Source organism: Pteronotus mesoamericanus, unplaced genomic scaffold (assembly GCF_021234165.1).
Source record: "Pteronotus mesoamericanus isolate MK-2021 breed Mesoamerican mustached bat unplaced genomic scaffold, CSHL_Meso_final scaffold_118, whole genome shotgun sequence".
NCBI lineage: Eukaryota > Metazoa > Chordata > Mammalia > Chiroptera > Mormoopidae > Pteronotus > Pteronotus mesoamericanus.
In genome coordinates this window covers 15,688,741-15,832,919 of record NW_026555301.1, presented here as the reverse complement: position 1 = coordinate 15,832,919, position 144,179 = coordinate 15,688,741, and the positions used below count along the sequence as shown (strand labels likewise).

Sequence of the window (144,179 nt, the reverse complement as noted above, 5' to 3'; positions counted from 1 at the left end):
TTTGAAAAATTAATGATGGAAAACTTCCCTAATTTGAAGAGAGAAAAAGTCACACAAGTCCAGGAAGCACAGAGGGTTCCATTCAAAAGAACCAAATGAGGCCCCTACTCCAAGATACATCAACATTAAAATGGCAAATATCAAAGACAAAGGGAATCTTAAAGGCAGCAAAGGAAAATTTAGTAACATACAAGAGAGCCCAATATGGCTAGCAGCTGACTTCTCAAGAGAAACACTACAAGCCAGGAGGGAATGGCAAGAAATATTCCAAGCAATGAACGGCAAAGGCCTGCAACAAAGACTACTCTACACAGCAAGGTTCTCATTTAAAATGGAAAGTGAAATGAGAAGTTTCCCAGACAAAAAAAATGCTAAAAGAATACACCTCTAAGAAACCAGTATTGCAATATATGCTGAAGGGACTGCTTTAAGAAGATAAAGAAAAAGGGTGAGAAAGAGGAACACTGGTACAAAAGGAAATAATGAATAAGTACATGTGTTTAATAACTTTAAATGCAAATCGATTAAATGCTCCAATCAAAACACATAGGGTAGCTGAAAGGATAATAAAACATGACCCATACATATGTTGCCTACAACTGACCCACCTCAGAATGAAGGGCCTACACAGACTGAAAGTAAAGGGATAGAAAAAAATATTCCAAGCAAATGAACAGGGAAAAAGAGCTGGGGTAGCAATACTTATATCAGACAAAATAGATTTCAAAGCAAAGGCCACTAAAAGGGACATAGAAGGATACTTCATAATACTCAAGGTAAGAATCAATCAAGAAGACATAAACATTGTAAACTTACATGCGCCCAACATTGGAGCACCCAAATATATAAGAAAAGTCATGGAGGACTTCAAGAAAGATATAGATAGCAACACACTGATAGTAGGGAATTTTAACACTCCACTGTCAATAATGAATAGATCTCCTAAGCAAGGATATTGTGGAACTGAATGATGCATTAGATCAAATAGACTTAACTGATATATAGAACCTTTCATCCCATAGAAGCAAAATACACATTCTTTTCAAATGCACATGGAACATTTTGAAAGATAGACCATGTGATAGGAAACAAAACAAGCCTCAACAAATTCAAGATAATTGAAATCATAACAGGCATTTTCTCAGACCACAAGGACTTGAAACTCGAAACCAACCTCAAGGAAAAAACTCAAAAACATTCAAACCCAAGGAGACTGAATAGCATGCTACTAAACAATGAATGGATTAATAATGAGATCAAAGAAGAAATCAAAAGTTTCTGGAAACAAATGAAATGAACACAACAGTCCAAAACCTGTGGGACACAGCAAAGGCAATCCTGAGAAGGAAGTTCATAGCAATATAGGTCTACCTAAAAAAAGATAGAAATATTTTAAATAAAATAACTTAACCATACATCTTTAAGAACTGGAGAAACAACAACAAACAAAGCCAAGAGTTATCCTTCCCAGAGAAATAATCCTTCCTTCCAACATAGAAACTAAAAGAACAATACAAAGGACCAATAAATCCAAGAGCTGCTTCTTTGAAAAGATAAACAAAACCAACAGTCCTTTAGGCAGACTCATCAAGAAAAAAAGGGGAGGACCCAAATAAATATCAGAAATGAAAGAGGAGAAATTACAGCTAATACCAGAGAATACAAAGGATTGTAAGAAATTACTATGAACAATTATATGCCAAAAAATTTGAAAACCTGAGTGAAATGGAAAAATTTCTAGAAAAATATAATCTTCTAAAATGAATCAAGAAGAAGCAGAAAGCTTTAAGAGACTGATAACAGCTGGTGGAATTGAAGCAGTAATAAAAAGACTCCCAGCACACCAAAGCCCTGGGCCAGATGGTTTCACATGAGTATTTTACAAAACATTTAAGGAAGAGCTAACCCCTGTTCTTCTCAGACCATTCCAAAATATCCAAGAAGAGAGAAGACTCCCAAACTCCTTTTATCAGGCCAGCAACACTCTAATCCCAAAACCAGATAAAGACACAACCGAGAAAGAAAACTACAGGCCAATACCGTTGATGAACACAGATGCTAATATCCTCAACAAAATATTGGCAAAGTGCATCCAGCAATACATATAAAAGATCATCCACCATGATCAAGTGGGATTGATCCCAGGACACAAGCATGGTTCAATATTCACAAATCAATAAATAATACTTCACATAAACAAAAGGAAAGACAATCATGCGATCATATCAATAGAGGTGGAAAAAGCATTTGATAAGGTACAACACCCATTTATCATAAAAATACTGAGCAAAGTGGGAATAAAGGGGGCATACCCCAACATAATAAAGGCCATACATGCAAAACTTACAGCCAATATCACATTCAAAGGGCAAAAACTAAAAGCTTTCCCAGTAAGATCAGTAATAAGATAAAGTTGTCTGCTTTTACCACTTCTATTCAACATAGTATTAGAAGTCCTAGCAACAGTGATCAGACAAGAAAAAGAAATTAAAGGGATCCAAATTGGAAAGGGGAAGTAAAACTGTCACTGTTTGCAAATGACATGATAGTCTATACCGAAAACTCTACAGACTCCTCCAAAAGTACTCAACTAAATAAGTGAATTTGTCAAAACAGTGGAATTCAAAGTCAATATTCTGAAATCAAAGGCATTTTTCTATACCAACAGTGAAATATCAAAATCGGAAATCAGGGGGAAAATCCCATTTGCTACAACAAGAAGAAAAATAAAGTGTCTTGGAATGAACCTAACCAAGGAGGCAAAAGACCTGTACTCAGAAAACTACACAACACTGAAGAAAGAAATTAAGGAAGACACAAATAAATGGAAACATATACTATGCTCATGGATGGGAAGAATTAACATCATCAAAATGTCCATACTACTCAAAGTAATTTGTAGATTTAATGCAATTCTTATTAAAATACCAATGATGTATCTCCCAGATATAGAACAAACATTTCAAAAATTTATATGGAACCATAAATGACCCCTAATAGCCACAGGAATTTTGAGAAGGAAGAATGAAGTAGGAAGGATCACAATATCTGACATCAAACTACATTACAAGGCCACTGTAATCAAACCAGTCTGGTACTGGCTTAAGAACACACACTTAGATCAATGGAATAGAATAGAGACCCTATAAATAAACCCATGTCTCTGTTGTCAATTAATAGTCAACAAAGGAGACAGAAGCATAAAATGGAGTAAAAATAACCTCTTCAACAAATGGTATTGGGAGAGCTGGACAGCTATATGCAAAAAAAAAAAAAAAAAGAAAAAGAAATTTGACCACCAACTTACACCATACTCAAAAATAAACTCAAGGTGAAAAAAGGATGTAAATATAAGTCGCAAAACGATAAAAGTCCTAGAAGAGAACATTTCCTGCCTAGATGAGCAGGAAACTCTCAGATATTCCACACAGCAGCATTTTGATTGATATGTCCCCTAGAGCAAGGGACATAAAGAAAAGAATAAACAAATGGGACTTCATCAAAATAAAAAACTTCTGCATGGCTAAAGAAAACATCAGCAAAATGGAAAGGGAACCAACCGTATGGGAAAATATGTTTGCCAATGATACCTGAGACAGGGGCTTGATCTCTAAAATATATAAAGAGCTCACACAACTCCACTCCAGGAAGACAAACAATCCAATTAAAAACTGCACAAAGGACCTGAACAGACACTTCTCCAAAGAGGACATACACAGGTCCCAGAGACATATGAAAGGATGCTCAGCATCACTAGCCTTCAGAGAAATGTAAATTAAAACTACAATGAGAGCGCACTTCAAACTGGTCAGAGCGGCCATCATAAACAAATCAACAAACAACACGTGCTGCTGAGGTTGTAGAGAAAATGGAACCCTAGTACACTATTGGTGGGAATGCAGACTAGTGCAGCCTCTGTGGAAAACAGTATGGAATTCCCTCAAAAAGCTAAAAATGAAACTGTATTTTGACCCAGCAATCCCAGTACTGGGATTATATCCTAAGAATCATGAAATACCAATTCAAAAGAACCTATGCACCTCAATGTTCATAGCAGTGCAATTTACAATAGCCAAGTGCTGGAAGCACCCTAAGTGCCCATCAGTAAATGAGTGGATCAAAACTATGGTATATTTACACAATAGAATACTATGCAGCAGAATGAAAGAAGGAACTCCTACCCTTCGCAATATCATGGATGGAACTGGAGAGCATTATGCTAAGTGAAATAAGCCAGAGGGTGAATGACAAATACTATATGATCTCACCTATAACTGGAACCTAATCAAAAAAAACAAACAAGCAAAGAAAATATAACCAGCAACATTGAAAGAAAAAACAAGCTAACAGTAATGAGAGAGGAAGAGGGAGGGGGTAACAGGGAAAAGAAGGGGAATGGTCAAGGAGAGAAGATGGCGGAGAAGTGAACGGGAGTCACGCTGACCTCCTCCCAAGACCAAACTGGTATTGCAACTAAATAGTGGAGTAATCACCTGGAAAACAATGGAACGATAGTGGGAGAGGAGCCTTGGAGCCGCAGAAAGTGGATTCGACTCTCACACATCCCAACGGGTGAGAAGTGTGGGGGAGGCTCGAGAGGGTGGGCTGGGTGCCCACGGGCACTGGCATCAGAGGGACATTGAAACAGCCAGTTAGCTTCCCCCCAGAAGAATGGGGTCTGAATCATAAACAGGGACACCTAAACTACAGCAGCTAAAACCAAGAAAACAAAGACAAAATGCAACCCCAAAAAGCTTAGGGGTGCTCTCTGCGAGAGACAGGTGGCTGGCTATGCAAAGAGATATTTAAAGGGCAAACGCAAAAGTTGCAGGCCCAGAAAGAAAAGTAAAGGACAGAAATACTTAACAGACTCTCACAAAAATGGGAAGAAAAAGAAGTTCCCCCCAAATGAGTGGAAAAGGGGACTCCCCACAGAGAGAGCTAAATGAAATGGAGGCAAGGGAACTATCAGATACTGAATTTAAAACAATGGTTCTAAGAAAGCTCAATGAGCTTAGCCAGCTCAAAGATAACTATGAGAAACTGCAGGGAAACTATCAGGATCTTACAGCAAACTATATCAGCCTGGAAAAGGACATAGAAACTATCAAGAAGACACAAGAGGACATGAAGAATACCATTTCTGAAGTGAAGAACACAGTAGAAGGAATCCAAAGCAGGCTGGATGAAGCCAAGGATCGAATCAGTGAGATGGAAGATAAGGTAGAAAGAAGCTCCCAGAAAGAACAAGAAATGGAAAAACGACTCAAAAAGACTGAAGAGGCATTTAGGGAAATGCAGGACAACCTGAAACGCAATAATATCCATATAATAGGGATACCAGAAGGAGAAGAAGAGGAGTAAGGGATAGAGAACCTCCTCGAAAAAGTAATGATGGAAAATTTCCCTAATTTGAGGAGAGAAAGGCTCTCATGGATCCAGGAGGCACAGAGGACCCCACTCAAGAGGGAATCAAAGAGGTCCACTCCAAGACACATCATCATTAAAATGGCAAATGTCAAAGACAAAGAGAGAATCCTCAAGGCAGCAAGGGAGAAGGAGAAAGTAACATACAAGCAGTCCCCAATACACCTAGGAGCTGACTTCTCAACAGAAACACTACAAGCCAGAAGGGAATGGCAACAAACATTCCAAGCCATGAAAAGCAAGGGCCTACAGCCAAGGCTGCTCTACCCAGCTAGGCTCTCCATTAAAATAGAAGGGGAAATAAGGAGTTCCCAGAAAAAGAAGGCTAAAAGAATACATCTCTACCAAACCAGCACTCCGAGATATGCTAAGGGGACTGGCTTAAGCAGATGAAGGAAAGAATGAGACAGAGAGGAACACAGGTACAAAGAGAAAAGATGAGTAAGTTTCTATCAGTAATATCTCTCAATGTGAATGGACTAAATGCCCCAATCAAAAGACACAGGATAGCTGAATGGATAAGGAAACATGACCCCCACATATGCTGCCTACAAGAGACCCACCTCGGAGCAAGAGACCTACACAGATTGAAAGTAAAGGGATGGAAAAAAATATTCCAAGCAAATGGGCATGAGAAAAAGGTTTGGATTGCCATATTTGTATCAGACAAATTAGATTTCAAAACAAAGGCAATAAAGAGAGACCCAGAGGGGCACTTTATCATACTTAAAGGAAGAATCTATCAAGAAGACATCAACATTGTAAACTTATATGCTCCCAATATAGGAGCCCCCAAGTATATAAGGAAATTGTTGGATGATTTCAAAAAAGATATAGACAGCAACACACTGATAGTAGGGGATTTCAACACCCCACTGTCAAAAATGCACAGACCTTCCAAACAAAACATTAATAAACATATTGTTGCGCTGAATGACACACTGAATCAAAGAGACTTAACTGACATATATAGAACCTTACATCCCAAAGAAGAGAAATACACATTCTTTTCAAATGCTCATGGCAGTTTTTCAAAAATAGACCACATGATAGGACACAAAGCAAACCTCAGCAAATTCAGGAAAATTGAAATAATACCAAACTTTTTCTCGGACCATAATGGATTGAAACTGGAAATCAACCTCCAAGAGAAACTTCAAAAACTTGGAAACTCATGGAGACTGAACAGTACACTAGTAAACAATGAATGGGTCAATAATGAGATAAGAGAAGAAATCAAAAAATTTCTGGAAACAAATGAAAATGAACAAAGAGTCCCAAACCTATGGGACACAGCAAAGGCGGTCCTGAGAGGGAAGTTCATAGCAATACAGGCTTACCTAAAAAAGATAGAAACATTTCAAATAAAAGACCTAACACTACAACTTCAAGAACTGGAGAAACAACAACAAATAAATCCCAGAGCAAGTAGAAGGAAGGAGATAGTCAAGATTAGAGTAGAACTGAATGACATAGAGATGAAAAGAACAATTCAGAGGATCAACCAATCCAGAAGGCGGTTATTTGAAAAGATAAATAAAATTGACAAGCCTTTAAGCAGACTCATCAAGAAAAAAAGGGAGAGGAGAAGACCCAAATTAATAAGATCAGAAATGAAAGAGGAGAAATAACAACTGATACCACAGAAATACAAAGGATGGTCAGAAACTATTATGAACAATTATATGCCAAGAAATTTGAAAATCTTGATGAAATGGACAAATATTTAGAAAAGTATAATCTTCCAACACTGAAGTAGCAAGAAACAGAAAGCTCAAATAGACCAATAACAGCTGGAGAAATTGAAGCAGTAATCAAGAAACTCCTGGCACACAAAAGCCCAGGGCCAGATGGTTTCCCAGGAGAATTTTACAAAACATTTAAGGAAGAGCTAACCCCTGTCCTTCTCAGACTATTCCAAAAAATCCAAGAGGAGGAAAGACTCCGAGACTCTTTCTATGAGGCCAGCATTACCCTGATCCCAAAACCAGATAAAGACCCTACAAAGAAAGAAAACTACAGGCCAATTTCGCTGATGAACATAGATGCTAAAATCCTCAACAAAATCTTGGCAAACCACATCCAGCAATACATTAAGAAGATTATCCACCACGGTCAAGTGGGATTCATCCCAGGCATGCAGGGATGGTTCAATATATGCAAATCAGTAAACGTGATACATCATATAAATAAAAGAAAAGACAAAAACCACATGATCATCTCGATAGATGCAAAAAAAGCATTCGATAAGGTACAGCACCTATTTATGATCAAAACACTCAGTAAAATGGGAATAAATGGGGCATTCCTCAATGTAATAAAGGCCATATATGAAAAGCCTACAGCCAATATCATACTCAACAGGCAAAAACTGAAAGCTTTCCCACTAAGATCAGGAACACGCCAAGGATGTCCGCTCTCACCGCTTCTTTTCAACATCGTATTGGAAGTCCTAGCCACAACGGTCAGACAAGAGAAAGAGATAAAAGGCATCCAAATAGGAAAGGAGGAAGTAAAGCTATCATTGTTTGAAGATGACATGATAGTGTACATAGAGAACCCTGTAGACTCTACCAAAAAACTCCTCAACCTAATAAATGAATTTGGCAAAACAGCAGGATACAATGTCAACATTCAGAAATCAAAGGCGTTTTTGTACACCAGCAATGCAATAGAAGAAGAAGAAATCAGAAAAAATATACCATTCGATATAGCAAGAAGAAAAATAAAGTACCTAGGAATAAATTTAACCAAAGACATAAAAGACCTGTACGCAGAAAACTATACAACATTGAAAAAAGAACTTAAGGAAGACACAAACAAATGGAAGCATATACTGTCCTCATGGATTGGAAGATTTAATATCATCAAAATGTCCATACTACCCAAAGCAATTTATAGATTCAATACAATCCCTATTAAGATACCAATGATGTATTTCACAGAAATAGAACAGACATTTCAAAAATTTATATGGAACCATAAACAACCCCGAATAGCTGAAGCAATTTTGAGAAAGAAACACAAAGTAGGAGGGATCACAATACCGGACATCAAACTCTACTACAAAGCCACTATACTCAAAAGAATCTGGTACTGGCACAAGAACAGACCCATAGACCAGTGGAACAGAATAGAAAGCCCAGAAATAAGCCCAGGTCTCTATGGGCATCTAATATTTGACAAAGGGGGCAGAAGCATAAAATGGAGCAATAACAGCCTCTTCTACAAATGGTGTTGGGAGAGCTGGACGGCTACATGTAAAAAATTGAAATTGGATCATCAGCTGACACCATACACAAAAATAAACTCAAGACGGATAAAAGACTTAAATATAAGTCGCAACACCATCAAAGTCCTAGAGGAGAACATTGGCAGGAAACTCTCAGATATCCCACGCAGCAAGTTTTTCACTGATATGTCTCCTAAAGCAAGGGACGAAAAGGAAAGAATAAACAAGTGGGACCTCATCTAAATAAGAAGCTTCTGCATGGCTAAAGAAAACATCAGCAAAATGAAAAGGGAGCCAACCGTATGGGAAAATATATTTGCTAATGATACATTAGATAGAGGTTTGATCTCCAAGATATATAAAGAACTCACTCAACTCCACTCCAAGACGACAAATGATCCAATCAAAAAATGGGCAAAGGACCTGGGCAGATGCTTTCCCAAGGAGGAGATACAGAGGGCCCAGAGGCATTTGAAAGGATGCTCAGCATCACTAGCCATCAGAGAAATGCAGATCAAAACCACCATGAGGTACCACCTCACACCGGTCAGAATGGCCATCATAAACAGATCCACAAACAACAGGTGCTGGCGAGGCTGTGGAGAAAAGGGAACCCTAGTACGCTGTTGGTGGGAATGCAGACTGGTGCAGCCACTATGTAAAGCAGTGTGGATTTCCTCAGAAAGCTGAAAATGGAACTGCCTTTTGATCCAGTGATTCCCCTGCTGGGACTATACCCTAAGAACACCAAAACACCAGTACAAAAGAACCTATGCACCCCAATGTTCATAGCGGCACAATTTACAATAGCCAAGTCTTGGAAACAACCTAAATGCCCATCAGTAGATGACTGGATCAAAAAGTTATTGTACATATACACAATGGAATACTACGCAGCAGAAAGGAAAAAAGAACTACTAAACTTCACGACAGCATGGATGGAACTGGAGAGCATTATGCTAAGCAAAATAAGCCAGCGGGCGAAAGACAAATACCAAATGATCTCACCTATAAGTGGAACCTAACCAACAATACCAAGATGCAAGGAAAGTAAGACCAGCAACACTGAAAGGAAAAGAAATCAACAGAGACAAGAGGGAAGGGGCGGCGGGGAAAAGAAAGGGAAGGGGAACGTCAAGGAACATAGAGCAAGGACTCATGTACAAACCAAAGGGGAAGAGCTGAGGGAGGGAAAGAGGAAGGGGTCAAGGGAAAGTGGTGGGGGGTAGGCAGAGACAAATGTATTTGAAAAAATAAATTAAAATAAAATTAAAAAATAAAAATTAAAAAATTTAAAAAATTTATAAAAAAAGAAGGGGAAAGGTCAACTCATAGAACATGGACAAAGAAAAAGTGGGGAAAGATTGAGGGTGGGAGTTGGGGGTGAGTGGGGTAGGGGAAAGTGGTGGTGGGAAAATGGAGATAACTCTATTTGAACAAATAAAAACTTAAATTAAAAAAATAAAATAAAATAATATTAGTGAGTCTTGGAAAAAAGAAGAAGGCAATCTTGCCATTTGCAACAACACAGATGGACCTTGAAGGCATTATGCTAAGTGAAATGTCAGACCAGAAAAAGGCAAATACTGTAGGATATCAATTACATGTGGAATTTTAAAAGTAATAATAATAATAACCAAACTCATAGATACAGAGAACAGATTGGTAGTTGCCAGAGACAGTGTATGGAAGTGGTGGTGGATGTAAAGTAGTTGGACTGAGTCAACAGGTACAAACTTGCAGTTAGAAAATAAATCAGTCATAGGATATAATATACAGCATGATGATTATAGTTAATAATACTGTATTATACATTTGAAAGTTACTGAGAGTCAATATTAGAAGTTCTCATCACAAGAAAAAATATGTGTAACTATTTGAGGTGATGGAATAAATAAATAAGAACAAAACATGGAGAACTGAAAATATAGAGTTGTGTGCTAGCCTCTGTTCTTGGATGGAAAAGAAAACATATTGAAGAAAGAGCAGCTTTCCTACCACCCAGAGCTCAGGCACAAGTTTTTCTATTTTCAGATGAGGAGCAAGGCAGATTAAATGTGTGTTGGGCCCTCTCTCTTGATGTTCAGACCCCCAGAGTTTTTGAGATCCTGAAATCATGAAGAGCCTGGAATTCTGGAATGTGGTAGGCTCTAGAAGAATCTTCTAGCAACAATAATGGTGGGACTGAAATGTGAGCAGGTTTGTTCTAGATGGAGAAAAAGCTTAGGATAGTTCCCACCTTCAATCCTTCCCATGCCTGTCTTGGCTCTTCTGGGGCATGAGAAATTCTAAAAAGTTCCCACATGTCCAAGAAAGGTGAGAAATTAGTTCTAATCAAGTGTTTCTGTGAGACTGGGTTAGAGGACCCATGGTAAAGGCCATGGATGGAAACCCAAGATCTAGACCAAATGACAGATGTAACTGAATCTTAGAGGGTGAACAGCAAGAAAGAGAGATGAAGTGTTTTCCAAGTTGTTGGGGAAGAAGGGGATTTCCCCCAGAATTACAGCCAAGTGGATGTTCTCATAGCTGCCACCACAAACCACACACCCTTCCCTGCCAAAGGGTGGTGTGTAAGCCCCACAGAATTAAGCAACTCCTAGCAAGACAGGAAGTGTGAAGGAGAGTACAATAAATTTGACCCAAAAAGAGACAAAATTCTAAATTTAAAAAATGAGTGGATCACCTTGAATCACAAAATTCAGTTTTCCCTAAGTGTAAATAAGGACTCGCGATCACAGTTCAGTTACAAGAAAGTAAATTTTTATTTCTGCTCACCTAAAATTGCAAACAAAAAAAGTCTTACCCATTAAAATCCCCGGTTACTACTGTTCATATATAAAACTTGCAAGTTCCTAAGAGCACCCTCTCTCCCCAGGAATTAAGAAAGCCTCAGCTGCGCCTGACATCATTAAAAGTGATGGGAAATGTCTCACTTAGTGGTCTCCATGGAGGTTGTGTGGTCTCCATGAGTGAGTGGTTCACTGGAATGAGGGAGATTTGGTGGAGCAACAATGTGAAGGAAGGAGAGAGGTGAAATGAGCAATGAGGGCTAAATTTGTTCACCTTCCAGCTATGTATTTTTTTTTCCAACAAGAACAGTTTGCAGAGGGCCATGCAAACAACCTGGGCTGAGGACCAGTCATGTTCTGGAAAAGTATGCAACTGTTCAGAGTAATGATTTAAAAGAGAGGTAGTGAGTTCTTTTTTGTGATCAGAAGGACGAAGGTGTCCTTCCATGTTAATGTCCCAAAATTGAACATGGCAGAGATTACACTGACATTTATGGAAAAAGTCCATTGGTTTTATCATGGAAGGACAAAGGACTTTCTTTATGGGTTCGGTTACTTTTCCTATAAGAAAAAAGAGACAGGAGGATGAGAAAAGTGAAGACGGAAGGGAAGGCTAGGACTCCCTGATAGAAATTGCACTGCAAAGGGTAGAGGTAAATTCATAGGTAGGATATTTTCATAATGTCAGAATACATAATCTCTAAAAATGCTAAGGATATATTATTCCTGTTGCAGAAGTGAAATCGGTTCAAAGCTCTGGTTTCTGAAGGCAGGCACTTGCTGAAATCTCAGGTGGCCAGGAAAGCACTACTGTGCTGTACGTTTGCTGTTTATCCTCAACCACCTTTAAAGGGATTCCGGGGCCTCTGGGAAAAGAAAGGCAGTATTCTTTGTTTCTAAGTGGTTTTCCTAATGGTCGTTTTCATGTAACTTCCCCCTTGGAGATTTAGGGAGGTAAACAAGCTTTTGCTTCTCTTCAGGAGAATATTTACTTCAAGGAGATCTTTTCTTCTGCTATAAAGTCTGCTTTTAAAGGGTTGAAATAGATGTTGACTTTCATAAAAGTTCTTTCTAAAATAACTTCTTATACAGTAAGTCTAATATGTGACAAAATCAAAAAGCATTTCCTTTCCTTGAGTGAAAAGAATTTCTTTTTCAGCTAATTCTGCAAATATTCTCGACTCATGTATGGCTAATTCAGTTTTTTCTAAATCTAAGGCTAAGAGGATTGTGAGCACGTAGTCCTCTGGTCTGTGTAAAGCTTTTCATTTTTTCCCCTCACTCTCTCCATAGAGAAATCCTATTACCTCTACTGGACTCCATAAGCCAAGAAATAATTATTCAGTGACTATTAAATATATATATATAAAAAATACAGGTATAGATAGATTGATAGACTGAATATATATATATATAGACTATTTCTATATTATATACATAAATGTGTATATACACATACATACAATAGATGTGTATATATTTATATATGTGTATATGTGTGTGTGCATGTGTGTATTTCTACTATGTGAAAAAGAAATTTCTTAGCTTTTTGTGGATAAGTTCCCTTGATGTAAAGAAATTTATAAGCTGATAGAGTTATGAAGGTCACACAACAGTCACCTAAGCTGATTCTGGCAGTGTTTTTCAGAAGGTTAATGGTGAATAGTTCAATTCACCATAAGGCCACAGAGTTGTATAGTCTCTTATGAGTGTTTTAAAAAGACTAATCATGGGGAAGTTAGATTTGAGGAAAGCAAGAATTAAAGAAAAGCTGGGAGACCATTATAAGGTCTGTTAATCTCCTATTGCAGTTATAACAAACTATCACATACTTCAGGGGTTGAAGAAACACAAATTTATTATCCTTCAGTTCTGGAGATCAGAAGTTTTAAAATTAAGGTTTCAGCATGGCTGCATTCCTTCTGGAGGTTTTGCAGAAGGAGCCTGTTTCTTACTTGATCCAGCTTCTAGAATCTACCTACATTATAATTTTTTTTTTTTTTTTGAGAAATGTCTGTTCAAATCCTTTGTCCACTTATCAATTGAGTTTTGGGAGTTTTTTGTCATTGAATTTTTAGTGGTTATCTATTCAGTATATTAACTCTTTATAAAATATATGGCTTGCAAATATTCTCTCTGTTTCCATAGGTTGATTTTTCATTCTGTTGATTTTTTTTTTCCTTTAATGCACAGAAATTTTTAAGTTCAATATCCTCCCATTTGTCTTATTTTTGCTTTTGTTTCCTGTGCTTTTAGTGTCACAACCAGGAATTCATTGCTAAATCTGTAGTCATGAAGCTTTTCCTTTATGTTTTCTTCTAGGAATTTTTCATTTTTAGGGTCTTATGTTTAGGTCTTTTCATTTGGACTTAATTTTTTTAAATCTGGTATAATGTAAAGGTCCAACTTTATTCTTTTGCATGTGGATATCCACTTTTTACATCATTTCTTGAAGATATTGTTTCTTTCCTACTGTGTGATGGTCTTGGCATTCTTGTCAAAAATCATTTGACCATATAAACAAGGATTTATTTCTGGACTGTCTATTGCATTTCACTGGTTTATATGTTTTTCTTTGTTTTGTTTTGATTACTGTAGCTTTGTAATATATTTTAAAATGAGAAAGTATAAGGCCTCAAAATTTATTCTTTTTCAAGAGTTCTTTGCCTATCCAGGTCTCTTGAGATTCCACATGAATTTTAGAAATCTTTTTTCTATTTCTTCAAAAAATGCCATGGGATTTACCATTAAATCTGTAGATAAGTTTGGGCAGTACAGACATTTTAACAATAACACCTAATCCATAATAATGAAATGTCATTCCATTTATTTGTGTCTTCTTTTTCTCTTTCATTTTTAAAAAAATCATGTTTATTCTATTACAGTTGCCTCAATTTTCCTCCTTTGCCCACTCTGTCCATCCCACCCACCCCCGACTTCCACAGTCAATTTCCACACTGTTCTCCATGTCCATGGGTCATTCATACATGTTCTTTGTCTAGTCTCTTTCCCTTTTTTCCACCATTGTTCTCCTTCCCCATCCCCTCTGGTCACTTTCAGTCTGCTTCATATTTCCATGCCGGTGATTTATTTTGCTCGTTAGTTTATTTTGTTGAATAGACTCCACTTATAGATGAGATCATATGATATTTGTCTTTCACCAACTGGCTTATTTCACTTAGCATAATATTCTCCAGCTCCATGTATGTTGTCACAAGAGGTAGGAGTTCCTTCTTTCTTTTGTTTTATTTTTTAAGTGCAGATTGATTTTATTTGTTTTTTTAAATGTCAAGATCCACTATTAAATATTAAAAATTTTAAACCCACTATAAAGTCTCAGCAATTAAAACATGACACTGACACAGAAATAATCAACTAGATCAATGAAATAAAGTGAGAATTCTAGAAACAAACATATATATCTAACATTGCAATATATGATTAAGTTGACATTTCACATCAATGGGGAAAAATAAGGCTTATTCAACAAATAAAGTGCATGGACCACTATTACTTGAAATAAAATAGATATAGAACCATATTTCACACACTATACAAAAAATATTCAAGTGAGTTAAAAATCAATATGTAAAATCTAAGGAGTTTTAGGAGAAAATACAATATATTTCTGTCTTATTTAATTTCTTTCAGCAATGTTTTATAATTTTTCAGTGTACAACTCTTTTGCCTCCTTGGTTAAGTTTAATTTTATCTTTAATTATGTTGTTACTATAAATGAAATTGCTTTCTTAATTTTCTTTTTAGACTATTCATTGTTAGTGTATAAAACCACAATTGATTTTTGGGTGTTGATTTTGTATCCTGCAACTTTGCAGAATTTGTCTATTTGTTCTAACACTTGTGTGTGTGTGTGTGTGTGTGTGTGTGTGTTTAGCATATTGTACATATAGATCATGTCATCTGTAAACAGAAATAATTTTACTTCATCCTTTCTAATTTGGATAATTTTATTTATTTTTCTTGCCTAATTGCTAAGGCTAGGGTTTCCAGTACAATGTTGAATAGAAGCAGTGAAAATGGGCATCCTTACTGTGTTTCCAATTTTAGAGAAAAGGCTTTCAATCTTTTACTAATAAATATGATATGATCTGGGGCTTTTCATTTATGTCTTTCATTATGTTGAGGTAGTTTCCTTCTATTCCTAGTTTACTGAATGTTTTTATCATGAAAAGATGTTGAATTTTGTCAAGTACTTCTTCTACATCAATTGAGATGGTCATGTCATTTTTGTTCTTCCTTCTGTTGATGAGCTATGATATATTGATTGATTTTCCTGTATTGAATCATCCTTGCATTTCAGGAATAAATCCCACATAGTCATTTTGTGCTATTAAATTCAGTTTGCCTCTTTGTTGATGTTTTTTGTATTAATATTCATCAAGGATATTAACCTGCAGTTTTCTCTCTCTCTCTCTCTTTTTTTTTTTTTTGTTGGTAGCACTTTGGCTTTAAATTCCACCATCTTGCTGACCCCACTTCCCAAATTTCTCCTTTTTAAAAGGGCACAGTCTTAATGAATTAGTACTCACCCAAATGATCTCATTTTAACTTGATCACGTCTGTAAGAACTTTACCTATTTTGAAATAAAGTCACATTCTGAGGTAATTGGGGTAAGGACTTTCAAGGTATGAATTTGAAAAGAGGACATAATTCAGCCCATAACAGAAAGAGAGAAAAGAAAGATTGAAAATTACTGTGTACTATAGAAGTGATATTGCATAATCGTCAAGACTCTGGACATTGAATAGGTTCAAATTTTGTCTCCCAACCCTATTCTTCCCTGACCTTGGGAAAGTTATTTGACTCTCTGTGTTCAATTTCCATATCTGTAAAATGAAACTGATGTATATCATAAGTACCTAGTATATAGCTAATACTTACTATATTGTTGCTGCTTATTATTATTAGCCATTTTAAATATCTCTTAGGGGATGAAAATTAAAATCTATTAGTATTTGCTTGTATCTGCATAAAGAAACTCTGGAAATAAATATAGAAGACTCACAAAAGTTATTAGTTGTGGAGATGAAGGATGAGACTAGGTTGAAAGGGAGAATTCTCAATGATTATGTGTGTGAGTACGTGCATACACACACACTGAACCATGTTATGATAACAGCTTTTTAAGTTCTTTATATATACCTAAGACTGAAATCCCATCTCTGGGTATACCAAAGAATGCCCACAGCTTTAAAAGATAGGAGGATTCTTAAATTATTCAAAACTTTATACCACTGCATAAATGTGGGATTAAATCCTGCCCCCCACCCCAGAAAAAAGAAAAGTAAAGCAGAATAGACTATTCTTGGTACATTCCAATTAAGAAGCAGAGTCCACAATTCTCTCTTCCCCTTTCTGCTCCCCACTTTTCCTTTCTCCTTCCTTCCCTCTGCCTGCTTTTTCTCTCTCATTGTCTCCAAAGTACAGGGCAGACTCGAGAAGCCATCAATAAATGGAGCTAGAGATGTGGACTAATTCTACATTTTCCTCTTTAAATCACTTCTTTCACTTATCCTTTGATTAGATAGAGTAGAAGGCCCTGGGACTCATTGGGAGTGGGCAGCCTGCACAGTCAAGGCTCCATTATGGGTTCTGCTGTGAATACCAGTCCTCACAGCAGCCCTGCAAGGAAGGCATATGATGAAGAAACCAAGGCACAGACAGTTCAAGATTTCAATGCCACTTAGTGGCTAAGCTAGGATTTGAACCAGCCTGGCTCCAGGCCCTAATCAACTGCTCTTTCTAGCCTCCTCTGGGCTCTAGGCATTGGGTATGGGGAAATTTCCTCATTTTTTTGGCCACTCTTCCCCACCATCAGAGGTATAAAACCTATGGTTTGGTATTAGGAAGAAGATTTTGGAAGCCCATGGTTTACTTATGGTGAGGACCTTGGGTTAACCTCTCATTTGGGTATCTCCCCTCTCTGTGTGGTTCCTCCTGGATCATCAGAAGATGGCATTAAGTAGAGCAGAGATGTTTTGTCTACTAAAAACTAATATTGCTTGCACACTCTCTCCGCCCATCTCCCTCAGGGACCTACGGTTCAGGCTTCAGAGCTCGTAGCCCAGTCCAACGTTCTCTCTCCTCCCTTAACGTTGATCTGCATAAGGATACCATCCAGGTGACATGTCTGACTTACTTAAGAGATTCAGGTAGAGAAGCCAAGTAAAGAAACAGTCGTTGTCATTTAATTCTTTGCTGGAACACTCATATGTTCTTCTCCCTGCAGGTTTGGATTTTTAGATTGGGATGTTTGGGTAATTCCCAAAGGGTGCGTCTCTAATCCCTTCCCTCTTTGTAGAATACTGTGTCACAATTCTAACCGTATCACCTAGGCACTTACTATTTGCACACATGCTGGACCAGTTTCACACTGCCACCACTTGCAAGATTTGCCTGAGGACAAAACTGAGGGACTCAGGAGGCCTGGGAGCAGCCATCATGGAACTATGACTGGCAGATGGTGAGACAATTCCGAGGCACAAACTTTGTTTCCCAGAGCCCCCCTAGCAGAATGGAGCTCCATTTGCCCATAGTAGAAACTTGCTTCATTATACACCATTTACCAGCTTCCTTCTCCTCCCTGTCAAAATTCCCCACTCCACTACTGCTGTTTCCTGAGATCATCCCCAAATAAATGACTTGCAATCAAATCCCTGCCTCGGGGTCTGCTTCTGAGAGACACAAATTAAGACACTCTTTCTTTCACAGGTAGACTCAATATAGCTGTTACCAGCCACAACAGCTGCCCTATTCACCTCCAAGTAATGGATGGATGTTGTACACCTAGCCCATGTCTAATATGTAGAAGATGCTCAATACATGTATTTGAATCACAATCAGCTAGGCACACTGCATTACCCTACAAACCTGAAGATTACAGTCATTCATTATAGAGGAAAACAATTTTCATTTTTGGGCATTAGCAGTAAATACAAAAAGGAACATAAAGTTTTTTTCTGTTTGGGTTTTCTTTCCTGAAAAAGAAAAAAAAAAAAGAGGCCTGGCATATGCCATGGTGTCTTGACCAGTACAAACAGGACCAAACATATTAGATCATTTGCTTGGACCCACTTTTGAACCAACAGGACAAAAGGGAAACTCATTTCATATGAAGCTCAGATGGTTAAATTAAAATTCCCATATTTGACCTCTCCAGGCTACAGTTGCACCAGCTCACAGAGAAAACAAAATGCGGAGGAAACAAACCTAGTTGTCAGGCTATGCCTGGTTTGATTTGTTTTGCTTACATGGATGAGTGAGTTTCACCAAGACTCAAGGAGTTAACTCTGTTTTGGCACTTCAGCATTTGAAGCAAAATAATTCACAGGAATTTCAGTTTAGACAATAGTACACACACTGTAGTTACTCTGAAGGGTTGAGATGCTACAAGAAATTCAGCAAAGCACAGCTTTAGAGCTTAGAAGAAAAACAGCAGAATAAAGCAATCAAGTGAATCAAGAGCAATTTGGTATTTTCTCAAAGGGGAAAACAGGAAATGGGGAAATAGTGTTATTATTTTTATTCTACATGATTTGATTTCAACTGATCATGAATCAAACCACTCTACATATGTACAGTTCTGTAAATTTTTGAGGCACTTCTGAGTCCATTATTGCATTTATTCTGACAACATTTTGTCTTTTGCTGGGCATGCCTCATCATGTCTGCAAATTGCATATATCATGTAGTAGGCAAATTATATATATTATATCATTCAATTGTCCCCCCAAAAACCTTGAAGTATATTCTAATGGAATTTTCATTTTACATGTGGAGAAACTGAGGTTCAGCCAGGTTTGATAAAATGCCCAAGATCTGACAACTAGTAAATTACAGAGCTGCCATTTAAACTCAATTTGTCTGGCGAAGTGCCTACTTTTACAATAAATATACCACTAACTAGGCATATACCCAGGACCACCTTCCAACTGTGTCACTTTAACTCCTTAAGGTCTTGATTTTTCCATTTGTAAACTGGAGAAGTTGCATGTGATTCGTTCTAAGGTTGTTCCAGCTCCAAAACCCTATGATGTCACCTAACTAGGCAAGGGTACTGGAAGCAGAAGGCAGAAGCCCTAGAGGTTGTATTACTGTAATTTCAAGATATGGTCACCAGGTGACAGCATTATATTGAATAGTTCATTTTGACATTTGTTCTTAAGGGACATATTTTGCCACAAAGTAATTCTGCCCATGTGCCTATTATGAAAATAAATATCTTTCTGCTAGAGGCATGGTGCTTATCACAGAGTTTTACAAAATGCAGACTGTGTTAAGTTTGGGGCAGAGAACTACAACCTCCCCACCCCTCTCCTAACTATTTTTAAATAACTTGATTTTTCAAATTAAAAAGAGAACATTTGAAAATGGTTATTCTGGGGAAAAAGTCAGAACTTCTTTGATTTCTCTATACTTTACCAAGTAAAATTGATTTCATCTTAGTGTACATGTGTTGAATTGAGTATAGAAATATTTTTACTGCTTAGGAAATTTAGAGGCCTTAGTCTGGGTTTGCAGTTGGTTGGAGTCAAAGAAGGGATTTATAAACAACATGCATTTGCTTCTTTTCTGATATGCATGAATAGTCCTTTCAAAAACATACAAATTTTCTAATAAAAATGGTTGGCTTATAATTTCAAGCTGAGGAGCTTTCTCAGCCATATGCACACAAAACTGTGAAAACACTTTTTACATGACCTAGATTCTCAAACCTCTGTCTTAAAAGATCCAAGACTTTCCCTGGACAGTGTGGCTCAGTGGGTTGGGCAATGTCCAGCAATACAAAAGGTCATAGGTTCAATGCCCAGTCACAGCATATGCCTAGGATGCAGGTTTGGTCCCCAGTTTAGCCAAAAGGCAATCAGTCAATGTTTCCCTCTCACATAACTGTTTCTCTTTCTCCCTCTCTTTCTCCCTTCCTTGCTTTTTCTCTAAAAAAAAATAATCCAAGACTTTCTACATACTATAAAACTTTGCACATAGAGATAATTTGTTTTACTCAAATACCAGATTTGTTCTTTCTATGTTTCCAATTAATTCTAGACACTAAAAACCTCTAGATCTAGGCAATTCCCACATCATAAATAAGGGTTTCAGGGATGCTCTCACTTGTATATCTGCCTGGAGCACTGAGTGTGTAGGTGGCGAGGCCCCTGCAGCACCCACCTGATCCTCTTCAAGGTTCACAGGCACTACCCACGCACAGTGACTCAGGAGAAACTGGACCCAAGGTTATGCTGCAGAAAAATTTCCACTATGAATGTAGCCTCTGAAGTGTAGAATTTCTGTAATTAAAAGGAAAATAAAACCTTAAATACATTTTCTTTCACCTCAAAATGTCAAGTGACCACACAGAGAAGATAAAAAATATGCATGCAATGGCACGAGGAGTATGATGAAACAGAGAGAAAAAATTTTACTCCACTTATAACGGGCTGTGGAGCAAAGTATCATTTCATGATCTCAAATGTCATTTCAACAAGGGATCCCAAGGAACAACGGACATAACACCTATAAACACACACACACACACACACACACACACACACACACACACAGGTAAAATTTATAGGGACACTATTTAAAGAAAAAATGGTCATTAAAAATACAAATGATAGCAGGCCATTAATTTTTAATAACTTCCATTTGGACCCAAAGTATACACATCACACACTAGAAAAAATGTTTTATTTTTTACTAGGAAAGAAGGATGCCTGCCCTTTCCATTTAAAAAATTTCCCCAAGCTAAGAAATCCCTCCACAAGATGGAGAAGAGCAAGAAACAAATGAGATCTCCAATTTCCATAACCTCCACAGACCTCTTTGACCCTCTCTTTGGCTTAACCTCACCTACCGGATATATTTTCATGGCTCTGGCACTTCCATGGTTATTATTACCTCTTCTCCTGGACAAAATACAATCGCTGTATGTTATTACTTCATTGTCTGGTTTTCAAAATAGATACCAATTGTCACTCTCTTCTCTCTTTTTTGGAGAAAATATATACTCACACCTTGACATGGTGGTTATTTCAGCCCAACACATTAATTTGGTTATGGCAACCTTAACCAAAGAGGACACATTGAATCTATAAAGTAGGTAATTGGACACATAAAACAATCCCTAGAGAATTGCTTGCAACCTAGATGGACCCTGCCTAGTATAAAATTTTTGTTATCCTTAATTCAATTTCATAGGCTAAGACTACTGATTCAGAATTCCTGATAATTTAAACTACATAGGAATTTCATTCATTCGTTCATCATGTTGAATTTTCATTCAGCTTCTAGTACTTATCTGGCACTCAGCTGGGGAGATCAAGAACTTGTGAGCAAACCCAAAGCCCACTCACATGGCGATTAGAGGCTGCAATTAGTACTATGATGGCAACATCTAGGAAGCTATGTGCACCTCAGTTTACAGAAAGAGATGGGAAGACGTAATGGATATCTAGGAATATACATTGGCAGGACTCAGCAAGTGGATGTGAAATTGAGAAAAATGCGTCAAGAATAAGCTCTAAGTTTCTAGTTTAAGTTTATCTAAATAACTGGTACTGTAAAACATAATATAAAATATAGTGATTCAAGCCACCATGATTTTTAAGATAATTTTTTAGTTTATTTATAAACATATAATTATAGTAGAGGTTCTACTCATAATTCCAGAGGACTGCTTCCAGGTAAGTGATATTTCTGAGGTTTAAAATTGTAACTTGAAAACAACACAATATTTTAGAAAGATTTTAGCTCATAGACAATGGTACCCTCTAAAAATGGGATATAAAGTATAGTAAGAGTTAATTAAATTTTACGGTCTTTCTTTTTCAATAGAAATTAACTAAAGAACATATTGGGTACCTATAATCAATTTATGTCGACTAAAACTACTTAATTTTATATACAAATGAAAAATTAGATAGTCCACATATTTAATAACATACACACAATGAATATATGTAACACGATTTTTGCACACACACATACAAAAATCAAAATTAGCATTACATATTAATTTCCTCTTAAAATGATAAAGAAAACTTTAAAATATGTATGAAAATTTTGTTTTTCTGGAAATTTCACTGGCATGTGGGTAGAAGTGTGGTAAAAATCACTCACTATCAGAAGTGATTTTTGAAAATATTCATCAGTGTCTTCTTCTTGCTCTAGCTACATCTTCCTTTTCAAGTTTTGCTTGTCTATACACCTGAAATATGTCTTGCTCTGGAGTAAATGACCTTTGTCTCATGTAATTTATGAGATTTTCATAATATTGAACAACTTCTGACAGAGTCATTTTTCACATGTCTTTTACAAACTCCACCTCATAGTCTGGATCACGTAACTTGGGCCACTGGGACGTACCCCAAGCCATTTCCACAGCCTGGCGTCTTACGTTATTGTCAGGCCATAAACAGACTGTCCCTTTGTAACTGTTGCAATGTAATTACAAAAATTAATGATCATAATAAAATTTTTTTCAGAAGTATCCCAGTGTTTGGATGCCTCCTGTGTTTATCGCCCCAAATAAACAAACTTCTGTGCAACAGCACATGTTTTATTGAAAGTATATGAGCTCAGTACTGAGATATGGTCTCTATCCTCAAAGAGCTTACATTTGAAAATCTAAAACCAATGCACATAAAACAGCAGTCAGCACCCTAGAGGTGATCCATGAAACACCAGGGTCTTTAAGTCACGTGGGAGTTCAGGGGAACAGCAACACTAGGATCTGCCATAGGTACTTCAGTAAAGGTTAATTGTAATTTTTAAAAAGGTGGAAAATTCATCAAAAATAAAATAGGAGGGAAAAACTAGTCCTATTTCTCCTACCTGAGATCTAAAGAAACCTAAGCCACTAAAAAGTTGTTTAAAAGTCCACTGAAAAGAATTGGGATGGGGACTTCTGGTCAAGAGGGCAGAGTAGTTAAACATTGTTCTTGGTGCCTCCCACAACCACTTCAAAATTACAACTAAACTACAGAAACTCATCATTCAGAACCACCTGAAGGCTAGCTGAACAGAAGTCTTATACCTAAGGATACATAAAAGAAGCCACATCAAGATTGGTAGGAGGGTCAGAGATATGAATGAGCTGGTCTCACACCCACACATACCAGTTAAAAATCAGAAGGGTTATCTCAGCCATGGAGGGCCCCCTGAGGGGCAAAGGGTCCCAGTCCTACACCAGGCTCCCCAGCCCAGGGTTCTGGTGCTTGTAAGAGAAGTCCCCATAACTTCTGGCTATGAAAATGAGTAGGAATTGTGGCTGAAGGGATTGTGGCTGAGTGGATAGTGGCCAAGTGAGTCAGAGGATTGCTAGAGACCCAGGTGTTCCTCCTAAAGGACCTGCGCATGGGATACACTTGCTCTGAGCTCCCACGCTGGGACAGCAACTGGAAAGTCTGTAGAAACATACAGATAGGAATTAAATTGTCTGACATTTGGGCGAAAGCTGGAGGGCCAGCTTTCTGCCAAACAGAAGTGCTGGCAGAAGTCATTGTTCCTTTGTTGAACCCTTCCCTCACCTAACCTGCAGGTGGACATCATATCTGAGTTTCCATCACCCTGGCTACCACTGTTCATCACTGATGTGGTGATTACCTAAAACCTCACCCCACCCAACTTTTAAGCCCACTGGAGCTGCTTTCCAGTGACTTTTCCATATAAACAGCCTGTCATAGATCATGCTCTGCATAGTCCTAAAATCTCTCAAAGATTTACAAATCCCAAACAAGCATCATCTGGCCTTGGCAGGCCCCTTACCTCTTGCTAAGTGTGCCCAATCCTGGCAGTAGTGGCAACCATTCTTCAGGTCACTTTGTAAATTATACCAGGTAGCCCAAGACAGAGCACAAGCAATGGCTCACCTTGGCCTACACCAGAGCCCCTTCCAAGAGGCCCAAGAACCAACACATTCAGTAGCTAGCTTCAGAAAACACCAGAACACCTTCACAAATAACACACCCAAAGGGCAGTCTAGGCAGGCACCAGAGCCCAGCTGAAGTGAATGCTACTCTCAAAAGTCATTCCCTACACAACAGTTACTATACTGAAGTCACATTCAGTCCTTGCAGCCAATTAGCCTGAGGAACAATTCTCTCACTACATGCCAGCAGCAATCAAGGCTCAACTACAACAGGAGGACACATATAGCCCATATAAGGAATATATCTGGAGCACCTGGCTCAGCTGACCAGGGAGACTGTGCAATATAGCACCATAGGACACCTACTATGTAAGGCTACTCTACCAAGACCAGGAGATATAGCAGCTTTACCCAATACATAGAAACAAACACAGGAGGCAGCCAAAATAAGGAGACAAAAAAACATGTCCCAAGTGAAAGAACACAACAAAACTTCAGAAAAAGAACTAAATAAAATGGAGATAAGCAATCTATCAGATGTAGAGCTCAAAACACTGATTATAGGGATGCTCAATTAACTTAGGCAAAGAGTAGATGAACTCAGTGAGAACTTTAAGAGATAAAAAACATTAAAAAAGGAGATAAAAGATATTAAAAAGAGCCAGTCAGAAATAAAGACTACAATAACAAATGAATACATTACAAGGAATCAACAGTAGAGTAGATGGAGCAGAGAATCAAATCAGCAATTTGGAAAACAGAAGAGCAGAAAACAGAATAGCAGTAAACATCCAATCAAAACAGGAGGAAAAAAAGAATTAAAAAAATGAGAATTTTTTAAGGGGCCTCTGAAACAACATCAAGTGCAACAACATTCGTACCATTGGGTGCCAGAAGAAAGAGAATAAATATTGAAAATCTATGTAAAAAACTAATAACAGAAAACTTTCCTCACCTGATGAAGGAAATAGACATATAAGTCCGGAAAGTGCAGAGTTCCAAACAGGATGGATCCCAAGAGGCCCACACCAAGACATATCATAATTTAAATGCCAAAGGTTACACATAAAGAGAATCTTAAAAGCAGCCATACGAAAGCAGGTAATTATCTATAAGGCAGTTCCCATAAGACTATCAGCTGATATCTCAACAGAACTTTACAGGTCAGAAGGGACTGGCATGAAATATTCAACCCCAAAACTATCATTTAAAATCCAAAGACAGATAAAGAGCTTCCCAGACAAGAGAAAGTTAAAGAAGTTCTCACCACCAAATCAGTATTACATGAATTACTAAAGGGATTTCTTTAAGAATAAGATCAAAAATATAAATAATGAAATGCCAATAACTACATACCTATCTATAATTACTTTAAATGTAAATGGATTAAATGCACTAATCAAAAGATATAGGGTGGCTGAATGGATAAGAAAACAAAACCCATATATATGCTTTCTGCAAGACAGCTACTTCAGATTGAAAGACACACACAGGTTAAAAGTGAAGTGATAAAAAAAGATATTTCATGCAAATGGAAATTTAAAAAAAGCTAAGGTAGCAATACTTATATCAGACAAAATAGACTTTAAAACAAAAGCTAAAATAAAAGATATAAAAGGCCCCAACAATTCCATTTCTGGGTATTTATATGAAGAAACTCAAAACACTAAATCAAAAGACCTATGCATCCCTATGTTTATTGTGGCATTATTTACAATAGCCAAGATGTGGAAGCAGCCCAAGTGTCCATCAGTAAACTATTAGATAAAAAAGAGGTTGTGCATATATACAATGTAATATTGCTCAGCCATAAAAAATAATTAAATCTTATACTTTTGACAACATAGATGGACCTAGACGGTATTATGCTAAGTGAAATAAGTCAAACAGGAAAAGATAAATACCACATGATTTCACTTACATGTGGAACCTAAGAAACTAAGTGAATAAACAAAACAGAAACAAATTCATAGATACAGAGAACATTCTGATGGTTGTTAGATGGGAGGGGGGTTGGGAAGAGGGGTGAAAAGAGGGGAAGGGATTAAGATGTGCAAATTATCAGGTATAAAAACAGTCATGAAGATGTAAAGTACAGCACAGGGAATATAGTCAACAATGTTGTAATAAATATGTGTGGCATCAAATGGAGTACTAGACTTACCAGGGTGATCATTCAGTTAAGTTATATAAATGTCTCATCACTATGTTTTATGCCTGAAATTAATATGATTTGTATATCAACTTTATTTGAAAAATAAAAAAATTATTTAAAAAAAAGAAGTAGGGTGATTATGTGTCAATGTAGGTTTATGAATTGCAACAAACGCACCATTCTGTTCTGCCTATACATGTGTAGAACAAGAAGTACGTGGAAAACCTCTGTACTTTCCTCTCAATTTTCCCATGAATCTAAGAGTGCTCTAAAAAATAAAGTCTGCTGTTTGTTTAAAGTAGGTTCCTTTAAATATTGGTCTCTCCAGACCCTGGTCCCTCAGGCAGCTTGAAGAGCTATCTGCTGCCACGTAGCTAGCTTTCTGGCTGGAGGCAGTGTGTTGACCCATCTTCTGCTCCATTTCCCTGATCATCACAGTGGTGACTCTGTGTGTTCTACATACAGAAACTGAGCCTGCATTTCCCATACTTGCCCTATGTTTTTCTCCTAATGAACAGTAGGTGCATTTGTGAGAAAAGCATTGTCTTCTATTTGCATTCTGTGCAAATGTGCTTGCAGCTAGGCCAACACAAGCAGCTTTAATTGTTCCAAGTGGGTATGCACTGTGGGTAAGCAGGGATTGTCTAAGAGGACTCTGCCAGCTCCAGGGCCAGCTCATTGCTAGCCAGCACCTTGGTGGGTCTGGCAATATTACCCATGCCAACAGGCACATGTGGGGACTTGTTTGCATGCCTGGCTTCCAAAGAAGGCAATTCTTTGGTCCAAGGAGTATATCATGTTCCGAGAATGGAATCATATCACCAGCTGTGGCTGTTTTATCAATTTACCCCATTACACATGCTTAGCATAGCTGATAGAGAAGCAATTAACTTTGGCCTCTGTCCCAAAATAAATAGGACATTCAGGAACACATTTATAAACACTTGGATTGAATGAGAGAAAAAATGTCCTGCTAGTGAAGGGAAAATGTTGACATTTTCAGTCCCAATCTGGGATGAATTACTAGCCACAGTTTTATTAATGAATTTTTTAAAAATTTTATTTATTGATTTTTAGAGAGAGAGAATGTGTGTGGTCAATTTGTTGTCCCAAGTATTTATGCATTCATTGGTTGATTTTGTATGTGCCCTGACCAGGGATATGCAGTCTTGACATATCAGGATGATGCTCTAAACAACTGAGCTATCTGGCCAGGGTTTGGCCACAGTTTAGAAGACCAGAAGTTTATAGAGATGGAGAAGTTTACAGAGATGTTCATTCAGCCACTTCCGTTCAGGTCACAGACAACAGGGTCCTTACTCAGTAGCAAAAATGCAAAAGTATAAAGAACTGTGTTGACAGAAGAAAGGACAAGAATTAACTAATCATTCATGCAACCCATCTGACCTTGCTTGCTATGAGGTGCTGCTTCCTACAGGTTTCCATAGTAGTCTAGAGCTTTAGGGTCCCGGCAAGGAAACTCACTGGATTTTAGAGATCACAGAGCCTGGTGGAACTATACAAGGCCAGCAAGCAGATTCCTAGACCCTCAGTGCTTGCTGCTGTAACTCCTGCATAGCAGAATGGGAAAGAAAGCTAGAATATTTCCTTGAGGAGTGGAAAATCCTTGACTTACCAGAGGTCCAGAATTTATATCTATCTAAGGGAATGCTTTGGAGCAAAAATAAGAAAAAAGGCTAGAGAAACAGTTTTATTTCTCCAAAGAACCATCTTTCCTGGTGCTGGTCTGCCCTGAGGTAATATGCTGGTAGTCTTTTTGCACAATCATTAGCCAGATATAAATTCCACTTTGTCATATCAAGCAGATAGATCAAGGAAAGGAGATTCTGCCATAACAGTCTTCAGTTATTAAAGGGTCTTAGGAAAGTACCTGTCTTTGAGGGGCCTGTGTGTGCTTGACAAGAAATATTTTATTTACTCAGATAACTGAATGAACAACATAACTATGTATGAGACCCTGTGTGACATCCTGAGGAATGTGTAGATAGGCTGTCTATCATCAAGGAGCATTTGGAAAACATGTGCCAGCACGAAACCAGACAGGACTAAGACGTCTCTCCACAGTGAGGAAATATCTGGATAGACAGAAAGACACAAACAGCTCATTTATTAATAGAATATAATAGAATATGTTCACTGAAATGACAGAGACACATGTAGGACATAACAGGAGGATAAAAAGAGGGGCACCTAGCCCAGGAGGGGCACCTAGCCCAAGCAGTGGCCATGAATGGCGTTTGGGAAGTGGCCCTGACCGTAAAAGGAAGTGTGGACTTTGAAAGGGTTCAAACCATAGCACCCCCAGGCACCCTGAGCAGTCACTTAACCTACCTAAGCCTTGGTTTCCCATGTAAAATGAGGCTAATAATATCCACATTTCAGAATCATTATAAGGTATATGTGTTGAACAATTAGTTCATATAGAGAGTAATTATTCAAAGGATTTTACAAGATAATGTCTAGGGCAGAAGAAATACATGCAATTTAAAATAAAAATACATGAAATTTAACAGTGAGAGTTAGCAAGATAACTAACTTTGAAAATAGGAAGTGTTTGGATGTTATCATGAAGGTTGGTTTAGTCAAGTGTTGCTTTTAGAAGCCCAGCAGAGCATTTAGCATGAATAAGAATAGAGACCTTGGAAACAAGGAGTTTTGAAATGTTAATAGAGGGAGAGAGGGATGTAGCATCAGAAAAATATGTCTTTTACACTGGTGAAAATCTTGAGCATTCCTACGGTGTGAGGAAGAAACCAGAAGAGAAGGAGAGAGAGGAAAAAGAAAGAATAATTGATAGAACAAGATTCTGGAATGATATATTGGGATCATATCTAGTGACCTGGTAAAGTAGTTAGCCTCAGTCAGAATGGAGACACCTGATCTTCTAAGGTTAGAGGAAAGTAGGTAATGATTCGTGAACATATATTTATATACATTGTATTGGAATAGGAAGAGAGAATAAGAGAAGGCCATGCCTGATGGTCACCATGTTTTCTAAGAAGTTGGAAGCAGGTTCACCTGAGAGGATGGGCTTGGAGTAGAGAAGGGTGTTTGAGAACAATGCAGATATGGAAGGGTAGCTTCTAGAGATGGAAAAGAAAGATGACCAAAGACAACTCTAAGATTTAACAAAAGGTACTGAAGTTCCCTGCTGCATTTGAAGGCATGGTTGCAGATTTCTTTTAAATAGTGTTCGGCTGCATGGATGCAGCATATAAAAGAAGAAAGTAACTTCAGAGTTTAAAAGGTACTAGGAAAATGAGAAAAGAAAAGTATGTAAAGAATTAAAGTATCGGTGGAAGTGTGGTTTAGATGATTCATTATAGGCTCCAGGCTAGGTAAGGAAAAAGGGCTCCAAGATGGGAAGACAAGAGAGACACGGGGAAAGAAGTGCTGAAATAAGGAAGTGATTCAGTGTTTAATAAGTGAGTCAAGTGCAAGAAAAGCATATGTGGTAAATAAAAACATTCACCATCAAAACAGCAATAATTGCATGAGTTTAGAGAAGGAAAGAAAATTATGGCTGAGAGTTCTGGGGACGTTACCTAGTGGGGTCAGGATTTTATAAGCAGACTTAGATTAGGAAAAGAAGAGAGGGGCTGAGAGAGGCTGGTGGTTGCAAGCAGGCTCATGCAGAAGGGTAGCAAAACAGAAAGAGGGAGACATATAATAGAGCTCAGGTTTCCAGGTTCACAAAGAAATTCATTTCAAAATTTAGACTTTATTCCAAAGGTCATGGCAAGTTACCGAGGTTTTTAGGCAGAGAAATGGCAAAAAAAGTGCTTTGGTAAATGTGAAAAGTGGGTAAAAAGGGGACTAGCTATAGGAAAGGAGAGCACATGTAATACTTTAAGCATGTGGTATAATAAGGACTTGAATTAAGGGCAGTAGTGGAAGAAGAACACCAGAGATGAGAGAAACTAAGAAAGAACTAGAACTTGCTAAGTAATTAGTTTGAAAGAAAGTGTCACAGGTGGGCACAGGTAACCAGATTCTTGGTGATCGCAGACAAAAAATTGAACCAAATACACAGAGCTTATAGCAGAAAGCAAGAGAAAGCAGATTTATTAAGCCACACAGAACATGGGAGTAGGCCAACTCTGAGCAGAGGGGAGCAGAGAAGAGCAGAGCCTAACAGCCTAACAACAGCCCAGGGGCTAGAGGGCTTTTATTCCTTTAGGGTGGGTCTCCCATGATTTCCTTGATTGGCTACTGGGAAGGGGGTCCCACAATGCTAATTTATTATAATGATATTATAAAGAAGCAGCGGTCAGATAGCATCTTCTGCACAGGTGCTTCCTTATTCACTAGGATTCAATGCTTTCCCAGATGCAGAAACTACCAGTCTTAGAATGGGGTCTCTGCGCTTTATCTATGTTCTTTATCTTAGCCCTGGGGCACCTCTGGAGTTTCCTCCTTCCTGACTATCTCCTGCCTCTAAAGGGCCAAGCCAACTATGTCTAAGGTTTCACACCAGTCTATCTAGATAAACACACAGGAACTTATCAAAATTAAGCACAAAAATGGATTCTGCTTTATGGTGAGGAAATAGAGGAAAGTCATCCTGTTACAGAATGAACCTGTTTGCAGGCCAAGATACTGTTATAGAAACAATCTCCCTCCCCTGGGGTCCCTCTTTCCTAGGTTTGTCTTTGCCCATTGCCCAGGTGTTAGGAATTATGGCTCTCAATGCCAGTTTGGTGAAAAGGAAAGGAACTATTTATTCAAAAGTTATACAGGTTTAGAGTAACAGCAGAATGTCACTGTTAAATCCCAAAGTCCCTTTAAAACACCCACCAACACACACAGTCCTGCCTTCCCCCCTTTGCCCAGTCAGGCCAGTCAGGGGTACTGTATCTCAGGAAAAGAAATAGAAGTCCATAGCTCAGCTAGACTCCCAGTTCCTCCCAGTAATCCAAGCTTGGCTGAGCAGGCCTCCCGAGGTCCCCAGCACCATCAGCTGTGCTGCCACAACCTCCAGTTCTTGATCCAAAACCACGTGGCACCTCCTTACAGACTGCCAGTGAGAGCCGTTTCACCCCCTTTCTTCCCACATGGTCTCGCATTGTTCCCCTATTCCTCATGGCCACTGGCCTTTAGTTTAAATCCCAGCCTGGAACCTCCTCTGCAACCCCATTTCCAACTCCTCCCAGAATCAGCTACACCTGCTATCCCTCCTGTACTCTCTGTCTTCCTTGGCTGCCATAGCTATTCTTGGCAGGCATGGCCCCCTGGGGTGGAACAAATGGTCTCCAAGCTCCTGTGCAGGTGCTATAACCAGGGGAGCTGCCTGCTAATTACATTATGGGTTAGAGTCATGCAAACCCTTCTGGCCCCACTCAGGTTGTGAGACTAGTCTGCTGTTATTGATATGCAAAATAGCCATTTATGCATATAGGTATGAAGCTAGCCTGCTGTTGATATGCAAAGTAACTCTCAAAGGCCTGCTCCTTGTCTCCCATCCCCCGGGTGACACCCCATTACAATCTGAGCTGTATAGACAATTAGTTTTACTTTCTTCCAAACAGATTGAAAATAAACATCTGCCACCACAGAAAAAGTAAAATACTGGCTTAAAAAAGAAACTCAAGATATTTGCAATAACTGCCTATGAAATGAGATAAGGATTACACCAAGCGCCTGACATTCTATTTTACTATTTACTGTTTTTAATTCTAGCAAAAGCAATAATATTCTTTTATTTTAGAAAGCCTGTACATGTTCAAGTAACTTGTCCAAGGTCACACAGCTAGTAAATGCCAGGATGAGAAATACAATCTAGGATTCTTCTGACTCCAAAAGTCTAAGCTCCTACCCAAATACGACACAAACAAAAAGCTGACTTAGACAATCAACTACTAGGAGTTGACAAAAGAAATAAAAAATAAATCTTGATGAGAGTAGCTAATAACCAATATTACACGTAATACTATTTTATCTATTAAAAAGTATAAAGCTATGGACCAGGTGTTATTATATATTTCTCCTTTTTAATCTTCATTATTATCCTTAGGCACACAGAGAAAATATCATTGCTCCTATTAAAAGGTAATTTTTATCAGAAATTGAGCCTAGTATATTGAAAACAGGGAGGATAGTTAGTAGAAATATAATTCAATTGATAAATGTATATTTAAAAATTATATAGGTCAATGAGACCTCATGGAGAAACAGACACAATGGAGAGGAGGATATCCCAGAATAGTCTGCACTCTTGTGATGATGAAATTGAGCTGAGTCTACTTAACAAGTGAATTCTGAACATTGGAGTTGAGTTCTTTGTAATGAGTAACTAAGTACACACCATATGTTAATGGTACTTATAGACCCAATGGCTAATAAAAAGGAAATAAAGACATGTAAAGGAAAGCAACATGTTGTGTATGCTTGCTCCACCCTGGGGAACATTTCTGGAGAGGATCTTGAGAGGTAGTTATACCATAGACATGGCATGATGTCATTAGTGGAAAAAATTAGTAATATATGTATACCACAAAACTTAAGTTAGGCCTCAAAGCTCAGGAACAGCATATATATATGCTATCCTTAGTGTCTCTCTTTCTCTCTCTCTCCATATATATATACATACACACACATACATACATGTACATACGCACATATATACACATATATATTCATATACATATTATAACATAATGTATAAATGTATGCATATATAACATATACATTATATATTAATTATATATTATAATATACGTGTATATGTGTGTGCATACATAGACAGCTGAACTGAGCTGTTTTTAGTCATGGTCAGGGCAAATAATAGCTTAATTTCTTGTCAGTGATGCTATTGACTCAAAGAAAGAACCACAGAAAGAAATATTCCCACAACCACATATCAGAAAACAAGCATAAGCTTTGATGATATATCTGTGATCATGGAGTTAGAAGACCTAGTATTAGGTTGATAATCCCATGAGTTGCTTCTTTTGAACTATGGAAGAAAGCTTGAAAACCATTTTGTAGTGGTCCAAAGGGCATTTGGTTTATTCATTTCTATCACTAGGAAGAACTAGTGATACACTAGTGATACTAGGAAGAAACAGAGCTACTTTCAAGGCTACTTCAAATATCATTTAGTTAATGATATGTTTAGTTCAAATATCACTAAATGATATTTGAAGCAGTAAGTGAGCTCTCCCAGAGTATGTGCCCCTAAATACCTTATGTTCATTTTTATCTCTTCTGGAACTGACTTAGGGCTTGGATGAGAAAAGTGGGTGAGATTCTAGAGGACAGTGTGCCTAAAACACCTAGAGAGTCAAAATAATAAGAAAACAGAGACTTCAGCAAGAGCATAGTGGAAAGCACAAAACCTAGTGGAGGAAAAGATTCATTACATTGAACAGTAAAGGGGTAAGAAATAATTGAACCCACCAGTCAGAATGGCTGCACTTAAGTGGTTGGGAAAAGAATCAAAACTAAAAGTAGGCTAAAAATAGCAAATGAACACCCTGGTTTAGAGACTCAACTTTTCCATTTCATAAATTGATTTAGTGTGTAACTCTTTAAAAAAAAAAAAGGTATTGAAGAAGAAGCCAAATCTGGATGTTGCCTTTTTTCTATCTTAAATACTGAATGTTGTTGTAGAGTACAAAAGGCATTGCTTATAAAGGATCATTTCTACTAGAGATCTTCCTCCTGGCTGCCTATTAAGAAATACAAATGGAATGGATGTTAAAACCAAGACATCTGAAATTATCTTTTCATATTGAGAAAATGTTATGTGATTTTAATGCTGTCTGGATGCTGTTAAGATTTTTGCTTCTTCCTATTTCTGAGATGTCTCATCAAGCAGGAAGCTTCTTCCTAAATTCACAACCTACGGGGGTGATAGTGACAAGTGAAGAAGCGGTGCTGACACAGCACTTCTAGGGTAAATGCACTTAAAATTTGCTGGGGTGGGGGAGCGGGGCTGGGATTGGGAATGATCCTTACAGAAAAACTGTCCTAAGAGATATTTATACTTTTGTGTCATGAAATGTACCTACATGATTTTCTGTATCAGTTTGAATTCTTTGGGGTGCAAGTTTCCATATCAGTTTGACTTCTTTGGATGTAAGTTATTGAGAATGACTTTAAAAAAGGTGGTGTATTGTCTCATATAAGTAATTCAGAAGCAGGAGTTCCCACAGTTGGTTAGCTCAGCAGCTCAATGATGTTAGGAATCTCACTGGGCCTGTCTACTATTCTCTCACTTTCCCCTCATGGTCACAAAATAACTGCCACAGCTCCAAGCAGTCACAAGATGTCCAAAGGCAAGAATAAAAAAAGACATTTCCTCCTTTGCTTCAATTTATGATAGGCGGAAAGACCTTCCCAGAAATCCCAGGTGTCTTTCCATTAGCTCTCATTGACTAGAATTGGATCACTCATCACTACTAAACCAATAACTGGCAAAGAATGGGATTGAAAATACTGGTGTAAACCAATCACAATTTTCACTGAAGATGAATCTGTCTTCCCTGAGTCCATTACTAGTTAAACCCTTAAAAAAACCTGAGGTACTGAGGTTCTATCATCAAGGAAAATAAGAGGGATGGTTGTTGAGTAGGCAGTTATCAAGGTCTGCTTATCACTTATATGTTTTCCCTTTACTTAAAGGTCTATTTTAAAATTTGCATTTAACATTTGTTAGTGTTATTAATGTTAATGTTAGGAAAGTGCCATCCTAAAAACTATATTGAATAAATCAAATACATGTCAACCCTAGCCTCAAAAAGGAAGAGAGAAACATGTACACAAAATAGGCCAAGATAGTGAACAAGAAATGAAGGGGCAAAAAATAGCAAACCATGGGATGACTATAGAACTTCCCAGAGTCCAGGTCCCAAACTGAATTTTGGTATTCTGTCATAGAAGGACTTATTTAAGTCCCATCACAGGGGTATGGTTTCTACTCTGGGTCATATTCCAAACAAAAACCTAGAAGTATAAAAATATCTTAGTGAAAGCATTTTACTTCTCTGTTACTTATTGCATTTTATTTTCCCCAAAGGATTTTGTACCTATTCAAGGATAAAGGGTGACCTTGAAAATGAGATGTTGACAGGAGGTATAGACCCTCTGTTCCTTACTATGGACCCTGGAGGCCCCAACCCTGCTGCCTAGGTTTATCTGCCACAGCACCTGTTCACATCTTGGGAGCCACCACCATGAACGCCTTGCTGGGTGAATCTTTCTCCCCTATCCAGGGAATACATAATCTCATTTGCAAGAATATACTGGGAAAGAGCTGAGGGATATGTGCATTTGGTATGCCATTTACAAATTAACAAGCATTGATTGAATACCAGTGTTGTGCTAGGCACTATGCTGCCACCAGTGAAATATTATAACCAACAAGACATGGCCCTTATGCTTCCAATCTAATTGAGAACATACCATATTCTGTGAGCAATGCATTTATAATTTTCAATATAGACATTCCAAATGTATCTGTTTATTGAAACATCATTATATATGTAGATACAGTCTCTTGAATCATTAGAATAATACTATATATCATATATACTATGAACTATAAATTTCCTTATGTGCTAGATAACTAACCACCATTTCTTTACTAAAAATAAAGTTTCAAAAACTAATCACCACTGGTCTTTAAAACACAGTCCATTGGCAATGGAAACTATGACTACAGTATGTAATCTCCAACCTTAATTCTGTTCTCTATGTGTGCCTCTGTGAAGAAGTAAAAGTTACTTCTTCAGTAATATATTCAAGTAGTCTTTTCCCTGGAAGACAGTAGTTATTTGTTGGAAGCTGATGGAACTGTGTATCTGAGATTGCTAATTTCATGATAGTCTGGGTATTGATTGACAGAATAATAAGAACAAAATCTGAATGAAACAAATGAACATGTGCTTGGGAGGGATTTCTGGTAGGCAGACTACTAGAAGGGGATTGTGATGGTTTATTTTATGTGTCAGCTTGCCTAGGCTATAGTACTTGATTGTTCAAACAGCAGTCTAGATGTTTCTGTGAAGGGATTTTGTAGATGTGATCAATGGACCTTAAATAGATTATTCTCAATAATGTGGTTGGTCCTCATCCAATCAGTTAAAGGTCATAAGAGCAAAAACTGGTTTCCATGAGAAAAAATTCTACCTCAATATTGTAACATAAAAGGTCTGCCTGAGTTGCCAATTTGCCATCCTGCCTTTCAGATTTCAGACTTGCTGGCTTCCATAAGCATGTGAGCCAATTCCTTAAAAATAAATATCTCTCTCCCTCCCATTCCACTTCTTCTCCCTCTTTCTCCTTCCCCTTATTGACCTTTTCCCTGGAGAACCCTGACTGACACGGGGATTAATTCAATAAAAAGGAAAGGGACTAGAAGGGGTTTAAAATCATGTAATTGCATAAAACTAAGAAATTAAGGTTGGGGCGTGGGGGGGGCGGGGTCTTTCATAGAATTGACCTAAGCAGGAAAGTATGAGGAGTATCAGTAGAGGGTCTTCCTTATAAAACAGAAGAGGGCAGTTCAATCACAAGGGACTGGGCTCTAAAAATGCAGTTTTGATATGAGACTGAGGAAGATGCCTGCAGCCCAAAATGACAGAAATGAGGAACCACAAATTCTAGTATTTAGCACTGGATGGTTCATTTAAAACCTAGTATCTATAAAAACAGAGCCCACATTTTAATTCTTGACAAACTAGATTCAGGATAAAGCTGGCCACTACTAAAGAACCAATGAAATAGATGGCAGCTGTCATGCCCGACAGAAGCAGTGATGCCTGGTGCAAACAGTGAGTCCCCAGTGGCCAGTCTCCTTGTGGTAGTTGACCGGCTCTGTGCGTGAGGACTTGGATGACTTCTGAGGATTCCCGGAAATCCATGAAGTGACTTTGCAGGAAGTCTGAAGTCCTGAATTAACTTCCCTATGGCGTGTGTTATAAACCAATAAAACACAGTTTTCATATAGCTTTGCTACTAAACCAAAATCAATTGAAACATTTGGAGGTAAATAGCTGCTGTAGTAGATTACAAGCTTAAGCAATGTGTTTTATACATCATATAATTCCCATGTGCACACTCACTATTCAAAACATCAATACTCACAGCAGCTACACCTGAGCTAATAGCCCATATAGGGGCCTATAATGAGGTTTACTGTTTTGCAGGATATTAATAAAGGAAGACACAAGTAAAAACTATCTTTTTTATTGTAACCAGTAATCCAACTCCTGAGAATTGATTCCTTGCTTTAAATGTAACTTCAAAATCTCCTTAAGCTTAAGTGCAAACAACCATTCAGAGTCCAAAACGAATAGTCTTTTTTTCTAAGTGATGACTCATTCTGTCTTCTGTGACTGAGTATAAATTTCACAAACCAGAGCACACTTACAATTTTAAGTCTTGGCTGAGGGTGACAATATTTGCAAACCGCTTTACTTATCAAAGCAATAAGAGCTCCAGTAAAGAGTATACTTTGGAATCATTATTTTTTAAGTCTTCTCCAACCACCACCTAACTGGATCATTAAAACCCAGATAAAAATTTGAGAAATGGTTCAAAATATCAGTCAACCTCATTGCTACTGACATATACACACAAGTCAGTATCTATATCTATAATGTGCAACATCCTTCCCTCTCTTTCCTTTCCTTCTTCCCTTCCTTCCATCCTTCAATCTCTCTTTTATCTCCCCTTGCCCTCACCACATGCCTTTCTAACCTCAACTCTTAAACCCCCTCCTGTCCATGAACATCACTAAAATAGAAATCTGCATCAGCATATGGTCCATTACTAAATCTATAGCAAAAATATCTCCCAGACTATCTACCCACTAAAATAGGTGAAATTCCAATGGCTAGGAAAGGGAGCAGCTGATATATCACCTTCTCTTTCTGGAACATTGCTTCTTCCTCTGGGGTTCTCCAGGTAGGAGATACAGAGGAATGCCCAAGATTTCATGCAACAGGAAGTTGTGCCCTTGCTGAGAACAGCATGAACATCTGTGGGCCATAAATCTTTGAGGAACAGTTGACATTTGGATCTTCCAGTGGCAGGTATCCAGCAAGAATTGCATAAATGCATCCAATCGTTTAAACTGTACCAACAACATGCCAGTCATCCTGTCAAATGCTAGGTAAACACAATAATGAAAAAGACATAGAGGTGGCTGCCCTGAAGAAACTTATGGCCTAATTATGACAAAAAAGTTTTAGGCCTATGTAGGAAATGTGGGTCAGCAAGCTAAATATTTTTCTTTATTTGCTCATGTCCTACATGCTCATTAAGTGATAAATGTAATATGAAGCATCAAAATTTGAGGTGAAAGCTAAAGGGATCAGATTGATGCTTCCCAATCTTTTTGTCTGGATTCAGCACTGTTATGTATTTTGAGGCTTTAAGTTCTTCTAATAATGCAGAACTTTTTGTTTTTCTTTCCTAAAATTAGATCTTGGTCTTTCAAAGACATGGAAGATTCATGTTGGGGAGCTGGAGACCAGGTCATGTTTTTTGATGACACTGTATCCCTATTTGCCAGTTAGTGTGCCCAGCACCAGTGGTCAAAGACAGCCAGCTATCATCAGTTCCTATTCTCATATTCCATCCAGTGAAACGTTGTGTCCTTGCATTCAGACATCCATTCTTCTGAAAGCTCCTTTTCTTACGACATACAGAAGTTGCCTGATGAAACCAGTATTTCTAGACTTCTTTTTTTTTTTCCTTATTGGCTTCAAAATTATAGAACATAGAACCTTATTAGGAAGGGTTTCCCAAGCAGGCCTTGAACATGGAAAACCTATGGATCCACTAAAAAGCTCCCTGAGCTTATGGACTAGTAAATTTCTAAAAATTAGCTTTGGAGCTGATTTTCCTTTGGCACCAAGGGCAGCTCTCATTCAAGGTGGTACCATCAAGGTGAGTGACTTCATTCAAAATAGGACAAACTATACTATGATGAACATCACCTGCAACATCTCAGTGATTTGACCAAGAAAGTTATATGTCTCATACATGCGAAGTCCTCAGCTGCAAAGACTACACAATTTTTGTGCTTTTGTTTTCTCAACAGAAGGACTTTTTTCCTCTGTTCAGGAATAGAGATTAAAGGATGGTGCAGGAATTTATACTCTTTTAGCCCAGAAGTAACCCCTGTTACTTCCACCCATATTTCAATGGCCAAAACATGTCACGTGGCTTCACCTAACTACAAATAAGCGAGCAGATATAATCTACCACAGGCTGGAACTGAAAATAACAACATGAGTCATGCATCTGTAAAATGAATGAAGGTGAATGGCTAGAACCTAAAGAATCATTTCCTCCCTCCCCATTGCCACCTTTGTGACATATGACCCAGGTAGGTTCTAGGCCTTTGAAGTCAACACATCCTCTGCCTTTGTAAAAATGTACTTACTCATTCCAGCTCTCCCACCTCAACCCACAAATAATTGGTCTTTGCTGGGATTGAGATTAGAAGGAGGGTGATTTGCATTACATAAAGCTCTACATAAGGTGGGGAGTAGAGGGTGGCAGAGTTAAAGAGTCAAAGAGAATTAAAAATTATGATGTAGGTATGTATTCATTAACATAGGTGTTTGCTACATATTTATAAATTAAAAAGTGTGTGTTGGCACATATGGTATTACAAATGTACATATTCTTTATATACATATATAGATACAAATGAAGATTTAGATATATTTTCTTTATAAATAAGAAAATGTCTGGAAGAGTATTCCAAAATGTGAACAATAATTATTTCTAGTGGTAGATCATATGTGATTTTTATTTTACATTTTTATGTATATTATCTAATTGTATAACAGCATTAATTATGTGTACAAAAACTAATCATGGGTAGTGACACGGGAACCTCCTCCCTCTCAGTGCAGTCAGTACAGGGGAGGAACCCCTGAGTGCACACTGCATGGGTTAGAGGGAGGTGCATTGGACAAGTCCTTGGAGAAATGATAGTCAACATCAGTGTTGTTCTGAACCATTGGAGGCAAAAAGACAAATCAGTAATACTGATCCTTCCTTTAAGATTTTGTTTTGTTCGTCATGGAGTTTTGCATTAATTTTGATTTTGAAACTATCTCACTAAATATTACTTTTTTTTTATGACTGAGTTTTTTGGTAGCTCCCTATCCTCATCCTCGTCCTGCCATGGGCCTCATGTGGGACAGGGGGAGAAGTGGGACTGATTAAGAAACTAGAGAGACTAAGAAGTGACCCTGCCAATAACCACAGGCCAATTGTAATGAAGATAATGTGATGCATAGAAAAAAAGACAATATTGACAAATTCCAATTTGGAGTGTGAGTGAGGCAGTTTTGAAGCCTCAAATATGTATGTTCATTGACTGTTAAAACAATAGAGTAGGGATACAATGGCTTCTTCACTCAAAATGTAGAAGTAGGAGAGAATTACCCGTGGATGAATTAGGTGGTGATAAAAGCATTTAAATTTACCAATAGATACTGGCAAAGTTGGCAATAAGTGTTAAATAAAAGGAAAAAAATGAAATGTCACATATAATACAGGATAAGTTTAACCTTTTTATTTTCTTGTTTTTAATTTTTTATTAAACTTATTGGGGTGAGATTGGTTAATAAAATTACATAAGTTTCAAGTGTACAATTCTATAATGTGTCACCTGTATATCACATTGTGTGTTTACCACCAAAGTCAAATCTCCTTCCGCCACCATATACTTGACCCTCTTTATTCTTTATTACCTCCTCACTTAAGATGTATACATTTTAAAACTAGAAGGATATGACAATAACTGTGACTGGCGATTATCTCTGAGCAATATCATTATAGATTTTCTTTTTGTCTATACATAACTGAAGTAGTGATTGTTCTTTCTAACTCTAACTGCTTTCTCCACTCTTTTTTGTAAACCAGCCCTCCTATCTTCTGTAACCTGTCTATGACCTTCAGGTAGTGGGATCTTCTCATCACTGAGTGCAAAGGAAGACATGTGACACAGGCACAGCCAGAGGAAGCTGGCAAACCACTGACCACAGAAGCTAGTCCAGGGATGTACACAGGCTCTGACGTGGCCTGTCAGCACCTTTCCTTGAGCCATCAGGACAGGGACCCTCTCCTCTGTAGGATCACTGTCAGCTGGTAAAGCCACTGTTAACTTGGAACTGCCAAAGTGCCTTTTTAAAAAAATCTTTGCCTGAGGATACATTATTGATTTTTGAGAAGGGGTAGTGAGAAGGTGGGGCGAGGGGCGAGTGGCGAAAGATATTAATATGAGAGAAATATCAATGTGTTGTCTCCCTTATGCACCCAAAACTGGGGACTGAACCTGCAACCTAAGTATGTGCTCTAACTAGGAATCGATCCCGCAAACTTTCAGTGCATGGCTGATGCTCCAACCAACTGAGCCACACGAGCCAGAGCCAAAGTGACCTTTTCTTATTGTGGTTTTGTCACCTCATTAAGACACTTTTCTGAAATGAAATGAAGACATAGGAAAGTAGAAACAAAATAGGGAAAGAATAAAAAGGAAGAGAGAGATGTTCTCTCAAGCAATATTCTTTCTAGAGAAAATATCATTAGACCCAACATTACCATTAGATCCAGACTTTTCCTAAAACTTGATCAGCCTCTTGATTTCCTGTTTATGTGAGCAATACATTTCTCCTTGTGGTCATATTAGTTTAGATAGGTTTCTGTCACCTAAAAACAAAATATTTTTGACCACTGAATCTTCTTGTGCTTTTTTCACTTACCAAAATTTTATTATGAATATGTAGTGTTTTATTAATCAGATTTTAACAGCTTATTTTAAGATAATTATATAAGTAAGTCTAAAATTCTGGTTAGAGTTTAATGACTATTATTCTAACTAGTCTATTGCATCTTTTCTTACTTCTAGTATATCTTTTATAACTGGCTCAAACACACCAAAAGAATAAGCCAGATTTTCCTATCAGACAGGGGACAGTAATATAACATTGACTGCAAGTATGAGAGCCCCAGTATAGATTCAGAGTCTAAGTGGCTGTCTGAATCATCCTAATCCCCTAACCCTTCGAAAAGGTAGGATTTATTAGGTATCATAAATGCCAACCCCAGAGCTTATCCAGAAGAATTACCAGAAAGCCAAAAATAATGTCTGAGTCTCAATATCTACAAATCCAATAAAGAAAAAAAACAAACTAAATTAATTTAAATATTTGTCCACTCACTAACAATATTTCAAGTTTACTTTCTAACTCATAAGAGAGAAGGCTGGAAAAAACTTGCAAAAATAAGTCTACAAGGATGTTTGGAAATTATGATATAATCATAAAGTCAGCAGATCCATACCGCACAAATTCCAAGGTAACAAGGGAACTAGCAAGCGGATCTACTGAAGCCTTATAATTTATTGCACACAATCCCATTCAATTTTCTCTGAAAGATGATCCCATAAATCTGCAGTGAACAAGGAAACACCTTCAAACATCTCTAAAATGGTCGTGTCTTAGAATAAAATAAAACAGTCATGTCTTGACTAATTGAACTACAACTGAATTAAAAAGCTATCATCAGAGAACAAATTTATGGCCTTTCTACATTAAGGATCAGTTGATCTCTTTCTAAATCAATTTGGTAATATATATTAAGATCTTTAAAACTGTGCATACCTTTTAACCTGGTAATTCCATTCATAGTACTTTATCCTCAGAGAATAAGTTGAATTAAAATAAAAATGTACACACAAAGACACTCATCTCCCTGAACAATTGGATTTAATCTAGTTGTCCCAACAAGAGAGGCAAGCAAACTGGTTGGGGAATTAGTACACTCATCAATGTCAAGCAACCTAATTAATATAGGTCAACTCCCAGTGATCTGCCCTGCAAATGAAAAAGGGACCACATACTAAACCTGATAAGCTCAGGGTCGGCCTGCGTGGCAGCCTTACAGACTCAGAGACTGAAGGTAACCACACAGGATGCTCTGAACATAAAACTCCCTAACTGAAAGTGAGTCATGGTGGGCGGTCACATCCTTGGCCTATAGCTTCCATGACAAAGGTCAATCTTTACCTTAAGTAAGCCTGTTTATTGTCTTATTTTGCATCTAAAGTAATAAGCCCTTGAAATATCAGAGGAGTCTCCTTTTTCTAGACCTCTCGGTGTACAACCCATCACACCAGAGCAGGAGACCACAGAACCCTTTATTGTTATCTTCTCCCCTAAATCCCATCTCCATGTGCTGTAAATGTTACTTGTTAACTACCCTATACTCACCAATGTCAAAGAAGTATGTGTGTCCCCATTTTATTCTTTATTCAGTCTCAGAGATTTCCTGGCTTTGCTTTTTCTGGTCTCCCTAATCTACTGCCCATGAATTTCATGTAACCCTCTTAACATCTCCTTCTTTGATTTTAATGTAAAAAATTGCCATTCTCGAGAGCATTTTCTCAATCTGCTGATATTTTGCTTCCTGGCAATTGTCATCAGTTTGGCTCAAATAAACTCATAAAAACTCTCTACAGGTTTGGACGTTTCTTATGTCAACAGCCCTTTTGTACAGGAAGCTCAACACTATCATTTTCATCATCTCCTAGCCCAAGAAATTAACCACTTGTAACAATCAAAACAGGTTTAATGTCACATGTGCCTCCTTAATGTGTCCCTGAAGGAAGCTTTCTTCATATATACAATACACACCCTGGGAAGGATTGTAGTATTTAACAAGATGAAGGCAAGACAATTGAACTTGGATTCAACCATGCTCCACAAATCAACATATGGATAATACATAAACATGCTTTTTGGAAGCTCATGCTCATTATTTAATAGAAAACTAAAAGAAAGTTTTATTTCTTCATACTGGGTGTTACAATTGAAATTCTCAAACTTAAGACACTATAGCACTTTCACCCAGGTTTTTTGTTCCTTTGGCTGGTGATTTGGTAAGTTTTCATTTGTTTATTTTGGGGACTTTGAAGTTTTGTCTTTTTTCCTTTGCTTTTTAGTTTGAACTAAAAAGGTAAGAAGAAAGGGAGAACTAATATTTTAGAGGTTTTCTTTTTAAAGGAAAAGTAGAAAGAACAGGAGAGAAAGGTACTTCCCTGGTTAAGCCAGCCTAGTGGCGTTGCTAGAGGGTAGTCAGAGGAGGGGAAAAAAGTAGAAGGAATGTAAGTAATCATCACTGAAAAAGATTAGGCAGAAATTAAGCCTAAATGTCTACACTGAAGAATTTCCTTTTCCGAAGATGGCCTGATACTGCTTTTCAACAGCTAAAAGTGACACCTAGTGTCAAGCAAGAAAAGTGAGCTAGTTCTCAAGTTTGAGTCACCAGGACATTTCTTCACTTGCTTCACATCCTTCTGTTGAAGATTAGTTAAAATGGACCCTTTTTGGCTCCATTCATCTTAGAACATTAACAGGAAGTTGTAGGTAGAGCTGTCTAAGTCACCAGCACTGACACTATTAAGAATCATGGATAAACTTCACCTTTCTTTCTTTTTTTTTTAAACTATTAACCCATTTATTCAGTCAGGGAACTATTTTTTTTAGAATACATTATTTTGTCCCAAGATTCTATATCTAGTCTAGTCATTCTTTTCTTTTTAATGTTCAAATACATTTGTCTCCATTTTCCCGCTACCTTCCCCTGCCCCACCCACTCCAAGTCCCACCCTCTATCCCTCTCCACTTTCTCTTTGCCTGTGGGTCTTTTATACGTGTTCCTTTTGGCTAAGATCAAGTGTAGTATCTGTTCTTATCAGTTCACCTTTCTTAAACAGACAATGCACACTAGAGACTTGCAAATGTAGGTTAATAGTACATACATCATCAATATAAAGGTCAAGAAATTTCCTTCAATAGAAGATTGATTAAATAAATTATAACATATCCTTTCAACAAAACTTAGTGTAACGCTAAGTTTTTGTTGATATATTTACATAATCATGAAATATTTACGTAATCATGAAATATTTAACATGAAAGTTAAAATATTTAATGATATGGGGAAAACATTTATGATATTTGCTAAGTAGGGGAAAAGAGCTACCAAATAGCTACAAAATAGCATACAGAGAATGTCCCAATTTTGTAAAAAATAAAAATTAAAATGGGTATATCTGTACATAAGACCTCAGAATTTACTAGTAACATTGTTTACCTTTGAGCAATAGGATTAAGGGTGATTTCTCTCTCTCTCTCTCTTTTTTTTTTTTTGTAATTATGTACAGCTGTTGCAATAAAAATACAACTCACTTTTTTTTTTTTTTACCAAAGGCAAAAATCTAAATAAGAGGGACACTGGGAGTAGTTAACTTGTTAAAAATTAGATAAATAGAAGCATAACTGATTTTTGCTAAAATCCAGGGGGAAATTATACATGACATTGGGTAATAACAATATTGATAAGTACCAAATTTATAAAATGTTGTATTATTTCCTACTCACATATTCATCATCTCACAACAACTGGATCTATTCAAAATTGCCCTTCTCTACTCTGTGCAGTAAATCCTGGAGCCAAGTTGCCAACTTAAATCTTAGGGTTCAGGAGCATATTGAAAATGTATGAATCATATTACAGTGGGACATTCTGAGGGCTGTGGGCTCTGAGAAGGGGACACTCATTAGAAGGCATGCAAAATCAAATGCTTTAACATCCTCCCCTCTCCTGTCCAAATGCATTGAAGGTACTTGTCTCAGGCATTAGTCAGAGCCCTCCGTAAAGTAAAGATTATGTTTAATTCATCATAGCCCTGGAGTCTAACTTGTAGTTCAGAACATGGTTGCAGAGTGAATATTTTGTCAAATGTTTCTACTGCTGTACTCCTTCTGTTTAAAGATCTTGGGCAGTCAGGGTCAACTGCTTACCTGGCCACTTTTAGCAGTTGACAGCATAGCCAGGACCTGACCAAAGTTCTGGACTCTGGAGGCAACAGACTCAGGCTTAGATTCCAGCTCTGCCACTTTGTAGGATCTTCAACACATTTCTTAACGCTCTTAGGCCTCAGCTTTCAAAACTGAACAATGGGGATAATGATAATATTGAACTTGGCTGTGCTGAGGATTAAACAAAATTACACTTTGAAAATACTTGGAATAGCAAAAGCTTGGGAAATGTTATTTATTATTCTGTGGCTATGCTCCCTGCAGTCAGTGCTGAGCCTCGCATCATGCCTCACGCTAAGTAGGTCTCAAGCAACTCCTAGCTGAAACTTGGGTCTGTATCCCACATCGCTGGCCCTGCCTCCATGTTTCCACCAGCTTCTTCCTTGGGTTTACCAGGCTCGTTCACTTCCACGCTTCATCATTTCATACAGAACAGAACCCTCCATGGTAACAAGCTGCTAAGTTTTCTGAAAGAAGTTTTCTGGATGGTTGATCATCAATCAATAATTAGTACAGTAACAGTTCCACTTCAAGGGTGGCATTCTGGACTTGTTATACATAATATATTAAGTTGACCAAAAAGTTTGTATGGTTTTTCTATAAAATAAAATACACATTTTTGTATTTGTTTTTTCCATTTTCACCAATAACTTTATTGATCTGGACATTCTGAGTGCATTGGCTATCTCCCACATGGTATAACACTGATTGTTCTCAATATCTCAGTTGGATCACTTTCAAGTTCAACTGGTCTACCCAACCATGGAGCATCATCCAGAGAGAAGTCTCCAGCACAAAACTTTGCAAACCACTTTTGACAACTTTGATCAATCACAGCACCTTTTCCATACACTGTACAAATTTTGTCTTGTGTGTTTCAGTTGTGTTTTTACTTTCCTTGGAATAATGAAGCATAACATAACAAAAATGTTGCTTATTTTCTTTCGTCTTCCATATTAAAATGACTACACAAAAATTCAACTTTGAAAAGTTTTTTTAATGCACACTGATATAACTGTCACAATACAATCTAACAAAATTGTTTTGAATAAAGTTAAAGACAACTAAGTGCTATGCTACTAGAACCATCTTAACAGATAGAACCAAGCAAACTTTTTGATCAGCCCAATACCTATTCAAGGCTGCTTGACTTTGAACTGTATTCCCTCCAGCCATCAGGCTTTATGGCTCCTTGCTACTAAACATCAATTAAGGGTATCCCCTCCAAAGTGTCTTATGTTATATTGCTGGCCTGTGGACTATCTCAGCTCTGATGTGTTTTGGGGGAAGCTTTGACTTAAGAATTTCACAGGTATCCCAGGTATGAATCTACTACTACTTATACAACGAATATTTTCTATTTTTAACACAGGTGATATTTATTCAGCATTATATTAATGTTCCTATCCATTGGGGAGTGAGGACACTAGCATGTTAAAAAGAATCAGAAATCGGCCCTTCGCCTTCCGAGAAGGCCTGTAGGCAGCAGCCATGGAGCCCAGGCAAAGTGGCCTGGTCCTAACGCCCACTTCCTCAGGGACTGGCAGTGGCGCTTGGCCTTGCCACGTGCGTTAACCAGTGGGGGCAGAAAATGGCCCAGCAAGCCAAAGCATGACACATCCCCTTGCGTCAGGACCGATCTGTCCCATACTGAAGTGCCGGACAGTAAGGTACCACACCGAAGGGTGAGCCGGCTTGAGCTTCAGCTTGGAGGAGGAGTACGGGGAGACCGACATCCGCAAAAAGGCTGTCTAGGCCGTCGGCAATTCCATGGATGAGAGGAGGCGGGATAAGTGCACCAGTCCTCGCAGGCCCACCTGCGTGGGCTGAAGGAATACAGCTCCGAGCTCACACAGTTCCCTAGGAAGCCCTCCTACCCCAAGGAGGGAGACAATTCTGCTGAAGAACTCAAGCGGCCACGCAGCTGATAGGACCAGCCATGCCCATACAGAATGTCTTATAAGGAGAAAGCCAGGGTCATCACAGAGGAGGGAGAGGAGGTACGCGGTTCTCCAGCCTTCCCGGGGCCCGCGCTGATGCCCGGCTCTTTGGCATCGGGGCAAAAGAGCCAAGGAGGCTGAAGAACAGGATGTTGAAAAACTAAAGTGCTGTTGGCTACTTACAGTTTTTAAAAAAAAACAAATTAATCCAAATATATAAATTTATTTTGCAGAGTGAAGTTTAGAAACACTACAAGGTTAAATTCAAATTATAGGCATCTCATGAGCAAAAGTATTTAAATATTTAATGTTTTTATATAACGTGCCAAAAGCTAATATTTAAGTACTATATATTAGGCACCATTAATGTGGTTTTATAGAATTGATAATAAACTGAAACAAAACTAATATTATTTTTTCTTTAAGAAAGGAAAGAATTGGAAAAGGCAAAACAAGGGTTAAAGGGGAAGGAAGAATCAAGAAACCAAGATATAGAAGGTAATTGTATCAGAGTAACTTGTTGCTTCCAAGGATTTTAAATATCCACACCAGAAGACTCATATTGTGAAACTTGAATATGTGTTTACAGAACCACGGTATGAACAATCTTTAAGAAACCAAAACAAATTTAAATAGATATTAGATTAAAATTGGCAAGTGTCTCCAGTTTTAAAAAGTAGTCATTACAGAGTGATGAACTTGATACCAATAACCAGCAATATGAGCTCTATCCAGAAGGTATCCAGCCATGTACTATGAAAAATAGAGACATTTATTGAAGAAAATACAAGATACAAGAAACATTGTACACAGGACAATGACACCTCAGTCCCCATCAAAGTAGGGACCTGGGGACCCCACGCAGGTCTCCCAATTGCTATCTGCTGCCCCTTCCTATTTTCCTGAATCTCATAAAAGTTCTGAAATCTCTTCCCTTTCAAAAGTGATTTTAGTTTGGGGAAAAACCAGAAGTCACAGGGTGACTTGATGTTTCACCAAAAAATTATGCAGGAGACATGATACATAAGCAGTGCACTGTTGTGCTGAAGCTGCCAATCACCAGTTGCCCATAGCTGCGGCCTTCTGAATCACCTGAATAGTTTCTGTGGCGGAATGTTCAAGCTTAACACAAAATTTGATATAGATTCGTTGTTTTATTCACTCAGTCATTTTGAATTAGAGGGCCACACAATACACATGCTCACTCAACAGTGTCTACTGCCCCCACTGACTAGTACAGTGAAGTCATCATTGTTCACATATGCACATTCCAGTCCACTATCTTTGGCTGCCAGGTTACACTGATGTCTTGCAAACTTGTATTAACAATGGATGGACTTTTTCTGGACAGACCTCTTACTTTAGAACAGTTTATTAAAGAGTTTGTGAATATTTTTTTAAAGCAATCACTAGTTACCAAGCATATGTTCCCTAAAAATAGGCCTTAACATTCACATTTTCTTTTCTTTTCAGTAAGAATATCAGGTAGCTGTAATATATTAGGAATCAAAATCCTTGAGTTTGTGAGGCTGTGGGCAAGTCACTTGATTAGGGACTAAATATCCCAAAGTATTTTCCTTACAAGTCACTAACAGCTGTTTGGCTAGAAAAGTTTCATGGTGAAACATACTGCAGAGATAGTTTAACAAGGATCAGTAGGTTTCACTGCAGAACTTCTCAGTTTTTAGTAAGTCCGTGGGCATTGTCAGTTTCTGAGAGTGAGCTATGGCATGCAGTGTTTCTCAACTTGATTGCACAGAGAGCAAGAATGTTTATTTATTTGTTTGATTTGTTTGTTTTCCAAAGTATCTTACAGACCAGGCTTCTGCAGAATTCTTGAGAAATACTATTCTGAAAGCCCCCTTCAGTTCCAGTATTTTATGATTAGACATGGTTAATTATAAAGTATTATAGTCAATATCATCACTTTTGCTACAAGTAAATCTCATGGTATAAAAATGTGTCAGATTTTTACTAAATACAAAAACAGTTAAAACCAAAATACATCATAGTTTTGAACTCTGGAACTTCCACATTAAATTAAAATGATTCAAAACCCAATTTCAGACTGAATTTTAAGGCAAACTGAGATTCAGTTAAGCTTATTTTCCTATTAGTTTTCATTCCAGGAGCTACTAAAGTATATATCCTGGTGGGTTATAATTCATTCCACTTAAATTGCATGTTAATTCACTTATAAAAAGAAGCAGGAGGACAAGGGTTAAGAGGTAGAGAGAAATCAGCTCCTTTATAATTCTGTTCAGTAATCCTGCGTCCTTAATTAGATGAGAGAAACCTTTTAACTTTATTCCATATTTGGAAGGAACCCTGAAATATGTTCCAGATACAGCACAAAAGGAATAAGCTTTAGCAGACAGTATCATTCTATACCTAAAAAATCCTCTAATCACATTTAAATTCTAATATACTTTTTAAGTCTTATTAACAAAATACTTTATAGTATTCATCAAGACCTTCTAAGGCTAATTTACTTTTTATAATCTATACATGTGCGGTAGATTCTGCATATACCAATCTCTCTACTTAAAAAACAAAGGGATTCCTCTTCTTCCCACATCCCACTCGCAGGGCCCTGGGCTCCGACCAAGACTTGCGGGGAAATCTGCAGCTCCCCTGCGCTTCCCTCAGGTTCCTCAGTTCTGAAAAAAGGAGTTTACCCTGTGTAAACTGCCAACTCCCACATCTCTGTTTACCTAGCATTTCAAAAATACCCTTCTTTGCCAGATATTTTATAATCACCTTGATCTAAATCTAATCCGGACAATAATCTGGCAAAGAGACAGGGAGGAGGTTGTCACCCTACCCTTGGACAAGTGAGGCCTCTCAGCTGCTCAGTAGAGGGAAGAATTAGGAGCTTGTTTTCTAACCACTCCCCTGGTGCTTCCTGCTCCACCACGTGGCTCACCACAAAAGGCTGTGGTCACAGTTTGCAAAGAGCAAGGTGATTTACTTTAGATTCTGAGCTCACCATTTATTTAGGATGGCTTCAGGCAAGTTACTTAACCTCTCTACATCTTAACTTCCCAAACTGATAAATGGGCATACTGTGAAACACACTTTATAGAAAGATAAGGACTTGTTTTGTACATGTAATAAACCAACCTTGGATTTTGATACATAATAAATACAATTCATCGATTTGCTGAAGTTTCTATTAATTTGTTTATTCACCCAAAAAATATATATTGACTACACACAGCGAGCCAGACAAAGCAGTCACAGTCACTGCTTTCATGGATTCTGTAGCTATTTTATTATAATTATTAGAAGTCACAAGAGCACTTAGATGAAAAGACTAGAAAGCTGAAGACTAAGAAAAAACTAGAAGCGAGAGTAGTACCCTATGATAGGGGAATGGCATACACCTAGGTAGGCTAAAGTATTTTAAAATAATAATGATAATGCATCAGAAAAATTAAGCTTATTAATTAATACTTTTCTAACAGTATTCATATCCCTGTTTTCCAAAACCTCTCTTCATCTTTTCAAACTGATTTCTTGGTAGCAGAATTTTCATTATGCCCCTTAGGTTTAAATAAGTTATTTAAACCACTATCTTAAGTTCTCAATTAGATAGAGAAAACAAATCAAGGGACATCCAAGATCTTGGAAACATATCATTTGGAAATGGCAAGTAGCTTTTATCTTGGGTGTGCAGGTATAGTTTTTCTAAAAGATCGAACAAATTCATTTTAATTTGGCCTTTGATTGGTTTCTGTCTTGAGGCGTCTTATTATAAATCACAATTGAGACTCTCCTGAGCAGTTTTTGCGTTGTGCTCAGAAGTCATGTTCTTCCCCTTGGTTCAGTAATGTTTTCAGTACATTTGAGAGGTGATTTTTAATGATAATGGAATAGATGGGAATAGGTATGAACAATACAGGAAAGGCTGACATTACTGGAAATGATACAAAGCAAAATCATTGTAAGATCTTAGGATCCCTTTAACCTTATGTGACTGCTAAAGAATCGGAGTCTGCTCTCCCTCAACTGTAATAATACATAAAAGTGATTATTTATCTTTACAACAGATATAAACATTGGGCATTTTTCCTGAGAGTTCTCCAATTCATTGACTTGAGGTATGGACTGCTGTCGAATACCCCTTCGACATTAGTAGTTTGTGTCACAAGGTAATGTAAATCTTAGTCCTCATATACCTCTTAGTGGCTGCCAAAGGCCATTATAATTACAGATAATAATATTTGCTCACCCATTACATCACATGTGCAAAATAAACAAAGGCCACACTGAGCAGGGTCTCCCTTCATCTGGGCTCCACCCCTAAAACACAGCACAGCTCAGAATATACATTGGAAACTCTGAAAGTACAACTCAGTTCCACATTTACTGAGAACAAACCCTATTCGAGTGCCGTATAGAATGATTAAGACATGTTCTCTGTTATAGAAGGATTTATCATCTAGCAGGGAAGATATCAGTAGACAATTGCAAGGATATGTGGTAGATAATAAGATGGCCTGGGAGCTTCAGGCACAATGAAGAACATGTTTAGATCAGTTTCATTGGTTGAATGAATGAAGGTGCAGAAGTATGAGAAAAACTTCCAGGAAAATAAGATGCTTGAGCTGATTCTTAAAAGTAAACAAGAGATCCCAAGATAAAAGAAGTAGGGGAAGTGTTCTAGGCAGAGGAGACTGCATGATCACAGACAAAAAGTGTGAAGTGAGAGGAACTACAAGTATTTTAGAGCAAGAGCATAAAGTGTTAGGTAGAAAGGAGCAAGAGATGAAACTGAACAGGTAGAGGAAAGTAACAATTTATAAAATATTTTTGCTAAATGAAAAATCTATTTTTTTTAAATTTGAAAAAATATAGTAACTTGCAAAGCTTATTTAAACAATATTTTTTTTCATTTTATCCCATGTCTCTAGTTCATGAAGATTTCCATTGAAATATTATTTTATCCATGGAACTGTTCCTGCCCTCCACCACCTTGTATCTATCATACCAAATCTATTGGTTTCTACTTTACAGTATATGCTTTTGCATAAATAATATTTTACCTCCCTTCCTTTTCCTTCATCTTAAAACCATCTTTCACGTTAGGATTTTCACACAGGTCCTAGTCTCATAGTTTCTCAACTGAATGAATTTGTGTGATACTTGCACTTTTCTAACTAAGCATATTCATTCACATATTTTCCTGAACTAACCATGTGAAGTAATGTTAATAGCACACTTCGCCCTCTAGATGGAGTGCGAGGCACTTCTTTTCACTCCACCTCTGAGTAATTCTTTTCTTGTGGGTCAAGGACAAAACAAAATCTTCATAGATATATAGTTAGGTCATTAACCATGGGGTGTAGCTTTCAAGAGACTGGGTGTAGATTTTATGGGTAGTATAAATAAAATTGTATGGAGGAAAATTTTGTTTACTTTTAAAGATCCTTACCTTCTCATGCACATCATATGAAAATACCTTGCTAAGGTTTACCTCTCCCCTTGAAAGCCAAGAAAGAATGAAGAGAGGCTTAAGGCATACACACACACACACACACACACACACACACACACACACACACACACAGAAAGCAAGTGTACAGCAGGATACATAAGCCTTCTACTGGTCTAGGGAAAAATGCTTATCCTGCCTGTTTTACTAGGTTTACTTTACTAGGTTAAGAAACCACATAATCACCTTGGCACTGATACACTTGCTTTGAGAGCTTCCCATTCATTTAGTTCTTGGGGCCCCTGACCCTCCCAGGACTGAATTTAATGACATCGGCATTCAGGCAGCAATCACATACAAACATGACTAATAGTAAGTGGAACTGGTATAATCAGCCTCTCAGAAATAATAAAAACAGCATCAGAAAGATAAATTCATTTGCTTAAGGTCACAAATATAATTAGTTTTGAACAAATAGCCACAGCATGATTTATAATAGTTCAATAATTATATCATTTCAGCATGAACTCTAACTTTCAATGAACTTTTAATTTAATAAAAATAAAAATAAGTTGAGAAAATTAGGATATCAGACCACCCCAAAAGGAAAACTATTTTACAAAGATAATGGAGAGTATTTTTGCTGCATGGGGTTTTTGTTATGCCTTGTTTGGTTTTTCTAAAATAATAACAAGACTCTTGAGTATATCACTCAATTCAAATCTCTTTGGAAGTTTGGCTGGCAAGTTTTCAGGAAATCAGGAGGTCATATACTTAGGACTACATTTAATTGTCCTGATGCCACAGAGCACCAGTGTTTGAAAAGAGTGAAAGTACCTACTTTTTATGCAAATTATTTCTGTTTAATACTCATGTGCATTTTTCTTACAAAATAGGACTACTTTTAAAATCAGGACCAAAAATAATTAATTTTATCCTAAGTTAACATACACATTCCACTAACACAAAAACACACATGCATTTATGTGCAGACATGCACATGTATGCATATTCATACAGTGAGCATAAGCCTTACTCTTTTCCTGATTCACTTTAGCCTCCTTTCTTTTTCATTCTCTTTCTCACCTATTCTCCATTCATGGTGAGATTTAAAATTGTTAAGAGATGGTGATGAGGCAGAAGCTTGGAGGAGGTAGAAAAGAGAATTTTGTAAAGGAGTACAAGAGGATTTGTGGAAAGTTGGACAAAAATGACAAGAAATGAAAAGAGTTGTTAGCTAATAGCATTGGATTCCTTTATTACCCACCTCAAGCATAATTTTAAGGTACTATAATCCTATCAAAATTTCCTCATTGCAAACAGATGTATATCAGAAAGTACATCAGCAAAGTAATCACTCCATGCTGCATCCAATGTTACAATTCTAAAAAAATTGAAAGTGAAAATTGGGGTTTCATTATTACATTTGATCCCAATATCATAAATGTGATTTATAACTGGTACGATATCACTAGGACCAACATGTCTAGATTAATAATTCATAGAATCAGAGGATTTCTGCTTCTGGGAAAGATATAGCTCAATGCTCCCACTGCAGCAACTAGAAAAACGAGTGGAAATAACTCAACGTAAAAAGAAAAACGCCCTGGTTGGTGTGACTCAGTGACTGAGCACTGGCCTATGAACCGAAGGGTTGCTAGTTCAATTCCCAGTCAGGGCACATGCCTGGGTTGCAAGCAGGTCCCCATTTGGGGACACATGAGAGGCAAGCACACATGATAATTCTTTCCCCCTCTTTCTCTAAAATAAATAAATAAAATCTTTTTAAAGAAGACAAGAAAAAAACAATTCAATTACAAAAAAGGGCAAAGGACCTGAACAGGCATTTCTTCAAAGAAAATATACAGATGGCCAACAAACATATGAAAAGATGCTCAACAGCACTAATCATCAAGGAAATGAAACTCAAAACCACAATGAAATATCACTCCACGCCTATCAGAATGGGCCTTTATCAAAAAAGTCAACAAGTAACAGGTGTTGGCAGGGATGTGGAGGCAAGAGAACCCTCACATACTGGTAGTGGGATTGTGAATTAGTGCAGCCACTATGAAAAACCCTCAAAAAATTAAGTCAGTGTGGAAGACCCTCCAAAAATTAAAAATAGAATTACCATGCAACCAGCAATTCCACTTCTGTGTATTTATCCAAAGAAAACAAAAACACTGATTCAAAAAGTATTCACCCCCCCACGTTCATTGTAGCATTATATATACAATAGCCAAGATGTGGAAGCAACCTGTGTCCATTGATAGATGAGTGGATAAAGAAGATATGATTTTATGTATGTCTGTATACAAACACACACAATGGAATATTACTCAGCCATAAAAAGGGATGAAATTTTGCCATTTGCAACAACATAAATGGACCTAGAGGGTAAGATGTCAAGCGAAATAAGAAAGACCAAATACCATGATTTCACTTATGTGTGAAATCTAAAAATAAAACAAAAACAATACAAACAAAACAAAATAGAGACAAACATAGATACAGAGAACAAACTGATGGTTACCATAGGGGACAGGAATGGGCAAAAAAGATGAAGGGGGCTAAGAGGTACAACCCTCCAGTTATTAAAAAAGGTCACAGGGATGTAATTAATGAACAGTCAATATTATGGGAATATAGTTAATATTATGGTAATAACTTTGTATGGTGACAGATGTTCACTCATCTTATTGTGGTGATCCCATCATAAGGAATATAAATGTCAAATCACTGTGTCGTACACCTGAAACTAATATATTATATGGCAATTATACTTTAATAAAAACTAAACTAAACACACACGAACACAAGAAAAGAGTGGGTAAATTACAAAAAGCATACTTTAAATACAGCAGAGTGGCATGGTTGCAACACGAACTAAATTAATTGGAATTCCAGATTAGGAGAAGTCTTCCCAGACTGAGATGCCTATTGCCAACTATTTTCTTATGAGAGGGAGGAGAGCTCTTGGCTGATAGGGGGTGAAGACTCAAGGAAAATGAAATCAGCAAGGATTCCAGCAGTCAGATGGGATGAATAAAAACTTGAAGTACTCAAAATGAGGCCAGTTTTTCCCCCAAAGGACTCTTGCTGGATTTTGGCACTACAAGTAGGAGGTTGGGGAAACCAAGGAGTTTGAAAGACAAAGTGAAATTTCCTGTAATTTCATAATGCTAAGGAAAAAAGTCCCTTTAGAAGGAGGTCTCAAAGACATGTCTCCATTAGCATCCTCATACATTTATAGTAGGAGGAGAAATCAGTACTTCCACATTGGAAACCTCCTTGACAGAATCCAATCGAGTAAACATGTGTACACTATGACCCAGGAATTCCACTCCTGGGTATTTACACAAGGGAGATGGCATATACCCGTCTAAAAGCTTGTACAAGAATATTTATAGCAGCTTTATTTGTATTAGCCAAAACTGAGGGGGAATTCTAGCCACATGGATAAGAAGTAGCATGTTTATACACTGTAATACACAGCAAATATAAGAACAATTTCTCATTATTTGCATCAACATGAGTAAATCTCACAGACAACATGTTGAGGGAAAAATGCCCAAAAAGTATACTATATGATTCCATTTATATGTCGTTCAAAAATAAGAAAAACAAATCTATGATTATACAGGTCAGAATTAGTTTCAGGAGGTATCAACTGTCAGGGGCCTAAGGAAACAGGCTAGGGTGCTGGAAATGTTCTTTATCAATCTGGTGGTAGTAATTTGGCTACATATATACATAAAAATTCATCATGCTGTACACTTAGGTGAAACTTCAATAAAAATACAAAATACATAGACTCAATTTTAAAACTAGAAAGAAGCTTAGTGATCATCTTAGCCAACTTTTGTTTTACAGGTGAGGAAACAAAGAGAAAAACTAAGAAGCTTGTTAACGTCATCCATGCAGGTAATTTACTCATTTATTCCACAGGTAATGAATGGGCGCTTGCTCTATGCTGATAAAGTATTAGTTTACAGGTCAAACAAGACAAACACATGACCTGCTTTCATAAACCTACAGTTTAGCTGTAGAAGCAGAAGTTAAACAAAAAAACGTAAAAATTAAATATATAATTCCATTTTGTGACAAACGTGAGGGGCCAGCATAGGGTGTTTTTAGCAAGTGCACCTGGAGCTGAAACTTAGCTCACCTGACTGACAGATACTGCTCTTTTGACTTGAAAATACTGCCTTTTTCCATGAATTTTGAACTTTTTAAAAACTAGAAGCAAATCATAGCCATTTATTAATTTCCCCAGTGTTCAAAGGACAACCCTTATTTGTAAAGCATAAGCAAAACTGTAAATAAATTTTAAATGATCACTGTAAGGTAAAGAGAGGCCATCTGGCTTCCTCACTCAGATGTCTGGGCAACTAAGGGAAGCAGTTTCCCATAACCCTGAGAGTGGGCCTGATAAGTAGTGTTCTTGAGTCTGGGTCCGTAAATAGTTCCCATAGTCTTGAGTGGGCTCACATGCGTGGGATGAAGCTCTGTTACATAAGTCTGTTGGCGCCCTGCTGGCTTTGTCTGTTGCCAGTATATTAGGAGTAGGGACATCCTGCTGGTAGAGTGCAAGGGCCACACTGGGTGCCAAGCAGGGGGCAGGTAACATACAGTGTGACACGCAGCTTGCAGCGTGCATGGATTGTCCATCCTTGAATAAGGGTATGTCAGACATCCCAATGGTTCCGTGAATAATTCTTCTGTCTGCACGAATCCCAGGAACACGTCAGGCCTTGAAAGGTTGCAACACAATCACTTTCTCCCAAGATTTGTACCCCAAAATTAATTTTATCCAAGAAGGTACTGTTAAAATCTAAAATTATTGGAATTAAAATTTGTTTCCTGTTTGTTAAATATCTTTGGATTCATAAATTGTATCATCTGGCAATATTTCTCAACCACTTTCCATCGACAGAACAGCCCCTAGTGCCTATTTATTTGATACTTATATGGATCCAGTGGTTATATATCAGCCAACATAGAAAACAGAACTGAGATAAATCAATCTCAAGACAACCAACATATCTGTAATAAAATTGAACACACTACACATCTGATTTTTAATGGACTTACAGTCTATTATGCTGGGGATTGGTTCTGAAAGGCCCCCTGCTGCTTAGCGTCTGTCTGGGGCTGCCTGCCTCTGCAGAGAGATGCATCCAGTTTCCCTGCAACAACGCGCATCATTAGTAACCCCAGATTTCCTTGATAAGAAATAACTGTAATACTAGTGTCTTAAGTTTGATTCACTGAGAAGTAGACCTGGACACAAGGATATAAGTGAAAATAGCTCATTTGGGAGCTTACCCTAGGGAATACCAGTAGGAAGAGGGTGAAGTGAGAAGGACAGGGGTATGCACACCTGGGACTCATAAGGCTGGCTACCGCTGGGAGCCTGTGGACCATGCTGCAGGGAATCCACCTGAGAGGCTGGGGCTGGGGCTGGAGTACTTAAGCACCAACTTCCATTAATCATCATTAGAGAGTTACGCTTGGGGATTCAGCCCCCTGGTGCTTCCAGCCCCCTGGTGCTTCCAGCCCACCGGTTATGTGGACTGAGCACACAGCTATAGCCAGAAAAAGAACACAGGCCTAAAGTGACGTGTATTTGCAGTAAGAAGCCATCTGTGTACAGGGAAATGGCAAATGCTAAAGCATATGGATGGCCACCAACAGTGGCTACACATCTAACTCAGTGGAGCATTAGCGCAAGTGTATGCAAGAGAATCGATTCTTAGACATCAGGTTCAGGCTTGTGGGGAAAGCACTGATTAATTGGTTGAGTAGAAATCAAGTGGGAGGGGATCTACTGTACAACAGTCGCTTGCTTTAAAAATTGAAAAGCACTATAGGAATAAAGATTTTTTTTTTCCCTTCACTCAGGCTGTGGGCCATCTGTGGCCCAAGTCTAATACTCAAAGGAATCACTTTTCTCAATAGAACGTCACCCTGGGTCTTCAAGTGGTGCAAAGGTCTTCCTCGTCAGCTTTATCAAAAGAATAAGTGAATAATGATCATGTAAGGTATCAGGGATTCTATATTAAAACTATATACAGATTATATATATTGACAATTTATTTTTAACTTAGTGAAAGGAAAAATTAAGTGGAAACTAAAGGAATGGTTAAACTTTAAACAAATCTTTATTACATTATTTTCTCATACACTCCTCTAAGGTTAAGAAAAGGGACTATGAAATCCATTAAGAGGTTAGTATCCTTGGGGGTTTTTAACTAGGTCGCTCAGCTCAAGATCATACCATGTCCCTTTTCTCTAACAGAAGAAGTCAATTGCATAATGTTATTTCCCTTGCCCCACCTCCTGATTTTCTTCAGTTATATGTTTATATTGTCAAGCTATACCGACTTACATTCTTTAGCCTAATTTCAGACTTAAGGAATATTCACTTTATATTTAACCGAAGGCACTGCTCCTTACCAGTCCTTTTGCTACAGCTTCCCCATTCCTACATTCTTTATTTTTATTTAGGTGAGCTAAAGTTCATGGTCAAGCAGGTTTTTTTCAAGGAAGGCTCTTGAGTACTGGTAACCCTTAAGACTTATTGTTTTTATTCCTTACCTTTATTCTTGAGTGGCATCTTGGCCAGGAGTAATACCCTTACTTCACACTTTCCTTCCTTCAGACCTATGTTGTAGCCTTTTTTCCCCCTTATGTTAGCATATGGGATGTTGTCTTGAAGTAGTCGTATGCCAGCCTGAAGTTACACCTTTGTAAGTGACTCACTCTCAGCCTAGAAGTTTAAGGAATTACTCCTTTATTCTGGGGATATTGCTTTTGAGCATTCTGTGTCCTTTTCCTTAGAATATGATGAGGAGATTTTTTAAATATGGACTTTCTGTCATTCTTTTGTCTTTCTTCATTTCTGTGAGAGGAGCCTGTTACTTCTGAGAGAAGCCCCAGTCCTATTTCATCTATTTCTTCCCAATAGTCATTCCCATTATTACACTGTAGCCAAAAGACAAATGATAAAACCACCCACTCATTTGTCTTTCTCCAGGCCTTGGTCAGGACTCTGTGGGCTCACCTCTGTGGCTTCTGAGGAGGAGGAGGAAGAGGAGTGGACTGCCATGCTCTGCTGTGATCTTCCAGTTTGTTTCCTCTGGAGTCTCCTGTTTTTTTCCTTAGCATTCACTTTTACTGGGTAATGGAGCATTTTCTATAGATGATTATTTTTGTTGGCTCTTGACTGCTTTTGTTACCTTACTTACACAGAAAGGTATTCTGTAGGCAGTTTTATTCTTCCATCTTAATATAGCTATTCCTAGAATTTATGTTCTTGAGCTCCCTCAATAATTCACAAAGTTCCCTGAGTTCAAGACCAGTGATTCATGGGTTCTTCTACCCAGCAGTACTCACTTTTCACCACCTATGAGGCAAATATAGATTTACAGTTGTGAGTATGCAAAACATAGTTTATTATTGTATTATTATCTATTAATTATTGTATTATTGTATTTTATATGAAAAACTGTAAACTCCTTTCACCCCACCCTGTTCTCATTCTCTCTGTGACTCAGTGTGACGTCATCTGCAACAGGAGAATGAGATCTTTCTGGCTGCATCTTATTGTGAGGTAGTAGTGATGAGACAAATGAGGTAATGCATAATAATAATTTCAGAAGACTTTCTCACCCTCAAGAGAGATATTATTATTGTAGCTTCCACTTTCTCCAGGCATGTGTTAGTCTTTACTGTTTGAGTAATATAATGACAAAACTAGTTAAAAGATTTTTCAGAGATTTCATTCTCTACTGTATTTTACTACAATAGCTGCTGCAGTGGATAAATTTAAAATTCCTTCTTTTTGTGTTGTTTTTGCATAGAGACCCAAATCTTTGAAAATACTCTGGATGGCATAAATTCAATGATTATTTTTAAATGGCTGATTGATTGATTCATAACCTGAAATCCCACTATAAGGGAAGACTGGTAGCTCAAAGAGAGAGAGAAAAGAAAAGAAGAAAGGATGAAGCCCAAAAAACAGTAAGTTGTTTTACAATACTGTTCACACTGGGTAGATAATTACACAAAAGTAAAGTAATGTATGAGGATTTCTCTCTTCGGTTCTACCTGAGATGCATAGAAAGTGAGAAATGAACACCTCATGGGGAGGCCATGTGTGCTTTACCACATAAATCAAGAAGATAGAAGACATTAAATAAGTGTTCCCACTAATTCCTAAAACCAAATGCTGTGTGCTGGTTTATGACAACCAGGGGAATCCCACCTTATCCTATGTCAAATAACATTCTGTGGGCCCCTTCAGAATCCAATAACTTTATCTTTATACTGAGAAACAAGTAAAATTTTAACAGGTGTATTTGTTTTTATGGCTGAGCTTCTTAGGATTCTGTCAATATGGCACTTACTGAGTTCAGGGGTTGCTGAATTTTCTTCTTCCAAGACTTTATCTCCATTTCCTGCTTTAGACTTTCCATCTCAGAAAGATCATGAAAGACACTCAACTTCCTAGATGTACTTATCTTTACTTTCTGGGATTGAAGGTCACTTCTTAGCAAATGTCCTTTTCTGTTCCAGCCTCAGGAACCATCATCCCCCAGCTTTCCTCAGACAGTTACAGTGATGGTTCATTAAAGAAGCACTTTCCTAGGTCATGATATCTATGAATCCAGAAAACAGCCTTAGGACATCTCAGGGTGCCGTACGAATGTAAGATCCCATGTATAGAATGAGCCATAATGGTAGGACATAAAAAACTTATGCTTAAAATGCCAACATATTTCAAAGTTGGATATATTTTATTTACAAATAACATTTAGATACAGAGGTTAGTCAGATGTCTCCAAAGATCTCCAATGTATTAGCACAGGCACACAAGAGAATAAAGGTAGCATATTTATGTGTTTCTCTATGACAGCAAGAGCCAAGGTTGGTTATATCCAGAAGGCTTTGTAGACATAGCGCCAGATTACTTGCAAACTACAAACATTAGGTTTATATTTTATTTATGAATACTCCTGAATAATTTTACTTAATATCTTCATTCCTACTCTCTACACTATGCAATTATATCACATAACTGATATACCATCAGCTCAATTTAAACTCATTCTTTAATTGTTATGAGTTTTTAAAAAAATTTTTTATGAATAAATTGTATTTAAATTTTATGTCCTCTGCTTTCTCCCACAGCCATTCTCCCTGTGAATTTATTCCATGTGTGCGTTGTGTGAGATAGTCTAACAGAGCTGATAAGAGACTGATAAGAGGCTTATAATTCACTTAAGTATTATTATCAATAGTCCTTTCTGAAAAAAAAAGTAACATTGGAATTTTACAAATATATCTTAATATCATTCATACTTTATATACAAATACTTGGCTTTTTAAAAAACTATCAAATGTAACCACTGATACTCTGAAGCCAAAAGGTTTATTACACAGGTCAAAATCTTCCTCCTTGCTTAGTAACACCAACTCAATAACTGTCGTGAAGCCCAAGAAATGGGACTCTAAAGACTCCAGAAAAATCTGCATTATCCACAAGGAAATGAAGCAGAAGTCATAGTGTTGAAACAGAGAGCTTTATTCATACACACACATATATCTCTGTAACTGCATTCACAACACTGTCACTTTATTGTTCCCACTGTATTTTTATGCTTCAGAGAGTTCTTTTAAATGGTCTCTTCATTTTGTTATTCATTTCTGACATATATATGATTTTCATAATCTCAAAAAAATAGTTCTAGTTTGTGAATGGGAAAAGGAAAGTTCTTATTAGCAATGGACTAGTGCAAATGCATAGCCTGATGGCAACACAGCATTTATGGGCCCCAGAGATCTTTTCAAAGACACTGCACCCCAGAATCAGACCACGGTGTGTCTCAAGGATGGATCTACAGTTCTAACGGCCATTGATGGTGCTGCTAAAGAACTGAGTCATTGACAACTTATGTGTATAGATGTACTTGTCTTATTTTAATTTTGAAATGAAAAGAATCTATAATATTTCCAAATGATTTCTTCACAGAGAGTAAACACCAACTATTAAACAACTGAAACTAAAAGACAGTCCTTAAAAAGCTAAACTCCTCCTTTTTAAAAAGTAATATAAACATATGCCTTGATAAAATTCAGTGTTAGATTTTGCCTCTTCTTAATTTGACCTTCAATTCCATATTTGAAAGTGACTGAAACTTCATTCTTTCCCTTTTCCAGCAAGTCTTTTAAAACAATAATGAACACAGTGCTGTACTCGGTATTACAGCAAAAGGAACTGCTGGTTAAATTCACAGAAGGAATGCATAAAAGGCAGAAGTAAATAAACAAGACAGAATTATTGTGTTAAAAAGAACTTTAAAAATAAACTGTGCTGCAAAACTCCTTTTGCAATTACAGTGTCTTGTTTTGCCCTAAAATGTGTCAGAGGCACTGCATTAATATAAACAGAATCATCTAATGCACTTTTTGAAAACAGTGTTTCTCAACCAAGGGCTAGTATGAATTCATTCTACAGCTAGGAGCCAATGACACTTTGGTTTGCTTTAGTGGCAACATTTTGGTGACGCATCCTATACTAAGAGGAAGGCTGGAAGAGAAGCATACGACAAGCGCCAAATCCACTGTGTTACTTCTTTTCATGCTTCTTGGTTAATTCCCCCACGCCCAGCTGGAAACCACCCCGGTTGTCACTGTCTCTCTCTCCTCTCTGCTGACTCTCCCGGGAGACTTGTCGCACAGCTTGCAGGATGGCATTCTGCACGATCTGTTTGCTGGCTTTCTGCAACCTCACCTCTTCAGGCTCATTTCCAGTTTTCTCACCTAGACAAAAATATGAAAGGAGGTGAAAACAACAAAATTAATTTCAGGAATCGTGACAGGACGGGGCAGGTCAGAAAGGTTAAAGGGAAGGTGAGCCTATAAGAACGTGCTAGGTGGCCCAATTAATTGGGAGGGGCACTCCATAGCACATACTGCTCTTGCCTCCTCTTCTCCATTTCCAATAGGTTCTGTATTTGTTTGCCCCACTAATGTGCCCAACTTATCCCAGACTGTCAAATGCTAAGAATGGTCATGAGACATAGTCTTGAATGGTGGGGATTTTCTAATTAAAAGACAATGCAATCTACCCAATATTGATTCTTCCTCTTTTTCCTTAGTTAAAAACAAGGCAAAACCTTAATTTTATGTGGCGAGCGAGGTAACTAAGTATAGGTAAGTTCTAACCAATGGACAGAAGTTTGTTTAGTGAAAATTCTGTAAAAGGTTTTTAAAAGGTAATAGGCAGATAAAGGTCCTTTACCCTCTCCTCTCTTGCTGCCTGCAGCTCTGACACGTGGTTGTCATTATAGGGGCTCTTGCTAACCATGAGGGGACCTTCGGAATGGAAACCATGTTTGTGGATTTGGGAAAAAAATTAGAAGGAGCCTGAGATTCCAATGACCATGTTAGATCATATCAGTCCTTGGCTACTCATGCCTAGGCCTCTTTCATGTTAGAATAATATATCTTATAAGGCAGTGTTATTTTGGATTTTCTTCTACTATGCAGCAAACATTACTGACTCAGGAGAATGATCATGAATATAGGATTTGACTAAAGTGCAACTGTGAAAATTTAAATTCTACCTGCTCATATTTATAGTGACAAATAAAATCAGCATCGTTCCTTACTCAAAATCATTTTTTCAGATGTTTTCTCTATTTAAATACGCTGCTACCATGAAAATGCACTTTAAATTAGGGAAGGGTGGTTTTCGCCAGAATTGATTCATGAACAAGAGAATTTATACACCCATTAGAATAAAAGCACATAAGAGAATATTGAGTTGGTCTAAAACCAGACAGCTCTTACCCTTTTAGACATGGAATTGTCACTTATTCAGCACTTGTGTCACTAGAACAATCTCTTGAAGGATTTACAATCTAATAAATAAGGCAGGAAGAATCTATTGAACACTAGAGAACAATAGTTGTTTTGCTCCCCCCACCAAAAATAGTGGGAGAAAATCCTCAATCTGTACCAAACTGAGCAGAGAAGTCCAGAGGCACAATGTATAACAGACTGAAACTTTAAAGCAGTAGAGAAGAATACTTTAAATATTCTCTGTACAAAAAGAATGAACAGTCATATTAAGAGACACAACAATAAAGAATGAGTATTTTAAAATACTTCAGATCTGAGTTCGTTCTTTCTGCCACTTAAAGCCATGTGGTCTCGGGCAAGTCACCTTGCCTCTCCAATCCTGCTGGCACCTCTGTAAAAGAGGAAAGTGGTACCTATTTTAGTCTGGTTGCTATAGAAGTAAGTGACATAGCAACTATTCAGCACTTAGTGTAGTTCCTGAGCACTTGGTATCTACCATTGCATATTTTGGGGGTATAGAGTTAGGCTGTTGTAACAAAGAAACTCAAAACTAGAGCAGCTCACCATAGGGGGGGTATTTATTGCTCTCTCATGTAACAGCTCAGAGGTACTCCAGTATATAGGTGGTTGTGCTCCATTAGGTTACCTAAGGGCTCTATTTCCTTCCATCTTACTGTTCTGCCATTTCCTACTATGAATGCAGCTGATTAACTACTATGCCATTTGGGGCTGGAAGACAGCCAAAGAGAAAATGGAAGGCAAGCAATTTCCTTTTAAAGAGCTGTCATAGACATTGCAAACATTAGTCTGCTCACATTCTATTGAGGGAGACTGAGTCATGTGGTATCACACCTAGCCATATGAGAGGCTAGAAAATATAGTATCAAGCTGGACAACTATATGTCCTACTAAAACAAAGAAGCAATTAAGTATTTTTAAAAATTTCTTCCATGCAAGGGTGAATCCTCAACTGAAAAGGGAGGGAATGTACTTGCAACAGGTCTAATCTGATCCTCAGAGAGCTCTGTGCATCACTGGACAGCATAAGTGTGTGGACAAAGTCCAATATGTTCATGGTTGCTCTTGGAAAGAGTACTTCTGCCAAGCCAGATTATGCTTTAATTCTAAAAGACCCTATAATACTGTGATTTTTCTGTCTTTGGATGGAGGAAGGAAGAACGTAGAGATAAGAATAAGCTGATTCCTTAATGATAAAGAAAAGAAAATCTACTTTTAATTTAGCTGTGGCCCAATATTTAAATTGTCATGTCCTTATTCATCCATTATGAAGATAAATTGATTAGAAAGTCAAAGTCATTCTGTGCCAAGCTATTCCAGCAGATCTCTTTGGTGATTTGCAAGGTTGGTTTAACCCTCACTATTCTCATTACTGCTTTATCCTCAGTCATGAATATCTATGTGCAGTGGAGGGTGAGGGACAAAAAGAAGACAACTAGTTGGAACGGAGTGGGGGCGGGGAGTGAAGTTGATGGTAAAAGCCAGCTAGAGCACGTAGACAATAAAAACAAACAAAAAAATATATATACAAAACCACTAAAGACCCTGAATAGTCAAAGCAGTCTTGAGAAAGCAGGAGGCATCACACTTGCTGATTTCAAGCTGCAATATATTATAAAGCTACATTAATCTAAATAGTATTGTACTGGCATTAAAACAGATACATAAACCAAAGGAACAGAACCAAGAGCCCAAAAATAAATCAAAGCATACATAGTGACTAATATTTGACAAGAGAGCCAAGAATACTCAATTGAGAATGCATATGTAAAAGAATGAAACTGAATCTATATTTTATATCACTCACAAAGATTAACCCAAAATGGGTTAAAGATTTACTATAAGTTCTGAATCCATAAAACTCCTTAAAGTGCCTAGGAAGAAAGCTCCCTGACATAGCTCTTGGCAACAGTTTTTTATATATGATACATAAAGCACAAGCAACAAAATCAAAAATAAACAAATGGGACTACATAAAACTAAAAATCTTCTTCACAGCAAAAGGAATCAACAGCAAAATTATCAGCAAACCTACAGAATGGACAAAAAAAGTTTTAATATTCAAAAATATAAAGAACTTAGAAAACTCAATAGTAGAAAAATAAATAATCCAATTAAAAATGGGCACAGGAGCCCTGACTACTGTGGCTCAGTGGATTGAGTGTCAGCCCGCAAACCAGAGGGTCACTTGTTCAATTCCCAATCCAGGGGACATGCAATTAGAAATAGCATACAATTTGACAATTTTATTCTGGGTATTTATCTGAAGGAAAAAAATAACTATTTTGAACATATATCTACACCCTCATATTCATGGAAGCATTATTTACAACAGCCAGACATGGAAATAACTTAAGTGTCTATCATTACATGAATGGATTTTTAAAAATGGTATTTAATAACAGTGGAATACTACTATGCAGCCATAGAAATAAGGAAATTCTGCCATTTTTAACAACATGGATGCACCTTGAGGACATTATGCTAAGTGAAATGACTAAGACAGAAAAAGACAAATACTGTATGATCTCAAGTAAATGTGAAATCTAAACAAAGCCTCATAGAAAAAGAGATAAGACTTGTGGTTACCAGAGGTAGGTGATGCAGAATGGAGGAACTGGATAAAGGAGGTCAAAAGATACCCATGTTCAAGATAAATAAGTACTGTAAATTAAAATACAACATGATGACTATAATTAACACTGCCATATAGCATATTTAAAGTCGCTAAGGGAATAAATCACAAAAGCTCTCATCACGGGAAAAAATTATTTTTTCTTGTATCTGTATGAGGTAATGGATGTTAACTAAACTTGTAGTAATCATGTCACAATGTATTTAAGTCATTGTGTTGAACACAAACTTTTACAGTGATATATGTCAATTATATCTCAATAAAACTGAAAGAAAAATGCTATGTAAACCATAGATACTTACTGTGTGTTAGGCTCTTTGATATGCAAGGAAAGATACTCTCTTTTGGGGCAGTTACTATGGGGATACATGTGTCATAGGCAGTTATAATAGAAACATTTGGCTGAGTCTCATATTACAATTCAGTAATTGGAATAATCCAATATAACTCTACTAATCAGATTATCTAGATTATTCTCTGCCATTAGAGAGTTTCAACTCTCAATCAGGCACTACCATATAACAATACTTTTTTCCGAAGTCTCTCTGACTTCATGGCATTTACTTGCACTTGTTTCTGTTTATTCATGACTTGTATAGTCCTTCATGAACTTAAACACTTCCTTCTGCCTCAGGGTGTTTCAGCTAAGGGTCTGTTTGCAACTGCTAGACTCTTGCCAAACCTTCAGTTGAAATTCCTGAAAAAAAACCTGAAAGACACAGCATACCACCATTATTCCTGAAAAACAGCACTTTCATGCCAGGCTACCTCCTAGGCCAGCCACAGATTGAATGTCTGTGGCTCATGCTGGACCAGACAGCTGTGGCCTGAGAGGTTGGATTAGAGGTAAGAACACAGCTACTTCAGAGGAGGAAGCCCCAAGTCCCAACTGTCCCCAAGGCACTGTGGGCAGATTGGGCATTCACAGGATTGGCTTCGCCCACTGTATAACCGAGTGTTGCTCCTATGGCATTCACTTGAAAGGAAAGGGTATTTGGCTTTTGTTTGTTTATTTTTTTTTTTTATTGTTCAAATACATTTGTCTCCACTTTCCTGCCACCACTTTCCCCTTCCCCACCCACCGCCACCTCCCACCCTATTTGAGAACATCCTGGTGGAAGCCCTTAATGTACAGTGTGCAAAAGTGAGTAACAGCCGGACAGAAGGTAGAAGCCACAAAAATCCTGAGTTTTGCTATCTACTTATATGTACTATGTTTATTTGAAATTAATAAATTGCTTACATGCTTGCTGTAGGTGGCCAATTGCCTAGTTTTAAATGATGCAAGCATCCTCCAGCCTAATTAGCATTCACAAGATCATTTTGGTATTTCACAAAAGATGATAAATAGATTTAATTAGCTTTATTCTCTAAATACCCGGTATAGATACATTGAAGTCACGAATGTTATGTAACTAAGTTTGCGTTCAGTGTCTTTCTACCTCGAATCATTACTCTCCTTCCCCTCCCAGCACCGCACACAGTCAGGCATCCCTGTGGTCATGCTTCCCTGTGACACCCAGCCCACCCCCTGGGGGCCAGCCTTCCACAGACTTCCCTGAGCTCTGCGCTCTCCACCCTCCCTCAAAACCTGCTGTTCCATGTGCCATTTTCACCTCCCCCATTAGAAAGTGTCTGAGGAACTCAAATGCAATGTGGTTAATAATTGGTCTTAATTCCTTATTTATATCTATTAAAATCATGCGTCTATTGACCACAGGAAGATCCTCCTGATAAAAATTTGCATTGTTTTTCCCCTAAGATCTTAAGTGCCATTTGCCTCTAGTACATTAACCCTATTGCATTCTTGTGAGGAAGGTTTTAGAAAATATCAGTGTTCCACTGTGAGGCAAAATCCAGTTAGCAATTTTTCCCTCAATCACGCAGATAATGTGGCAGAGGTTTTTTTCATAACCACTGTCTCTATCACTTGTCTCTCCCTACTGGGTAACTAGATATGCAGGTTGCAGATGTCCCTAGCAGGGCAGGATAGGGTTCGGCCACCACTGCCTGCCCACACTCTCCAATTCACAGTGCTGCTGATGGTAACCCTGGAGCATACTTTTTATCTTCCCCTCAGATTGCTTGAGACTATAAGACAGTATTATCATTCATCAATGACTAGCCTATGGAACACGGAGAACAAGAACTAATTCTGGTCTCTTAATTAATGGAATGATAGTCTATTTTCCAGTTCTGTAACTACAGGAATTTTTCATGAAGGACCAGATGTTAGATCTCATTCATCTACACCAATAGCGAATGAAGCCATCCCGTTTGCCCTGCTTTGCCACCGAACAAGCTCAAGTTGTGTAACTTGGCTTGTGTGACTTCCGAGTAACAGAAAGTCACATCCTCTGAGTTTTCAGCTTGCTAGTAAATCCACCAAGCCATGCTGTATCCCCATGTACCATAGCCAAGTCAGAAGCAGCACTTTAGGGTTTCCAAAAAGTAGGTTTGAGATTCAGAAGGCAAGGCAGGTATTAACAGATATCAGACACACCTGAGTTACATTTGAGTGATGCCCCACTATTACCGCCACCAACTATCCAATCAGGTACAGGGCATTAAGAATCACCAGGCCATCATTTCAGAATGTGGCATGCTACTCTCGTAAACTCCACAGAGTGTTCATAAAAATCTTGTGTAGAATGAGGTGAGAGGAACCAGAAAGATATTTATTGAGCATCCATATGCAGGGTACAGTGGAGAGTTACATACACCACCAGGCCAAAGTACTTCATTCATTCGTGCATTCATTCATAAAAGATTTACAGAGCATTCACTGTGTAACAAACACTGGGCTGGGTATTAGATATGAAAATATTGAGCAAAACAGTCATGGGTCCTGCCTTATTAGAGTTTACAAATGAATGGAAGAGTCATATGTTAAATGATCAAACAGGTATATAATTTTGAGCCATGGCACGTCATAGAGGGGGCACAGGGAGCACACCTCAAGAACTAATCCAATATGGGAATCAGGGAAGGAAGCCCAGGCAGGGGACTTAAGAGTTAATGAGGCACCCATCAATAAAAAGAAGGTGGTGGGAGCAGGAAGGGAAGATTGAACCTTGTCCCCTGAAGTGTGAAGGAGCAGGCCCCTGTGGGGAACAAGGCAGCCTGGTTGGCTGGGGGCCCGATGGAGGAGTGGGAAGGGCAGAATGGAGATGACGCTGTGGAAATTAGGCCAGCCCTGACAGTGCAGGCCTGGGAGGCCGGGAGGGAGTGGGTCTTTTTCTGAGAGTATTTCTGCAGTGTATTATCAAATGTGTGCCACACAGGGTAACTGGAGAAGTCTGAGGAGAATTATGTAATCAAGGTGGGGCAATGTAGGATTTGGAGCAGGCCTTGAAAGACAGATGAAATTTGGGAAAGCCAATGGGAGAAAAAAGGGAATTGTATCCTTGGCCTCAAGAGACAGGACAGGCATGTGATGTGCTGACTCACAGTGACCTAGAAAGTTTTAACCTTGTACAGCTATTGCATTCCTTAAGATGACAATTTAACTGTAACTTATTCCATGTAATTGGGCTGCAATGCATTATGTTTAGGAAACCTGTAAGGAATAGTCCCAATAAAACTGCAAAAGGAAAGGATCATTTTAGTCTAGAAATCAAATTTGAGTATTTTGACCAAAAAGAGCAAAGGTAATTTTGAAAAAAAAAAAAAGAAAACAACAAACAGGGAGGACCTAATTTAGCAGCTTTCAATACCAGATATAAAGCCTTAGTACAGTCATGCGCCACTTAAGGATGGGGAGCAATATGGTCTGAGAAAAGTGTATAGGTAATTTTATCATTGTGCACACATGTTAGAGTGACTTACACAAACCTAGATGGCATATTTTACTATACAAGTAGATTACATGGCATAGCCTATTGCTACAAACCTGTACAGTGTGTTACTGTACAAAACCATAGGAGATTAAATCAAGCACAAGAGAAAATGATGCAGTCAAGGGACATGAAAAACATGAGATTTGTAAGGCTCCTGGAAGAGTAATTTAGCATTGTGTTTTACAGAAAACTTTTAATCAGTAGGAAGAGTACACTAAGATAACAATAAAAGCATAGCATAGTAAATACATAAACTAGTAACATAGTCATTTACTATCATTACCAAGTATTCTGTGCTGTACATAACTGTAGGTGCTATACTTATGTATGACTGGCAGCGCAGGCTTGCTTATGCCAGCCTCTCCACCAACACGTGGGTAATGGCTGCGCGATGTTATGACGGTCAAGGTGTCACTAGGATATAGGAATTTTCCAGCTCCATTATAATCTTATAGGACTACTATTGTATATGTGATCCATCATTGATTGTAACATCATTATGTGGCACATGATTGTAGTTAATAAAGTGTAATGCTAACCTAGAGATAGAATTGATAAATAAAATAAAATGATAAGTCAATAAGTAGCCTTACACACAATGTGGTCACCTGATTTATGAAAAACCAGGAGACAGTAGTACTGTAGGGAAAGAATGGCCAAGTAGTGTTTCATCCAAAAAAATAGGAACTGGGACTATTTCACACTATACATTAAAAAAACATCTGTTCCAGGTGACTTTCACATCTATATTTGAAAAGTAAAAAAATCTGGAGCACAGAGGACTTTCAAAGCAGTGAAAATACTTTGTGATACTGTAACGGTGAATACAACTCATTATACATTTGCCCAAACCATAGAATGTACACAAGCACAAAGAATGAGCCCTAATGAAAACTATGGACTTCAGGTGGCAATGTGTGTCAGTGTAGGTTCACTGATTACAAAAAATGCACCAGTCTGGTGAAGTATGTTGATTATGGGGGAGCGTGTGTGAGGCAGGGGGTATGTGGGAAATCTCTGTACCCTCCCCTCAATTTTGCTGTGAACCTAAAACTGCTGTAATAGAAAATAGTCTTTAAAAGACTATCAAGCTTTTAGAAGAAAATATAAAAGAATATCTTTATGACCTGAGAGTAGGCAAAGACTTCTTAAACAAGACACAAAAACCAACAGCCATCATCACACATGCATGCACACACAAACATGCGTACACACATGGAGAAAGGTTTTTCATTTGAGGAAGGAAAGCAGGAAAAACGCTCTCTTAAAGATGCTTTAAGTATTTAATTTTCTGAGAACCTGGATAACAAATAACTCAATAAAGACTGGGTTATGAGTTCAGAGAGACCAAAAGGGCTGTTTTAATGACCACGTAGGTTTCTGCAAAATTTAGCAACAGGTTTCTCTCCTTTATCCCGAGAGAATCAGGAAATTAAACTCCTCCCCAATTCCTAGTTGCTTGCTGTCAGAAGCAGCTCCAGAATCTCCATGAAGGAAGGACTTAGGAATGGCAATCCAGAGAATAGGAGAAACCAAGAATTTGTCTTGAAACTAGGGTGTGCATGACACTTTACTCAGCACTGATTAAATGTCCATTTTCCATATCAGACAACAGGGGTGGGAAGGAGATGAGTCTCAGCCACCCTCGTGACAGCCATTGCCTTTCTTCTCCCTTTCTCTCACCGGCTCATACCTCAGAGTGGCTGTGTCTCCCAGTGCCCGTCCTCCCCTCATGGGGCCACCAAACAAATCCGGCTGGCCCAAACTGCGGGTCCCTGCGCTCCCGCTCCAGGGATAGGCCAGAAAGGGAGAGTCTGGAAGTTAAGCGACCGAAAATATAAGCATCCTGTGAACCTGTGTATTAAAGAAAGTAACAATGCTAGACCTGAAGAGATCGCAGGACCAACCTTAGCTGGGGATCAGTACTCTTTCCCACCCTCAGAGCCAGGTCTTTACCCCCAGGCACTACCTCCACCCTCAGAAGCTCCCCCGCCAGTTCCCCACCTCCCCACCTCCCCATCGGTGCCACTGCCCAGTTCTGCAGCCTCTGCTGCCCCTTGGTGGCCACTCCTAGGGTTGCCACAGACTCAGGGACAGGACGTCTTTGGATAAAAGCCAGCTGCCTTAGTTCCTGGGGCATGGGAAGGGAGAGGAATAGGGGGAGGTAGTGTGTGTGTGTTCTGTGTGTGCAAATGTACAAGTGCATGAGTGTGTGTGAATGTGTAGATGTGTCAGCGCATGAGACAAGGATGTGGTTTTATCTTATCAAAGACACCTAGAACAACTAGCATATCATGGTACTTTCTGACCACAAAAACTCACGCAAGGCCTTTCATAGATATGCCCTTCCAAGAGTTCTGGAGCAGCTGGAAGTACAGTCCATAGGTTTCCTGTCTTGATTCAGATGAAAATAACTTTACTGGAATATTTAAGATCTCTCAAATATCTAACAGAAGATTCAGAGTTCCTAGGTAAAACTACCCCCACACTCTCCCTTCCTACCCACTATGGGAAGAGAGAGAGGGAAGGGCAGAGGGAGGAAGGGAAGGAGGGAGAAACAAATTGATACTGGCTTTTTGAGTGATTTTAAATGAATGCTTAAAACACACATACACACACACACACCCCTCTCATACTGCCCTCCCTAAAATGAATAGCATAATCCTTGCAATCATCATTTTTCTGCCAAAGGAACCAGATCCTAGCTGTGACAAGTCATCAGTAAGTACACGCCTAGAATTTAACTAAAAGATGTCTCAAAGGTAAGTCTTCATCCCTGGAAGATGTACACACATAGCAAGAATCTCGGGATAAGATTATACTCTGACAAAATAAAATCTCTTCTACTCTCCTTGAAGGAGTAGCTCCCCACCTTTTGAGGCAACTCCTTTGTAATGTCAAAATATTTCACATATCCCCTCATGACACAATGACAAAAAGAGGCTGTGAATTCTGTAATGCTTTTAGATAAATTTTAATAGCATTAATCACGACAGCCTCCATCTATGTTTGAAACTTACAGGGGTTAGAGAAAACGGTGTACTCCTTGAAATGCTCTGTGGCTACCAGGGTCTTTCTTGCTCCTATACCAGGCTGGCAATATAAAAGCAACAAAAATCAGGTCGATGTTTTAAACTAATTCCTAATGATGGATTGCAGGTTGCAGCCAGGGCATGGTGTAGAACAAGAAGCTTTCTAACTGCTGCCTTCAAATTCTACCCTCTATACCTAGTCACTCATGAAACATCTATTAAATGCCTAAATATGCCAGGTTTGTACAAGAGAGACCAAATTTTCACCTTCAGGAAGGATATGATGACTAAGATTTCTCACTAATTTAAGTACCATAAAATATTTTAAGGTGTTAAAAGATTCGCAGAGATAAAAAATCAATTCTATCAGTTTTCAAGTGGAAAAAAAAATGGAGACCCAAATATTGCATGGAGTCACCTACTTGGGGCCCTAGCCTGTGCGTCCCAGAGCTGGGATTCGAATTGTGTGCTCTGGAGTCCTTCCCATGACACCCTCTGGCTACTGCCTCATCTTCAGGGAGGCAAGGAGCCAGCATCTGGTAATAGAGCCCAAAGAGAACTTCTTTCTCTGCACAAAATGAAAAGCATGTAAGTGTATGCCCTCACTGTCTTCCTAAGTGTTTTTTTATATGAAATCACTCTTTTATTATTATATCTTCTATCTGTCCTTTCACTTGCCCCCCTGACAGCAGCTGGAGTAATCTTTTTAAAATGAAAATCCAATACATCACTCAACAGCTCAAAATCTTCCTTGTCCTCCCCCTGAAGTTGGAACGTGAGCTCAACTTCTTACCATGGCCTTCAGGGCCCTGCTGACCAGGCACCTGTCTCTTGTCTGACCTCACACACTCCCTCTTTCTCTCACTTTGCTTTGTACTCATTTCATCATGGATAAGATCTAGCTTTAAATCAAGTGCCTTGATAGCACTTACTCGGTGTCTTAGTCTGTTTGGGCTACTATATAGGCTGAGTGGCTTCTACATCAAATATTTACTTCTCACAGTTTCTGAAGGGTGGCAGTCCAGTAACAAAGTGCTGACAGATTTGGTGTCTGATGAGGGCCTGAATCTTCACAGGGTAAACGCATTGCGAGATCTCACTGGGGTCCACTGCACTGTAGGAAGCCAGTGTCCTCAGCTAAAAAATGGGCACAATAATACCACTTCTCCTATAATATTGTTACAAAGATTAAGTGAATATCTATTAAGTGCTTAGAACTGTGACTTAAAGCAAGCAGTGCCAAAATGTGTGTTAAATAAACAAAATTAAAAGAGTTGGGGTCTGCATGGATTCCAAGCAGCCTATCTTTATCTAAAATTCAAAGCCTTTGTGTGGGGCATTCGACCACTTGTAGCCATACTACATTTAGCTTCCTGACATTAGTACTGAGAATTGAAGCCTTACATAAGTCTCTCATCAAGAGGAAATGAATGTGCAGCTGTCAGAAACGAACCTAACATGTCCCATCTGCTAATCTCAGCATGGCCTGTGCTTATTATCCATATTTCCTCACTAGAACATCAGTTCCTGAGGTACGACTCCTGTCTTGCTCACCGTCTGTCCCCAGGACCTAGCATAGCACAGGCTCCCAGTGGACATTCAGTATGATTGCTGCACTGGTTTTCCAGTTTCCATTTTTCAGTTCATTCTGTCTGTCTTCCCCTCTGTCTCTGCTCCCATCAATGTCCTGCTCTTGGCCTCTTTTGCTACATTTTGCTGTTTCACAGCAATTAGAGTTCAAGTCAGGAGGAACAGCTGAGGAGATGCTCTTTGGCAGAAGCTCAGATCCTCCATGTGAAAAGCAGTGCAGAAAGCATACTGGAGCAGGAATATCAGAGAGTCTGCTCCAATTTCTAAGCCACGTGTAACTAGGCTAATTACCATTTTTTTGAAATTTTACACTAAATTTGTGTCTCTCATTTCTTATCTTCCTTGTTTTCTCCATTCTCTCCTTTCACGTCCCTATCAGCCACTCTGATGGTCAGTTCTTAGTTTTCTCCATTAGGTTTCAAATAATTTTCAGAACAAGTTGGTGTGAAAACATGCCCCCTTCGTATAGGTCCAGTGATGTTCCCGGGTGATTTTATTCTATTGGCCAACCATTTGCCATGAAAACACTGTCTTATGCATTTATAAACTCCCTGAACTCTACACACATTGACATATAATGAATCAGGTCCCACTGACTCTCAGAAGCCATCAGCCTGAGCTGAGAAGGCCCTGCCATAGAAGCCCTGCCTGTGAATCTCTGGACCTGAGTTCACCTGCACCAGCCTCAGCTTCCTCATGTAACACACGTGAAGGCATTTGATTAGCTTTTAAAAGCAGAGGAATGAGAAGACAAGTCCTTCTCATTTCATCTACAAATTGCACAAAGAAATACAGAACTTCACCTTCAATCATGAGTTTTCTTGGGCAAAATTGTAGTATATATGGCTTTTCTTTTATTATACTTCTTTTACATAGCCATAAGAATCTTGGCTCCCTTTACTGTGTTGGGGTTCATTAGAAAAAGAAAACAGGTGGCTGGAAATAGAAAAGGAAGTGAAGAACAAGATCAGATGTTCTATGTTTTTTTTTCAGCGATATTTCAGAAGGAAAAAGAAGCTGAAGGAAAATAAACCCAGACTTTAGAAGTGTTTGTTAGAGCTATGTGACAGGAGGTAATTTTGTATGTCTCACCCTGCATCTTAGGGAACTTTGGCTGAAGGCATCAAAACTCCAAGTCAGAGCATAGCAAGTGTACTGAGCATTTGCTTTAAGAATCAGACATGGAAAAAGAAATAATGGAGGGAAGGAGAGGTAGAGGCAGCGGGGGGAAGAAAAACAGTATCTCTGAGGATGCAAATTAAAATTAAATTACATGCATCTAATTAACTAAAAAGTTTCTAGCAAGCAAACTACAGTAAACATAAACTGACTTTACAAGACGCATTACAACCAGTTTAAGATGCAAAAGTTTACATTGCTATATTCTTTAAAGTGACAAGTGGGTCCCATCTCCTGGTCCCCTCTATATTCATGGCAATCTAGGTAACTCCCCTGCTCTGATTGCTCTCCCTTCCCTTGCCCTGGAGGGTTGGGCCTGCCAGACAAGAAAAATAATACACATAGAGGCACTCAAACACTTATTGAGCATCTACTCTGTCCAGGCAATGTGCTAGACATTAGGATATCAAGATAATTCACATTTCCTGGTCTTCATGATGTTCAAGGAAGACATGGATATAATCTAGTTCTATGAGAAAGCCTCTTAATTTACTAGCCTACTTTAACTCATCTTTCAAATCACAATAGTAAGGCCTTCCAAGGTTTATCTCATAGATATATATGAGGATAAAAATGTATAAGAAATATTAAAATGCTGTGAAGAGTTGAATGTGATATATACATTACATGTGTATGTATATAAATCCATACATTACATATGTATGTATATAATTCCATGAGTTCAAAATTCTCATTTCATATACTTTTCTCTTTAGAAAGACATAACAGCTGCACTACTAGATGTAAAGAGGCAAGGGCTTGCCCCATCATAGCACAGGCAGTAGAAAGCAGTGAACAAAGAAAAAAAAAAGTGACAGAGGTTGATCTGTTACAGAAAAGGTCAGATCTTAATGAATGACCTCTGGCATGTCACTGAGCATCTGGTCGATTCGTGTTTCTCAAAAATCCAGCATCATAAGAACCACCAGGACCTATAGCTACAATGAATATTGTATAGGATGCAGCTCAGGAATTCACATATTTAGCTATGACAGCTGGTAATTCTGATGCAGGTTTCTAATGGGCCACCCTGTTATTTAAGACTCACCTTCAGTCTATATCCATATAGGATGAGGAAATTCAGTGGCTAAATGACCATTTTAAAATTTATTTAATTAATGGACAGTCAAGAAAATGATTCAAGCACCAAAGTGCAAGGTGTGCCTTCTCCATCTACCAAATTAGCTAATTGCCAGCCATTAATCTTTAGTGAGGTCTTAACCATCAATTTTAAAATTCTGACTCTTGCTTCACCGACCACTTCTCCACATCTCAAACCAGGGTTATGGAGATTAGTATCATTTCCAAGGGTTTCCTCTTTGATTACACCTAAATCTGTTGAAGGAGTCAGGTTTGTGGACAATGTAAGAGACAACCTTCTTGTTAAGGGGAAATGGAACTGCTTCTTAAAATTTTGGGGTCATGGAAAGATGGAAATAAATCAAGTGGAAAATATTCAAATTCTACTTTGTTTTGAGGTGAAAGGCATTAATGGCCAGAAATACCCTCAAATTAGAAATTCTTATTTGTGGAAAAACTTCCTCTCATATATATGCTTTTAATTCTTTGTATATGAATGTCATGTTGTCTTCTTGGAAGCCTTCATGCTATATACTTCAATACTTGATTGGTGTTAATAGGTGTGAAGTAAAGTGAATTCCAGGAAATAAGATAATTAGAAGAGCCCTGGCTGATGCGGCTCAATGGATTGAGTGCCAGCCTGCAAACCTAAGGGTCGCTGGTTCAATTCCCAGTCAGTTCACATGTCTGGGTTGCATGCCACATCCCCAGTTGGGGGCATGCAATAGGCAACTGATCAATGTACCTCTCAATGTATCGATGTTTCTCTCCCTCTTTTTCTCCCTCCCTTCCCCTCTCTCTAAAAATTAATAAAATCTTTAAAAAAAGAAATTAAAAGATACACTTCTAAATATCATGAAGCATTAACAGGTGGAACATTTGCAATGATGAAAAAGAAATGCTGGCAGATAATGTTATCAATATGTGTGTTCAGAAGACTGAACAACATGACTCAATGGCTCTTGCATCCATCTGGTATACTTTTGTGAGTCACATAATGTACTGGGCAGTTTATTTTAGAAATTCAAAAGTACAACAATTATCCCTTTTTAGAAAATTGGAGGGCTGTAATTCTATCAGATGAAGAGAAAATATCATTACCTATTTGAAAATATAGGCAAACATTATACCTCATATTTGGAAAATATTCTCTGTATGCAGAAAATCTAGATCAAGGTGGAAAAAAGGACAGTGAAAATAAAGCCTTACTCATATCTGAATTAAAAATGCATATGGAAATAATTTGGTATAAAATCATGTTACCCCAGGGGGAGCAATAAATTAATTCATAGCAAGATGATAAATTATGAAAATATATACTATTAGTACCCACTATTATTATAAAGTTCATTTGCTTTAACAGGCTAGAATTCAATGAAGTAGAGAAATAAGCAATTAATTCACTGCTTGTGATTTGAGGTAGGGTTAACACAATTTAGATCCACAATGGATTGCGGACAAATGACAATTTTTTGTTTATTTAATCACATGAATTTTCCATTCACTGAAAAAAATAACTCTGGAGAACACAAGTAAAAAATGTGTATCTAACTTCAACTTTATTATGAAGATCAAGGTCATACAATCAGGGATGAAGCAGAAGGCCCCATTCCCTGCCAGAATTACATACAGCATCTCTCAGTCATGTAAGTTTTCTTCGGCGTATACCCCAATAGTCACAGAGAAAGGAGGGGTTGAAGGTAAGTAGTGTAACAAAACTTACCACATTTGAAAACATTTGCAGCACCTGTCTTATAAGAAATACATAGTATATTAGTGTTATCCTTTATACAAAGGACAGCCCATAACATTTATGTCACATATATATAACATACGGCTTGGTCCAATATTCCCAGGAGTGATGGGTAAAAGAAATTCCCACATCATTGGTCTTTTTGGACAGATATTAAAGAATTAGAGTAAAAACCACTAATGTTTATTCCATTATGTCTAAAGATAACAAAATGGTTTGAATCAATTTTAAACTTTCTAGCCCATTAGTTCAATAATTTTCAATTCATCTTTTCATTCATGGCTGTATAGAACTGGTCTCTTTCTAATGTTTACTCCAATCTTCCAGCCAAATAGGTTGTAGAATATGAACACTAATTGAGGAAATATGGATCAGTACAACTGCCCATTAGAAAAGAAGATGGAAGAGATCCAAGACAACAGCAGAATAAGTGGAAGCTACGTTCAGCTCCTCCCAAGAACAAACTGGAAATAAAACTAAATTTTAGAAAAATCAACCTGAATAACCCACTGAAAACTAGCCGAGGAAAAGTCTTATACTGAAGATTTACAGACGAAGTGGAGTCGCATAAGGGGCTGGCCCCACTCCTACAGGTGGCGCCTGAGGTTCCAAAGAGGTATCTCAGCTGCACAAGGCGGGTTCCCCCAACAAATGTGGGGTCTAAACACCAAGTCAGGCTCTCCAGCCCAGAGTACCAGAGCTGGGAAGAGGCATCCATATATGTCTGGTAGTGAAAAGTGGAGGGGTTTCTGTCTGCCAGAGAGAGACAGGCATCCACTGGAGACAGAGGTGCTCTACTACAGACCAATGTACAAAATTTCATTCACAGCTACTCACCCTGGGCTCCAGCAGAGGCAGGGCAGAGTGGACAACATCACATGAGGAAAGTCGGGTTTGTGGCTCTGGAGATAGAGCTGTGGGGACAGCAGCCAAGACTCCTATTTTGAGTCATTCTCCCACACCACAAATGCCATCTTTCTGGGACGAAGCATCCCCAACCTGTGTAATCAGCCTAGGGGGAAGCAGTAACCACACCCTCTAGACTTCCTCTAACTCCACCCTGTGGAACTAACACACTATTGAAAAGTACAACCCTAGGTTATTACTTCAGTAACTGAGCCTAACAGGCAGCCAGCAGGTAGAGGTAGGCAGAGAAGGATTTTGGGGTGCCTTGGAATTTTTGCTGACCTGCACCTAGCAGAAAAAAACAGCAGTCTCTTACCATTGAAGTTCACACCACAAAGTCAGAAATTTAAGGCAGATCAGTTTAAGAAGCAGAAGCAAAAAGAAGAGTCTCACAAATAATGGGAAGACAAAGAAACACCCCCTAATCGAAGGGAAAGGAAAATCCCCAGAAAGGGAACTAAAGGAAATAGAGGCAAGTAAACTATCAGATATTGAGTTCCAAACAACAGTTCTAAGAAAGCTCAATGAGCTCAGAGAGAATTACCAAAAACTACAGGGAAACTACAAGGAACTTACTGCAAAGGCTATCAACATGAAAAAGGACATAGAAACTATCAATAAGAGACAAGAGGAAAAAAAGAATACAGTTTCTGAATTGAAGAACACAGTCAAAGGAATCAAAAGCAGCCTAGATGAAGCCAAGGATTGAATCAGAGAGCTGGAGGACAAGGTAGAAAAAAGCTCCCAGAAAGAGCAAGAAAGTGAAAAAAGACTCAAAAAGAATGAAGAGGCATTTAGGAAAATGCAGGACAACCTGAAATGTAATAACATCTGTATAATAGGGATACCAGAAGGAGAAGAAGAGGAGCAAGTGATGGAAAACCTGTTTGAAAAAGTCATGATGGAAAACTTCCCTAACTAGAGGAGAGAAAAAGCCACACAAGTCCAGGAAGCACAGAGGGTCTCATTCAAGAGGAACCCCATGAGGCCCACTCCAAGACACATCATCATTAAAATGGCAAATATCACAGACAAACAGAGAATCCTAAAAGCAACAAGGGAGAAAGAGGTAGTAACATACAAGGGGGCCCCGATACTGCTAGGAGCTAATATTCAACAAAGGAGGCAGAAGCATAAAATGGAATAAAAATAACCTCTTCAACAAATGGTGTTGGGAGAGCTGGACAGCTACATGCAAAAAAATTGAAATTTGACCATCAACTTATACCATACACAAAAATAAACTGAAGATGGATAAAGGACTTAAATATAAGTCATGACACCATAAAAGTCCTAGAGGAGAACATTGGCAGGAAACTCTCAGATATCCCACACAGCAACATTTTCACCAATATGTCCCCGAGAACAAGGGACATAAAGGAAAGAATAAACAAGTGGGACCTCATCAAAATAAGAAGCTTCTGCACAGCTATAGAAAAAATAAGCAAAATTAAAAGGGAACCAACAGTATGGGAAAATATATTTCCCCATCATACGTGGGACAGTTTGATCTCCAAATATATAAAGAACTCACATAACTCCACTCGAGGAAGACAAACAATCCAGTTAAAAACTGGGCAAAGGACCTGAACAGACACTACTCCAAAGAGGACATACACAGGGCCCAGAGACATATGAAAGGATGCTCTTCATCACTAGCCATCAGAGAAATGCAAATTAAAACCACAATGAGATACCACTTCACACCAGTCAGAATGGCCATCATAAACAAATCAACAAACAAGTGCTGGCGAGGTTATGGAGAAATGGGAACCCTAGTACATTGTTGGTGGGAATGCAGACTAGCGCAGCCACTGTGGAAGACAGTTTGGAATTTCCTCAAAAAGATAAAAATGAAACTGCCTTTTGACTCAACGATTCCACTGCTGGGATTATACTCTAAGAATCCAAAAATACCAATTCAAAAGAACTTATACACCCCAATGTTCATAGCAGCACAATTTACAATAGCCAAGTGCTAGAAGCAACCTAAGTGCCCATCGGTAAATGAGCGGATTAAAAAACTGTGGTACATTTACACAATGAAATACTATGCATCAGAAAGAAAGAAAGAGCTACTACAATCCTTTGCGACAGTATGGATGGAACTGGAGAGCATTATGCTAAGTGAAATAAACCAGGGGGCGAAAGACAAATACCATATGACCTCACCTATAAGTGGAACCTAATCACAAAACAAACAAGCAAGGAAAATATAACCAGCCACACTGAAAGAAAAAACAAACCAACAGTAACGACAGGGAAGGAGGGAGGGGAGTAATGGGGAAAAGAAGGGGAAGGGTCAAAACAAAGGACCCATGGACAAAGCCAAAGTGGGGATGGATTGTGGGTGGGAGGTGGGGGTAGGTGGGGCAGGGAAAACTGGAGACAAATGTATTTGAACAGAAAGGAAGGAAGGAAGGAAGGAAGGAAGGAAGGAAGGAAGGAAGGAAGGAAGGAAGGAAGGAAGGAAGGAAAAAGGAAAGGAGGGAGGGGGGGAGGAAGGAAATGAAGGAAGGAAGGAAGGAAGGAAGGAAGGAAGGAAGGAAGGAAGGAAGGAAGGAAGGAAAGGAGGGAGGGAGGGAGGAAGGAAATGAAGGAAGGAAGGAAGGAAGGAAGGAAGGAAGGAAGGAAGGAAGGAAGGAAGGAAGGAAAAAGGAAAGGAGGGAGGGAGGGAGGAAGGAAATGAAGGAAGGAAGGAAGGAAGGAAGGAAGGAAGGAAGGAAGGAAGGAAGGAAGGAAGGAAGGAAAAAGCTAGAGGAGTGTTACCACCAAACCAGCATTTAAAAAATGTTTAAGGGCCTGCTAGAAGAGGGGATGAGAAGGAGGGGAAAGGGGAAGATGTGGAAGAAACAACACAGAAACATAGTTAAAAAAATAAACTGGCAATACATACATACCAATCAATAATCATTTTAAATGTAAATGGCATTAGTGTTCCAATCAAAAGACATAGGGTAAATGAATGGATAGGAAAACAAGACCCATATATATGCTGTCCACAAGAGATACACCTTAAAACAAAAGATATACACACACTAACATTAAAAGGATAGAAAAAAAATATTTCCTGCAAATGGAAAAGAAAAATAGCTGGGATGGCACTACTTATAACTGACAAAATTGATGTTAAACAAGGCTAAGTAAGAGACAAAGAAGGATATTACATAATGATAAAGGGAGCAATCCAACAGAGAATATAACACTTGTAAATATTTATGGACCCAATGTGGGAGCACCTAAATATGTAAAGGAAATCTTGGACATGAAGAAAGAGACTGGCAGTAATACAGTCATAGTAGGAATCTTTAACACCCCATTAATATCAATGAATAGATCTTCCAGACAGAAAGTAAACAAGAAAATGGCGACTTTAAATGACACACTATATCAGATGGATTTCATGATATCTTCTGAGAATTTCACTACATTCTTTTCATGTAAGTGCACTGGAACATCAAGGGTAAACTACATGTTAGAACCAAAACAAGTCTCAATAAACTTAAGAATGCTGAAATAATATCAAGCATCTTCTCTGACCATAATAATATGAAACTAGAAATCAATCTCAGAATTTTAAAAAAAACTGTAGGCTAAATGACGTGGTACTAAACAATAAATGGGTTAATTATTGGATCAAGAAATAAATCAAAAGCTACCTTGAAGTAAATGAAAATGAGAACACAATAACCCAAAACTTATGGGACACAGCAAAATCAGTCCTAAGAAGGAAATTCACAGCATACCAAGCCTAACCCAAGAAACAAGAAAAATCTCAAATAAACAACTAAACAACTTAACTCTACATTTAAATGAACTTGAAAAATAAACAAAGCCCAAAGTAAAAAGAAATAATAAAGATTAGAGCAGAAATAAGCAAAATAGAGTCTAAAAAAACAATATAAATGATCAATAAAACCAAGAGCTGGTACTTTGAAAAAACAAACAAGATTGACAAACTTTTAACCAAATTTCTCAGGCTAGAAAGAGAGAGGAGCCAAATAAATAAAATCAGAAATGAAAGAGAAGGAATAACAATTGAACCCAAAAAATACAAAAGATTGTAAGAAAATATTATTAACAACTTTATGTTAACAAATTGGACAATGTGAATGAAATGGATAAATTTCTAGAAAGGTACAATCTTTCAAAACTGAATCAGGAAGCAACAGAAAATCTGAATAAACCAATTACAACTAATTATCAAAGCATTGATTTTAAAAAAAAACTTTTAGCAAACAAAAGTTCTGGACCAAATAGTTGTGCAGAGGTGAATTTTACCAAATGTTCAAAGAATTATTCCAAAACTAATAGAGAGGTGGGAAGACTCCCAAGTTCATTTTATGAGGCAAGCATTATCCTAAACCAGATAAAGAAAAGAAAAAGAAAATTATAGGCCATTATCCCTGATGAACATACACGCTAATATCCTCAATTAAATATTAGCAAACTGGATTCAGCAATACATTCGAAAGATCATACACCATCTTCAATTTATTTATTTGGGAATAAATGTGGTATTTATTTCAGGGATATGGGATTGATACAATACCTGCAAATCAATAAATGTGATAGACCACATAAATAAAATGAGGGATAAAAACTATATGATCCTATCAATAGATGCATAATAGCTTTTGGTGAAATCCAGCACCTATATATGATAAAAACTGTCAGTAAATTGAAACTAGAGAGAACATATCTCAACATAATAAAGGTCATGTATGACAAACCCACAGCCAACATCATACTCAATAGGCAAAAACTAAAAGTATTTTCCTCAAGATCAGGAAAAAAACATCAATTTGCATCACTGCCATTCAGCATAGTACTGCATAGTACTGAAAGTCCTTACCACAGCAATCAGACAAGCAGTTTCCAAACTGGAAAGGAAGAAATATAACTGTCATTATTTGCAGATAGCATGATACTGTATATATAGAACCCTAAAGATTCCATCAAAAACTGCTAGAATGGATAAATGAATTCAATAAAGTAGCAGGATACAAAATAAATACCTATAAATCAGTTGCATAGGTATACACCAATAATGAACTATCAGAAAGGAAAACTAGAAAACAATCCCATTTACAATTGCTTCAAAAGGAATAAAATATCTAGGAATAAATTTAACCAAGGATGTAAAAGATCTGTACTTGGAAAATTATAAGACACTGAAGAAAGAAATTGAAGAAGGTACAGATAAGTGGAAGCAGAAATTTTCTTCATGGATAGGAAGCAGGAATTTTGTTCATCATTAAAATGTTTATACAACCCAAAGCAATCTATAGATTCAACATAATTCCTATTAAGATACCAATGGCATATTTCACAGACTAGAACAAATATTCCCAAAACTTATATGAAACCACAAAAGACCTCGAATGGCAAGTGATCTTCAGAAAGAACAAAGTTGGATGAAGAATTCTACTTGATATCAAACTATACTACAAAGCCATTGTAGTTGAAATGACATTTTAATGGTATATAAAATAGGGATATAGAGCAAAAGAACAGAATAAAAAGCCCAGAAGTAAATTTACACCTTTATAGTCAGTTAATATTTGACAAAGGAGAAAAAAAATACAGTGAGGTAAGGATAGTAAATTCAATAAATGGTGTTGGGGAAATTGGACAGATAGATGCAAAAAAAAAATGAAACCACACCTCTTACCTACACTGTACACAAGAATAAACTGAAAATGGATTAAATATTTAAATGTTAGACTCAAAACCATAAGAATCCTAGAAGAAAACATAAGCACAAAAAGCTTCGACATTTCTCATAGAAATATTTTTTCTGATGCATCTCCTGGGGCAAGATAAACAAAAGAGACAATAAACAAATGGGACTATATCAAACTAAAAAGTTTTTGCACAGCAAAGGAAATCATCAACAAAATGAAAACACAACCCACTGAATTGGATAACATATTTGCCTATGCATCTGATAAGGGATTAATATCCAAAATTTATAAAGCACTTAATACAACTCAACACCAAAAAAATTGAATTAAAAAATGGGCAAAGGACCTGAGTAGATACTTCTCCAAAGAGGATATACACATGGCAAATAGACATGAAAATATGCTCAGTGTTACCAATCATCGGAGAAATGCAACTTAAAACTGCAATGAGATATTACCTCACATTTGCCAGAATGACTATCATCAACAAATCAACAAACAACAAATGTTGGTGAGGATGTGGAGAAAAGAGAACCCTTGTGCACTGTTGGTGGAAATCCAGATTGGTGCAGCCACTGAGGAAAGTAGTCGGGAGTTACCTCAAAAAATTAAAAATGAAACTTCCTTATGATCTAGAAATTCCACTTCTGGGAATTTATCTGAAGAAATCAGAAACACTAATTCAAAAAAATATAAGTACCCCTACCTTCATTGCAGCATAATTTACAATAGTGAAGATTTGGAAGCAGCCCAATGTCCATCAGTAGTGGAGTGCACAAAAAGTTGTGGTACATTGACACAATAGAATACTACTACTTGGCCATAAAAAAGGAGGTCTTTTTACAACAGCTTGGATGGACCTGGAGTGTATTATGCTAAGTGAACTAAGCCAGTCAGAGAAAGACAAGTACCATATGATTTTACACATATATGGGATCTAATGAACAAAATTAACTAACCAGAAAAATAGACACAAATTCATAGATACAGAGTAGGCTGACAACTATTTGCGGGTGGGAGCTTGGTGCGGGGGCAGCGTGGAGCAGTTGAGCAAAAAATAAAAAGAAAAACTTATGGACATGGACAACAGTAAAGTGATTGCTGGGGGAGAGGGCTGGTATGGGTAAGTGGGACAGAGCATAGAGGAGAAAAATGGTGATGAACAGAGCCTTGACTTGGATGACGAATATACAATACAGTATACAGACGATGTATTATAGATTTGTGCCCCTGAAATCTGTATAATTTTGTTAACCAGTATACCCCAATAAATTCAATAAATGGAAGGAGGGAAGGAAGGAAAGGAGGGACGGAGGGAGGGGAGAAAAATGCTGGACTGTGGTAAGGCTGATAGAACAGTAGAAGATGCAAAAGAGAAGTGATGAGCCCAGTGGATGAGAAGGAAGAAGAAAATAGAATCCAGAACAGAACTGGCCTTTGATCCTGAGTTGGAGGAAGGACCGAGCAAATGAGAACAGAGACTGGTCAGCTGCACAGATTTGCTGATGAAAGAGAATTCTGGCCAGGGGTGGGGGTGGGAGAGCATGTACCAGGACAGGATAGGATGTGTGAAATATACGTGGAGAGCAGGGGGAGGAGGGTGTCTACAGACATGAAATCAGATGGCCAGGCCCTGCTATGGGAGCTACAGCCTGAAAAAAGAAAGCAAGTTTCACGTGTCCCATGTAAGGAAAAATTTTTGCCCAAATTAGCATTTCAGGCTACAGTTGGCTATGGGGACTTACACCAAGAACAATCACTGATGAGCTCTCTGCACAGAAAAGTATCAAACTCAGGGCAAATGGTAGGTAACTGACTGCCAATCCCCAATATTTTAAGATCTCAACATTATGTAAAAATTTCTTTTAGAAATCTTTCTTTGACATCCTTTGTTTCTTGACTTCTATTAAGTCACAAACAATATTAAAATGTCCAGACTGCCATATTTCCCATCTGGTATGGATTGAATTGTGTGCCCTGTAAAATTCCAATGTTGAAGGTCTAACTTTCAATGTGACTGTATTTAGGGACAGAGATTTTACAGAAGTAGTTAATATTAAATGAGGTCATGAGGGTAAACCCTGATCCAATGAACTGGCCTCCTTATTAGAAGGGAGACACCAGAGCTCGCTCTCTTGGCCACTCTCACAGAGAAAAGGCCACAGAAAAACACAGCAAGAAGTCATCATCTAGAAAGAGAGAATGACTCCATCAGAAATCAATCCTGCTGGCATCTTGATCTTGGATTTTCATGTACTAAAACTATGAGAAAATAAATTTCTGTTGTTGAAAAATAAAAAAGAAAAGAAAGATGAACCAAATAAAACATTAAAACATTCTATTGAAGTGTATCAATCTGTGTATCCTGCTTATCAAGGGAAAATTTATCCAAGACTTAAACTGGTGCCTAGTAAAAGCAGATAAAATGGGCCATCAGCTACTGGTTCTATCCCATGCTCAGCTCATAACTGGAGAATGCCAAGGTCTGCTTGGCAGATACCTCTTGACATTCCAAGTGTGGTAGGAAATGATGAGTAAGGTGCAAGAAATGACAGCAGCCATGACCAAGCACTTCAGTCTTCCTGTGCTCTATCTTCTCTCTGTAATCAATACGAACTTAAACCCCTAAAATCAGTATAAGAATAACACCTCTCTACAGTCACATCCAGTTTCAAATAAAGTAGAAATGAGACTTTTTGAAGACACATGGAATGCTAAGTGTTCTGATCTGAGCACTGTGCTACCTTCATGCTGACCTTCAATCTAGTAAAAGGGAGATATACCCACATGTGCAATATGGCCTAAGTGGAATCCTTCAAAGATAAGCTAAGAATATATACAAAATGGTCTCTCTAAGAAAAAGAAAGGTGTAACACAAGAAGAGCAGATATAGGCCTCATGTCTCACCACTCTTCTTTGTAGCGCAAGCACTGCCAAACCTTCATGTCACTGTTAAAAATGAGCTTAGCTAACCCTCAGGAATCTTCTCGACACAGGCCCCCAAAAGTTTCTGCCAGTCAGTCCTCCCAGAAAGCAGTTGCAATTCCTAGATGGCAAAACCCACACTGGGCTTAGATAAAGATCTGGACTTGCAGCCAGGTTCTCCCTACCCTAAATAACTCTGACAATTCATTTGACCTGTCTGACCCCAAGCTCTCTTTTCTAAAAAGAAAAATTCCTCTAATATCCAACATTGTAAACTTTGCTCATAATTATTATGATAAGCTATTATTTTATAGCTTTTAAACTATCTGATTTCAGCAAATTAATTAAAACACAGACAACCTGGCCAGTGTGGTTCAGTTGGTTGGAGTGTTGCACCATGCACCAAAAGGTCTCAGGTTTGATTCCTGGTCACAGCATATGCTTGGTTGTAGGACCCCGTTCAGGGAATATATGGAAGGCAACTGATGCATGTTTCTCTCACATCATGTATTGGTCTGTCCATAAAGTATCCAGCCATATACTATGAAAAAATAGAGACATTTATCGAAGAAGATAAAAGAAACATTGTACATAGGACAATGATGCTTCAGTCCCCTTCAAAGTAGGCACATTGAGACCCCACACAGTTCTCCCAATTGCCATCTGCTGTCCATATTTTCCTGTATCTCATCAACGGTCTGAAATCTCTTCCTTTTCAAAGGTGATATTAGTTTTAGGAAATGCCAGAAGTTGCAGGATGCCAAATGTGGGCTCTAAGGGGGATTGAGTCACCTATGTGATTTCATGTTTTGCTAAAACTCTGCATGAGATGTAATACAGGAGTGGCTTGTTGTTGTGATGAAACTGCCAATCACCAGTTGTCCAGAGCTGCGGCTTTCTGAATCATCTGAATAGTTTCCATGGAGGAATGTTCAAGCTTAATGCAAAATTTGATGCAGATTCGTTACTCTACTCATTCAGCCATTTTGAGTGAGATGGCCACACAGCACCTATGCTCACTCAACGGTGTCTACTGCCCCCACTGACATACAGTGAAGTTGTCATTGTTCACATACGTGCATTGTAGTCCACTCTCCTTGGCTTCCAGGTTACATTGATGTCTTATAAACCATTCTCATTATATTAACAATGACTAGATTTTTCTGGACAGACTCTATATATATCTCTCTCAGAAATATTATAAGCATCTATGCATCTATTAGTGAGAAGTTTCCCTGAACTAAATAAGCTAACTGAGTGTCATGTGGTTGTCTATGTGTAAGCCTCCCCTCTAATTCATTATTGTATTACTGATTATTGATAGGAATTACAATGCTCACATCTTACAGCAATACATTTGGATTTTGCTGTTCCACCACATGGAATGCTAGAGTTTTTATTTTTCTGAATTAATAAATTTGATTCTTTAGGCATTAGAGACTTGCCCACTTTTTCCCTGTCGTTTTGCCATAGGAGCCATGCAAAACATCTTTATTAGGCTCTTTCTCCCTTTCTTTCTTCCCTCACATGAAGTACATAGAACTACACTATTCTGTGCTGCTTCATGAAACAAGGCATGATTTTGTGCCCAAAACAGAAAACCTGATTCTCAAGACCAGCACAATATTTCCAAATATTTCATGAAATAAGAACCATATTCAAACCACATCCCAAGAAAAGCATGCAAAAAAGAAAAGCTGTTGGGGAAAAAAATCAATTCCTGATAGAAGAGTCTGCTCAACATGGATAGAAAGAGGATCAGAATATGATTTCATTCTTGGTTCCTATTTTATCAATGCTCAACATAACATGTGAAACTGTTTTCTCACAAGTTGACAAAGCACAATTAAAGGTTGCAAGAATGTTAATCACAGCAGGTATCTTAAGTAATTCTAAACCAAAGTTCACAAAAACATGTGAGCATCTGTTTCTTTTGAATCAATTATAGGCACTTCTTTTAAATATGCTTCTGCTCCTAGAGTCATATCTTCCATAATGTTTCTCACCATCTGCAAAACAGCACATGATTAGCTTAGGGGACAGGGACTAGCAATTTGCTATGCTAACATACATAGATGTGCTAATTATTAAAGAATTATTCCTCTTGTTTATCATATTTCAAAAGAACTAAATGACACAGAAAGAACATTACATGTGATTTTTCATTCCTGAATACTAAAATGTTTTTAAAATTATGTTATAATAAAGGCAATGTGATCCTAGCACAAAAACAGACAGATGGATAAATGAAACAGGTTAGAAAGGCTGGTAACTGACATTCGGTAAAGATGTTAGTTCAAATGAGCATAGAAAGGTACTGATAAAATGAGATGTCTTTAACATTTTTTAAATCTTTAACTCCAGACAGAGAAAAAAATGGTGAATTTTTTTAAAAGAAAGAACATGCACTAGGTGCACTAGAATCAATGTACATGGTTGGAGAGAGAAATAGCGCTGAGGTGGGAGGAGGAAAGGACAAAGAATAATAATAAAATAACAAACAAGGACTCTGCATGGACCAGTGATGATGGTGTGCCATGAACTGAGCAATTTTATTCATTAAATTCAGCACATTTAGTCCAAAAAGGAAAAAAAAAAGGAAGAAAGAAAGGGAAAATAAAAAATATATAGCGAATATATATCTGATCTTGTGGGGAAAAAAGTCTATCACAGAGCACCCATTGTAACAGAAGTCCACAGAGAAGATTGATAAAATGTACTACATTACAATAAAATATTGGTATATCAAAAATACAAAAATAACTTTTAAAAGACAATAAGCTAGGAAAAATATTTGCTATATATGTGAAAAGAAGTTATCTTAATATGTAGATAGGTCTTTCAAATCAATAATAACCCCAATATAAATACATTAATTATAATGAACAATTTACAGAAGAAATAGTCATAGTGATCAACTATGTATAGTAAGCACAAGTATTAACCAGTGCACCTTGCAATGTATAAAAATACAAAAAGGAATAAACCCACAACCATGAAAAGAGAAAAAAATTGAACAGAGGGTAACAATGAGGAAAGATCTCTACAAATTTCTGGAAAGAAAGTATACAGTATTCAGCAGACCTAGAAAATAAAAAAGGCCACAGCCTGGAATATACTATAAGAGGACTTGCAAGAAAGCGGGAGTCAGTCAGCCCAAGAGAAGAAAAGACTGTGGGATCCGAATCTGCCATCTGGTAGAGGCAGAATAAAAATTTTCCTCACCCAGAATAAAAAAACAAAAAATAACAGTATACATTTCAACTCAAGCAAAAGTAAGCCAATAAAAATAATAATAAGATGATGGCTATTCTCTCCCTCACATCCACAAAATGACTGCAGTAGATCCAGGCATCACATCCTCATGAAACAGAACATGGACTCCTTCCTTGCGACTGTTCCTGAGAGTGAGGAATGTTTTTACTAGATGCTTTCCTCCCTTCCCATCTTCCTTTACACACATCTCAACCATCAGGCTTCCTCTCTTATCCCTTTGGTCATTAGCCACTACTGAACCAATCAGTGGCCAATAGACATGGAACCATCGTTATAGTCTAGACCAGTCAGTAATTGCCTGAGTCAGGTGGGTGAATGTAGATACCAAGATGAAATTAAGACTCTTTTTATAATTTATTTTTTTATTTATTTATATTTTTTTATTGTCCAAAAACATTTGTTTTCACCTTTCCACCACCACTTTCCCCTTCCCCACCCCACCTCCCTTCCTCAATCTTTTCCCACTTTGGCTTTATGCATGGGTCCTTTATACCTGTTCCTTGACTTGACCCTTCCCTTCCCTTTCCCAGCCCTCCCCCCATCCCTCTTGATTCTGTTGGTTTCTTTTCTTTTTCAGCGTTGGTGGTTATATTTTCCTTGCTTGTTTGTTTTGTTGGTTAGGTTCCACTTATAGGTGTGATCATATGGTATTTGTCTTTCGCCCCCTGGCTTATTTTACTTAGCATAATGCTCTCCAGTTCCATCCATGCTGTCACAAAGGGTAGTTAATTCTTTTATTTTTAAACCATGTTTATTCTATTACAGTTGTCTCCATTTTTCCCCCTTTGCCCTCCTCCACCCATCCCACCCCACCCCCTGTCTCCCACAGTCAGTTCCCATTCTGCTGTCCATGTCCATGGTCATTTATACATATTCTTTGTTTAGTCCTTTCTCCTTTCCACCATTGTCCTCCTTCCCCATCCCCTCTGGTCACTTTCAGTCTGTTCCATGTTTCTATGCCTGAGGCTTATTTTGTCCTTTAGTTTATTTTGTTGAATAGAATCCACTTACAGGTGAGATCATATGGTATTTGTCTTTCACCAGCTGGCTTATTTCACTTAGCATAATATTCTCCAGTTCAATCCATGTTGTTGCAAGAGGTAGGAGTTCCTTCTTTCTTTCTCCTTTCTCTTTTTAATGCAGATTGATTTTATTTATTTTTTTAAATGTCAAAGTTAATTATAAAATATTAAAAAATTTAAAACTATTATAGTCTCAGTAATTAAAACAACATGACACCAGCACAGAAATAATCAAGTAGATCAATGAAATAAAATGAGAATTCTAGAAACAAACGTATATATCTGTCTAACAAGCAATATATGATTAAATGGATATTTCAAATAAATGGGAAAGATAAGACTTATTTAACAAATAAGGTGCATGCAGCAGAAAGAAAAAAAGAACTACTAAACTTCACAACAGCATGGATGGAACTGGAGAGCATTATGCTAAGTGAAATAAGCCAGGGGGCGAAAGACAAATACCATATGATCTCACCTATAAGTGGAACCTAACCAACAATACAAAGATGCAAGGAAAATAAGACCAGCAACACTGAAAGGAAAAGAAATCAACAGAGACAAGAGGGAAGGAGGGAGGCGGGGGCAGGGAAAGGAAGGGGAGGGGAAAGTCAAAGAACATATAGCAAGGACTCATGGACAAAACAAAAGGGGAAGAGCTGAGGGAGGAAAGGAGGAGGGGGTAAGGGAAAGTGATGCCAGGTAGGCAGAGACAAATGTGTTTGAAAAAATAAATTAAAATTAAAACAATAAAAAAAAATTGATTTTAAAGCCAGAAAAAAAACCCAACAAACAAATAAGGTGCATGGGCCACTATTACTTGAAATAAAACAAATATAGAGCCCTATTTCAAACTATATACAAAAAATATTCAGGTGAGTTGAAAATCAATATGTAAAATCTAAGGAGTTTTAGGAGAAAATACAAACTAATATTTTTCTTACCCTGAAGTAAAATATTCAAACCCAGAAGCTATAAATATTGAAAATATGACTATATTACACATTTAAAACTATATAGTAATACATATATATATATATATATATATATATATATATATATATATGGTTAAAGGACAAGTAATAGAATGGGAAAGTATCTGCAACACAATCAGAAAAGGGTTAATCGTTGTTTTTTTAGGGAAAAAATTCTACAAACATTTAATTTAAAAAATGGATAAAGAATACTAAAAAGTCATTTAAAGCTTTTTAAAAATAATAGCAATAGGCAAGCAATATACAAAAACAGGTTTAGTTTCAACAAAGAATAAACAAATTACAATAGCACATCATTGTCACAATCAGATTAATAAGTATTAAAAAATATTGGTAATATCAAGGATTGGTGACTGAAAGGAACTGGGTATTCATAGACTCTTTTTCTTCATCTTCTTGAAACAGTCCCATCAGCATATTTTGCAATGCTGGTTTGGTGGTGGTGTATTCTTTTAGCCTGTTTTTGTCTGGGAAACTCCTTATTTCACCTTCTATTTTAATTCAGAGCCTGGCTGGGTAGAGCAGTCTTGGTTACAGGACTTTGCTTTTCATTACTTGGAATATTTCTTGCTATTCCCTTCTGGCTTGTACTGTTTCTGTTCAGAAGTCAGCTGCTAGCCGTACTGGGGCTCCCTTATATGTTACTTCTTCTTTCTCCCTTGCTCCCTTTAGGACTCTCTGTTTGTCTTTGATATTTGGCATTTTAATGATGATGTGTCTTGGAGTCGGCCTTGTTGGGTTCCTCTTGAATGGGACCCTCTGTGCTTCCTGGACTTGTGTGGTTTTTTCTCTCCTCCAGTTAGGGAAGTTTTCCATCATGATTTTTTCAAACAGGTTCTCCATCACTTGCTCCTCTTCTTCTCCTTCTGGTATCCCTATTATACAGATGTTATTACATTTCAGGTTGTCCTGCATTTCCCTAAATGCCTCTTCATTCGTTTTGAGTTTTTTTTCACTTTCTTGCTCTTTCTGGGAGTTTTTTGCTACCTTGTCTTCCAGCTCTCTGATTCAATCTTTGGCTTCATCTAGCCTGCTTTTGATTCCTTCGACTGTGTTCTTCAATTCAGAAATTGTATTCTTCAGTTCCTCTTGTCTCTTATTGACAGTTTCTATGTCCTTTTTCATGTTGATAGCATTTGCAGTAAGTTCCTCATAGTTTCCCTGTAGTTTTTTGTAATTCTCTCTGAGCTCACTGAACTCATTGAGCTTCCTTAGAACCATTGTTTCGAACTCAATATCTGATAGTTTACTTGCATCTATTTCCTTTAGTTCTCTTTCTAGGGATTCCTCCTTTCCCTTTGACTGGGGTGATGGGGGTTGTTTCTTTGTCTTCCCATTAATTGTGAGACTCTCCTTCTTTGCTTCTGTTCTTAAGTTGATCTGTCTTGATTTCCTGACTTTGTGGTTTGAACTTCTATGATAAGAGACTGCTGTTTTTTCTTCCTGGGTCTGCCTCTGATGATGTCAGATGTCGTCCCTTTCTGACCTTAAGCAGTCTGTTTGAGACTTCCAGGAATGTACTGTCTGTGGCTGTGTCCTTCTGCCGTTAATCTAGACACTCTGCACTCAGCAGGCCAGCTTAGACACAACAGGGTGGGGCTGAGTCCCTCCTGGGGGTGGCATCATTGGGTCTTCTCATGCTGCTGCTGCTCTGGGGAGTGGTCTGCCTGAGTAAGATGGCTGCTGCTGTATGGAAGATGAGTCAGCACTGGGATCTCGCCAACTACTCTCTAAATTCTCTCCCCAAAATCTCCTTCCCCAGTTTCTCCTCAAGTGTCTCTAGTCCACTCTGCCCCCATCTTTGCCAGAGACCAGGGTAAGTGGCTGCAAATAAAAATGTATGTGTTTGCCCTCTAAACAGCTCTTTGTGTCTCCAGCTTCCTGTCTCTGGCAGAGAACAACCCTGCCACTTTTTGCAGCTGGCTGTTATCTGTATTTTTTGGGCTCTGGTGCTGTAGGCTGGAGATCCCCACTTTGGTTTAGATCCCACTCTTCTCAGGGGTATGCAACTGGCTGTTTCTCTATCCTTCTGGTGCTGCCACCCATGGGTGCTCTGCCCACCTTCTGGAGTCTCAACTGTACTTCTTACTAGTTAGATTACACTAAAGCTGATTCTTCTGTCTGTCCGAGGTTATAAGGCTCCTCTCTCACTCTTGTTCAGTTGTTTGTTCCAGGTAACTTCATCATTTAGTTGTAATTCCAGATTGGTCCTGGAAGGAGGTCAGTGTAACTTCCACTCACTCCTCCGCCATCTTGTGTCTTCCAAAATTAGGACTCTTTTACACAATGTTGTTAACTTAACAGAAATACCATGCAACAGCAACCCATTAAGAATTTATAACAATTGGATTTACAACAGAGGTAATGTTTTACTGGAAATATTCTCATACATTGCCAAACAGTGGTAGTTATATACATATAACAGTGTTTTGATTTTTATCACATTGTCCTGGCTCTACCTCAAATATTTTATTTTTCACTAATCCCTACTGCAAAGTTTTTGTCTATAGTCTAGTTGGCACATGAATACACACCATGTTTATTTTGTCATGGGATCCTCGTTCATATTTTCCGCCACCTGAATCACTTTCTGCCAATCTTTGTAATAAATGACTGCTGTCACTGCTGCTGTAAAGGCTCCTGTTTCCAGTTTACCTTTATTGAACACTAGCTGGGTTCACTTGCAGGACAGCAAGAACGTTTCATGATTTATCTGTTTTACTTCCCTACACACCATTAGAAAGTAGTGCTGGTTTCCCTACACACAGGCAGAGAGGTAGGACCACACGTACAGATGACTGCAGAGGAAACCGCCATTCCCTTCCCATACTCTCCACACAATCTGAACCTGACTTCCCTGCATTGCAGTTAATGCCAGAATTCTGTAATTTTCATTTTTTCTTAAGCCCTATTACCAAAAATTGGTAACAATGTGTGTTCTTATTTATCATTTACATCTTGATGGCAATGAGCAGTCTGCAAGCATGGTTGGGTGAAGTAGAGGGAGGAGGTTAATTGGAAAAATTTAGCAGAAAGAAGCAATAAATAAAAACATAATCCACCCCCTTATTTTGCCATTGTCCTAATATAGCCTTTCTTAATAACCAAAACAGCCAAGTAGCCACCATTGATAGAACACCTATATTATCTACTACCCACCAAAAGGCAAATAGTATTTCGCCATTTTACAGATGAGAACAACTGGAGCTCAGAAAGCTTAAGTATATTTTATACACATTTTCAAAGGTAAGAGACAGTTAAGTTACAGATTACAGTTCACATCCAAGCTGCCCAGTTTCAAAACCCATGCCCGCTCCTCATTGCTATCACACTGCCTCCATGTTTCCATACCTTATATTGTTTAAAATTCTACTTTATCCTGAAAACTATTATCAACTTTTTGTATCTCTGTATTAGTGTGAACACTTCCTTATGACTTTTGCCTCCAAATCGAGACTCCCTAGAAATGTGACATGAATGGATGAGATGAATAATAAACAGGTGCTTGTCTCTTTACAAGAAGTAATTTTTTTTTAAATTGGGGGAGCTACATAAGGGACTTAAAGGAGGGGTATTATTCAGGGTTCTCCAAAGAAACAGAACCAATAAGTTTGAGGTATATATAGAAAGAGATAGAGAGAGAGATGGAGATAGAGGGAGAGGGAGAGGGAGATAGGGAAGGAGAGAGGGAAGCAGAGAGATTTTAAGGAATTATCTCACATGGTTGTGAGGGCTGGAAAGTCTGAAATATGCAGGGCAGGTAGCCTGCTGAAGACTCAGGGAAGAGTTGATATTGTCAGCTTGAGTCTGAAGGCAGTCTAGAGAAAGAATTCCTTCTTATTCAGGGAACCTCAGTCTTTTCTTTCAAGGCCTTCTACTGATTAGATGAGGCCCATTCACATTATGGAGGGTTATTTGCTATATTCAAAGTATGCTGATTTAAATGATTATCACATCTAAAAAATACTTTCCCAGCAGTATTGAGACTGGTGTTTGACCAAAATCTAGTCACCATTGCCGGGAGAAGTTAACACACCGAACAAAGCATCACAGGAGGGTGGGTGAAATTACAGCAGAGACAGCAAAAATACAAAGCTTTATAATAAACTACAGACATAATTCTCTAGGAAAGAAATGAATACACTCTCATTAAAACCTGTTGAATTGACCATATACTATTATTGTCAATGCCCAATAATCACAGTTACTCTTCACCTGCAAACGCTAGCCCTATACTGGCCTAAAATTCCATTAACTGTAACCATTTGAATTTTACATTGAGTACAATTATATTTATACATAAGACTGACACACCTTCTGTATTAGTAATTCACACAATTGGGATATTAAAATATTATAATTTTAACAAAAATCGTGCTTATTATACATTATTTGGCAAATATGTGGTGCTAGCATTTTGATCTGATCTTATCAATTACAAAGAGACAAAAAAAAAAAAAAAAACAACTATACAACCCAACACAAATACACTGCAAGTTAAAGAAAAGACCTGTTCCTTTCATGACCAGGCTATAGTCAAATAAGATTCCAAGGATATATGGAGACAGAGCATTCATTACTTGACTTAATTAACTATTTAGAAGTCTATTTCCATGACTGCCAGCTCTGTAATTTTCCATCCTCTATAGTCTGACCTTAAGTAACAAGTACTCACAGTTTTGGCATCATGACCCAGTTCTTCAACAGATAACTTAGCAAGTTAACCACTGCACTTCAATTTCCTAATGTTTAAATTAGAGTTTGGACTGACAACTCTAGAATTCTCAGTCTGCTAATCAAGGAATCTGTGCAGTCCCCTAGCACATTGTACATGTTCAGTAATAACAATAGCACACACACATTTAAACTTTTTATGTATAAATTGACATTTAATCCTCTTGAAAACCATGGTAAGTAGAAGTTTATATTTTCGAAAAATGGCTCCAGCAATACCTCTTGTCTCCCACATCTTCAGAACCTTGTGTCACTCACCAAGAGAGGGAGTCTATTTCTCTTTCCCTTGAAGTTGTATGAGAATTTGTGACTGCCTCAATTAATAGAACATGGTAGAAGGGACATGACATGACTTCCAAGGGTAGGCATACAGATTCTACCTGACTTTTTCTCCCTTGGGACAGTCATCTTAGAACCCAGCCACCATGCTGTAAGGAGACCCAAGCCATGCAGAGAAGATGTTTAAACTTACAGCACCCATTGAAGATCTAATCTAACAGCCAGAATCAACCATCAGTTAGGAAAATGAACATGCCTTCAGATGATTTCAGCTCACAGTATTCAAGTAATTCCCGCTGATGCCTGGTAGAACAGAGACAAGCTATCCCTGTCAAGTAGTCCCACCCCAAATTGAAGACTCAGGACCAAAATGTATGGCGTTATGTTGGTAAGGTATTAAGTTCTGTCATGGTTTGTTATGTAGTAATAGATAACTAGAAAAAAATTAGTAATGTTTTATCCTCACTTTACACATGAGAAAAGTGAGGCAACAGGAGACTATGTAAATTGCCCAAAGTAATTTTCTCATCTGGTAAGAAGAATTGGAATGTATATTTCTTAGTTTGTAAGCAGAACTGGAATCCAATCAGTCTAACTCCAGAGGCTGAGCCCTTAGACACTATGCTATACTTCCTTTTAATAAGTAATTATTGAAATAATGATTAGTCCTTGATCCATAGCCCTAATTATTCCTTGTGACATTTCACAGAAGCATCTTATCTAACCCCATTATTGAATATATTGTATATTTTCTATAATTTGTATATAAGTGAATGTATTTTCTCCCAAGAAATCATGTTACCAAAGACTAGGATGATTGATAACATTTTAGGAAAAATAAAAGCTCACATCAGAGAAGAGTTTTTCTTTGCCTCTTCTACTTATACTTCCCAAGAACATAAGAATTTGAAATTTTATAGCTGGGAGCAGCAATTTCTAAGGATCCCGACTCAATTCATTTATACCATATCTATAAAACTCCCTCTGAGGAATATATTAAGACTATAAAGTTTAGAGTCTTGCCAATGAACAAAGAGTTATGATAGAAGAAATTGGGGATGTTCTCTAAATTGCACATTCTCTGTTTTAAAGTTTATAGCATAATTAGCTATTTTAAAGCATGATAAATTATTTGGTGAAAAGTTTTATTTAATGTGTGAGAAATGTTTCAATTCACAACTGATTAAAGTTATTTAATCATGAAAATCCTGCAAATTGATATTATTATGTGCAAAATAAAGGACATAATAAACCATTCTAATTATTACTAATCATGACAATGCTCAGATCCTTTCCAAGGAGAAATCTTGTTTTTACTGATTATAACATGGATGCATAATGCATGTGAATTCTCTCAGGACTAAATAAACACAATTGCTGAAAGTCTTTTGTAGAAATAAACAAAAATAAATAAATATCAAATTTGGGACATTGTAAGTGGTTTTTTGTGCATACTGTATTATATTTTTTAGCTTTCCCAGTGTCTTTGTATATTTTGTTTCCCAAACCATTGGTTAAAGATACTGACATTTTCCCCATGTCCAAAAGGAAGAAAGCCATCACCGACATGAAAGCCCAACAAAAGCAGCTAGTGACTCTACAGTGAACCAAATCAGAAATGAGGGGTTGACTTCTGTCATAGCTTCATTGGAATAAAATAATGCATTTTCCTTTGAAAGAGAAAACAGAATCAAGACAACTGGCAGGTATTGTTTTTCTAGACACTGTACCTAGTCATACTTAACTCCTAAGGGACAGAGGGACAGAGGTCATGTAGGTTTAGCACTAGTTCAGGTCTGGCACATAATGTTTGCCTAATGAATATTTTATTAATATGAACCAAGTTCTGCTATAGATGCTGGGAATTCAGAGGTCAGTTTCAGAAATCATCCTGAACTCTAAGAGTAGGAATTAGAGTGGGGTTGGTGATCAAAAAACACTTGACCACATTAATGGTGGTAAGCAACAACAGCAAGTGTTATGAGAGCATTTGTCCCTCCTGGTCCTTTCTTGGTAGGATCCCAATCCCCTTCCACCATCTGTTGTGCATGGTTAGAGACCCAGAAATGGAATTCCAGCCAGAAAAGGGGGTTGGGGGATTAATTCTGCACTGTCTGGGATGGTTGCTCACCCACCCCCAACACCCTTCCTGGCACATGAAGACCAAAATCCAAGAAAGATGCTCTGAGCACCTGCCCAGAGTACTCCCCTGCATTCATTCCACCCCTGCTCTTCACTCTCTGTCCTAGGATTCCTGGCTTCCAAGCCAGATTTTCTACCACAAGCTTTTTTATTTTAACATGCAAACTCATAGGGAAGTTGCAAGAGTTCTGGGACTTTGGTGTTGGAGATAATGCAGCCTGGCTAGGAAAACCCTGGGAACTATTGCATGAGTTCCAAGCTCGTGAGGGCCACCCCTCCTGATGTCCTACCCGATGGGAGTGGCAGTGACTATGAGGCTTCCTTTTCAAGGGGACACTGCCTACATAAACCCTAAGTACCATATAACACATCCAGGTGAGGTCAAGATTCACCATGGAAACCTTGCCTGACCTCATCAGCAAATTGACAGCAAAGAGCAGTGAGCAAAACTGCTCACTCAGATGAAGCACTGAGGACCTGACCATTACAGAGTAAACAATGCCTCAAAGAACAAGAAGTGGTTGTCTCAGGTGGAGTGATCATGCCATTGTGGAACACAGAGCAAGCCTGACCATAGGAACAGCTCTTCAGAAAAGGAAAGAACTGGTACTGTGTACAGGCCTCAGATCCTCTTCAGAGACAGAATACCAATCTTCCCCAGAGTGTTTTTGATGAGGGCATCTGTGCTTGGTACTGTGGGATGTTTAACTATATCCCCTAACTCCTAGAAACATGATGTCAGTAGCTAGGGCCAGCTTCATGGGCATACAACTGTTGCAGTCACACATAGCATACCCCCACATTTAGAAGGACTTTGTGCTTGGTTTTTTGTTTTGGTTTTTGGTTTGTTTGTTTGTTTTTTGCCTGCTGTTGTCATTTTTAATAATTGTATCTTTCAACTTGAGTTTTTGAGTGAAGTTCAGTGGGACAATGGAATGTACACTGTGTAGGGGACATGCGTGCAGGTCACTTTTTGCCACCCCGTTTGCATGTACATATAGTTATAGTGATGTCTCATGAGCACAGAATTCTAATGGACTCATGATGTGTTTGAGTTTAGTGAGATTCAGAGTATCAAGGTGAGTACAAGATGAGCATGCTAGGTCTACAACTAAGTGAGGGGTTGTGAGAATATCACAATTTCTATTAAAATCATAACTACTTAGAATACATAAAGAAGGCAACCATATCCTAAGGAATTTGAACAACCAAGGGACCCTATCATATCCTTTCTTGCTCTATGACTTCTCTGTATTATTTATCCTGAAAACAATGACATAGAAGAAAGAGGAAAAATAAGGTACTCCTGAGTTCCTCTACATGTAGTCCTTCCTGCCTCATCAATAAGCCAAAAGTAGAACAAATATGTCAAGAAGTGAAATAAACCAGTTTGGTTAGTTTTGTGCAGCATTTCAAATTTGGTAAGAAATATGTATGTTGTACAAGGTATAAAATTTGAATTGTGTATTTCATTGATTTGGCATACAAGTAATATTTGCATTTAAAACTAGTATTGCATGGCACTAAGATGAATAGTTAAATTCATGTTAATAGTTAAATGTTTTTTTTAACTTAGGTAAACATTAAGTGACACATTAAAACCGCTATGACAAATTGAGGAGGAGAAGGAAATGGACGAAAGAGAGCCAAAAAGACAGGGCAGGATGAGGAAAAGGGAAAGGAAGAAAAAGAAAGACACGAAAGACAAAAGGAAGAAGCTTTATATTTTAATACCTTTAATGACATTTTGTCCCTCTTTTCAGACAAGGGGCCCCACATTTTTATTTGCACTGTGCCCTGAAAATTATGTAATTGGCCCAGAGAGTAGCCCCACTCAGTCACTACAGGTACAAACCACCCCACAGATTGCCAACTGTTCACCTGGAGAGGAGGGAGGAGGAAAATAATCACCCCTGGTTGAGAACCACTGCCATTAACTGTGCCTTTAGTGAAGACTGGCTGTGCCATGAAAGCCTGGTGCTTCAAATTCTGTAGACTATAAGATCCAAGTGCTGTGACAAAATGCTAACACTTAAGATTATTTCTTATATGTTTGCTGCTTCCCAGATTTCTCCACTACAGTACATTGTAAGATTAGGGAAGGGTGAGACATATTTTTCTTTTGCCTAAAGAGAAACGGGAAATTATGAAAATGGTGGCTAGATGATGGAAACTGCAGACCACAGTGATTTCTCAAGCAAATCAGCTCTGAAAACAGTTGACCCTTGAACAAGTATGGGTTGGCAGCACCAATCCCCCCAGTTGAAAACTTATGCATAACTTTGACTCCCCCAAAATTTAATTACTAAATAGCCTATTGTTGCCTGGAAGCCTTACCAATAACATAAACAGTTGATTAACACATATTTTGTATGCTATATGTATTATGTACTGTATTCTTCCAATAGAGAAAGCTAGAGAAAAGAAAATGTTGTTAAGAAAATCATAAGGAAAGGAAAATACATTTACAGTACTGTATTGTATTTATTGGCATTAAAATTTTATGTCATCTGTTTATAAGATGAATTATCTGTCAGTACCTACATCAATATTGTTTTATATGATACAAAACACTATATATTTTATATGTATTACTAACATGAGAATAACATCAAAAATTAGAAGATAATATAAAAAAGAAATTCATGATTCTTTACAGGTGTAACGATTCATGCATTAATAATAAATGCTTTATGATTGCCTAGTGTAATTGACAGGATTGCTTCACAGTAATAAGGAAACCTCCAAAAAGTTTTCCAATATATTTATATTTTAAAAATCTATGTATAAGTGGACCCGCATTGTTCAAACCCATATTGCTCAAAGGTCAACTGTGTATTTAAAATAACAGCACAGAAACCAGTTTTCTTAAAACTCTCCCTATACCTGCCTATCTCTTGGAAAGTCTTCATGAATTTCCAACATACAGTTCCAGAGACCAGCTGTGGCTTCAGGGTGTGTTGGTATTAGGAAGCAGCAAAATACAGCAACTCCCAAAGGCCAGCACCAATTGGAATCAGGACTTCAATTAGTTCAGTGGCAACAGTGAGGTAGCAAAAAGGTGGAAAACACTTAATGATATTATGGGACTTTTTTATTACCAATTCATGTAAGGTGAGCTTCTAATTAAGGTTTAAAAAATTTAAATACAAATTATAACAAAACTCTTAACAATGTGGCTCAGGTGGTTGAACGTCATTCCACAAAACAAAAGGGCACCGGTTCTATTCCCAGTCAGGGTACATGCCAGGGTTGTGAGTTCAGTCCCTGGTCAGGGTGCTTACAAGAGGCAACCAATCAATGTTTCTCTCTCACATCAATGATTCTCTCCCTCTCTTTCTCCCTCCCTTCCCTTCTCTCTAAAAATATACAATATCTTTTTAAAAAATTATAAGAAATTTTTATGTGATGTATAATCTAGTAAACTTATATAATTTCTCTAAAAATCATTATCACAACCGTATACAAAGAACAGTGTTATTATTATGTATTAGGAAACTGAGGTTCAGAAGGACTAAATAACTTTCCCTAACTGACACAGCAGGTATAGAAAATCCTGGTTCAAAGACAAGTTTCTGATTTCAAACCAAGTAATATTTTCCAATGCCATGCTGCCTGTATACTTCATACATTAACTGGGAATTATGTTTTTTAAAAGATTTGAAGACTAATCATTTTAAAGACAAAATCTATACAATAACCCTTTATGGAAGTAAGCAAAACATTTAGGCAATGCAACCCCAGTATTTTCAAAGCAAAGTGGTACATGGCATATTAAATAGCATTAAATACTTATTTTCAGGCTAATGCAATAGTCTGAAATGTTGCATGTAATATTCTATAAATAATAAATATACTGTTCTTATTTTATCATGTAAAAATTGCTTCTAAGTTAAGTAACATAACAAAAATATGTCTTAAGCCTTAGGGAAAAATGATTTGATAATATATTTACCTTGGCTACTTTGTTCTGGGTTTGAAATTTGCAATAATATGCTCTTCTGAAATATGAAACCAAGAAAACTATCCCTATTTCTCCATTTGACCTAGAGTATTGTAGGAACACTTACAATGTAATTGGAGAAGATATAGAGTCGACACTGCCAGGAGAAATCCAGGGACATATATCATAGATTCTGCCTTATTTTTTCCTCAACTATGACTCTTTACCCATCTAAGAGTCATGCCTGCAGGCACACCACCAGGCAAGAGGGATATCATCCCCAAAGTCCTCAGTGCAAATCCCAGGTTGATGTTCCCCTAGGGACCATGTACTCCTTCTGCCCACGTTGGAGGACTGTGCTAACTGGGCTTGGACCCCAAGCCTAACCACACTAAGACTCATCTGCCTACAGATATATTGACCCCTCTGCTAACTCATGTGTATAATCCTGGTGGTATGACTGCTATGGTCACTGAGTGATTTAGATCTAACTGTGAACAAGTGAGACAAAGCTACTCTCAGTTTGTAAAGAGTAAGACGCCTACAATCCTGCCAGTAACCAGAAGTATCTTCCTTGAACCAGGGCAGGGGCAGGATAGATAGGCCCCACGTGGGGAGTAAAGTTAGACTCTTCTCTTGGTTTTTACTTGGATGGGATGATTATGAAGTGAAAGATGACCACTTGTTCATTAATTTGTTTATTCAAGCACTTGTATGATATATGACTTGTTTGGAGAAGACACATGAGGAAGAACAGTGTAAAGAATCAGGCAAGCGGCCTGCCCGTTATGCTTGCCCTTTGAAATGAGATCAGTGGTTCTCAACCCAAATGCACAATCATTCACCTGGAAAGCTTTTAACAAACGCTTATGCTTAGAACGAAACACTGCAGATTTTTATTTTACCAGCCAGGTTGGACCTGGGACAAGGATTTATTGCAGAAGCTTCCCAGGTGATTTTAATGTGTAGCCAGCACTGAGAACCCCTGTGCTACAACATGGATAATAATGACGTTAGCAGGAACATGCACCAAAAAGTAAAAACACATCTGTAATCATGTTAAAATCCTGACCTTTTCAATCATTTTATGTTAATTTCTGCTGCATTCTCCCTTAGTGTTTAATAAAAATCCACCTTAGCTATACTTAAGAAATAGGAAAAGACATTTCTATCTCTGCTCCAGGCAACTCCTTAGCACACCCTGTTCTGTCCTGCTAGCAGCCATGATCATTAAAGGAAGGTAATCAAGCAGAAGATACACTTCAAGGGTCAGGGTCAGGCCCAGGCCAAATACATCTGTTCCCCTTAGAGAGTCTCCTTTCAGGTCTTTAATATGGTCTTGCGTTCAGGGCATTTTTCTTGACATTTAAAGGTAATAGAGATAATATTTTTATAAAATCAGTTGAGGAAATATTATAAAAAATTATTAAATAAAAATAAATTTATTGAGGTATCATTGATTAATAAAATTATATAGGTTTAAAGTGTACACTTTTATAATACATCATCTGTATATTGTATTATGTGTTTACCACTCAAAGTCAAATCTCTTTCCATCACCATATATTTGACCCCTTTCTCTTTACTACCTCCCCCTATCCCCCTTTCCCTGTAGTAACCACCATACTGTTGTCCATGTCTATGATGTTTTATTAGTTTGTTTTTCTTGTTTGTTCATGTGTTGCTTTCAGTTTCATATAACACATATGAGTGAATTTATATAGTTCTTGACTTTTTCTATCTGACCTAATTTGCTTAGCATGATATTCTCAAGATCTATCCATGTTGTCACAAATGGCAGTATTTCATATTTTCTTATGGCTGAGTAATATTCCATTTTATACATGTACCACATCTTCTCTAATAAAGGACACTTCAGTTGTTTCCATGTTGGCCACAATTCATAATACTGCAATGAACATAGAGGTGCATGTATCTTTGCAAATAAATGTTTTCAATTTTTTTCAACTTAAAATAGATCAAAGATCTATATCTAAGGCCTAAAACAATAAATTACATGGAAGAAAACATAGGTAATAAACATATGAACCTTAGTCTTTGAGACGGTTTTATGAATTTGACCTTAAACCAAGGGAAATAAAAGCAAACATAAATAAGTGGGATTATATCAAACTAAAAAGTTCTGCACAGCAAAAGAAACTATCAACAAAAGAAGACAACCAACTGAATGAGAAAAGATAATTGCAAACACATCCAATAAGGGGTTAATATCAAAAACAGATAAAGAACTCATAAAACTCAACAACAACAACAAAACAAAACCCAAACAATCCAGTTTAAAAATGGGCAGAGGACCTGAACAGATAGTTCTCCCAAAAAGACATGCATGTGGCCAAGGGATGTATGAAAACATGCTCAACTTCATTAGCTATTAGGGAAATGCAAATCAAAACCACAATGAGATTTCACCTCATATCTGTTAAGAGATTATTTCTTTACAGAGTACACCTAAAAGGACAAGGCAAAAGAGACTCTTTCTCCCTTGGTAGTCCCTGCCTCCCTGCCCCACACTCCAGCACTCATAAACAAGGTCCTTTTGTATGGCCATGTGGCACTAAAGAATGATCAGTAGAAGAGGGTTTCTCTACTGGAGCAAGGGTGCAACCATTCCCAGGGCAGGAATCAGACCCAGGCAAGACAATCACTTCCTCCCCAACAGAACTGACCCATCTATCCTTTTCATCCCTGTTTACTTTCAGCCCTTCAGTAACAGAACTGTAACCTTTTTCAAAAAGACTTTATTCATTTATTTATTTTTAGATAGAGGGGGAGAGAGAAAGAGAGGGAAATATCAATGTGTGGTTGCTTCTTATGCACCCCCTACTGAGGACCTGGCCCACAACCCAGGCTTGTGCCCTGACCAGGAATCAAACCGGCAACCTTTTGGTTCACAGGCCAGCACTCAATCCGCTGAGCCACACCAGCCAGGGCAGAGCTGTAACCTTTAAGAGCACTTCTTTTTTTAATTTTTAATTATTAATTTTAGAAAAAGAGAGGAAGGGAAAGACAGAGGGTGGGGGGGAGAGACACACACACACACGTACATCAACTTGCTGTTCCACCCATCCATGCACTCAATGATCGATTCCTGTATGTGCTCTGACCAGGGATCAAACTCACAACCTTGACATTTGGAGAAGACATTCCAACCTCCTGAGCTACCCAGACAGGGCCTTTAGTGTATTGCACTTCTTTATAGTGAAGCTTAGTGCCCACCACCTAACAGAGCATCTGCCTCCAAGAAGATAGGCAATGAATGGGTTGAGTAAATAAACTAATAAATGAATGAAAATATCTAAAGTGTTTATACCCCATCTCCACTCACCTATTCATGGCCTTCTCTGATATCCCTAGCTCCATTCCCAGCAAGGCTACTATCATCTCTTTCCCCAGCCCACAGTCTGCACAGGACCTTCACTAAGAGATCTGCTCTGATCTAAGATGCTGGGTGAAGGAGTGATCATACACATTTTTTTTACTGACTGCCAGTTTAATTGTCAATAGCTCCACCCAACTAACATTGCCCTGTAAATACAAGGAAGAATGGCAAGATAAATGAAGCTTTAAAAGTGTCTCTCTTGACATTAGTTATTTTTTGAACAAAACAACTATTATTTATTGACTTGTATAGCAGGCCAGATGATGTGGTAAAATAATCTATTCTGAAGCATGAGTCAGATTGCAATTAGAGCTATAGGAAACCATTCTAAATTCCCTGGTTAGGAGTGATCAAAATCTCATCTAAAGCAATGCAATAAATGTAAATTTTTTATTTCCACAAAACTGTAAACTTAAAATGGAAAGGCAGAAATAAATACACAAGAATGTTAGAAATAAATTCCATGGAGATGAAAATCAACAACTTCTGTTAGACAACACAAAAATGTGGATTCCATAGAGGCCTCCTGTCTAAATACCAAACAGACCCATTATATGTGTTTCTTTTTAATGAGAGGTTTTCAGAACAGAGATGTTACATTTATAATTTGAGTATATTTCTTGAGTACCATAAATACTATTTCTCTCATTTTAAAAAATAAAAAACATTTTCTAAAGGAATTGGAGAAAACATTTCATTTTTGTCTATCAGTCTCAACAAATAGATCATATACGACCTTTTGGAATATGATACATCATTTTAGCCACAAGTTAAGAAAAACAGTTTTTGTTTGGCATTTACTTTTATAAACTCATCCCTTGCTTTTAAAAAAAAATGTCATGTGACATACCTAGCACACAATAGGTCTTCTACAAGTATAGCTCCCTTGCATTTTCTTACATTTATCTCCTCTGTCCAATAAATGTCTGTAACTGAGAACTAAGATAATAAACCGCTAAGATGCTGGGGACGACTTGAAAATGATTGGGAAAGAGACACAGAAGACAGTTAACTACTTCAAAATCACATAACAAATCAGAGAAACTTTTGAAGAAAAACTGCAATCCCCTTCAAATTTCTAGTTAGTGACTGTGTGATTGTTTCACCAACAAAGTTTCTCATAAGAAGAAGAAAAAATGTTTTCTTCCTAAACAGGTTCACATAGGCCCAAAGATAATATTCTAAGAATAGTATCTAAAAATGTGTGTGGCTATGACATAAGATCACAAAATTGGGACTTATGTCTCCAAGAAAAAAAAAAGCACACAGATTGTGAAACAATATCTCAAGTCCCAAAATACAAATTTACCCTAACTAAATAATTCAATATTAAAAACATAATGCATTATATCCCCACCAGAAAATCATTCAGCTTTTAAATTTAGACAAGATCAGAACCATTCAGATCAGTAAGATTCCCATCTGCTTTCGAGCATGCAGCTGCTAGCCCTTAAACAGCAACTTTCCATGATTCATAACTTATTCATCCTAGGATGCACTCAGACATCTGCTTTATCATAAATTTAGTGTGTCATAGCATTTTGCTTCAAAGTTTCATAACCTCTACCCAGGTAACATATAGTAGTGAACCAGTAAATCAGTCCTCTTCCTCAGAAAGAATCAACTGTATAGCTCCCCAAGACTAATGGTCCAATCTTGAAATATACATGCATATGTACATTAAAAACACACTATTAGTCATTCCCATTTGAAACAGTTACATCAATAATAGCTACCATTTAGCCTACTGTGGGCCAGGTACTTCATCATTATCTTCATTACCACTCTGTAAATATACTATATTATGCTTTCATTTTACATATAAGCAAATCAGCTAGACTAGATGACTTACCTAATTCCACTAAGTGTAGACATGGCAGACGTGAGCTGTTTGAACCCAGGCCTATCTATCCCCAAATGCATGCTTCTGCAACAACCAACTTTGGCTCATAGTTAAATCGCTATGAAATAACTGAAATGCTTTCATAAGTTGTATAGAGGAGAAAATACACAGTGCAATACCATTTATTCTCAACTCAAGAAATATCTTACATATGGCACTTAGTTCATATAAATGCTTTAAGAATTAGAAAACTCTGTGTAAATAGGTTGGATTTCTTATTCTGCTGCTCAGCTTTTGGCAATCTTTGCTGTCCATTCTTTCACTCTCCATCACTAAGATCAGCATCCTGAAGAAGATGAAGAATCCAATAAGTATGAAAAACAGAGTTCATTTCTGTGTGGTTGAGAGAATCCCACATATATTCTAACTTGGAAGAAGAGGTACTTAATATACAGATTTTCTCCAAAGGAGTTAAATTTTATCTTTTTCTTTGTCTCTAATTCAAGTGTGCAAATTGTTGCTTGCTATTTATTTAAAAACCATGTCGTGAATAGAAAATAAGTGGATTCAATGTCAAATTTGGTTCTACAACCTAAAATTGTCAGGCATTCTGAGCTTTACTTTTATCATCTATAAAAGTGGGAATAATGACATCTTTGCTATATGTCTTTATCTTTAATGATATGGAGAAGACAACTGAATAATATGAAAAGATAATAGGAGCACATTGTATAAACAATTATGTCAAAAAATAATGTACATGTTGGGATATATTTTTGTTTTAAAATATGAGAAAGATATTCATGGAGACAAGTTCTGAGAAGTTACATATAAAATCTTAGTAGTGGTTACTGCTAGATAATATTGTGATTTTTTTATTACTTATCCTTACTAAAATGTCTAAAACTATTACAACAAAAAATTTTAAATGATGAAATATTATTTAATTTTAAACAATAATGGGAAATTATAAAATGCAGTAATTATAGAACAAAGATATCTAGGTAGTCAGTAACTAACTTAAACCACCTTTAAAAATCTATGTATTTGATTAAAAACCAAGACCCAACGATATGCAGTTTACAAGCATATATAATATAATGATAAAGATAATTTAAAAGTAAAAGGGGAAAAGATACACAGTCTATTCTTGTAATTTGCAATAGTCATGTTCTATAAAGTAGCTATAAAAACTAAATTAGTAAATATGCAAACATTGTTCCTAAGGGAAATACAAGTTCAAGTTCCTGTAAGCCTCTGGTCACATTTCAACTGATCAATACATAACTTTGTTTTATGTATGTTTCTTTTTAAAGACACTTTATTTAATATATGTTGTTATTAATATTGACCTCACAGCCAACAGAATTATAACTCATACTTGAATGGAACTTATCTAACAATTTCCTCCGTAACTTTCTTCCACTTAGGAATACTAGACAACTCCACTATAATTAAGGGCCATATTAAACAGTAAATACACAAACAAAAAGCACAAATGTGTGAAAAACCAAATAAACCATGAAAATCACACTTATTTACAGTATCTGAACTGAAACAAGAAAAAACATTGCCTTGTACAACCTCAGTTGGGAACTTGCACGTCAGGCAACTCATAATTTTTGCTATTCTGTGCATACCCTTGAAAGAAAAAAAGTGCTGCACATGTTGATTGTGACTGATCTATTTTAAAAATATATTTTAGTGAATTGGCAAATTTGCAAATATGTATTTCATAAATAAGGATCAACTGTATCATGTTTAACACTAATCAAAAGAAAACTGAAGTGGCTATGTTCTTATCAGTCAAAATAGATGTCAGAGCAAGAAAAATTACTAGATATAAAAAATTGCATGACTTAATGATAAAATGGTCAAGGAGACCTAACAATCTTAAATGTATAGACACCTACTAAGAGAGATACAAAGTACATGAAGCAAAAAACAAAAAGAAAAAAATCTATAGTTTTTGCCACAGGTTTCAGTATTCCTCTTTTAGTAATCAACAGACCAAGTAGGCTGAATATGAGCTAAAATATAGTGGAAATGAAAAACACTATCAACTGACTGTATCAAAATGACATTTATACAGCACTTCACTTTTTAAAAAGACAGAATACACACCTTTATTTTAGTGCACATGGAAGATTCACCAAGATAGACCCTAGTCTGAAAACAGTGTGGAGATTCCTTAAAAAATTAAAAATGGAACTGCCTTATGACCCAGCAATTCCACTTCTGGGTATCTATCTGAAGAAATTCAAAACACTCATTCAAAAGAATATGCATGGTCTTACGTTTATTGCAGCACTATTTACAATAGCCAAAATATGGAAGCAACCAAGTGCCCATCAAAAGATGAGTGGATTTAAAAAAACTGTGATACATATATACACAATGAAATATTACTCAGCCATAAAAAAGGATGAAATCTTACCATTTGTGACAGCATAGGTGGACCTAGTGGTCATTACGCTAAGTGAAATAAGTCAGATAGAAAGACAAATAACATAGGATTTCACTTATATGTGTAATCTAAAGAACAAAGTATACAAAGAAACAAAACTAAAGCAGACTCACAGACACAGAGAGAAGACTGGTGGTTGCCAGAGGAGAGTGGGGTTGGCAAACTGGTTTGAAAGAGGTGAAGGGATCAAGAAGTACAAATCGGTAGTTACAAAATAGTCACAGGGATGTAAAGTACAGCACAGGGGATAAAGTCAATAATATTATAATTGCATATGGTAAGGGTGGCTAATTAAAATAACGAGGGACCATCTTGTTAAATATATGATTGTCTAACCACTATGTAGTACACCAGAAACTAATACAAAATATTGAATGTAAACTGTAATTGAAAAATAAAATTTAAAAAAAGATACACCATATTCTGTCTCATAAACATATGTTGTCAAATTAAAAAGAGTTGAAACCACCAAAAGTTTATTCTCTGGCCATAATAAAATTAAATTAGGATTCCAAGATAGCTGTGGAATAGGTAGATGCTACACTTATCTGCTCCTGGTACCAAACCAGATTTACAGGTAAATTAAAGAGCAACCAACCTGAAAAACCAACTGAAGGGCAGCTGAACAGGAGTATTATAACCAAGGATTTACAAAAGGAGTCACATAGAGAGGTAGGAAGGGCAGAGAGTGCTGGCCCCTCCACTTACATGTGGTGACTGAGAAGACAAAAGGATATTTTATCTGTAAAAGTCTCTCCTGAGAAGTGTGGGTTCTCAGTCCCATGCTGGGATCCCCAACTCAGAGCACCAGAGTCTGGAAGAGGAGCCTGCAGACAGCGGGCACTCTGCCTGGAAAAGTAGGGACCTTCTAGAAACCCAGTGCTATTTTAAAGGGCAAACACACAGGGTTTTGCTCTTGGACACTCACCCAGAGCTCTGGTGGAGGGTAGGTGACTCAGCGCATGCAGGAACCATAAAGAGAAGATCTGAGTGGCATGGCCCTGAGGAGAGATCTGGAGGTTCAGCCACTGAGGTCCCTGTCCTGAATCCCTATCTCACACCTCCCTCAGGTGCCATCTTCCCAGGGTTGAGCACACCTGTTCTTACAGCAACAGACTGGGGAGTGCACTAATGCAGACTGCCAGCTACTGACAACACCACCATGTGAAACTCGAGTCCTACAGAAAGGTCTGTTCATTATACCCAACAGGGACTTTGGAGTGCTCTCTTTCTAAGAGAAGCTCTAAGTGGACACTTCAGACAGTCATTGAGTTATGTGGGTATGAAAGGGGGGCCAGTTTTGACCCTCTCCTTCAGCTCAGCTAGCACCACCCTCAATGGGAGACTCTTAAGATCTGTATTTCCAAGTCCCGGTGACCCCACCCTGCTAGGCTCATTTCCACAGTGGGAAGGGCAATGCTGTTGAATTCTGGGAACTTCAAAGCATATCTCTGGGAGGCTCTTGTCCAGGACTTGGAAGGGCGCTGGATTGTTCAGCTGCAGAGAAAGGGGGAATGGACCTGCTTGTTGCACTCCAGCAGGTTTTGCTGGCATCACCCTAAATGAGAGACTCTTTCTATCTGTTCTCCCACATCCTGGTGGCTCCACCCTGCTTAGCTTGCTCCTACAGTGGCGGGGAGAGTTGCCTGCACCCAATCTGCACTCCTCCTGGGGGAGTTAGAGTTGGAAATTCTGGCAAAGACTAGGTGGTATGGTTCTGAGTAGGAGACACTTTTTCCCCATTGAGTGCCTGACAATGCTGCCCCCCAAAATGAGACCCACTAGCCCCATCCTCCCGACCAAGGTTGCCACACCCTACTGAGCTCACATCTTGTGGAAGTGTCTGTGGGTCATGCCTAGCCTGCATCCACTCTACAATCTTTCTTTGGAGGGCTCTGGAAGACCAGACAAATTCAGGGGGTAGCAGAATAGCCAACAGGTGGAGGCGGACCTTAGGGAACCTTGAAACTTTTTTTGATCTGCTCTCAGCTCAGAGCTGTGGGAAGCCAAACCTTGTACACAGTGGGCCACTCACATGCACATCCAGGCTCTGTAGATGCAGCCACAAACAGTGAATACTGTGGTAGCTATAGACAGATAGCCCAAGACAAATTATAAACAACATCTGACATTGACTTGCACCAAAACTGCACCAAAATGGACCCAGAACCAGTACAACCAGTGGTGGATTTCAAACTATATGAGAGCTTGATCCAACTAACTACACAAGCAGTATACCCAAAAGGATATTTTTGCAAGCACAGATCATGCTGGGAAGAGCTCTTTCTCAGGGGGCAGCTCCTGCATAGTGACTCATATATGATGATCAAGGTCTATCCTTATAGTCAGCCAGCCTGTGGATTAACTCCACCCATGACAGGGCCGACAGTATTCAAGACTCAACTACAACAGGAGGGTGCACTTAACCCACACAAGCAAGCATTCCTGGAGCACCTACCTCAGGGAATCTGGAAAATTGCACCACTGAGCACTAAAAGACACCTATGTCATAAAGTCATCATAAAAAGATTGGGAGTCATAGGAGATCTACCTAATACAGAGAGAAAAACACAAAAAGACAGGCAAAATGGGGACACAAATAAATATGCCTCAAATAAAAGAACAAGAGAAATCGCCATAGAAGAAATTAAATGAAATGGAAGCAAGCAAGATACCAGATGCAGAGTTTAAAACAATGGTGGTAATCATGCTCAACAAACTTAGGGGAAGAATGAATGATTTAAGTGAGAACTTAAAGAAATACTAAGCATTTAAAAAGACATAGAAACCATAAAAAGAAACAGTCAAAAATGAGTAATACAATATCTGAAGTGAAGAATGCATTGGAAGGAAGCAAAAATGAGTTAGATAAAGCAGAGGATCAAATCAGTGATTTATAGGACAATATAACAGAAAACACCCAAGCAGAAAAACAAAAAAATAATAATATTTTTTTAAAAATGAGGAAAAGTCTAAGGACTTTGGGGAAAACATCACATATAACACCACCTGCATCAGACAGGTACCAGGAAGAGAAGAAAGTAAGCAAGGGACTGAGAACCTGTTTGAAGAAATAATGGCTGAAAACTTCCCTAAACTGGTGAAGGAAAAAGGCACACAAGTCCAAGAGGCACAGAGAGTCTCAAACCAGGGGAACCCAAAGAGGTCCAATCCAAGACACATCATAATTAAAGTGGCAAAGTTTAATGATTAAGAGAAAGTCATAAAAAGCAAGAGAAAAGCAGTTAGTTACCTATAAGGGAGCTTCCATAAGACTGTCAGCTGATTTCTCAACTGAAATCTTGTTTGGCCAGAAGGAATTGGCACACATTATTCAAAGTGATGCAAATAAGGGACCTACAACCAAGACTCTTTTATACAGCAAAATTGAAAGCAAAATATAGAGCTTCCCAGACCAAAAAGAAAAAAAGTTAAAGGAGTTCATTACCATCAAACCAGTATTACAAGAAGTTTTAAAGGACCCACTTTAAGAAGAAGAAAAAGAAATAGACAAAGAGAAGTACAAAGGTATAAACTGTCAATAAGTAAGTACCTATCATAATAATCTTAAACATAAACAGATTAAATGTTCTAATCAAAAGACATGGGTAGATAAATGGTTAAGAAAACATGGCCTATATATATGTTATCTACAAGAGACCCACCTCAGAACAAAAGATACACACAGACTGAAAATGAAGAGATGGAAAGAATATTCCATGCAAATGAATTTTTTAAAAAGCTGGGATAGCAATATGTATATCATACAAAATAGACTTCAAAACAAAGAGACAAAAAAAGGGTCATTATACAGTACTAAAGGGATCAATCTAACAAAAGGATATAACCCTTGTAAACATATATGCACCCAAGATAGGAACACCTAAATATATAAAGGAAATTTTGGTGGACAAAAAGGGAGAGATCAAAAGTACCACAGTCATAATAGTGGATTTTAACACCTCATTGATATCAGTGGATAGATCTCCCCAAAAAATCAATAAGGCAAGAAGATCCTTAAATGACCAACTGGACCAGATGAAATAAATTAAATAGTCACAGAATGTTTCATCCCAAAGCAGCAGAATATACATTCTTTCAAATGTACATGGAATATTCTCTAGCATAGACCACATGTCAGGACACAAAAGAAGTCATAATAAAATCAAGAAGATTGAAATTATCTTAAGCATCTTCTCTCACAACAATGACATAAAACGAGAAATCAACCACAAGAATAAAATGGAAAAACACGCAAAGTCACAGAGGCTATATAAAATGATACTAAACTGATGATAGGTTAACAATGAGATCAAGAAATCGAAAGTTACCATGAGATATGAAAATGAATACACAACAACCAAAAATCTATGGGACACAGCAAAAGCAGTTATAAGAGTGAAATTCATAGCATTACAGACCTACCATAAGAAACAAAAAAAAAACTCAAGTGAAAATATAACCCCACACCTATAATAACTAGAAAAAAAACAACAAATAAAGCCCAGAGTGAGTAGAAAGAAGGTACTAATAAAGATTAGAGCAGAATTAAATGACAGAAACTGAAAAACAATTCGAAAGATCAATGAATCCAAGAGCTATTTCCTTCAAAAAAAAGATAAACAGGATTAACAAACATTTAGTCATACTCATCAAGAAACAGAAAGGAATCAAGATGGTGGAGGAGTGAGTAGAAGTAACTGACCTCCTCCAAGGAACAACCTGGAATAACAACTAAATTGTGGAGAAATCACCTGGAACAAAAAACTGAACAATAGTGAGAGAGGACTACTCCTCAGTCTACTCCATGTTTCCATGCCTGTGGTTTATTTTGTTAGTGTCTTTTGTTGAATAGAGTCTACAATATAGGTGAGATCATATGGTATTTGTCTTTCATCAACTGACTTATTTGTAACCTTGGAGACAGAAGAATCGGCTTTAGCACAATCTAACTGGTAAGGAGTGCAGTACAGATCTGAGAAGGTGGGTAGGGCGCCCACGGGTGGCAGCACCAGAAGGATATTGAAGCAGCCAGTTGGATCCTCCTGAGAAGAGCAGGGCCTAAACCCAAAGTGGGGATCTCTAATCAACAGCACCAGAGCCCAAAAAGTACACAGAAAACAGCCAGCTGCGAAAAGCAGCAGGGTCGCTCTCTGCCAGAGACAGGCGGCTGGAGACATAGAGCCTTTTAAAGGGGCAGTACAAAATTTTTATTTCCAGCCACTTACCCTGGTCTCCAGCAAAGGCAGAGGCAGAGTGGGCTAGAGATGCCTAAGGAGAGACTGGGGAAGGAGGCTTTGGGGAGAGAACTGGAGAGTAGCCAGTAGGATCTCAGTGCTGACTCATCCCCCATGCGGCAGCAGCCATCTTGCTTAGGCAGAGACTGCCCCCCCTGAGTGGCACCACCCTCTGAGGATCCAATAGCCCCACCCCCAGGTGAGATTCCACCCTGCCCTGTGCTGACTAAGCCCCCTGCTGAGTAAAGAGTGGCAGCCACAAACAGTAGATCCTTGGCAAAAGCGGGCACAAAGTGGTCTGGAGACACTTGAGGAGAGACTGGGGACAGAGGCTTTGGGGAGAGAACTGAGAGATTAGCAGACAGGATCCCACTGATGACTCCTCTTCCATACAGATGCAGTGAGAGAGGACCCAATAACCCTGCCCCTAGAAGGGACTCCGCCCCACCCTGAGCTGTCTAAGGCAGCCTGCTGAGTGCAGAGTGCCTAGATTAACAGCAAAAAGACACAGCCACAGGCAGTACGTTCCTTAAAGTCTCAAACAGACTGACTAAGGTCAGAAAGGGACGACATCTGACATCATCAGAGGCAGACCCAGGAAGAAAAAACAGCAGTCTCTTATCATAGAAGTTCAAACCACAAAGTCAGGAAATCAAGACAGATCAACTTAAGAACAGAAGCAAAAAAGGAGAGTCTCACAATTAATGGGAAGACAAAGAAACAACCCCCATCACCCCAGTCAAAGGGAAAGGAGAAATCCCCAGAAAGAGAACTAAAGGAAATAGAGGCAAGTAAACTATCAGATATTGAGTTCCAAACAATGGTTCTAAGGAAGCTCAATGAGCTCAGAGAGAATTCCAAAAACCTACAGGGAAACTGTGAGGAACTTACTACAAATGATATCAGCATGAAAAAGGACATAGAAACTATCAATAAGACACAAGAGGAAATAAAGAATACAATTTCTGAATTGAAGAACACAGTCGAAAGAATCAAAAGCAGGCTAGATGAAGCCAAAGATTGAATCAGAGAGCTGGAGGACAAGGTAGCAAAAAGCTCCCAGAAAGAGCAAGAAAGTGAAAAAAAACTCAAAAAGAATGAAGAGGCATTTAGGGAAATGCAGGACAACCTGAAATGTAATAACATCTGTATAATAGGGATACCAGAAGGAGAAGAAGAGGAGCAAGTGATGGAGAACCTGTTTGAAAAAGTCATGATGGAAAACTTCCCTAACTGGAGGAGAGAAAAAGCCACACAAGTCCAGGAAGCACAGAGGGTCCCATTCAAGGGGAAGCCAACGAGGCTGACTCCAAGACACATCATCATTAAAATGGCAAATATCAAAGACAGAGAGTCCTAAAGGAAGCAAGAAAGAAAGAGGTAGTAACATATAAGGGAGCCCCAGTATGGCTAGCAGCTGACTTCTCAAAAGAAACACTGCAAGCCAGAAGTAATGGCAAGAAATATTCCGTCATGCAAATCGAAGACCTGCAACTGAGACTGCTCTATGCAGCTAGGCTCTGAATTAAAATAGAAGGTGAAACAAGGAGTTCCCCAGACAAAAGAAGGCTAAAAGAATACACCTCCACCAAACCAGTACTGCAAAATATGCTAAAGGGACTGCTTTAAAAAGATGAAGAAAAAGAGTCTATGAATACCCAGTTCCTTTCACAGTCACCAATACTTGATATTACTAATATTTTTAATACATATTAATCTGATTGTGACAATGATGTGTTATTTTAACTGTTACTTTATTATTTTTTTAAACTAAACCTATTTTTGTATTTTTCTTGACTATTTCTATTATTTTTAAAAAGCTTTAAATGACTTTTTGGTATTCTTTATCCATTTGTTGATTAAATATTTGTAGAATTTTTGTCCTAAAAAGAAAACCATTCATCCTTTTTTTAGATGTGTTGCAAATACTTTCCTATTCTAATACTTGTCCTTTAACTTTTTTATGTGTATTACTGTACAGTCTTAAATGTTTAATATAGTCATATTGTCAATATTTTACTTTATAGCTTTTGGGTTTGAATATTTTACTTCAGGGTAAGAAAAATATTAGTTTGTATTTTTCTCCTAAAACTCCTTAGATTCTACATATTGATTTTTAACTCACCTAAACATTTCTTGTATAATGTGTGAAATAGGGTTATATATTTGTTTTATTTCAAGTAATAGTGGTCCATGCACCTTATTTGTTGAATAAGCCTTATTTTCCTCATTGATTTGAAATATCAACTTAATCATATATTACATTGTTAGACAGATTTATACAATTGTCTCTAGAATGCTCATTATACCTCATTGATCTACTTGATTATTTGTGTGCTGGTGTCATGTTGGTTTAATTGTTGAGAGCTTAGAAGGGTTTTAAATTTTTTAATATTTTATAATTTACTTTGACATTTAAATAAATAAATAAAATCAATCTGCATTTAAGAAAGAAAGAAAGAAAAAGAAAGAGAGAGATGGAACTCCTACCTTTTGTGACAACGTGGATGGAATTGGAGAATATTAAGCTAAGTGAAATAAGCCAGTATGATCTCACCTATACATAGACTCTATACAACAAAAGAAACTAACAATCAAAATAAACCACAGGCATGGAAACATGGAGTAGACTGAAAGTGACCAGAGGGATGGGGAAAGAGGATAATGGTGGAAAGAAGGGGAAGGGACTATACAAAGAACATGTATGAATGACTCATGGACTGGACAACAGAGTGCGAATTGACTGTGGGAGCAGGTGGTGGTGATGGAATGGGTGGAGGGGGATAAAGGGGGAAAATAGAGACAACTGTAATAGAATAAACTTGATTTATAAATTTAAAAAACTATAAAAATTTTTTTTAAATTTAAAACATGCTGAACTTTAAAAAAAAGAAAAGAAAAAGAAAAAAAGAAACAAAGAAAGAGGACCCAAATAAATAAAATCAGAAATGAAAGAGAAGTAACACCTGACTCCACAGAAACACAAAGGATTGTAAGTAAATATAATGAACAACTATATGCCCATAAATAGGACTAAGTGGATGAATTCTGGGCAAAATAGATGAACTCATAGAAACATACAGTTTTCCAAAACTAATCAAGCATAATAGAAAAGGTGAAAAATCGGGACAACTGTAACAGAATAACATTTTTTAAAAAAGAAAAATAATGAAGAATCAGAAAACCTGAATAGACTGATAATAACTAGTGAAATTGAAGCAGTAATCAAAATTACTCCCAATAAATAAAAGTCCTGGACCATATGGCTTCACAAGAGAATTTTACCAGATATTCAAGATATAACACCTGTCCTTCTCAAACTATTCCAAAAACTTTGAGGAGAAGATTCCCAAGCTCATTTTATGATATCACCATTATTCTAATTCCAAAACAAGATAAAGACACTACAAAGAAAGAAAATTATATGCCACTATCCATGATGAACATAGATGCTAAAATCCTCAACAAAATAGTTGCAAACCAGATCTAGCAATACATTAAAAAGGTCACACACTATGATAAGTGGGATTTATTCCAGGGGTGCAGGTTGGTACACTATTCGCAAATCAACAAATGTGATATACCACATAAACAAAAAGAAGAATAAAACAATCACATCATTATATCAATAAATGCAGGAAAAGCATTTGATTAAATACAATATTTATGATTAAAAAAAAAACCTCTCAACAAAATGAGAATAGAGAGAACATACCTCAAAATAATAAAGGTCATATATGACAGCTAACATCACACTCAATGGGAAAAACCAAAATCATTTTTCTTAAGATCAGGAACAAAGCAGGCACATCTGTATTCACCACTCTTATTTAACATAGTACTGGAAGTTCTAGCCACAGCAATCAGACAAGAAGAAAAAAAAGCATCCAAACTGGAAAAGAAGAGGTAAAACTGTCATTATTTGAAGGTGACATTATATTGTATATAGAAAACCTTAAAGACTCTTAAAAAAAAACTACTAGGACTGACAAATGAATTCAATAAAGTAATAGGATACAAAATTATTATTCAGAAATTGGTGGTATTTTAATACAACAAGAATGAACTATCAGAAAGAGAAACCAAGGGGGAAAAATCCTATTTACAATTACATCAAAAAATAAAATACCCAGAAATAAATTTAGCCAAGGAGGTAGAAGAACTGTACACAGAATATTATAGGATACTAAAGAAAGGAATTGAGGAAGATACAAATAAGTGGGAGTATATCCCATGTTCATGGATAGGAAGAATTAACATCATTAAATGTCTATAATACCCAAAACAATCTATAGATTCAACACAATTCCTATTAAAATACCAATGGCATATATGACAGAACTAGAACAGATATTCCAAATATTTATATAGAAACACAAAAGACCTCAAATAGCAACAAGAATAACAAAGTTGGAGGTATCACACTCCCTAATATGAAAGTATACTGCAAGGCTATAGTAATGAAAACAACATGGCACTTGCATAAAAACAAATAATATAGACCAATGAAACAGAATAAAGACGCCATGCATTTAAGATTAATTAATATTATTTGACAAAGCAGACAAGAACATACAACAGGATAAAGACAGTCTAGTCAATAAATGATGTTGGGAATATTGGACAGAAACATTCAAAAAATGAAACTAGACAACTTTGATACACCATATACAAGAATAAACCGAAAATGACTTAGAGACTTAAATGTTTGACACAAATACATAAAAATACTATAAGAAAACACAGGCAGTAAAATATCAGACAATTCTCATAACAATATTTTAACATACATCTCTGGTAAAGGAAACAAAATAAAAAAATAGGACTACATCAAACTAAAAAGTTTTTATACAGCAAAAGAAACTATCAACAAAATGAAAAGACAACCCAATGAATGGGAGAACATGTCCACCAATGATACATCTGACAAGGAGTTAATTTCCAAAAATGTATAAGAATGTATAAAATGAACCCCCAAAACAGCAAACAATCCAATTAAAAATGGGCACAGAACTTGAATAGACACTACTCCAAAGAGGACATACAGATGCCCAATAGACATATGAAAAGATGATTAATGTCACTAATCATCAGAGAAATGCAAATTAAAACAACAATTAAATATCACTTCACACCTGACAGAATGACTATCATCAATAAATCAACAAACAACAAGGGCTGGTCAGGATGTAGAGAAAAGGGAATCCTTGTGCACTGTCAGTGGGAATGCAAATTGGTACAGCCACTCTGGAAAGCAATGTGGAGTTATCTCAAAAAACTAAAAGTGGAACTACCATATATCCCAGTGATTCCACTTCTGGAAATATACCTGAAGAAACCCAAAACAGTAAGTTGAAAGAATATATGCACCCCTCTGTTCACTGTAGTATTATTTACAATAGCTAAGATTTGAAAGCAGCCCAAGTGTCCATCTGTAGATGTGTAGATAAAAAGGCTGTGGGCATTTACACAATGGAATACTCCTCAGCCATAAAAAGAAGGAAATCTTACTCTTTGCAACAGCATAGATGGACCTGGAGAGTATTATGCTCAGTGAAATGAGCCATTCAGAGAAAAAAATAGCTTATGATTTACTTTTACATGGAATCTAATGAATAAAATAAACAAACAAAATAGAAACAGGCTCATAGGTACAGAGAACAGACAGACAGCTGTGGGGGGTGCAGTTACAGGACTGGGGAAAAAGTGAAGAGATCAAGCAAAAAATAAAAACAGACACAGACAACAGTATAGTAGTTGTCAGAGGTGGGGATGGGAAAGAAGGAAGACAGAAAAGGGAAGATAAATGGTGACAGAGACCTGACTTTGGGTGTAAGCATATGCAGATGATGTTATAGAGCTATATAGTTAAAACCTGTATGGTTTTATTAACCAATGTCACCTCAATAAGTTCAGTTTTAAAAAAGAAAAAATTAAACTAGAATCAATAACATAGATATGTAGAGAATCTCCCCAAATAACTGGAAAGTAAACAACACACTTCTAAATAATTCTTGTGAAAAAGAGGAAGTATCAAGAAAAGTTATAAGATATTTTATACTGAATGACAATGAAAATACATTAAAATTGGTAAGATATGCTAAAGCAATGCTTAGATGGAATTTATAATATAAAATGTTTATATTAGTGAAAGATCTAAAATAAACAATCTAAATTTAGTCTTAAGTGTAGAATAAGAAAAGGAAAATACAGTTAAAAAAGTAGAAAGAAAGAAACTATAAAGAACAGAAACCAGTGACATTAAACAAGAAAAGCAATAAAGAAAATCAATGAAACCAAAAAGGGTTTTTTGAAAATTAAAAAAAACACCAAAAAACCTGTAGCCAAACTGACAAAAAAAGAGAACTAGAGGGAGGGGAAGATGGCGGAGGAGTAAATGGGAGTCACTGTGACCTCCTCCCAAGACCAAACTGGAATTGCGACTAAATAGTGGAATAATCACCTGGAAAACAATGGAACGATAGTGGGAGAGGAGCCTTGGAGCTGCAGACAGTGGATTTGACTCTCACACATTACAATGGGTGAGAAGTGCGGTGGAGGCTCAAGAGGGTGGACGGGGTGCCCATGGGCACTAGCACCAGAGGGACATTGAAACGGCCAGTTAGCTTCCCCCCGAGAAGAACGGGGTCTGAATCATAAACAGGGACCCCTAAACTACAGCAGCTAAAACCAAGAAAACACAGACAAAATGCAATCCCAAAAAGCTTAGGGGCGCTCTCTGCCAGAAACAGGTGGCTGGGGATGCAAGAGATATTTAAAGGGTCAAAGCAAAAATTGCAGTGGCAGCCACCCTCCTTGATCTCTGGGTAGAGGCGGCAGCAGGGTGGGCTGGTGCCTGGGAAAAGACTGGTGAGGAAAACTCTGTGAAGAGAACTGATACTTTGGCTGGTGGAGCCCCGGTGATAACGCACATCCCACTCTGCAGCTACCATCTCACTCAGGCATAAGGGAATCAGTTAACCTGCCTTTTGTGAGCTCTGCACACAGCTTGTGCATGTGAGCTGGGGGACTGAGTGCAGACTGGCTGGGAGAGCCTTGAGGAGAGACTGGAGATGGAGGCGTTGGGGAAAGAACGGGAGGAGGAACTGGGGAGTCCCGACTCTCTCCCCGTTCTGTAGTCTCCATTGTGGGCTGTAAAGGCATGCCCCGAAAGAGGCAGAGGCGGGGCGCACATGAACCAGACTGCCTGCGATTGAAACACAGTCCGCACAGGTGGTGGATCCTTGGCCAAAGGGGTCACAGAACTGCACAGAGACCCCCGAGGAGAGACTAGAAACGGAGGCGTTGGGAAAAGAACAAGAGGAGGAACCGGGGAGTCCCGACTCCTTCTCCTTGCCTTAGTCTCCATTGTGCAGGAAGAGGCCACACCCCCAAAGAGCCAAAAGCTGAAAAGCACACATAGACACCCCAAAACCACCCAGTGCAGGTGCGCACACTTGCGCGGAATGACCGGCGAGGGTTGGCGAGTGTGTGTGTGTGTGACCCGAGTGGGCTGGTGAATGCTTGCACTGGCCAGCAAGGCTTCCCACAGATTGGCACCAATATGGCCTGCGAGGGAGTGCACAGAGCGGCAAGGGCAGGCATAAATTGACCCCCCCGGCCGAGATTGCGGAGCGGTTCACAAAAGTAGTAGATCCCGGGCTGAAGGGGTCACAGAGCTGCGCAGAATCCCTGGAGGAGAGACCAGAGACAGGATTAACGGGACAGTCCTGGACCTGACTTCCTCCCATTTCCATATCCCCATTTGGCGAGGGCAAGCAACGCACCCAAAGAGCTAAAAGCGGGGAAAACACACAATAGAAGACCCTAAACTGACCAGCGCCGGGGATCTGGCCCCAGGGGGGCCAGATGAATACTCGAGGTCACAAATAAGCCCCTTGGTCTGGGGCAAGCACGTGGGAGCCGAGGCGGGCGGGGTATCCTGCCAGGCCGGGGAACTCGATCAAGGAGCTGGCGTGAGAGTGCAGAATGATCCCAAAAAATATTCCAGCCCTGACCGAAGGGGTCACAGAGCTGCCTCAAGCAGGACTCAGACACAGACAGTAGACTCCTGGAAGGTTCAAACAAACAACCCAAGGTCATATAGGGTCAACAACTGACATCATCAGAGGCAGGCCCAGAAAGAAAAGTAAAGGGATAAATAAATAAATAAATAAATAAACCCACCTACAACCATAGAAGTTTAATCCACAAAGTCAGGAAATCTAGACAGCCCAATTGAAGCAGAAGCAAAAATAAATAAAAAAATAAGTAAATTACTTAACAGACTCTCAAAAAAATGGGAAGAAAAAGAAGTTCCCCCCAAATGAGTGGAAAAGGGGACTCCCCACAGAGAGAGCTAAATGAAACAGAGGCAAGGGAACTATCAGATATTGAATACAAAACAATGGTTCTAAGGAAGCTCAATGAGCTCAGCCAGCTCAAAGAGAACTATGAGAAACTGCAGAGAAACTATCAGGATCTTACAACAAACTATATCAACCTGGAAAAGGACATAGAAACTGTCAAGAAGACACAAGAGGATAAGAAGAATACCATTTCTGAATTGAAAAACACAGTAGAAGGAATCCAAAGCAGGCTGGATGAAGCCGAGGATCGAATCAGTGAGATGGAGGACAAGGTAGAAAGAAGCTCCCAGAAAGAACAAGAAATGGAAAAACGGCTCAAAAAGACTGAAGAGGCATTTAGGGAAATGCAGGACAACCTGAAACGCAATAATATCCATATAATAGGGATACCAGAAGGAGAAGAAGAGGAGCAAGGGATAAAGAACCTCCTCAAAAAAATAATGATGGAAAATTTCCCTAATTTGAGGAGAGAAAGGCTCTCATGGATCCAGGAGGCACAGAGGACCCCACTCAAGAGGGACTCAAAGAGGTCCATTCCAAGAAACATCATCATTAAAATGGCAAATGTCAAAGACAAAGAGAGAATCCTCAAGGCAGCAAGGGAGAAGGAGAAAGTAACATGCAAGGGGACCCCAATACGCCTAGGAGCTGACTTCTCAACAGAAACACTACAAGCCAAAGGGGAATGGCAACAAATATTCCAAGTCATGAAAAGCAAGGGCCTACAGCCAAGGCTACTCTACCCAGCATGGCTCTCAATTAAAATAGAAGGGGAAATACGGAGTTTCCCAGACAAGAGAAGGCTAAAAGAATACATCTCTACCAAACCAGCACTCGAAGATATGCTAAGGGGAGTGGTTTAAGAAGATGAAGGAAAAAAAAAGAGAGACAGAGGGACACAGGTACGAGGATAAAAGATGAATAAGTTTCTATCAGTAATATCTCTCAATGTGAATGGACTAAATGCCCCAATCAAAAGACACAGGGTAGCTGAATGGATAAGAAAACATGACCCACACATATGCTGCCTACAAGAGACCCACCTTGGAGCAAGAGACCTACACAGATTGAAAGTAAAGGGATGGAAAAAAATATTCCAAGCAAATGGGCATGAGAAAAAGGCTTGGATTGCCATACTTGTATCAGACAAAGTAGATTTCAAAACAAAGGCCATAAAGAGAGACCCAGAGGAGCACTTTATAATACTTAAAGGAAGAATTTATCAAGAAGACATCAACATTGTAAACTTATATGTTCCCAATATAGGAGCCCCCAAGTTTATAAGGACATTGTTGGATGACTTCAAAAAAGATATAGACAGCAACACACTGATAGTAGGGGATTTCAACACTCCACTGTCAAAAATGGACAGATCTTCCAAACAAAACATTAATAAACATATCGTTGTGCTGAATGACACACTGAATCAAAGAGACTTAACTGACATATATAGAACCTTACATCCCAAAGAAGAAAAATTTACACATTCTTCTCAAATGTTCATGGCAGTTTTTCAAAGATAGACCACATGATAGGACACAAAGCAAATGTCAGCAAATTCAGGAAAGTTGAAATAATACCAAACTTTTTCTCAGACCACAAGGGCTTGAAACTGGAAATCAACCTCCAAGAGAAACTTCAAAAATTTGCAAACTCATGGAGACTGAACAGTAGATTATTAAACAAGAATGTGTCAATAATGAGATAAGAGAAGAAATGAAAAAATTTCTGGAAACAAATGAAAATGAACAGACAACAGTCCAAAACCTATGGGACACAGCAAAGGCGGTCCTGAGAGGGAAGTTCATAGCAATACAGGCTTACCTAAAAAAGATAGAAACATTTCAAATAAAAGACCTAAGACTACAACTTCAAGAACTGGAGAAACAACAACAAATAAATCCCAGAGCAAGTAGAAGGAAGGAGATAGTCAAGATTAGAGCAGAACTGAATGACATAGAGATGAAAAGAACAATTCAGAGGATCAACCAGTCCAGAAGCTGGTTCTTTGAAAAGATAAATAAAATTGACAAGCCTTTAAGCAGACTCATCAAGAAAAGAAGGGAGAGGACCCAAATTAATAATATCAGAAATGAAAGAGGAGAAATAACAACTGATACCACAGAAATACAAAGGATCGTCAGAAACTACTATGAACAATTATGTGCCATGAAATTTGAAAATCTTGATGAAATGGACAAACTTTTAGAAATGTATAATGTTCTAACACTGAAGGAGGAAGAAACAGAAAGCTTGAACAGACCGATAACAGCTGGGGAAATTGAAGCAGTAATCAAGAAACTCCTGGTACACAAAAGCCCAGGGCCAGACGGTTTCCCAGGGGAATTTTACAAAACATTTAAGGAAGAGCTAACCCCTGTCCTTCTCAGACTATTCCAAAAAACCCAAGAGGAGGGAAGACTCCCAGACTCTTTCTATGAGGCCAGCATCACCCTAATCCCAAAACCAGATAAAGACCCTACAAAGAAAGAAAACTACAGGCCAATTTCGCTGATGAACATACATGCTAAAATCCTCAACAAAATCTTGGCAAACCGCATCCAGCAATACAATAAAAAGATTATCCACCACCATCAAGTGGGATTCATCCCAGGCATTCAGGGATGGTTCAAGATACACAAATCAGTAAACGTGATACATCACATAAATAAAAGAAAAGACAAAATCCACATGATCATCTTGATAGACGCAGAAAAAGCATTCGATAAGGTACAGCACCCATTTATGATCAAAACACTCAGCAAAATGGGAATAAATGGGGCATTCCTCAATGTAATAAAGGTATCACCTCACACCGGTCAGAATGGCCATCATAAACAGATCAACAAACAACAGGTGCTGGCGAGGCTGTGGAGAAAAGGGAACCCTAGTACACTGTTGGTGGGAATGCAGACTGGTGCAGCCACTGTGGAAAGCAGTGTGGAATTTCCTCAGAAAGCTGAAAATGGAACTGCCTTTTGATCCAGCGATTCCCCTGCTGGGACTATACCCTGAGAACACCAAAACGCCAATACAAAAGAACCTATGCACCCCAATTTTCATAGCAGCACAATTTACAATAGCCAAGTGTTGGAAGCAACATAAATGCCCAACAGTAGATGACTGGATCAAAAAATAATAGTACATATACACAATGGAATACTACGCAGCAGAAAGAAAAAAAGAGCTACTAAACTTCACGACAGCATGGATGGAACTGGAGAGCATTATGCTAAGTGAAATAAGCCAGGGGGCGAAAGACAAATACCATATGATCTCACCTATAAGTGGAACCTAACCAACAATACCAAGATGCAAGGAAAGTAAGACCAGCAACACTGAAAGGAAAAGAAATCAACAGAGACAAGAGGGAAGGGGGGGGGGCAGGGAAGAGGAAGGGAAGGGGAAAGTCAAGGAACATATAGCAAGGACTCATGGACAAAACCAGAGGGGAAGAGATGAGGGAGGGAAGAAGGGAGGGGGCAAGGGAAAGTGGTGGGGGGTAGGCAGAGACAAATATATTTGAAAAAATAAATATAAAAAAAAATCTACATTTTTCCATGGGGGAAAGTAGAAGAAGATATAAAAAGGATAAATGATGATGGAAGGAAACATGATTTGGGGTGGTGAATATACAATACAATACACAGATGACGTATTATTGTATAGTACACCTGAAACCTGTATAATTTTAATAACCAATGTAATCCAATAAATTCAATAAAAAAAGTAAAAGAGGAATAAATACCACAAATTACAACTATCAGAAACAAAAGGGTGATATCTCTCAGGACCTGACATACTAAACAGATAATAAAAGAATATTACAAATTTATTCATATAAATTCAATTAATTAGATGAAATAAACTAATTCCTTAAAAATAATACCAAAACTCACCTGAGGTAAACAAAGCAGTCCTATTAAACCATTAAATCAAAATGGTCAATTAAACAAATTGAATTCATGTTTAAAGAACTCTCTACAAACTCTAGTCCCAGATGGTTTCACTGATGAATCATACCAAACATTTAAGGGAAAAAAATTATTCCATTCTACACCATCTCTTCCAAAAAGTCAAAGAGGAAAACTTACCATCTCATTTATGAGGACAGCATTACACTGATATCAAAACTGAACAAAGATGGTACATGAAAAACAAACTGTAGACCAATATCTCTCACGGACATTGACCAAAAAAAAGATCTTCAACAAATTATTAACAAACTGAATCCTTTAGTGCATGAAAAGAATATCATGACCAAGTGAGTGTTATCTCAGGAATGTAAGGCCTGTTTAACATTTAAAAATCAATCAGTGTAATTTACCATATTAACCATTTAATGAAGAAAACCTGTAATGATCATATCATTATAAGGAGAAAAAGCATTTGACAATACTCAGCGTGTATTGATGAGTTAAAAAAAAATAGCAGCAAACTAGGACTAGAAAGTCTCTTCTCTGACCCAGTAAAGAGCATGTACAACAAATCCTACCTACTGATATCATATCTAATGGTGAAAGACTGCATGCTTTCCCCTAAGATTGGAAACAAGACAAGACTCACACTCCCACTATTTCTATTTAATAATCTACTAGAAGACCTAGCCAATGCAAAAAGTCATAAAACTAGAAAAGAAAGAAAATGATCCCTGTTTTTCAGACATGATTGTCTACATAAAAATTTCTAAGAAATCTGCAAAATAGCTACAACTAATGCGAAAATTAAGCAAGATCATAGGAAATAAGATCAACATGCAAAAATCAATCATATTTCTATTCTAGCAATGAATGTTTGGAAATTGAACTGTTTTTAATGCTATTTGTAGTAGCTCCTCCCAGAAAAAATACTGAGGTATAAATCTATCAATATATGTGAGATATAGATGCTAAAAACTACAAAATACTGATGAAAGAAATCAAAGAACAAAGACATATTTCATGTTCATTGATTGGATGCTCAATAGTTAGGATATTAATTCCCCACAAACTTATCAATAGAGTTCATGAAATTCCAATCAAAATCTTGGCAAGATTTTATGTATGTATAGGCAAGCTGATTCTGAAATTTATATGAAAATGCAAAGGAACTACAGTAGCTAAAACAATTTTGAAAGAAAAACAAAGTTGAGGGATTCTTACTACTTGATTTTAAGGCCTACTATAAAGCTATAGTAATCAATATATGTGGTGTTACTAGAAGGATAGACATATAAATGAATTAAATAGAATAAAAATTTTAAACATAGGCCCACACAAACATAGCCAATTAATATTTAACAAGGTGCAAAATATATTTAATGGAGAAATAATGTCTTTTCCATAAATGACATGAGAACAATTGGACATTCATTTACAAAGAAATGAAACGACCAATAATTCACACTATATCCAAAAATCAAATTACGATACACTGAATGTTTTTGTCCCTCCAAAATTATTATGTTGAAACCCTAACCTCCAACATGATGATATTAGAAGCTGGGGCATTTAAGAGACAATTATATTTAGATGAAGTCATGAGGGTGGGCATATAACTTCATGCTTAGATCTAAATGTAAAATTATAAAAGTTTTAGAGGAAAACATGAAAGAAAATCTCCCTGACAGGGTTATGCAAAAAGTTCTTAGCTATAACATCAAAAGCAAAATTTATAAAAGAAAAAATTGATAAATTCAGCTGCATTAAAATTAAAAATTTGCTCTGGAAAAGGTAGTGTTAAAAGAATGAAATGTCAAGACACAAACTGTAAGAAAATATTTTAAAATCACATATCCAACAACAGATTTGTATCTAGAATATATAAAAAACTCTCAAAACTCAATAATAAGAAAACAGATATCTTCCCAAAAAATGGGCAAAGATTTGAAAAGGCACCTTACCAAGACGATATGCATATGGCAAATACTTAGTGCCTAAAAGAAAATTATCAAAACCACTTAGTCATTAGGAAAATGCAAATTAAAATGACAATGAATACCATGACGGATACAGTGCAACTGCAACTCTCATACATTGCTGGGGGTAATGGAAAATGATACATATAGTCCTTCTGAAGAGCAGTGAAGCATATACTTACTGTGAGATTCAGTATTCCTAAGCCTAGGTATTTAACCTAGAGTTATGAAAACCTATGTTCATATATACATGTACAGGAATGTTTGTCACAGCTTTATTCATAATCACCAAAAATTGTAAATAACCTAAATGTCTTTTAATGGGGAAAGGGATAAATGATTGTGGGTACATACATACAATTGAATACTACTCAATAAAAAGGAATGAATTATTGATACATTCCACAACATATGTGGAATCTCAGTGGCATTATGCTGAGAAAAATAAGCCAGTCTTAAAGGGTTACATACTATATAGTTCCATTTACATGACATTCTGGAAAAGGCAAATACATAGGAATGGAAAATAGATCAGTAGTAACCAAGTGTTAGAGGTGGGGGGAAGGAAAGTTTAACTACAAAGAAAGAGCTGGATGTAATTTTTTTGCTACACTGGAATTGTTCTATAGTCATTACACAATTCTATACAAGTGTTAAAATTCATAGAACTGTACATCAAAAAAGTCCATTTAATTGTATGTAAATTTTTAATAATAAATTAAGAAAATTAAAAAACAATCTATGTCAACAGAAGAGAACTTATTTCTCTTAAATTCTCTTAAGATTGTAAACCTTAGAGGTAAAATATTCTGCTGTGTAACTTATTGATTGATTTCTAAGGAATTGGTTTATATAAATAAATAAAAGCTATAACTGTATTGTAATAAATATTTTCTTAAATATTTTAACAACTTTCTCAGAACTATTGTTGCTAAATGTTTCTTACTTTAATATTAGAAGTCAAAATGCTGGCTGGCTGATTGCTTGCAATTACACTATTTTTATTCCCCTGGATATCCTTGTTATAATATGTTGCCTAATTCCTGTGCAAGAGAAGAAAGACCTTTTTGTTGACAATACATCATACTTGAAGGCAATCCAAACAAGTTAAAATGTATTCGGTCCATCCACAGGAGATGCATTAATCCCCGAAGTATATACTAATCAATAGAAGAAGCTGGGAATGGTCCAGGGATAAGTAAAACTCTGTCCAGAGCACACTCTATTCTTTATTAGCTCTTCCTCAAGGGAACAAGCGTTGCTAATCAGATTGTTCAGAGTCTAGAATTCTTTGAGTGAAACATGGCACTGAAAAGAAATTTGAATTTGTGAGCATATCTTTTTTCTTTCTGCAATATGCCAAAAAGTATCCTGAGATGCTCTTGTATATTTTTTTACTTCCAACACCAACATCCAGTGGTCTTTCTCCTTTCTTTCACTTTCACTTTTCCACAAACTGCTAAGAATTCCCCACAAAACCAAGAGCACAGAATGGAGAGAAATCCAGATATTTTCTCTCAGAACTTTTTGTGCCTCCCAGATAGAGGCTTTTGTACAGCCACAGACTAAGTAACCTGGGCCAGATTAGTATTATGCACAGGAGCCAAAATATTTTTCCATATTAGTTGTGTCATCTGCTTTCTTTTGGCTATGGTGGTATGCTTCTAAATCTCCTCATATTGCTCTAGAAAGAAAGATTCCACCTTCAGTTTGAGGAGAAGGAATGAAGAGGAGGAAACAAGATACTTGGGAAAAGAAAACAGGGGGCCTCATTTTGGCCTTTTTACCTCAGCCATGTGCCCCATCTTAATTTATTTAACCAGTATTTAGAAATATATTGTACTTATAGATAAATTAATATATTTATATTTCACTCCTCTTTTAACTGTTATTTTGTATCATTCCTTTAGAGGAAAGAAGAAATGAGTGATAGGCTCACTCCCAGTAACTTAATCCTTAAATGATTAGTATTCATGGCCCTTCACCATTAAGGACTTTAAAAATCAGTGTGTACAAAATTAAAATCCTTCTAAATCACAAAGTCTGTTAATGGTATAAGAAAGGGGAAAAGTGTAGAATTAAATTGTCTGCTCTATGTAAACTGAGAAACCCCCAAATACCCTATAGTTTATAATCTGTAAACTAATTGAAATGAGATAATGTAAGAATATGTTATACCATATGATAAAAGTGAATCCTTGCTAGAGTTATGTAAGTCCCATTTTGTTCATTTCTTATTCCATTGTACATCTGGACTGAAACACTGCTCCTTGAATCTCTGTCACTTTTCACTTTTGCCTTTACTGTAAGCAAAAAGGCAGCAGACCATTCAAAGGATGGACAATCCACTGAGGGAAGGCCTGAACTAGACCTTAGGATTCTTATTTCCCTTTGTTAAATTTCAAAAAGCTATAATGGATTTTGAAGAGCATGGTACTCACTGGCCCAATTTTAGATAGCTCCTTGTTATTCTATTGTTTTATTAATCATGGATTATCAAACATATTTTATGAATTTGGAGTGATCATAACACATTCATCTGTTCCCTTCTTTCCTGAACATTAAACCAGCTTGGAGAAAGAGCTGGGGGTTATTTCCCTTGACTACTACAAAACATCTGGATACCCAGATTATAGAGATCCAAAAGAGCAACAATTCTAAACATGAGGTCATAATGCTGAAAAGCTGGAAAACTTCAAAAAATGTATTGTTCTGATTTTCTTTTGAATAATATCAATATATGTTAGAAGACACATGATCAGTAGATGAGAAGATAAGTTAACTTATTTGTAGTACCCTGTTTCTATTAACCCCAAATGCTTATGATTTTTCAGGAGAAACTCAATAATGAAGAAATGACTCAAAAAAATTCATGTATCTTATCCAGGTAAATTTATGCCATCTCTGACAGTTATGAATAACTCTTACATTCCCAAAAGGAGAAAAAAAAACTAACACAAAACCTAGAAGATAAATGGAAAAGTAAAGCCCTATCCAAATAGCAGACTGCTTAAGCCAAATCAGCCAACCCCAGAAATTTCCCACTGCTCATTGCACAAGCCTACATTCACAATAATGCTTTTAGAAAATGCTGAGTTAACATCACCCAATAACTTTCACTCTGGACAACTCCAGCCCATTCCCCCACTTTGGAAATAGAAGGACACTTCCCCTTGGCTACATCTGACCTGGAACCAAAAAGCCACCATCCCTGGAACTGTTGGGGCATTTTTTTCTTTTTTCAGAAAGATGGGCTCTGAGTGATAGGGAAAAAAGATACAGAATCTGAGGTCAAAAAACTCCAGCTGAGGCTGGCAAAACTATCTGGAAACAGCCTTCCTCCCTGGAGGTAGTAAAATGGGGATAATATTGTTTACTTAAGAGGATAATTTAAAGATAAAATGAGTTAAGAGCATGAAAGTGCAAGTGTTAAGTCGTTTATATACACAACAAATAATTGCTATTTTCCAGCTTCTCGATCCCAATCCCGTGTTGATTGAGTGTCCCTCACTATGCAAAACAATTTCTTCCCTTGAGTTACTTGGGGAGCAGAAGTAGGGCTCATTGGCTTTTCTGTAAGACATTCATTATTCTGAGTCACACAGCTCATGGTGAGTGTCAAAACTGACAGGAACCCATTCCTGCCTCCCCAGCTAGCATCCTAATTTGTGGGGAGGAGATGCAACTTCCTCTGCTCAACTTTTCCTAACTGAATTTTTTTGAAGCCCAGACTCAATTCTTCCCTCTTAAAAATACGTTTCCTCTCCAGCTAGCTGAGATCCATGGCCACAGCAAATGCAAACCAACTTTTCAAATTAAACCATGACACAGTTAAAGAGTTCTAGGCCCCTCTACTCTTTCCCTTACTCCCGTTTTTCCCACAGAAGTCTTTAATGAAAGCGGGGGCTGGAATTTAAGAGGGGGAAAAAAATCTTTGTATCTACCTGTAGAGAGGACTTTGTATGCTAACAATGACCACGCTTTCCTAGCTGTTCCCTAACTCCTCCTGACCTCATCTGAAACACACATCCATGCCTTGTACACACACGCACGCGCACACGCTCGTAAGCCAGTAAAACGCAGACTGATCTGACTTCCCCAACTTGTAGCCAAAGAACGCAGCAAAAAGACCAAAGTCTTTCACCTCCAGCTTCAAAAAGACACTGCAACCGCCAGCTGCGCCGCAGTAGCAGTCTCTGTGCTGCAGCCTTCGGCCAGCCGGTCAGAGTTTCAGGTCTAATTCCTTAAGGAGTATCGCTCTCCTGCCCTTAGTCCCACTGTCCTGGGCTTCATCCACTTCTCTCCTCAGGAGGTCAGAAGGAACCGGGTCACTTTGCCACTTTGGCAGAGAGGGAAGTGACAGTGAAAAATATCCCCACTGAAGTACCCCAAAGCCCACTACTCTTTGCCCCGTGTCTCCACCTTCCTGTCCACGTAGGCGCCTGTGCGGCTGGCGAACGTGCCAGTTCTCAAGGTGCCTGAGCTCCGATGGGGTGTGGAGGAGCTAGGCGGGAAGAGCAGCGATGGGACGGTGGCTGGAGATTGTTGGAGGGCAGATGGGGTAGGACTGGGGAAAGGGATGAAGACTCCGCACAGGGACACTCTCCCTCCCGTCCCTCGCAGACCGTAACTCTGAAACGCGCAGATGGGCCAAAAGATAAAGGCCCTCGCTCCGTACTTTCTCCCTTCTCTTCCCCGCTCCCCGCCTGGGCACCTGGTGAAAAAGCAAGGTGCAGGTGTACCTGGAGCGAACACCATGATTTCCTCAAGCCGCTACGCCCTAGGTAAAGAGAGACAGACAGACAGACAGACAGGCAGACAGACAGGGAATGCGGAGGAAGGCCAGGACTTGGAGGGGTCCGGTGAAGGCGCTCGCTCGGGGCGCGGGGCGCGGGGCGCGGGGCGCGGGCCGGCTGCGGGCCGGGGCGGTCAGCACCTCGGACAGCTCCCCGCCGCGCGATCCCGGGGCCGCAGCTCCCGCCGCTGCGGCGCGCTCAGCCTCCACAATGCACTGCTCCGCCGGCGGCCACCGCGGCGGCGGGAGGAGGAGACGGAATCCTTGCTCAGTTCATCCCTCATTCCTATGCCAGCTCGGCGTACACAGGCTGTTTAGAGAGCAAAGCACTTCTACCGCTTCTACGGGAGAAGAAAGGACTGAAGAGGAAGAGAGAGAAAGGTAATTGCTCGGCTTCCCGGCAGGCGGACAGCTAATTGCTTCTAACTACCCGCTGTTACTAGCCCCTGTGGATCCTGGACTGACATTTAGACTGGGTTTGTCCCCCTCCTTTTTTTTTTTTTTTTTTTTTTTTTTTTTTTTTTTTTTTTTTAACGCGAAAATCTTTACTCTCGAGGCTGACTCTGAGTACTCCGAGTTGGGCTGCCTCTGAAAAAAGGGGTGGGACCTCCCAGTTAATCAGTCCTTGGGGCCCAGGACTCTTCCCTCGCCCCAGAGTCTCACCCTAGAGCTAATGTCAGAAAGACAGCAGGAGGTGTCTTTCTCCTCCGGGTGACTACGGAGGCATGAGGAGGGCGCCGCTATGAGGCCCCGCTCCCAGGCAGCCAATACCGCTCTAAAAGCCCCTAAACTTGGAGGCCCTCAAGGTCATCACTTTAGAGAAAGCAGGGCCCGAGAGCGGAGACGAAAAAGATCTCGGTGGAGCTGGTCTCCTCTACCGACGAAAGGATGAGCCGAAAGAGTCCCTGCAAGTATAAGAATAGGCCTGAAACCCAACAAGAAATATTATTGCTTCCCCTGCCTTTACCTAACTGAAAACTGTGTCCACCATGTATACATCGAGTTCTACTTTAAGGTACTGAAACATGCCCCACACTCACTTCATGCTTCTAATCCATTGCTCATTTTAAAGCACTAATTTCCCCCAAGGAATGCTTGTGCAGTATGGAGAGCCCACACTAGATGTTACCCAGCTTGAAACAAGTCCATCTGGGTTACAACCGCAGAGCTAAAGTGACACAGGACCCTCCAGCCTCAAAGCAGATGGCAGTTGCTTTGGGTTTAATCCTCTATTTTTGCCATTGAATGGAGTATTTCAAGAACAAAGGATGATTAAGGCCATCCCCAGTGTTTTATGGGGTTTCTCCACTTTCACATCTCCCTGGAAAATATAGCTGTTCTGAAAATACAACATTTCTTAATAATTTGATTGGTGGCCATAAATTCTACATTTTTTAAAAAACATAAAGCACTCAAATAGTCTTATTAACACTGGTTTTGTTCAAAATAATCTGATTAATTGAGAATGCAGATAGCTTTACAGCTCTTGAACTACACTTTGCTTGGAGGCATATGGACAGCCTCAGCATAACACAATCCGTACTGTTCTTAGCACCTGGCTCAACACAGGCTTGAACAGATGGGACCTGCCTCAGCAGCAAGAAGATGCAAATCAGCTGATGGGCAAGTTGAAATGTGGGCATAACAGGATGCAGTCCTCTCATTTCCCCAAGTTACACCAAAGCCAGGGACCAATGATGCTTCACTCTGTCTTACTTGCTGTATCACCATAAGTATGAAAGACTAGCTGAAATGAAAGACCTCTTTGTTTTCATACACTCAGTAGGGCTCTCCTCTACAATGTTTATTTTGTAATGGGCTTTATTCTCCTAATGCATAAACAATCACTCATGATTAAGTTCAAGAAAAAACAATAGAGTATAGGGAAAGAAAAAAGACTTGGAAACTAATCAGGCTCAAGTGTAACTTCTTCACTACATACTAGTTATGTGATCTTGGATAAATTACTTCACTGTGTCATCTAATATAAGGATTAATGTATCTCCAAGGTTTGTTGTTGGGATTAAATGTGATCATGGACTAATTAAGAGCAAGCACAGCCTCAGTTAAACTCATTCCAGGAAATTACTGGCTCCCTGGGAATAAATGAAACTCTATTGATATGTTAAATCAGTATTTCTCAAACATGAATGTGCATGTGAATCCCATGAAGATCTTGTTAAAATGCAGATTCTGGTTCAGTAGAGCAGAGTGGGGCCTGAGATTCTGCATTTCTAGCAAGCTCCCAGGTGATGTCCATGCTGCAGGTGCTGCTGGTCCACTGACTATATTTTGAGTAGCAAGGTGTTAGATTTATCAGCATTTAGAAATAAAATATTTACTTCTCTTTCAACCTCAGAGCACATATTTCTAACTTTTACATAAGGAAGGAACCCAGTTGGATGTCCATAGACTTCCAAGCTAGACAGAGGCCTACATAGTAGTAGAAAGAAAAAATGCCTCCAGAGGTCCTTTGATTAACTTGCTGTGAATAATAGGAGGTAATATGATCCAGCAAAAACCAATTCAACAGATCGAGACAGAAGAGCAAACTCTCTGTCAGGCCCATCCTCACCTCTTCCGTGACATTCTTCCTCCCATTACTGCTTCCTCCCACCATCTCTTCATTTTCTCTACCCAACATACCACAGCTACCCAGCCAGAGGCCAATATACTCACTGTACTCCCAATTCAGTTTTTCCTTATTTATATTTTAGTAAGAGCAATTCATTTTATTCCCAATAAAACCAAGAAATTTTAAAGATTTTTTTATTTGCAGTTATTCCATAAGTCCATTGTATATTCAACAATGTTATCTCCAAGTTTTACTACTGCTGGAGTTATTTTGTTGGTTTAGTTTAAAAACCTTAGTAATGCTGTAAGATTTTTACATCTTAATGTAAATGATCAACTTAATCATTTAATGTAAATGATTTAATGTTAATGTAAATAATTTAATGTAAATTGATCACTTACATTAAGATATAAAAATCTTAATTTTATAGATTAAAGAAAGACTAATTTTTGTGCTATCCAATTTGTAAATACATAAAGAGAGTGAGTTAAAAATACATAGAGAGAGGGAAAGGACTTTTTTTAATGAAGATAAATGATGGAATAAATAGGGAAGGAGAATAAAAATACTGACTTTGCTGCATTAAGAAAAGTAATGGGAAATATTAAAGAATTTTTGCAATTTTAAAGAGTAAAAGGCGATGTCTCTGTAGGTTTGCATTTTATTAAGCAGTTTATGAGTCTGCAAGATGTTTTAAAATGAACTATGAAATAGTCGTATATTCTGAAAGGGAACATCAGCAAGACTTCCTTATTGGAAAAAAGTACATTAGAACAGTTCTCCCAAATCACCAAATAAATTGTTGATTGTGATGGTAGGAGAGGGAGAATCAGTTAAGGAAAAATTCAATTTAAAACCTACCTGGTTAGTTTTTAAAAAGCATGAAACAATCAACTGAACATTCAACTTATTTTCAAAATTGTTAGTAGATGGTATAAAACTTTAGTCAATAAATTCTGGATGCATAAATGTATCTCTTTATATATGTATATGATTTGCACTGTTATTTCAGAAGAGAAAATCAATGAGAAAAACTAGACTGGGAAGAGGAGAAGTAAAAAGAGAATGGAAAGGGATATGGGAAGAGGGAAGAAAAGAAGCAGAAAATAGAAAAAGCTCTCTGAGATGAGCATATAGAAAGGAAGGAAGATACAAAACACAAAAAGTAGCATTCTGAGAGACTCAGAAATATTTTTTTTAACAAAAGGAGATAAAAAATAAGAATGACATACTTCTTTCAAAAGTATAGTGACAAACAGAAAAGTCTCAACACAGTCCAAACTGAGAAATTGGGTATTCTCATTTTTGGCTCACTTGAGCTGTTGGTTTGAGGATAAGTTTAATCATTAACTTTGGAAATATATATTAATTTTCTAATTTAAACTTTATTATATATTTTTCCATTACCATTTAGTTCCTTTATACCCCCGACCCCAGCAATCATGACACTGTTGTCCATGCCCATGAGTCCTTTTTCCTTTTTGCTCAATCTCTCCTTCCCCTCACCTCCCCCGGCCCCACGACCAGCTGTCAGCCTGCTCTCCATCTAAGCCTGTCCCCATTTTGCTTGGTAGTTCAGTTTGTTCATTAGATTCCACATGCGAGTGAAATCATACGGCATTTGTCTTCCTCTGACTGGCTTATTTCACTTAGTATAATGCTCTTCAAATCTATCCATACTCTCACGACAGCTAAAATTTTCTTCTTTAATATGGCAGAGTAGTATTCCATCATGTAAATGTGCCATAGTTGTTGTATCCACTCACCCACTGATGGACATAGACTTCTTCCATTTCTTAGTGATTGTAAATAATGCTGCAGCGAACATAGGGATGCTTATGTTCTTTCGAATTAGGGTTTTTGATCCTTTGGATATATTCCCAGAAGTGGGATCAGTGGGTCAAAAGGCAGATCCATTTTTAATTTTTTGAGGTATCTTTGTACTGCTTTCCACAGTGGCTGCATCAATCTGCATTCCCACCAACAGTGCAAAAGGGTTTCCCTTTCACCACATCCTCGATAGCACTTGTTGTTTGTTGATTTATTGATTAAAGCCATTGTAACATGTTTGAGATGATATCTCATTATGGTTTTAATTTGCATTTCTCTGATAATCAGTAACATTGAGCATCTTTTCATATGCCTATTGGCCATCTGCATGTCCTCTTTGTATAAGTGTCTATTCAGGTCCTTTGCCTATTTTTAATTGGGTTGGGTATGTGTGTGTGTTGAGTTTTGTAAGATCTTTATAAATTTTCGATAGTAACACCAATCAAATGTATTGGCAAATATGTTCTCCATTTCTATGGGTTGTCTTTTTATTTAGTTGATGATTTCCTTTGTTGTGCAAATCTTTTTAGTTTGATTTAGTCACATTTGTTTATTTTTTCTTTTGTTTCCAGTAAAATATTTCTATAAGCAATTTCCAAGGTTTTTCTGCCTAGGTTTTCTACTATGATTTTTATGGTTTCAGGCCTAACATCTAAGTCTTTGATCCATTTTGAATTTATTATTGTGTGATGTAAGAATGTGGCCTAGTTTCATTTTTCTGCATGTATCTGTCCAATTTTCCAACACTACTTATTAAATAAAGTATTTTAGCCCATTGTATGTGCTTGCTTCCTCTGTCAAATGTTAATTGGCTATAAAGGTATGGGTTTATGCTAGACTCTCTATTCTGTTCCCTTGATCTATGAGGCTGTTTTTATGCCAGTACCATGATGATTTGATTACTATGGCCTTATTGTATAGTTTGATATTAGGTAGTGTGATTCATCCAACTTCATTCTTCTTTCTCAGGATCACTGTTTTTATGTGGGGCCTTTAATCATTCCATATAAATTTTTGAAATATTTGTTCTAGTTCTGGAAAATACCTCTTTGGTATCTTGATAGAAATTGTGTTGAATCTATAGGTTGCTTTGGGTAGTATGGACATT

General features: G+C 37.8%; 1 protein-coding gene and 1 pseudogene across 1 annotated transcript; one reads left to right on the top strand and one right to left on the bottom strand.

Annotated features, from left to right (window-relative positions):
• Window positions 1-47,984: 47,984 nt before the first annotated feature.
• LOC129081737 (60S ribosomal protein L13-like) lies at window positions 47,985-62,413 on the top strand (annotated as a pseudogene).
• A 520-nt stretch (window positions 62,414-62,933) lies between these two features.
• AKAIN1 (A-kinase anchor inhibitor 1) lies at window positions 62,934-138,745 on the bottom strand. Its single transcript, XM_054587440.1, has 2 exons — window positions 138,614-138,745; window positions 62,934-64,580 (listed from the first exon to the last, which is right to left on the bottom strand). The coding sequence occupies exons 1-2, from the start codon at window positions 138,627-138,629 to the stop codon at window positions 64,387-64,389; spliced, it is 210 nt and encodes a 69-aa protein (XP_054443415.1). The 5' UTR covers window positions 138,630-138,745; the 3' UTR covers window positions 62,934-64,386.
• Between the last annotated feature and the right edge of the window lie 5,434 nt (window positions 138,746-144,179).